The sequence below is a fragment of the Denticeps clupeoides genome, chromosome 5 (genome assembly GCF_900700375.1).
Source record: "Denticeps clupeoides chromosome 5, fDenClu1.1, whole genome shotgun sequence".
NCBI classification, from domain to species: Eukaryota; Metazoa; Chordata; class Actinopteri; order Clupeiformes; family Denticipitidae; genus Denticeps; species Denticeps clupeoides.
The window spans coordinates 30,765,818-30,887,713 of record NC_041711.1 but is presented as its reverse complement, the minus strand read 5'-3'; the positions used below and the strand labels follow the sequence as shown (position 1 = coordinate 30,887,713).

The 121,896-nt window shown below is 44.1% G+C and overlaps 2 protein-coding genes across 2 annotated transcripts in view; one reads left to right on the top strand and one right to left on the bottom strand.

Annotated features, from left to right (window-relative positions):
- Positions 1-18,698: 18,698 nt before the first annotated feature.
- On the bottom strand, positions 18,699-61,840 carry rspo2 (R-spondin 2). Its single transcript, XM_028980273.1, has 5 exons — positions 61,114-61,840; positions 43,644-43,835; positions 35,477-35,620; positions 35,168-35,356; positions 18,699-20,034 (listed from the first exon to the last, which is right to left on the bottom strand). The coding sequence occupies exons 1-5, from the start codon at positions 61,211-61,213 to the stop codon at positions 19,919-19,921; spliced, it is 741 nt and encodes a 246-aa protein (XP_028836106.1). The 5' UTR covers positions 61,214-61,840; the 3' UTR covers positions 18,699-19,918.
- Positions 61,841-104,023: 42,183 nt separating this feature from the next.
- emc2 (ER membrane protein complex subunit 2) overlaps positions 104,024-121,896 on the top strand; it is a 22,249-nt gene continuing 4,376 nt past the window's right edge. Inside the window, exons 1-10 of the mRNA XM_028981387.1 lie at positions 104,024-104,132; positions 105,204-105,317; positions 108,022-108,086; positions 109,037-109,122; positions 110,223-110,280; positions 115,752-115,837; positions 116,009-116,068; positions 118,079-118,160; positions 118,439-118,549; positions 120,346-120,450. Of these exons, the coding sequence (XP_028837220.1) occupies positions 104,093-104,132; positions 105,204-105,317; positions 108,022-108,086; positions 109,037-109,122; positions 110,223-110,280; positions 115,752-115,837; positions 116,009-116,068; positions 118,079-118,160; positions 118,439-118,549; positions 120,346-120,450 (807 nt within the window). The 5' untranslated portion in view covers positions 104,024-104,092. The remainder of the gene's footprint in view (positions 104,133-105,203; positions 105,318-108,021; positions 108,087-109,036; positions 109,123-110,222; positions 110,281-115,751; positions 115,838-116,008; positions 116,069-118,078; positions 118,161-118,438; positions 118,550-120,345; positions 120,451-121,896) is intronic.

Sequence of the window (121,896 nt, the reverse complement as noted above, 5' to 3'; positions counted from 1 at the left end):
CTAGAACGCTGCAGCACGACTAGTTATCAACCACCCCAAATTGCCCTTTGCCATTGCTATGTTTCCTCCACTGGCTTCCTGTAGCTACCTGCATCAGATTCAAAATGCTGATGTTTGCCTACCTCAGATCTCTCATCACTCCTCGCTCTGCACCGCAATCTCTCCGATCCCCCAGAACTGCTCGACTGGTACCTTGCTTATTTAAATCGCTCTGGATAAGAGTGTCTTGCTAAATGCTGTAAATGTAAATGATGGCTAGCAGCCGTAGACCCTGCTGACCCTTATACACAGAGAGCTGAGCCATTTCAGTTTCAAAGTACCCTTATTGTCATTGCTGCCACTGAGCTTCATCAAAGGCAAGATGGCTTTTAACAACCCACTCTCAAAGTTTCTTTAAAGGAACCAAAGAGTAACTGTGCTTAAGATGGTGTCTACAATGGCCTTTCTGTTTGAGAAATATATGTAGCCAAGTGATTCAATATATAGCATGATTATGTCAGCAGTTGGGAGCAGGTTCATTTGCAGCAGAATGTGTGGAACAGACAAATGCATATACAGTTTTTAAGTTTTTTTTTTTCAGTCACTAATTCAAAAGAAGATTCTTCATAAGAGGTCATGCACTGCCCTCTACAGGAAAAGTGAAGAGGCACTATTGACTCTTAAAATCTTACCCCCATGAGTAAATGTTTGATTTTGTGTTGTTAGTGTCCAGTTTTAATCACCTGCCACATCCTTTTGAATATTCATGGCAGAGTGTTGTTAATGTCTTATTTGCCATCTTGGCAACACTACTCAGTCTTGTGAATTCTAGAATAGTCGATTTCTCTGCACATTCTTCAGTGCTTCTGGATGCAATATTTAGGAGCAGACGAGAAGCATGTGTCAAGAGGTAAATCATTCATGGAATTCTGCGGGAAGGGTGGAGTTGGAGACATTTGGCTATAAATCAAACCAGAGCTAGGTCTTTTTTTCTAGTATGTGTATACACAGAATAGAATAGAAAATATAACTACAGGGACAATAGCTCTGCAGAACAGAAACATACCCAGTTATTCACTGAGGCTAAAAAATTATTAAGCTTTTCAGGTAAAGGTCACTTATCTAGCTTCTCGTTTCTGCCTGACAGAGCGGCTAGCAGGCAGTCAATACAGGTTCAAGGCAAGCAGGTACATCGGCCATCAGAAAATCAGCAACAGCAAGCAGCTGTTTGGATGAAAGCCTTGAGAAGGCAGTTTCTGAATCCCAGAAACTGAATTCCGTACCTTGACGGGAAACCAAAGGTGCAGGAGTCCTGAGAATGAGTTGCTCATTTATTTCTCTGCATGAGTTTGCATGGGTTTTCTCCAAAAGACATGATAAATATTATTTACCAATTTACCATGGAATGCACCCCAATTTAAATAGGAAAAGGCTCTTGCATCGCCATGATGTTGACCCATACACTTAGTAAAAGGGTGTGTGACTATAATATTTCCTGTTGAATGTATGGTTCCTATTGTGTGAAATAATCAATGTGTTTCTGAAAATAGCATTCTGCTGAATTTTGTATTGAATTTATACATAATTAACAAATTTGTAGCTGGATAATTATCAAAGTTGCAATTAAGATGTAGCCTTCCCTTCCCTTGGATCTGGAATTTCTCCCGTTATGTTGTCATAAGGGGAAAGGTTACCTCCCCTTTGTCATGCTTTGTTCATCCAGAGAATTTCCCACCCCTCCCTTAAAATACTAACTCTACCAACGATAATGGCTAGAAAACATGCAAAGCATTCTAGTTGCTTGGTGATTGGATGTAAAATGAGCTGAAATGTATTTTTTTAAGTTCTGTCAAAGGAGACTCAGTGGGTTTATTTAAAACCCTGACACAACTTCCTGTTTGCACTTCTATAGACACTCTCATTAAATCTACACACACCAAAATGGTGCATCCAATTGGTGCAAATGGGGAAATCTCATTGTGTGACTGGATTAAAGTGGCTGTAAAGACTTTAGATATAGTGTTAGGGGACCACTAAGACCTACATAAAAGCAATTTCATAATGGGGGACCTTTAAGATGAATGAGCATCTGGGAGCAGAACTGATCTGTGCGAAGGTTTCAAAATAGGTGGGATTGGGGGAATGAGATAATCGGATGGTCCAGACAGGCATGTTCTTTTTGGGCCATGATGTGGTAGGGCCTGGGTGGATGAGGTGGAGCTCCCATGGAACATGAGTTTTATTAGACCTGAGCCACTATGTACTGCCACAGGACTCCTCTAATTAACCAAGACTTTGTTTGAACTACAGCATAAATCATTCTGCTGTAGTACCCCAAAGAACGAGAAAAAAAGAGGAAGAAAGGGACCCAAATACTTTACTGTAGACAAGGATGCACAGCCCTACAAAAAAGCACAACATGTGGCTGACAGGGGAAGGATTTATTATTAGATTTTTGTATTAAATGATTTGTTATTATTAGATTTTGATTAATGGTCACATAGATGACCCATATAGTAAACAAAAATGTAGTAGTAAAATGTAATCTGGTCAAACAAAAATGAAAAACATTATTTTTGCCATCTGTTTGACCACAGATCACAGGTTCTCAGCAATAAGACACACTTAGAAATATATTTGCACTGAGCATATTTCATCCACAAGATGGAGACAGCAAACCAGCAACTATAACACCAACCAGACCTGTTGGTTGATAATGAAAAACTCCTGATAGCGTACCTGCCAACTCTGACATGTTTTTTAAGAAAATCTAATGATATTTTCCATTCTGGTTGTTTCTCTGGAGCAGTGTAGTAACTAAATAAAATGTTGTTTTGTACTTCAGTGGGAAAGTTGGAGGTCAGTTTGTGCTTCGTAAGACTGACATAGAGATCAAAACACAGATTTTAAATGGTTGGTTTAGACATTCCATGTGAGACTTTAATTGGCCCACTGACCACACATTGAATTCTCACTTGTTTAACCCTGTCCCTTACCTTGATTCCGCAGGATTCATGAAGCTTCTGGAAGCTATGCAGCTGTTAATGCTGGACCAAAACAACAGGTTATATTTGTCTGATACCCTTGTATATGACTTTATGCTTCATCTCTTATTAATGGAACGTCCCCATTTATTGGCTCTTAAATATTGTTTGGCCAGTGCTGTGTATAGAGCTGAATGACCAAGACTGTAAAATTGTCAGAATATTATGTAAAAATACATGACATGAGACCACAATAAACTATTTCAAAACTGTTAATGTGACCCATATCCTGTACAATTAGTTGAAGCACCTTTTGCAACCACCATGCTTCACATAGTTCTTTGGGAACATAAACTGTTTTTGTTTGAACTTTCGGATTTGTGGCCTAAAAGTTAAACTTTGGTTTCAACACTTTTCACCCACATGGTTTTGGAGGACATGACAAATTTTTGCTGGGCTTGTTTTTTTTTTTTTTTTTTTACTTTTTTTACTGCAGTTACTGCAGTTTTTCAACCCCTCGACCAGTTTCTGTCCTGTCTATTTATGAATTTGGAAGGACATCCAGTTCTTGGCAATGTCACTTTTGTCCCACTTTTTGATGACTGTCATCTCTGTTCCATCGTATATCCACTCCTGTGCTTTTGTACCCTTTCCCTGACTGACATGCTTTGTAAGCCATGGCTTCTGCAGTAGCATATACTGAGTGGAGAAAGCCCTGCTAGTGCAGCTGAACTACGTATGAGGCAGGTTTTAATGCTGTCACTAAATCAAACAGTGATTGTGTTTTATTGTATGTTTTTTGCGTGTATGTATGCATGTATTGTATGCAGAGTAAACCCACAGAAAGCCACAGGACGAGACAACATACCTGGTCAGGTTCTACGGGAGTGTGCTGACCAGCTTGCAGATGTCTTCACAGATATCTTCAACACACTGCTGAGTTCAGCCGTGGTACCCTACATGCCTCAAAACCACCAAGATCATCCCAGTGCCCATTTAGTCAACTGTGTCCTGCCTCAATGATTAAGTGCCTATAGCACTCACACCCATCATTGCAAAGTGCTTTGAGAGGCTGGTACTGAGGTACCTGAAGACCCAACTCCCACAGACTCTGGAGCCACTTCAGTTTTTGCTTGTCGCTCAAACCACTCCACAGATGATGCCATTTCGTCTGCACTTCACGCAACCCTCTTCCACATCAACAAAAAAGACACATGCCAGAATGCTGTTTATTGACTTCAGCTCGGCATTCAATACAGCCATCCCTCAGCCTGGGGCCTTCAAGATCACTTCACTTCACTTCAAGAAGCAGGTAAGGAAGATGGACCTGCTGGGAATAAGCTCTCCACTCTGAAGCTGGCTGTTGGACTTCCTAACAGACAGGCCCCAGTCTGTGTCTATAGGAGATAACACCTCCAAGGTCCTCAGACTGAGCACAGGTTCCCCACAAGGAATGCTGCTCAGCCCACTGCTGTTCACTCTGCCGACACACGACTGACACACAGACCGCAAAGGTGCCACTGAGGTCCCCACACACTGCTCCCTGGGCACCTGTCATGGCTGCCCACTGCTCACTCAGGGTGATGGGTTAACAGTAGTGGGGCTCATCACCAACAATGATGAGTCTGCCTACAATGAGGAGATAAAACATCAGGTGGTTTGGTGGCAGAGCAACAACCTGACATTCAGTGTCACCAAGTCCAACGAGAGGTTGTCAACTTTAAATCAATGGATCTACTGTTTAGATTGTCAGCAGCGTGAAGTTCCAGGGGTGTGAACATGACAGACCACATCCAGCTTTTCTCCCCTCATCCTCATTCTACAAGGGGATAACAAGCCCCGTAATCAGAAGGTTGCCGGTTCGAATCCCGATCCACCAAGGTGCCACTGAGGTGCCACTGAGCAAAGCACCGTCCCCACACACTGCTCCCCGGGCGCATGTCATGGCTGCCCACTGCTCACTCAGGGTGATGGGTTAAATTCAGAGGACAAATTTCACTGTGTGCACAGTGTGCTGTGCTGCTGTGTATCACATGTGACAATCACTTCACAATTAAATTAATTGAGGGTGTTCTCTGCTGCTACAGCCTAGTGGGTAACACATTCGCCTATGAACCAGAAGACCCAGGTTCGAATCCCACTTACTACCATTGTGTCCCTGAGCAAGACACTTAACCCTAAATTGTTCCAGGGGGGACTGTCCCTGTAACTACTGATTGTAAGTCGCTCTGGATAAGGGCGTCTGATAAATGCTGTAAATGTAAATGTAAATGTAAATCACTGTCTGGTGTTGAAACTGCACTGTCGCTGAGCAGAAGGCCCTGCCTTAGTGAAAAGCAGCAGAGCACATCATCAGGGTTCCACTTCCATCCATCTCTCACATTGTGAAGGACTCTCACCACCCCTCACCCCTGTTCTCCCTTCTGCTGTCTAGCAGATGGTTCCGTACTACCAGAACTGTAACTGCCAGACACGGCACAAGCTTCATTCAACATGCAGTCAGAGCTCTCAACTCACTGTCATCACAAAAAGACTGCTAAACTCAGCAACAATACACCTCCAGCCTTAGCAACCTTCTGAAAATTCACTCTAAATTTGCTCATTTTTCACATATTTGTCTTGTTTTATGTGTTTTGTTTGAAATATTTTACTTGAACCAGTCCACTGCACGAATGCACAGCCATTTTAAAACCTCTTATCTGATGTTATCCATGTTTAGAGTACAGAAAATGTTATAGATTTTTAGTCTGTATAGGTATTTAAGTTGTAGCTTTAGTTTAAATTCAGTGCAATATTTTCGGAAATCCATGAGTAATGTATAATATATATATATACATTTATATTATTATGTTTTTTGGGTTTTTTTGTGATCACACTGTGTGAAACAGTATTTCAAGACACTGTGTACTGACCATAAATCTCTCGAATCTTTTATGTTCCAGGTTATGTGTCACAATAAATGTGAAGAAATGTTTTGAAATGACATATTTCTCCTTTTTTACACCACAAAAAATGAATTATCTTTTAAAGAAACAGCAGCTAACCTCAAGTTTCATATTTTTTCCTTTAAAATGTAATTTAGACATTAATTGGTGGTGATGTACTGTTGACAGGTTATAAAGGTTAAAAGTTAACCCCAAATATTTGAGACCATACTGGTGGCAGGTATTTCATTTCACAACAAAGAAAAAATACAGACTCTGGTGAGCTATTCACCGTTGGTACAGATTAATATTTTCATCTCTGTGGTGTACTGCCATGAGAGATTTCAAAACTTCATCATAATAACTCACTTTACGTTGGTGATTAACTCATAACAGGAACTGTGTGTCATGTGAGGTGCCAAAAACAATTTGGCAATTACAGGGTGTTCTGTCCAGGAACATATGAAAACAGATATGAATGGGATTTTTTATTTGACCTGTATGGATTTATGCACAAACATTCACCCTGAGAAACACACATTAAAATGTCATTGTATTTTATATGTGCAAAATGAAATAAATGAATCAGACAGATGCAAAATACAAATCATTATTTTATTTAAAAGTATTCCCAACTCCCCCAACCCTCCCAGAGTTTGACACCTCAACTCTATTGAAAAGTCATTTATGTTCACAAATTCCTTTTCCATAGATATGTCCTGGAAGTTTTGTCATAATGGTAGATTATTTTTAAAGTAAAGGAACTGTGTGTCCCTGATTACAGGGTCACTCAGAAGCAAGGCAAGAAGCAAGATAATTGAGACTGTAAACAGCCACTTTGCCATTTAACCCTTGAATGAAGCTCTTCTCTTTCATCTCAACCTTATTACATAACAGTCCTAATGGATGGAAACATGTTAAACTGTGTTATTTACATTTGTACATTGATTAATATATATCCATGGTTGCAGTTCTTTGAAGCAAAACACACAAGTTGTGGTTCAAAATTATGGATTTGAAAGTAGAGACTATAGGTCCATTAAGTCCTGAGATGTAGCTGTATGACAGGCAATGGTTGAAGGTCAAGGACTGTGACCTCAAACATATCATGAAAGATCATGTGTTAGAGGTCGTAATCTGAGTGAAAATGGTGGTAAATCTCAGTCATATCTCTTCTAACAGACGTTTTTCATGCTTCATTTTTTTTCTCTGAATGCCCACATCAGATTTTCAGTTTGCCATTACATCCTTTAGCCCTGCTTTTCAGTGGAGGACAGCAGCGGAGGATGCAGCTCTAAGAACGTCATGTTCCTCACAGTTTTATAGCTGCACCGGGCGCCCTGACTGCTCCACAACATTGTCCCTCCCTACCTTCCATGGGGAGAGTCAGCAGAATATATACTGCTTCTGGATGGGACACCAACTGGAAGCTCATAAATATAAATAAAGGGAGAATATTTATGTGGTTGCTTTTCTCATCAAGCTAAGGGTGGTTTCAATCACGGCAAGAAAAACTTACAGCTTACTCTGTCGAGAAAAGAAGCATAGCATCACCGTAGTTCTTCTCTTTTCTTCGGCTACGTCAGGTAGAAGCCAGCCTTGCCGTGTTACATTAGTATAAGAGTGGGGCAGGAAATGAAGGATTCTTCATGGTGATTAAGTGAATGCTGGATAAGGCCACATGGAAGTATTCCATTTCAATATGAAGTCAGACACCCAAGGTCTCTTTTGACTGTTTTGACAGAAACCTGCATTATCAATGGAAACCACTAACAATATTTATTACACCCCCAAACCCTTCCCTTAGTGTGTCTGGCCTCTCAGATTAGGATCAACACAGAGTTCACGTTCCCCAAAACCACAACATATATTCATTAAAGGATCTGGGTTTCAGGTCCGGCCTCGGTCAGACTTTAAAACATGATTCATGGAGAAACCCCCAATGCTTGGAGCATTAATTTGCAGTAATCCTTTGAAGCACAAACTGGGAGGAAGTTTCTGAACACTCAGTGTGCACCTTGGGCAGTTCCAGCTTGAAATGCTATGTGGCATGTTTGACATTGGAAATGAAACGAATAACGCAGGTTGTCAGGTAAGCGCCAGAGAACGAGGCAATCAGGGAAACTCTGTCCAGCGTTAGGCAGAACTTCAATAAAATACCTCCTGCCCACTTTTTAAAGCATTAGTCCAGGGCAAATTAAAAAGGAGGGTGCAATTAAAAGAAATCACTGTGTAAATGTTAGCATGTGGAAGTTTTTCTTTTCCTTTCCTTTTTCAACTCAAGAAAGCCCTGGAGGTTGGCTTAAGCAGCTGCTGAATATTACTGCATACATCTGTTTCTGATATGGCACCATTATAATCAAAATCATAAAAAGGTAATGTGGTCCCCTTGTACACTTAAATTTCAGTTACCTAGCGAGTGCAGAGTTCATCCATTCATGCAATGTTTTTCAGGCCCATGACTGAACAATCCAATGACATATTTGACGGCTGTGCTCATATTGTAGATTATGATTTGTAACTGCTCAAATTAAATCATAAAAACTGCCGTGTGTTCATTTATGATGCTCCAAATGAGGTGACATTTCAAGGTTAATGAATATTGTCTAAACCCTAAAGGGAGGCCAGGCAAGTATAATGTACTAAACTGACTCTGACATGCACTAATGTCCACTTCCTGATTTGCATTACATCATCTCCCAATGAATTGCTGCTGTTGTAAAGAAATAAAAATGGTCAAAGTGTTACTTATTATTGAAAACACTGAACACAATGGTGACAGTGCTGATACTTTGACAGTAAAGAGACAAGTTGTCAATCCATGCAACTAGAAATGGCTGGAACAAGCAAACCATGGTTCGTTTTACTGTCAAAAATCATACTCAGTGTCCAATGTTTTCGGAAGCTTGATCATCTGTGACCATTTGAACAGCTCCACTGATGAGGCCTTTAACTGGGGGTTATGGCAAAACAGAATCCCCCCAAAAAAACAATGGAGTTTAAAAGAGTGGTCCAACTTCTGCAGATGTGTCAAAAAAACTACAGAATTTGAACTTGAAGAAATGTGGAGTTCCATAAGTGTTCCTGAACCAAGGAAAAATAACCAAAGGGGAAAATGCAGTGGAACGTGTTAAAATCTGGGTTTTGTTAGGTGGACCATTTACTTCTTACTGTTTATCTTGACGGCTGTCACTCCTCAAAATGGAGAATTGGGCACTGATGAATTTCAACACCGAAAAATGGAAATGTCTAGCCAGATCCACTTTGACTTCATAATAAAATTGATATTTCCGAGCTGTTAGGAGGTGAAGTCTGGGTTCTGCAAATGTCTTTCTGGCAGAGCACTACGTTTCCCCTATAGGTTCCCTATCCCTCTGCCGTGTGGCTAACTGGTTCCCTACAGGTTCTGAGCCAGCTCGTTGTGGACCGCAGGCTCACTTTTCACTTAGTGGCACACGCTAATTTACTGAGACCCAACACTTCTACCAAGCCCACAGTGCCATACCCACATTCCAGCTGAGAAAATATATCATTAGTCCCTCCACGAGTAATACTTGCCACATTACGTTATTGGAGGCTGAGTGTAAAGAAAAATGGACAAAATACATTCTGCAGCATGATCTTAGAAAATGAGGGGAAAAAGTAAAAAAAAGGTGGAAAAATGATCAAAAATGGACACGTCCATTTCCATTTTGCATACCCCACAAGGCAAGACTTGTTTGAATTTTTATCCGTGTTTAATTCTCAGCCATTTAAAATGAGGAACTGGACAGTCCAGTTAAATTTTTTGGCTAACTGCAGGTGATCTAATGAACACAGAACGAACCCTAAACCTCTTGAAAAGATCAAACTATCTCAGGAATGCCATGGGACAACTGCAGGGACTCAAAAATCTGCTCAACCATAAAACATCGGCATTAAAATCGCATTCTTTTTCTCTTGGGAAACGGCAGATATTCTGTTGGCGATTGGGATAATCAGCCAACATGATGGCTTCACGCAGGGTATTTTTAGGTCGGAACGCATACAGCTTTTTGATGAAATGTCCCAGCCTGCTTTTACTCTTTCATTAGGTCCAGTCTGCGAGCAAGGAGTCTCTTTTGGGGGTGATCTTTGCTACTTCATGAGGTTTTCACTTCACAAACATTTTTACAGCTCCAACAGCCTGTAACCAACCAAGCCACGGTTTGCAGCTACCTCCCCAACAACCACCTCAGAGTGCGACTAAGCTAAATATAACTGGCACCATCAGAATAAAGAGGGGAAAATAACCCACGCAGACCCATACGGCCTGTTTTGGGCTGGTCGTCAACATTAATTAACCGGCACAGGACACAGTCTTCACAAATTACAGACCAACTCTTTAACACACTGGATGTTTTCAGATGGCTTCCATGATGGAGCTGTAACAAATATGCTCATCTGATGTCTTTCAAGCAAACTTTTCACTTGTCTTAGTGTCCAGTAAAAATCTTTCCCAGGTGAACTCGACAAGGATTGGTTTGGACCGCAGAGTTCTCCACAGTTCTTCAGTATAGAAAGCCAAAGCTTCGGGTTCCCTTCATGTGGCAGCAATCAGACTCGCTGACACCCAGTGGTGAGGGAACACATGACCCCCTTTCGGCCCCAAAACACCCTCTGGGAAACCACATCTAGCAATGGAGCTGCTGCGATGTTAAAAAAGGAGCCCAGGCCCATTAGACTGAGGTTCTGAGGCCTGTGAGCAGGTCTAAAGAAGAGGCTTAGTCCATTGCGCCACTGTTCAGTAATGAGCCAGACCTCACAAGCCACCATTGCTCGCCACGCTGTTAACATCACATTTTGTCATGTTATTAACAAAATAAGATGCAAGAACATGCCCGACATCCTCCATAACTGCATTCATTTTGATCATTTCATCAGCAGTTTATGCAATTACAACAAACGCGTCTCAAATCGAAATGAAATTCATGCACACAAATTTTACTACATCCTCAGGTTATAAAACCCAAGCAGTTGCACGTTTTGCTTCCTCAGTAGTCGAAAGCAACAGACCCTGTTAAAAGGGTTTCATTTGCCAGACGAAGAGAGGGCCCTTTGACTGAGAGCAGAAGACATCATCCGCTTGCTGGGTCTCACAATAAAAGCCGTGCGCGCCGCAATAAGCCCCGCTTTGTTTCCAATACATCCACGTTAAAACATTTACTAGGCTAATTACCATGAACTCCCATTGAATTGCCGTAGCGTGTTACAGATGCTTTGGCAGTGTTCCCACGTCGTGTCACAACGTCATTTGATTCAGCGCAGTGTTACGGGGGGGGGGCTGGTAATTTTAAGGACTACATGGTGTGACTCGTTGGGAGTCTCATTCCGCTGAGTGTCTCTGGCTGGTGAACATTCCCTCCCACAACTTCCTGAATGGGTATTTACTGCCGTGCCAACAGACCTTGGAACAGCATCTTTATAATCCTTTATATGTATCTTAGATATAAGTGTTTGGTCACAATTTTCCATTTGTTTAATAGTCTCAATAAGGGGTTAATTGTGACAGGTAAAAATATATCAAATTACATGCTGGTTTCTGTTCGGCACAACTCTATATATTTAGATACAGATTTTATCTTACAAATCAAGCAAACTCTAAGTAAAAAAAAAAAAAGAAACTAAAATACTTTAAACCAAACTGAGCTCCTTAAAGGTGCTATGTGTAAAAAGGATCTTGCCACTTAAAGAATTTAAACGGCGTCAGATGGGGGGCAGTATTTCACCAGACATCTGCCCGTGTCATAAGAAACAAGGTAATGCACAGATCAACGGAGCACCACCCTTTACAAATCACTTCTGTATTCTGTTCATTGAGCTCCTGCATTGCAGGATTTTTATAATCACTTACGTCTTGCTTTTGGGACTTTGTCTATATATTAGAAAGTACAAACATAAGTACAAATACAAAAAACACCCAACATTTAATTGAAATCATAAAGCCCATAATGTGCATAATGATCTGTATTATTGTGTGAGTTTGTTGTGTTTGCTTAGCATAGCAGCCTTCACTTTAAATCTGTTTAAAATGACATTTTTAATTTAACATGTGATGATGGTGCCTAAGTCATGATATATAAGTGCATCCTTACATTTTCAATCATTAATAGAGGAAGAAGAAAAAAAATAAAAAAACAATGCCAGGGAATACTCTGATGCTTCAGCTAACTGAGCCTGACTGACAGGACAACTCCCTTATTATTAATCTTATTATTAATACAAATGTGTCAACTACCTGCATGTAAAATTAACATTCATTAATGATTTTTATCACTAAAAAGCATGTTACCTTTCATACTTTTTATAGTCCTGATCAGGGTTAGGGGACATTGGTTAACGCAGACATTGGTTAACGCAGGTCAGCATGCACACACCATTCACTCATACCAATGGACAACAATAGAGCGGCCAATCTACTTGCCTGTGGATAGGGATAGGAAACCAGAGCAAACATGAGGAGGGCATGAAAACACACACAAAGCCGGCATCAGCCTTCAATCTCATGACCTTGGAGGTGTGATGCCACGACACTAATCACTGTGCCACCTTGCAGCACTTATACTTCGTACGGTTGAATGAAATTAATAAAAATTTAGTGCAATAGCCATGCTGTCGTGCAATAACTTTCATTTACTCAACACAGAGAAATGTATACTTTTACCCTGATTTTGGTTTTACCTGCTCTAGATGTCTGCATTCTAATAACCATGGAACATTATGAAATAATATTTGAGATTTCTAAATGGTCAATACACTGCTTGAGTTTAAAGGGTTCCAGATTTTTACAAATCTTGGACTGTGTCATTTTGCTCGAGAAGTTTTTGCACGGCAACTAATTGGTACAGATTCCTTTTTTGGTTAGAAAAACAACAACATTGCCACAGGGAATGCACAAAAATAAAAAGATTAAAAAGCTGCACTACAAAAGGCCTCTGTGGTTCTAACAATACAATACAATATTTTCTCATGAATATTTCCCTCAAATGATTTCAGAATAACCAAACCATGCAAAAAATGTTTATGTCAACTGGCCAAATTCATTGAGAGTGTACGTCTATCTGTTGTGGGAATGAAAGTCGGCTTGCGTGTGTGCGTGGTTGCGTACTTGTGCATGTGTGGCCAGTGCTCTTTTTGTCTCTCAGACCTGTGGTCTCCATAATCCTGTTTTGATTGGAGCTTAACCCCCCTGCTGACACTGGTGCCTTCTAGCCCCACACAGACAGAAGGCCCTCAGAGAGGTGGGCCCATCGCTAGGCCTCTGAGGCAAAGGCCTCTGTTTAAGTGGCGTATTAAAACGTGTGTGTTCGTGCTTGTGTATTAGATGCGTGTTTGGGCTCGCTGCCATGCCTCACGCCCAGGCCCACGCTCGGTGCATGCCCCCGCTGGAGCATGGCGCTGCCAAGCCACACAGGGAGACAGATCTCCCCGCCCGGCCGTCTCACTTCCAGCATGTGGTTCATTTTATCTCACACAATGCACCCGTCTAGTAATTAAGGCCCCGCCCTCCCCTGCTCCGGCGAATGCACTGAGTCTGTAAACGCTGCAGTTTTAAAAAGCGCTGAACCTGGCACAGAGGTAAGCAGAGGATTCCGGCGGGATAGTTTGATTAGCAGACACCCCGAGCTGCGTGTTTTATTGCTTCTGTTAAGGTTACATACGCGATTAGGAGGCCCGACTCCAGGGCTCCAGCTGGGATTCGATTCTAAACAAGGTCACCTCTCCCGTCATTATTCTGCTTCACCGGTTAACAGCCGTAACCCCAGACATGTTTAATACAAGGACTAATTTCATTCTCGTCTCTCGCCCCTGAAAATAATTGGTTGATAAATGTTGCACTAAAACTCTCCACGGGAGCCAATGGGAAAATATTAGCCTGTCTTTTCAATCATTGCTGTAGGATATCCCAGATTCTGTTTCTCACCATCCAAGAGCCATCCAGCTGCCCTCAGTGCTGAAATACAGACTTCCACAAGCAGACTGTGCGCGCAGGAACAGACGTTCAAGCACATTACGTAAACACAAAGTAAAATGTCCAGAATTAGAGACCAGCACACAGGCCAAGCCACTAATTTAAAAGTCAGTGATGGCAGGTATGGCATGGTGTCCGTTCCCTGTCTCACTTCTGTAAGTGTTGTATGTAACAGTGCCTGACTTTAATGAGAGGAGATTGGTTCAGGCAGGGCAGATAGCTGTCAGCTGGCAGTTGCAGTGACAACAACAACGCTTGCAAAACGTTGTCCGAGGAAGTTTGCACAATCGCATTTGTGCTATGCATCAGAGAAACATATATCTAAATAACTACTTAAAGTTGCAAATATACTTCTATAATAAATTCCCTTTGTATTTTCAGTTTTTGCTTTTAGTGTAATACTATTTTTTGGAAATTGCTTTCAAAGAGTTAAAATATGAAAACATGCTAACTTCAATTTTAGTTCCTAAAGAACTGAACACACAAGTAATTAATTAGTCTGTGCAAAAGAATTCACAGATCTGATCATGTCTATCAGCAGACATGGAAACATCTGTATTTTTAAGGAGCATTCTAGTTGCCAAAGGAGCGTTAGAATACGGAAGCACGGAAAACAAATCAGCAAACCAGCAGACCCAAGGATAACTCTTTAGAAGCCGGACTGGCACCCACAGGAGTATTGTAAATGTGCTAAAGCCTTTAAACGAAACCAACACCATGCAACCAAACACACATTGCGGATAGACACTGGCGGCTGCCTCTCCGGTGCAGGAACCACAATGGCTCCAGCGAAGCAAGACAATAGCAGGGAGGCGGGAGAAAGCCACCCTGCTGCAAGGCTCCAGACAAGGGTGATGGTCCACATTTACCCAGACACCCTGATGACTGGAGAGAGGAAAGAAGATGTTTATTGTGCATGTGCATGTAACGTCTGTAGGTTTTTTTTTTCCTCCCTGTGGAGGGAGGTTTTTCCTCCTGGAGACCACCACCATGCAGGGATGTAAGGTTTGAGGTAGGCCTCAACCTATTGGGGCAGTAGACATTCTTGGCCTGTGAGGTGATGCTTTACCCCCTACTGTACTCACACCCTTTAACTGCCCGTATTACTGCTCCTGCAGCCTTCTCATGATAGCACTCAAATATGCCTCCTATGGCCATTGCCGTTTGCCTTTGAGGCCTCCAGGGTCAGCCATACGATTGAAACGGCTCCTTTGGGTAGTTCTTGGGCCATATTACATTCAATATGAGCTTTCCTATAATATGGTTTAATAAGGACTGGTTTTGATTAATTGTCCCTTGAAACCTTTGGTAATGTGGCTACTAGAGTCATATAAAATTCAATAAATGGGGAACTGTTGCCAGACAAAAGACTTGGACGGGGTAATCACCAAGGAGTTTTCATTTTGTCCCCAGCAGCTGGCTCCACATATTGGCTGAACATGGCTGTTTTGTCCACAATTCACTGTCCTCCCATTAAGGGATTTCAAGACTCCAAGAGCGATGGCTAATGTGTTTTTGGTATATATTTCAAGTCAGGTTATAAGGACCATGTGTGACAGGTTTTGCTTGGGTGGAATTGGCATTCTTTTTTTACTCTAACCCAGGTCCTGGAGCAAATGGTGACTGGTGTGGTTTTGTTTGGATCTTACATCCACTATGATTACAAGACCTCAAGGCTGCTGGGAAATGAGACTATGAACTTCCACTGCCACAAACCAGACTGTCCAGTATGGCTTTATTGGTGGCGATAGTGGTGGTCAGCATTACATGACATCAGACAGAGCTGTGGATGCACAAATGTAGAAACAAAGACACACCAGTATGGTGAGTAACCAACGTCCAATCCTTTTTCCCCCCCTGAAAACCTCATATCATATCAGGTTATACCAGAATTCTTTTCTGGCAGGCCTAATATGGCTCATATATCCAGTGGTGCACCTGCTGTAATGCACCCAAATAGACCGAAGCAGGGAAATTGGGTAATAAATATTATTTTTCTTCTTACTGACATAACTGAAAGCTATATATGGGAAGCTGAACGTTGTGCAAGGAGGTGGACCCAAGAGGGGTCCTGTGGAGAGTGAAAAGGGCCTGAGCCCGTACAAGTGCCTCAGATAACTGCCTTCAAAGACCCAGCGGAGCTGCATTTAGCTAGAACACCCACATTTATTGCCGAGTGCTATTGCCGAGCCTGGTCCTTTTCAATTTCCCATCAACTCTGTCTCCCAAAAGGCAAAAAAAAGCGACACGGACCATTACCGTTTATTGACGTTTTTTATTTATATACATAATACATGTGTTACTTAGCAACTTTTCTTAATGAAGCCAATCTGCTTGAAAGAGGAAATGGACTCCGGATATGATTAGCAATTAGAGAATTTGGGGATAAAATTGTGTGCTTATGCTGCCGCTCAACAGAAATGCATGTGTTGGGACTTGATAGTTGACATATGGTAAAACTGTATAATGGACTCTTTTGGCCCGCTAGCTTGGAGTATATACAGTATATTTGAAAGCCAACCGTCCCGAGTCATATTCAACTCAAATGCTAATGACTCCATATTTTCCTCAGCTCAGAGGGCAACCATTGCCGATTGAAAACGGCTAATTATTTCAACATTTATTGTCCCAGGCAAGCTTATTAACCCGACGATGTCATAACTTCCATATTTGCCATCTGCGTTGGAATGAATGTGTCATTCAGCGAGTACAGTGGCTGAGAGAATGGGGCTCATGAAAGCCCAGCATCTCTTCTGTTCAGGCCCTGCGGCAGCATTTCCTGTTTGTGGTTTCGTTTGTACAGCCTTTGATGCATGCCATAATAATAGGACTGAATCGAGCTAATGAAAACGCACTCGATCAGATTAAAAGCAAGCTCCAGCACGAGCTGGAAGACCACGGCCCCCGCGTGTGCACCCAGACATGTAAGGGCCCACAAACACATACATGCACATGCATAAAGATATGTTCTGTACAACAGGGTCACCGTGCACAGAAGTGGTCACAAAAGTCTAACGTTTGTGACTCATTCCCGTTTCTTCTCACCGGCACAGGGACAATGAAAGACAGTGGGGCATGAAACCGAGGGCATGAAACTGTGCAGCCACAGAGCAAATCACATTAATGACTGGTCGACTGGTCGAATGACTCTTTGGTCTTCTGGTTTATAACTTCCCTACCACTTACTTGGCCACACCTAGTGTCTTTAGCCAGCGTTGTATAATTATTTGTACACATTCTGTGACATGGATGCAAAATTTATGCTAGAGAAAACTTTCTCACCCTTCTCTCTGTCATAGCTTTACATAGTGAAGCTTTAAAAGTAATTGGTATAATCTTTATAATCATCTTAATTACCTTCAATACAATATTTAAACTAAATTAATGTGAAAATTGATTTTTTTGAATTGTCATTTTTGTTTTAAGTGAAATATTTTAACTGAAAACCCGCTTATTCAAAAAGTATTTCAGACAAATCTAACACTTACACACGCACATGCGTACACATTGCACAAAATAATAAAAAATATATATATACATATTATAATTTTTTCTTCGTCTAGCACTTAACAATCTCCGAGCATGCTCTTTGCTGACAAGTTAGGCCTTATCAGGCCTCTTAGTTTTGTAAACTCAAAATTCTATAGATATCGAACGAGAATTGCTGGTGTTTTCCTCTTGTAAGTCGCTTTGGATAAAAGCGTCTGCAAATTAAAGTAAAGTAAAGTAAAGTAAGGAAATAATTTTTGTGACAATAGTACATCATGTTAAGGAAGTGGGTGAACGGTTTTGCGTGTGGCCCTCGACAGTAAATCAGCAATCCAAACATGACACGTTTTAGCCCATTGGACACCTGATGCCTGATCAGTAAGATGATCCACATCCCAGCATCAGTCTTTTTCTTCTTCCTTTTTCTTCTTGGAAATTCTGTGTGCTACTTTGTGACTTCAGAATATTACCAGGACCAGGAAGTTTGTGTCCAGTGTCTCTAAAGATAATATATGGGACTGAATGGGATGAATTTGCTACTGTGTGTTCATAAGCTGTCTGGCAGATCAGGCTTCACATTTTTTTAAGGGCCAGTGATTATACAGTACACGTCTCTGGGTTAATTGGCCGTGACTTGCATGAAACTTTTCTGGCAACCCAGCAGAAATTTGACAGCGGGGAAACTGTTTATATATATTTATATATATATTTCGATTCTACAAACCATGGAAATGAATGAGGATCTACTGGGTTTCACATAAAAGGTCTGATAGAATGAATGTGTGCATGAGTCAGAATGGGCTACCAGAGCTCTGCAGCTCCAACATGGCCAATGTGGACCTGACATTACAGCTGAAGGGCTTTTTTCAGAACACTGTTTGTCCTTTTAATCCCTTTTTGTGTGAAATGTCACCAATAAGTGTCTGTGTTTTTAAAGGCAGAGCTCTTGCATGTCTGACATTGGACTAGATCATGGGGGATTGCTTCAAGGTTTATTTGAACACTGAACTGATGTGGAGGCGAAACATTTGATGAGCTCATTGTACTCAGTGAGCTGGGTAACGTATGAAGAATGGTGGGAAAAGTTGTTAAAAGAGACAAAAACTAACTTGATATTGTGTTCTTAATTCTAAGAACCCACATTTCAATGTGCTTTATGAGATGTAGCATGTCACATCAAGTATGTGTTCTGGATTTAGATTAATAAAAAAAGAACAAGGTAGAACTTGTTTTAAAGCTATTTTACAAATCGAGTGACCCACCGTTATGATTGACCGGTTATTGAGAAAGTAAGAATATATAGGCTCAGAAATATATAACACCAAATCCGACTGTGAGAACTGTATTTTTAATTGAACACAATGTACACATTCCAATGACTATGTTCTTGGTCTTTTTAATGAACATTCAATCTAGAGTACTGTGAGTTAATCTGCGTTTACAGTGGGGAACATGAACGCATGAGACACCAACTGTCCATAGTGACACAACAGACAGAGTCAACCTCCCACTTGGGACGATAGCTGTATTGTTATAAGGTCTCCAAAGAATACTTCTGCACAGAGAATAACAGTAACAGAGATAAAACCGGTCACCAAACATAAAAAGTACAAAATAGAATCAATAAATAAATCAAATATATACCATATAATAAATGTAATAGCTATGTGGTGGTTATGCGCTTGCGTGTTTTTCATCTTCGTATTAATCTGTAGCTGGGTATTAGTTTTTCTAACACATTTAAGACCATTAAGGAGTCAATACTGAAAAAACAGTAATATGCTTTATCGTTAGATAAACTCAACCACTATGTACACGAGCTTGTGGCCATGCTAGTAGAACTAAATTTCTTTATCCACAATATACAGTTAAAGCATAAAGCGGTCTTGACGTAAACATTTTGTGCTGAGAATAAAATACTTTGCAACTATGCATGGTATCTGTTATCATTACTCTCAAAAAATGTACATAATCACCAAAAATAAAGGCAGTACCTGATGCATTCCACCTCCATCAGGAAAAGAAACGTTTGATTCAACATAAATACACTCCAGTCTCATTTTTTTTTTTTTTATTTCAAGCCGTCCATTAGTTTTTTATTTTTTTGTCTTCTTCATAACGTGGGTACTCCCTCACTTCCTCTTCGGCTTCTCTTTCCGTTTCATTGCTTCCTTCACCCACATCTTTCTTGACCAGCATCGGCTACACCAACGTCCTGTTTATTTCATAAGGATTAATCTTTTTTTTTTTTTTAAAACAATCTCCATCTTTGTTCTCCACTTTTCAACTCAGACTTTGACGAGATGGGAGCAGAGAGGGGTAAGAGCTACTATGAAGCCCAGTAACGTCACAGTGGGTTTCGGGGGGCACGGCAGTGCCACCATCGCAGGGAAAGCAGTCGGCGGCACAGAGAGAGAGAGAGAGAGGAAGGGAGGGAGAAAGAAAGGGGGATACGTGTGTGGGAGAGATAGAATGGGGGTGAGGGTGAGTGTGTGTGGAGCAGCGGCTAGCAGCTTTGTGTCGTTAGTTCCACAGGGGGCTCGTCTCAGTCCTCACTGGCTCGCACGTCCCAGGGCCAGGTGGTCACTATGCTGGTTCTGGGCCCGCAGGCGCAGCCTCTGTCTGTTCGCTTTCTTCTTTGGTTCCTTGGTCCGGTGCTTCCCTGGGCCTGAGTGAGAAATAAAGGGTGGGAAAAAATCTTTAATCTTCCAGATTGAAGCTCCCAGAGAACTCATCACACAGTAGCTTTTAAAGCCGCCTACAGGAAAGGCAAAACCCCCGAATTGTGTGTCATTTACATCACATGTTCAGAAGGCAAGTAAAATTCATTTCTTCATTAAGAAGAGTAAAAAATAGACCATCATTCAGCGACCATGGAAAGCGAGATTTACAGAAATGTACAGAACAGTTTTCAGTTGACACTGGTCACACAGGCACAACTGGTATACTAGCCCGACCAATCTGCAAACAATAAGGACTTTCATTTAAGCCCAGGTGTCATAGCGACCTACAAAGTGGTCTGGGAAAGACTGGCAGCATGAAAACAGTGCAAAGCATCTAACAGCATCAGCATTCAGATGTGAGATTAGCAAGAGAACGTCTGTGTGTTCTCACAGAGGTGGGATGGAAAAGGGTGAAAATCTATGGCGTATTGAAAGCTGGTCTTGCTTGGACGCTGAGATCACATCTGTCATGGAACAGTTATGGCAACCAATAGGAGAAGATAAAGACTGAGAAAACAAATTCCCCACATCGGCTTTTTGGGAAATGGTTGAATTTCTTACTATTGCACTTGTTCAGGCCATTAAGCTTGGTGAAAATTAGACAAATGTGCATAATGTGTGGTACATTTATCTCAGTTTGTCAATCATAGTTAAACGCCATTCTTAGCACTGACTTCATAAAAAAAAAACATTTATTCATGAAGCATTCTTGAAATGGAAGAATTTGTATGTGTGTGTTTTTTTTTATAACAATTTTAAAACTATTTTAGTTTGTAGTGCCAAGTATAATTTCCTGCAATTAGGCCAATCTTGCTATTTCAGGAGAAAATCTTGTGAGTCCAACAATTTGGCATTCCAATGTGTAAAACAGTTGGTGCATTCAGACGATGTCTTGTTGCATATCTGAGCCTTATCCAAGTCTCCACACGCACCACATAAGTCACCCCTCATTCAGGCAGTTTCCACTTGAGGCGAGAAAGTTGCTGAGCTCCTTTAGTAAATGTCACTTTCAATCTAATTCAGAGCCAGCTCCGTAAAAGTTATGGCTCTCTGTATATGCGTGACATGGACGTTCACCTGGACCAGTAGGATATTTTCCTAAATGACATTTAAAAAGCACATTTTCATTCAAAACAGTGTTGCTAAGCTTTTCACAAACAAGACCTTCAAGGAAATCAAATGGAAATGGGTCATTTTTGATGGCAGTAAGGGACCCAGGACAACTGTCCATAACTGGCAAAAGCACATTTGTTCAGATACTGGGATTTAGGTGGAATTGCAGCCGGAATAAAGTCCGAACTTGCAAAGAACAAAGGAACAAAGGAACCTTTCATTGTTTACAACAACAATGAGAACGTATTTTTCAAGACTGTCCGATTTTCAAGTTCTTTCACCAGAGTACTCACAAGTGGCAGCTAGAGGGCAACCCACACCCAGTCAACACATTGTCCGTGAGCCGCCAAAACAATGGTTTAACCAGAACAATCACCTTGATTGTATTTATTTCATTTGTATAGTGCTCTTCAGAACAAAAATCTGGATCCAACTCTAACACGTTTTTCTTGCATTCATTACTATTGTTATTATTATGTCTATATTAAAATATATGACTAAGATTAGTAATATAATGTAGAAATACATTAATTGCCTAACATACATACAAAATTGAATTTCATTGCTTTTCTTTATGCTTTTGCACACTAGAAATGCTAAATTGGCATTGGCTGTCGAAATATTATTTCCCCTTTTTAAATCAGATTCAGAATAACTTCATTATATGCAACCTTTCTTCTATTATTAGAACCAACTCTGCCAAAAAAAAAAAGTTAAACAGTTTTTTTTTTTTTGAGTAAAACAAAACAAAGCAAGAAACATCAGCTAATCAGAAACAGAGGGAGCGTGCACTCGCACTCGCACACGCTCTCATGCGTCTTTTATTGCATGTTTGAAAGCACCAATCACACAGTGAACATGTTCTGTCGGTGTGTATGTAAGCAGATACATGAACCGGCTCAGGCCACTAAAAAAAGAAAAAGAAAAGAAAGATTAGAAGATTAATTGCCAATGGCAGTGCATGCATGCTCTGATATATATGCTCTGGTTTTAAATGATATATAAAAAGTGTGTGTTTGTGAGAATTTTGAAGAAATGCATTTTTAACAGTTTCTGCCACATACTATCTTATCTGCTGCCAAAGCACCTGGCAGAGAAAGATTAAACTTCCCTGCATGCTCTCTGGTGGGAGTTCTTAGCTGACCCCTCCTGACCACACATTCCACAACCGTTTCATTGTCATCCATTACTCTTCTTTTCTCTTTCCATTCCTTCAACCGGAGTACTGTACCACCTACCTGCTTATGTGTTGTAAAAATTACTACAAGAAATCTGTGCCTCAGACTTGAAATCTAAGCTATTTTCATATTCTACGCTGCAGTTATTTTTTAAATACATTTTAATTCACGATGGCAGACAGGAGATGGCATATCCACATTTATTCCACAAAGAATACTACCCTTAAACAAACACAGTGATCATCTGCTGTCTAGTCAGTGTTTGATTTCTTTAGACAATAAATATTGGGAATTTTAATATATCACTTTTCATTGCTTATAAGTATAAAGTGAAAATAAGTCCTAATTTTCAATGTCACCTTAAGCTCACCTAACAAGAGGAAGAGGAGGGAGGCCACCTCTGATGACCTGCCACGGTCGAGGCCATGGTGATAGGCCCAACTGACTTCATCCCTGCAGTTCAAATACTTGAGATATCAAAGGTTTAATCTTATCACTGCGGCGTGTGGTTTAAGGAAAATCAATGGACGACCTCAGGGAAGGCATTAAGTGAAAAGCGGTAAAAAGGTTTCATCTCCAAACATCTCCAGTCCTCCTACTCTCAGTGATGGGGACCAACAATTAATAGTTGTCAGGTCCTGAAAAAAAAAAAAGAAGTTGGATTACTGCTCCAAAAAACTTCGGATGGCCAAGCTGGAATTTTTTGGCGGCTCATCATTTTCATAAACACTCCAAAGCGAAAGGCATTATTTGTGAGTGAAGGATAGGACGGCTGGCGCCAGTGAGATTTGATTTCAGTGGCAGAAATTGGATTAGCAGCCATTAAGGGTCTCCTCACACATACATTTATAATGCAGTGAGGGGAACGTAGCTGGAGCCAGATTCCCCTCACTCCTTCTTGTCTGGGAAGGGATAGACAGCACTGCTAAAACAGCTTAAGAAAGTATTTATGCAGCATGTGTGCGTGTGCGTACGGAAAGGTACTAGGCGGTTTACAGGAGTAGTGACAGTTTTAGAGGTCCGTTTTCATGGTCAAATGATTTGTTGCAATTACAGGTACGTATTTTTAGTAAAGATGGGGATAGGTTGCCAATAAAGTTGTGAAAATTGGTAAAAACAGGTGCAAGTCACGCAGGCTGTACCAAGATCGAAAAAAAAATAGCCCTCATCTGCCGCAACATTAAAACCAACAGGCCTCTCATAGAATCCGGCATTAAGATCATGGCAGCAGACCCTGTAGGTTCTGTAAGTTGAGAGGTAGGACCTCCAAAAATGTAATCATTCTTCAGCACATCCTACAGATGGCTGGTAATATTGAGATCTGGGGTACACGTGTCGCCCATACTGCGGCCATATCTCCACAAGATGCACAGTGTACAAGCACCTGGCTTTAAAGGAAACATTCATTTACATTTACAGCATTTATCAGACGCCCTTATCCAGAGCGACTTACAATCAGTAGTTACAGGGCCAGTCCCCCCCTGGAGCAACTTAGGGTTAAGTGTCTTGCTCAGGGACACAATGGTAGTAAGTGGGATTCGAACCCAGGTCTTCTGGTTCATAGGCGAGTGTGTTACCCACTAGGCTACTACCACCCTCATTCATCAGATTAGGGCAGCTTCTTCTTTGCTCTAAGGTCAAATTCTGATGCTCGCAAGCCTGTTGCAGGTGATTTCAGTGGCAGACACATAAGCTGCCCTATTTCCAGTAAGCAGTGACATATTGTAAGAATCGTCCTATTTCACTCAAAGCAGCCAGATCACCAGTCATTGTCACACACATTGAAACGTTGCACAACACACGGTGCATACAACAACCCATGGTAAGCAGCCATGAAAGCACCGTCCCCACACACTGCTCCCCAGGCGCCTGTCATGGCTGCCCACTGCTCACTAAGGGTGATGGTTGAAAGCAGAGGACACACCGTGTGCTGTGCTGCAGTGTTTCACAAAGACAATCACTTCACTTTCACTTTATCAGAAGAATTTCATGCTGATATGGACTTCTGGACCAGATAATCATGTGTTTAACTTGCCTCTTCCACCCTAACTGCTGTAGAGGGTGAGGAAGGTCTTCAGGTCAGCGTCTAGCAGAATGCTTTGTATTTACAGACAAATAAGTAAGCAGGCGGACACACTGGAACCATTGCACAGTACTATAAAGTTTCCTTTTTAAAAAGTCCACTCTTGTTCACGAGAAGTTCATCTTGCCAACTGGCTGACAGGAACATCTCTGCACAGCGTCACTTTGCCTAACAGGATTACTTTGGATCATACCTTCTCTCCTCTTTTTGCCATCTCTTGCACCCGTCATCTTCCCCTCCTGGCCCACCCCCTGGCTCTGCTTACAATCACAGGGCTGCTCTGCGTGGCTGATTTAAAACACATGCATTCCGATTTAAAAAGCTAATGTTGGGATTAGGTGCCTCATTATTTCCTCATCTGCGAAATGGCAGAGGTCCTGATGGGAGATTAAGCAGCAGGTTGGCCCACCGAGCCCTGGCCTTCAAAGCCGGAGTCTGATGACAATAAGTAGGAGAGAAAACCCGACCTGAAGATTATCGTCTTCTGTCCTGAAACCTGGAACTCGCGTGACCATGTCCGCACAATTTGGGTGTCCATGTGGGGAAATTATGAAGATTGGCTGACAGGCTGAAGAAAATTCCAGTTATTATTTATCATCAGGGGCATCAGTCGTTTCGAGCTGTGTTCTGTGTTTATTTAGCAGCTCTACCTCCTGTTAGACGACTGTAGTTGGGAATAGACAGTACAGAGTCTTCTCTGTACCCTAGAGATGCTGTCACCGTGGCAACACCATCGAGCCAGGCAGTGAGAGGGCTGGATTTCAGTGATAAAGGGAACCACAGTGCAAAAGGTTAGCAACACACCAATTAAAAGATCAAGGCAATCAAAGAATACAACAAATTCTCGCAGTTATTCTCTAGCTCTGTGGCAGATGTCAACTGCATTAAACGTCAGAGCAGAGCGGCTGGGGGTGGGTTGCTTCTGGTTCCGTTTTAGCTTCTGCAATCGTACAGTCAGATCTCAATCTGAGACTTTGATCTCCCTCAGATGGTCTTAAACATCTGTTGCATGGTGAAATATAAAAGAGCATTGATACGGCGGAACTGCAAGAGGCCTGTTTCCTGTATTCAATCGCTCATGTCCGCTCTCCACTCTGCTGTTAGGCGTATCAAACAGTTTCATTAGGAAGCACTCGTTTAATAGTCCCGATCATTTAACATGCTAACAGTAATAATTCCAGTGAAATGTATGGCATTTATTATCTTTTTTAATGTTCTATCACTGTACATTTAGTAAATTAGTAAATTTAGTAAATTATTTCAGACTTGACAGTTTTATTGAAATTAATCAAATTATAAGAACGATTTAGCATTTTGTTCATTTCGAGATGTGTGACATTAATTTTTGCATCTGTAAAAAATAAAAACAATATGGCCACCAAAATTAAGGGCACAAAGTTTACTGGACAAAATGTGTAAGAAGACATAAAAATAAAAAAGAATTACCAATGTTAAATTCATGGGAACAAAATAATGTTCTTACTAAACGTTATTAAGGTCTAAGTGATGTATTCTGTCGTTTCAGTTCTGTGTAGTTATTTTACACACCGTTTCTAATCCCTTCTGCTAATTTCCATGCCAGGGTTCGAAATCTCATGATGGACTTGGTCAGAAGAAACAGCGAGAAAACGGAAAAAGAAAGGGACAGAACAGCCAGGGATGTGACCCCTCTGCACCATTGCTTCCCATTCGGTTCCTGAATCTGCCCGGTCTCCCGCGTTGGTGGGGCCGGTGGAGTTGTGCAGCGGAAGCCCAGGCCCAGAAAGAGAGCGAACCCCAAACCCCCGGCTTCATATACAATCCACGCCGCGCCACAGAAGCCGACCAGGTGGCTTTATCACGTCTGATCTGTGCCCCTTTACAGTCAAACTGAGGAGCAAGGGAACACTAGGGTGGTAGTGGCCTAGTGGGTAACACAGTCGCCTATGAACCAGAAGACCCAGGTTCGAATCCCACTTACTACCATTGGGTCCCTGAGCAAGACACTTAACCCTAAATTGCTCCAGGGGGGGACTGTCCCTGTAACTACTGATTGTAAGTCGCTCTGGATAAGGGCGTCTGATAAATGCTGTAAATGTAAAATGTAAATGTAGCACGGTCAGCAGAGAGCTGGAAGCCCAGTCTACGTGGGGTTTGGGGGGGGGGGGCAGCAGGTCGGCTTTCCGAGAAAAGCCTGTCCCGATGTCAAGGAAAGGCCGTCCCGCTCACACGCGTATAAAATACATAAGGCAGCACGGGCACCGAGATTTACAACGCGGCACGTAAGCGACACCCCGAGCCTCGCATTATGGCGAACTGGCCGCTGTGGATCCCGTCCACACGGGCTTCCAGAAGCGGCGATAAAGAGGAAGGCCGCCGTGTTTACATCTGCGCGACGTGTCTGCGCGATGTGTCCCCCCCGCCGTAACATACCCCAGCACACCCCGGGGCAGGCGTGAGGGATGTCGGAGGAAATTGTGCAGCACGGCCGCGTTCTTTATTTCTCATTTCTCCTCGAGCCCTTTCATCCTTCCCTCCGATGGGGGGAAACGGGGCGCGGGTCTCTCCGAGCGGCGGGGCGGCTTCTGAGCACCAGGGGGCTTGGGGGTCCATGGCAAATCAGGCAGGCTTAAGCCTGTAAAGTGGACACAAATCTCTGTGAAATGGCTCGAGTCACTGGAGTCACGCTTATCTCCTTTTCACTTTTTTTTGGTTGTAATTTATATACTTTCAAACTTCTTTTATTTAGGCCATGTGCGAAAACGGTTCTGTACGTTTGACAGTTCTTTGAAAAAGAAAAGAAAAAAAAAAGACATGAAACAAAGGGGGGAAAGAAATCGATCTGCTTTTGTCAGAGAGAAAGACTTTTATCTTGAAGGCATGATGTTTATTTACAGCTCGGCGTTGTGTCCTGGGGATCCCCACGGGGAGGCCTGGGCGAAGAACCCCGCCACTCATCTGAAGGCCTGAGTGAAGGAGACGCCGTTTTATCGGCCGCCGATGGGCCGGGAGTCACGTAAGGCCCAGTTCTCGGCAGCTCAGTGTCAAAAGGCGTCCCCGGGCTCTCCTTCAGAAGACAAACCGGCAGCTGCACCCCACATATGGCAGACATTTTGCCGAGTGTGTATGTTTTGGCTCCGTTTGATTACAGCGCAATTTAGGTCGTGATTTGAAGCTCTCACCTAGTAAAAACGACCGGAGGATTTACAGACTCCGAGCGGCATCTTCAGAGCGGCCAGCGAGGTACGAGACCCCGTGGAATGAAAGTGACTCAACCCCCCACCCTCATTACCGCGAAGCTTCATCACAGCGCCATAGGATGCTAATTTCGTTCCACGGGCCTGGAGGGTAATGTGTCTGACCCCCCCCTCTTTATCTTTACATTGGAGAACAACCGATTAAACTTAAAGGTGACTTGTGACTTTACTGAACTATATGAAGACACATGCAAATGAAGAAGTGGATTTTGTCTGGTCAGTAGCCGCTGCTTCCCCTGAGTCATTAGAGCCGTGACGTCTCTATAAGGAAACCCGCTTGGGTGAGAGTGGGAAGTTGGGGACGAATAGCGCAGTGAGGGGGGCTTCTGGTGGCTGGGCCGCTCCAACTGCGTTCCAGATGTTGCAGGCCGGCCCGCTGGAGGGGGCGTTTTTGGGGTACACCAGTGTCCCGGCAGAAATGTGTGGCACGACAAAAGGTCCTTTATGAGCAACGCGTCCCTTTGTGCCTTCCAGTCTTTTTTTGTCCCTTTTTTTTCCAGTCTACGTGCGGTCTGTGTGTGCATGTTTATAATGGTGCAGAGCATATCCCAGTTCAGGCTGTACTGGTATGCTCATGCCTTTTACCCATAGATGCTTCTATGTGATATATACAGCATACAAATGAGAGAGAACATTTGTTAGAACTCTACTGCTAGTACTTTCATAGGTTTTGCTCAAACACACACCTGGATCGGCCATTCACGGAATTATTCCACCCAGTCATGAGTGAGAGGAAATTGCCCATATTCTTCCTGGTCAGACAAATGTGGAACTCCAGTGAACACTAATACCCCCAACACACACACACACACACACATCAACCCCCACACCCCCTGCTCTTCCAAAGGCCTCCACATGTTTATGGCTCATGCCTGTGGTATGACGATGGATTCTCCATATAAAAGCCAGCGGGACGGTGGGGTGTTTCAAATATTGCTCTCCGAAGACAGTTGCTGACAGAATGACAGCGGCTATATTTATTTTGGTCAGGGAGCAGGGCACTTTGTGGGGAGTTAATCAGAGACTCCCACTCCCCCCCACAAGGAATGTAACCGTGGCTTCTTGAAAAAGGGGGCCAGAGACTACTGGTAATGACTTTCTAGCGCTGTGGAAGATTTAACACAGCTAAAGTGCTCAAGGGGCACGAACACAGAGCAATAAATGGTCGCTTAAACTGTAGATGTCTTTCAAGTCCGGAGATGTAATGATTAACGCTCTGTCACAAAATTACAGCCTCCAAGAGGCCAGAATGGACGTATTTAGTTTCCGCCCATCTGAGGAAAGGGATGAAGGGTCTCATTAGCACGGGACTGTAGGTAATCCCTGTCTGATTTAGAACAAACATGGTGTACATGGCAAATTAGCAGTATCTGATATCTGAATGGGGTAACGAGGTTTAGACAGCATCGTCCCATGAATCATGCGGCCGACTGCGCCGTCTCGCTCCGGGTGTGTTTGCGGTTCGCTTGTAACTGCGACTCATAATTTCCCTGATCTCCAGCGCCGAATCCTAACCATCCCTCATCCACTCCCGTTCAATTGCAGATCGGCAATCGTCTCGGGGTCACCGGATGGGGTCGGGCGATCCATTTCACTCCAGAGCGATGAGGCTGACTTCCTGTAACCAGACCACCTCAACAAGACCACTGGATTAAGCCTGAAAGCCCCAATCAGTCTGCTAGTGCTTAGAGGGTATCAGCAACAAGCAGAACCATTTTATTCACTTACATATTGTGTTTTTTTTGTCCTCAGCCACTATAACATATGGACAATGTATGATGTTGTAACCATTATACACAACCTCTCTGGGACGTTTTATACATTGTATAGCTATTTTGACGTCTCATTACGTATGCATTACATTTCTTTTCCTGTAGTGACCCTTCTAATGACTGTGCGGCTTCACACGCAACTTAGCTGGACACATATAACTTTGGAAGTCCTGGTGCACACAGGAAAATAGGGCTCCCCAAAAGCTACGGTTTGATTCCAACTATGATTATCACACTTGCGGTCAGAATGGTTATGACATTTTATTACACAGAAAACGACTAACTACTGGCCGTTTTTTTTTCACCTTTTCGACCATAAATTGTACCAAAATGCTAAACCATCTAAAACACTAAGTCAACAGCCCATAAATTACCCCACTTTACTATCTGAAATGAATGGCGAATTACCTCACACGGCATTTATCAGCTTTCTACGTACTGATAACGTAACAAATTCTACAATTCTGTGTGCTTGGTGTGAATAATGCATATTGGTGGGTAAGGTCTGCCTTCTGACTGACGTGTAGCCCCCCAGCCCCGTGTGACCACGGCGAGGCGCATCACCCCAGAGGTCAGTTGCACGGCTACCGTGGCGCCCCCGCGGAGTCAGCTCATTAAGTGAAGATTACTCCATCAGCTCACCGGTCAGGACAGGCCACGTTGCGGGGGCGCAGATAATCATTCTGCCTGCCTGGGAAAGTGTCCTGTGCCCCGATGGGGGGGCGGGATAATACGTCCCAGGGTCAGTTCGCAATATTTGCCACTCATAATTCACCCAGAGCCGTTTGAAGGTTTGGCACGTGATGGGATTTTCAAGGAACATCACCTCAATAAAAAACCCCAAAATATCCTAAATAAAGGATTTCCCCGCTGCTATGGCAAAAGAGCATCATGGGCTATTTGCTTTGGGCGGCTGTCCACACTTCTCTTCAGTTCGAGGGAAAGCACGCCCCATAAGAACCGGATTAGTTGTTTCTGAAAGTGTGCGTCTTTTTTCCTGGCCAGACTGACTGAGTGTTCGGGTATGTCTGAACATAAAGTCGTTCAAAAAAGCTGATTTATTTTCCAAACCACACAAATGGTCACGACCGAAAAGGCTTGTCTATTCTGCACTGATCAACGGGGCATATGAAAATGCAGGGTCCATCGGTGGGGCTGCTTTCAGATGCTCGTTCTTCACTTCTGCTGTTACGTTCTGAATGTTTTACGGGTCACGAGAAATCAAGGTGTCACTAGCTGACACAGGTAAATGTGTACTAGGAGGAAAAAGCCCGTCCAAGGCCCTGCTTTGCTCAGAATGCAAACAGCTGAATATTAACTCATATTTATGTACACACATTGATGCAGTAATAAAAGAGGGGTAGCCAAGAGTGAGGGGGGCCTTACATGGGTGGATTGTGTAAGATAAAATGAAGAGTTACAGTAAAATGTAATGTACTGAACTTGCCTTTCTGCCACTTTGGCCCCTGATTTAACCCATCTGAACCGTAAGGAATATTGATACGTTGGAGTTTACGTTTTTTCCATCGAATCGGAAAAGAGGGTTAATGACCCCTGAGTACACTTCCAGTCGACAGTCCCTGCCCTGTGCTTGTGAAGAGCTAGATACAAAAAAAAGCAACCTGACACTGCAAACTGAGATCAGAGTAAATACAATAGGGTCAGATCCAGCTGGCCTTGTCTTCAGCACAAATGGATTATCGAGTGACAACTGTGCAAGTAAACATAGCTTACATTTGAGACATCCTGACTTGATTTGCCATGTCTTATCAGGCCTAACTCACTTACTGCACTGGCAGGAGCCAATTAATTTTTTTTTTTTTTGCAGGCAACCGGCCACTAATATTTGTGCCAGATTTCATTTAACTCTTAAATGCAAGTGGAAGGGCGTCCAGTCCTTTCAGACGGGCCCTTAACTGGCAAAGTAAACTGTGAACCGAGTGCAGCATGTGTTTCTCCAGTTACCAGAACGCGAAATCAATCCTGCCACAAAGGGCTGCTTCGCCCCGGGGGCAGAGGCGCCTAATCCAATGAGCGGACGGCCCTCCTCGCTCCCTGCCCGTCACCGCGGTGCCTGCGAGCCCTACTCATCCCGGAACCCCTTCCTGGTGCACATTCACGCACCGCGACTTCGTTTACGCGTGACTTCACCACGCCACTTCTCAAACCGTCTGAGAATCTGAAAAGCCTCTTTGCCACTTTGCGCAAAATTAGCCAATGAGTTTCAATAGTGTGGTTTGTGTAGAACCCCAATCGCCCTAAATCTGGCGCGAGGGAATTACGTGTCCGGATTAGAGAGCAGGATTCTAAGTTGTTTACACAACATTTAATATTACTGACATGGAATAACCTTCTGAGGGAGAAAATCGAGCAGAAACGGCTGGGAAAAGGAAGAAAAAGAGCGAAGTTGTTCCTGCCAGTCAGCGAAGCATCCGGGCGGCTGCCGGGTTGCGCCTGTCACACGTCTGTTTGCAAACCACTGAATCAGATGACAGGACCGGAGGGGTTGACGGGCGGGAAGCTCCTGACGTGTGGCCCCCGTGTCATCATCTGTTCCCGCCTCGACCCTGCTTCACCGGGGCGGAGAAATGACGACAGGGGCGGGGGGGGGATGCCGTGGGGGCAGCAACCGTTTCCTTTTTTCTTGTGGGCAGCCATTAATAAACCGTGTTTACGGCCTCCTCCGCAAGACCACCGTGGGGACCGGCGGGACACATGAAGGGTTTCTGCGTGTTCCTCCGAGACTGAGTGGGCCTGATAATTACCATCCTGCTGGGAGATAGTCATGCATCGCTCCAAAAGCCATTCATTTACCCTGCTGCATCACACGACACAAGCTCTACCTGATGCCTTACGCTATCCTCTGACGTCCAGACGGGTTCTTAGGAGAAAAAATATCATTCCCCGATTCCCATACGTCCCGTTTAAGCTGATCGACAAAAAGAGGTCTGTACAGTATTACTTAAGCGCTAAGATATGGAAGCTGGGCGATCAGATAAACACGGCCATAAATAGTGTATATTCATAAGGCGCTCTTCCCCCGACTTATTTCCAGTCTCCGTTTAATCTATAGCAATCGGCAAGGTCTGCTCTTACGTAATCCAATACGTATTCCAAACCTGGTCGTTCTGTTTTTTTTCCCCCACTCCCTGCCTCTCAGAATTCCTCCTTCCTCGGCCCACTCTGAAATTTCACCGAGGCACAACATACATTGTGTTTGCAGTCTCGGTCATAATCTTATTTACGTCCCGAGACTTAATTTACTATATTACAACAGAAAAGCTGCCGTATTAGATACCTTCCACAGGAATGTAAGGTCAACAGCAAGGTATTTTATGCCAGGCTCCCTCTTAGCGAGGCCTCTCTGTGAACCGCTGGACTTTCATCCAGCAACCGCTCACACGCAGCTCTGCTTCTACGGCCCGGTGCTGACACAAGATCGGCATCCTTCACCCTTTTCCCTTTAACCCACATCGGTGACACTTTTCCAATTGAATGGGTTTGTGCGCGCACTACAGTTTTCTCGGACTGAAAAGCAATTGAACAATTCGACAAAGAGCAATTTCGTTTTTTTATTCCTCCCCAGAATACGGCGCGGCTTAAGAAAACACAGAAGTCGCATGAACCGTGAGGTTTCCAGGCACATGTTCAACTTCTCAAGGACCATATGACCCCGAAAGGGGCTTCCATAAGATGAACTGACATGTAGTTTTTAAAGCCCAGCACAGGAACCCCTGCGCCAGGCATTCGATTAAGACTTTCACAATAGCCCCCCGAGACCCTGACCTCATATATGACAACGCAATCTCAGCCTCGCGATGCGGGGTTTTAATTAAAGAAGACCGTAAAACACTTTGGGAAAATGTCAAGCCTGTGAGTATTGAAAGACAGGGTACAGGAACAAAATGTGCCGGACGATCGCAGCCTCCATCCCCGGCACTTCCCCTAGCCTCGGCAGAGCCGGCCGCTGAGAGGCCATCGCGGCTTATCTCCGCTCACTGAAAGATACTCGCTGCTAATCTGCTGAACTGCGCTTCTCTCCCAAACATTTCAGAGATAATGTTTTAATTCATGGGGCGCAGCGTTGCCAGGTCCGCACACAGAAGCAACCAGACTCCGCTTCTCCGGCCGTACGTCGTAGGAGCTACGGGTTCCTGACGGTCTAACAAAAAAACCTAAAGTACACTCAAAAGTGCAGAGCAGGCAGAAAACAAAAAGATCTCCATATCACACATAAAGTTCCTGGCAGTACAGTTCTTATCCCAGGAACGGACTAAATTAGTGCAGACAAGAGAGACAAAAATGTATTCAGGTGAGCAGAAAGAATAACATAAAAAGGAAGAGAATAAATTACTATTGCACTGTATCCTCCTCAAAAATCTCTCGTGAATGAGGCAATTATTTCCATTAGCAGCATTGGCCCATCTGCTGAAAAACTAAACATTATATGAAAAATATTTCCTTGGCTGTATTTACACTAAAAATATTTTCCCTCAGATTTGACTTTTTCGTTTAATGGTCAAAATACATGCAGTGCGTACCGCAAATAACTCTCAAATAGTGGAGAGGAAACAGAGAGTGCCATTGAGGAAACCTGCACTTCATACTAAGAGCAATTCCACAGGGCAACAAGGGGAGTGAAAAGGGGGGATAGAGTGAAAAAAAGAAAGAACTGGCTAACCCAGCCGCACTGGAAAAATACGCATATTTCATAGATGAAAATGCCACTGTGCACCTAAAAAACTAAAGCAAATAGAGAAAGGAAAGAAGCACTTTTTTCACTCTCTCCCTGGTATATTCATGTTGAGTTTATATTCAGACAGGTGATGTGCAAGAGAAAAAAATCTTCGAATCTACTGGATGCAGTGGACAAGCTGGACATCCTCCATAAAGGCTTAAACGCAAAAAATAAAGAATAAACTTGTTTAAAGACGTTTGCATAAGTTGGACATTGTTCAATTAACAAGTTAAAACCACTGTGAGGAGCAGTTGAAGTATAACGATGGTGAATCAAACTAAATGTTAGGAGATGTATGGAAAGCTCAGAACATCTATTCCTGAAAAAGCAAGTCTTACAGATATGGTATTTCCTCTTTATCTTTGATCAAAATCTCTTATACCAATATTGTTTCTACTACAATCCTTCAGCAACATACTTTTAAAGAACTCTTTTACAGCATAGGTCTCCAGCCACGGGGCTGCACAGAAAAAAGGTTTTATTTTATTCCCATTTCATTGATTATTAGCGTCTGCGGTGTGTTTATTTTGAAAAATGACCAGGTCATCTCCCTATCATGCCATATCTGAGCCTCTTTCCCACACTTGGGTCAGTTTTGAAGGCCAGATAAATTTAACCCACAAGCTAGAGTTGGATAAAATTATTTAATATCTCTGGAGAACTTCTAGAGCTCAGGGTTCCCACTGATACTGTGTTGTGGTGAGTGTATTTATTATGCTTCTTACATGAATCCAGAACTTGGTGCAAGAACTGTTGGGCACTTTCACAGTTTATTTGGTTACTTGCTTAACCTCGTAATTGAACAGAATAGTGATTCTTGATGCCACCCTTAATGTTGTGAATGTGCAATGCATACTTTTATTCATTTCTTTTCCACGTGTACTTTCCCTGTTGTCAGTCCAACAGATCTGAACGAAGAATGCAAAGAATGAATGCACGCGCTACATGTACAGCTCACCTCTCCGGCAGTGCCTCGTGGCCATTTTGCACCTCCGGGACTCCGCGATGGTGGGGCAGGGTATCGTGTCCTTGGGCGGCTTCTTCACGATGTGCCGCGTCCGCGTTTCCAGACCCCACTTGAAGCCGCATGTCTTGTTTCTCCGGGTGCAGGTGCCCCATTCGCTCCACTGGCCCACCTCGCAGCCCTCTGTGACGGGGAGAGAAGGTTCAACTCTCACGGTGTGCACCACAGTCCGCCATCTTCCATTGGAAGCCACTGAATAATTAAACAGCAACGTGCTCATGTAAGCGTCTGTTGAGGTCTTACCGCCACACTCCATAATGTCATCCAGAGGGGCGAAGCCTTCAGGACACTTCTCAAAGCAGCGACCTTTGTGCAGGTAGAAGCCGGGCTTGCACTTTGTGCAGAAGTCTTTGCTGAAGCAGGACTCGCAGTTTTCTATTCTGCACCCTGGAGGAGAGACAAGAAAAGAAAAGTGTCCGCTAATCTGGGCTGAGTAGATCACGAAAAGACTTTTTAATGCCCTGAGAAACACACACTTCTCTCTCCGGAGACATGCAATATTTCAGCCCACTTGTTTCCCCCGACAAGCCCGCTTGGCTTCAGAATCGGTTCACAAATGCTGCGGGGACCTCGGAGCGCCGCGGGGAAGTGACAGAAGGGTTTGCGGGGGGATTACCTCACCGTGACCCCCTTTTCAGCGCTGGAAGGAAAGCAGATCACACCAACAACAAAGAGCAATTTTTCTGCGCCTAGTTTCCCATCGCCGATGTGGCCTGCTTTGGGTGCCGCTTATCCCTCGGAGTTTCTGAACCAAACTTCCCAGATCGCACAGGTTACTGTTACCGCCAGGGGTTAAACGGTCACGCTGACACAAACCGAGCGAAGTCTGATTAAAGGACCGGCTAGGAACCAAATTCCCCCATGTGGCAATCCTATTTGACTTCAGCTGACGGAGTTTGGGGGGGGTCACAAGCCCCTGACCAGTCCCATCTAAGTGTTTGGTGAAAAGTGCCATACCGCACTTATCCTCCCACGCCCCACCCAACCACAGCGCATAAAACGCAATGGCGCGCGCCGACGTGTCATCAAGCGCCTGCTCTGCAAATAGCACGTTGGCCAAATTACACGAGCCACGCCACCGGAGCGCCGCGCTGAGCAGCGCGATTAACCGGCGCCGGAGCGGCCCGCTTTTTCCGATGGGACCCAAACGGTGGCATTCCCAGGTACGGACGCGCCTGTCCGCATGCGTTTTGCCGCTTTTCCCGTGGCTCGTGTTCTTTTTTATCTCCGACCCTCTCCGGCTACAGAAAAAGGTTCTCACCATCGCGCCCCTTAATTAGCCCATCTCCAGCTAACCATCGTCCACATTCCTCCACAAGGAGGGGGTCCCTCCCCTTTTTTCGCTTTGAACCCTGAAGTACGGCCTCTCCCTGCCCACTCACTCCAGTCTCTCCAGTCTAAACAAACCTACCACACACGCGCAAACACACGTTTCAATTTATTGCGTGTGTGTGTGTGTGTGTGTGTGTGTGTGTGTGTGTAACACAATGTATTAGGCAAATACTATGTCCACAATAGCACGAGGTAGGACTAGATTAACGTCTTTACGGTCTTATCACAGGATCTGGTGAAATTCTCGGTCGTGTGGTGGTAGGTGGCCAAGGTTGCTGAGGAAGAGTAATTCAAGAGTAATTATTTCAAACCAAGGAACTAGATCTTGTGAATGGGGGCATCAAAAGTAATATGGAAATATTGGATGATAAGCAAATTAATATCAAAATTAAATTGAAACAGCACAATGTAGACAAATCAGGCTCGATTCAAAGTCCACTTGAATGTAAGGTCTGGGAAAGTAGCGGGAATGAACCTCTGCTGATCTACAGTATGACTGTCAAACATTGCCTGAAATCGTCCCTCTTTAAATCCAACGTCCCTTGCCTAAAAATGCCCTGTTTTGTTTGCTAAACAGCTGTCGAGCAGCTAAAGTTATGCCGTGTGGCGGATACTTCCCCCCCCCCAACAGCGTGGGTTCCTGCTCATTGTAACCAGACCTCCCATTAGTCGGGAGTGTCTCTACACGTCCAGCCCATGGCGGGGACACGGGCTGATAAATCAGCAGCTCTAATTGGACGTGTGCGCTCCCGCTTCTTCTGGCTGAGGGCGCTCGTGGGCCTGTCATCACCTGAGCGTCTGCGCAGCTAAACCGAACCAACATGTGGGAATCATCTCAGGCGCTGGTCCGTCTTGTAACCTTGGGGGCGTTTACAACACAGAGGGGTTGAAAGGCAGAGGCACGATATTGCGCGGTTCAGCTACGTTTTATTTTCGAATTGCAGTGAGCCTTGATGCGGGAATAAAGAGCGATAACGGAGCCAAGAGCCGGTGTGTTGGGCGAGGAGATGACTGACATGCCTTCCTCCACTGCGGTGGCACGTGAGACAGTGCTGTCTGACCATTAGTGCTTCATGTTAACTGTTTCCCATCAGCTAGCAGGCAACGGCCCGTCCCTGAGGGAGCATCTGCTGCTCGTCGGCCATCCAGGGGCTGCTGCGCCAGGTGCCTGGGAGAAGAAGGCTAGCTGCTTCCACCGGATTAACCTCTGTGCCACCTTCAAAGTCCGGCTAAGGTGCCTCAGGGAGACTAATAAGAAATAATGAGGTCATCCGATCTGGCCCAGCCATGTGAGAATCCCGTAGAGGACCAGCGCTGCCAACATTCTCAAAGTGCATTATCTTTCGCCGCATTCTCACTTCCACAATTAAAATGAGTGCAAATGGGTGCAAAGTGGCAAGAAAGACAACAATGGTTCATAGTAATAGAATTTACTATGAGAGAAGCAATAAAAAGAAAGTTCCCAGGACCGTTCTCTGGGATTAGTGTTTAGCACAATTAATAGTGTAAAAATAGTGATCTTTAGTGGTGCAGCCACATGTAACTATAACAAGACATGTGTCACGTGTCACCTAATAGGAAGAAGCAGAAATAAAGTAGGACAAAAAATGCTTAAGGACAGAGGTGGTTCTGCGGTTGGCATTAAGGCTGTGCGTCTGACTCCAGGGTCCGGCTTTTTGCGTGTGTGGTTTCTCTTCCCACGTTGGTGTGGGTTTCCACCAAGTTCTCCACTTCCTTCATACCACCCAAAGGCACACACGCTGGGTGGATGGTGTGTGACTGGTGTGTGAGATGGGCTGCCCAGATGGCCAGTATTCCAGGATGGATTCTGGCAGCCGTGACCCTGATTAGGATTCATTGGTTGTAGAGCTTCCCATATGGTTTAGCGGTTAGGATTCCTAGTTTTCGGCCCGGGTTCGAGTCCCGTTATGGGAATTTATCAGTTTGTGGGGCAGTGGTGGCCTAGCAGGTAAGGAAACGAACCCGTAATCAGAAGGTTGCCGATTCGAATCCCAAACCACCAAACCATGCCACTGAAGTGCCACCGAGCAAAGTAAAGTGAAAGTGAAAATGAAAGTGAAGTGACTTCCTTAACCGCTAGGCCACCGCTGCCCCACCGTCCCCACACACTGCTCCCCGGGCGCCTGTCATGGCTGCCCAATGCTCACCAAGGGTGATGGTTTAAAAGCGGAGGACACATTGCGTTGTGTCACCGCGTGCTGTGCTGCAGTGTTTCACAATGACAATCACTTCACTTTCACTTTCAGACAGTGAGTTCTTTAGACATCATTATGCTGTCAGTATGCACTCTGAATGCCACATCAAGTCTGGTTCCTTGGTTCCTTGGTTGTACAGTAACAGGTGTGGTAGGCTAGTGACCGGGTTTGATTCCTGGTGCGGTGACTGCTGGCTCCCACCACTTCAAAATCGGGAGAGCTTGCGTGATGTCCGCTTCCAGTGGGGTCACTCCCTGGACGGTAACTGCATGGTTACTCCATGGTTAGGTGGACCACTGTCATTTCAGTTTGGTTCAGTTTAATTATTTTTTCATTTCAGTCACGAGTGGTTGCCATGTCAAGTGCATGTTGAGTTGAATCGTCAAACTGTGGGGTGATCTAATCCCGAAAGTCTTGTGGCAAACAAAGCTCTCTGCTGTGGTCTGGATGAGACACAAAAAGACAATGAGCAAATTATATCATGGACAGTCAAAGTATGTGCTCAGATTTTGACTGTTTGAGTTGTTGTTGCCAGTGCCTTGAGTGTTCACTTGATTTATTTAAGTGATTACTCTTCTTCTTCTTTTTCCTTTTATGGCTCAAAGTAATGAATCATGCTGAAAAATGAGGCCAAATTTCCTCTAAACCCACAACGACCTATCTTCTCAATTGGGGGTTGAGTTATCAAGCCTCGTCAGGCAGATGAAAGTCCATGGCAAGAGGCAGGGATGACCGAGTTCAAGCAGAGCTGTTGCCACTAAGTGGAGGTGCAGAGGGAAAATAAATGAAATAAAAAAATACTAAAAACAAGCCACACATTTTCCATCTTCCCAACCCAAGTCCTACTAAGTGGGTACTGCTGACTTGCCCTGCTTTCATGATCAAGAGTTTGGCAGAAGGACATCACATGGTCTACTAACTCACACCCAGCCATGTCATCTGGTTCTGCTGCAGGCCGAGCCAGAGTCTCTGGTTTTTCCTGGGTTCCTGCATGGACGCAGTGGACTCCCGCCTTAATTGTGTGGCCTATTGATGTTCCCATCAACCATGTGAGAAGAAATTAGGCAGATATGACAGCATTCCTGGCTAGTATTAAAGAGCGCTCCATGGCCCATATGTTTTGTGACCCGGCTGAGGGTGCCAGGGCTGCCAAGATCCAGTCAGAGCCGAAAACAAATGAATGCGCCATGCACCCATGTGCAGTGTACAGTATAAAACTGTACAGTATTGTACAAAATCATCAACAAACCGGCTTTTACACAACCGCTAAGAGATTAGATTTAGGTGTGTCCCTCATTTTGTCTGTGGTTTGGTTTGCAGGCCCTAGTCACAGAGAGAACTGAATACAAATGCCAAAGGCAACTGTAGCTTTGTAGCTCCCAGATGGCATCACTATGAATGGAAATGCCTGTAACAGTCTTGGCAGAATTGGTATGGAGGAAGATTGACGGCATTATGTGTTGATTCCTGAACAGTGCAATGGCACCAGTTTGGGCTGTAGACCTTTCGTGTGGCTCAGGCCCATGGAATTCCCATGATGCGTTTTAATGTGATGAGGCTTTGAAAGATACAGGACCGAGCTGTTTCCAAACTCTGCTTTTCATTACGGCACGGTGACAAAGTGGCAAGAAAGACAACAATGGTGCATAGTAATAGAATTTACTATGAGAGAAGCAATAAAAAGAAATAAGAAATGGGAAGAAAAAATTACACTTGACAAGAAAGCCTCAAGTGGCACATATACTGGTACTCGACGAGCTGTGATATTTGAACCACACTTCCAGGATATTGGCAACCTCGGGCTTCGCTAGACAAGGGTTTCCATCCTCAATTTGGGGAGGGGGAACGAGGTGCTTAAGCATGGATTACTAATGCTTATGCACAGAGCCAAGAGGTCATTTAGGGACAATTAATATGGGAGTAGAAGAGTTGATCAACACCAAGTACCCCATGCAACATGTCACTTTTGAACCATGTCTTTTTCGAGATAAGTATTGAAAACAGGAGTTGGACTAGACACACTCAGCGCCGTCTGTCTATTCCGAAGCTCTTAATGACGTAATTATTCCTGGCAGTTGGGTTGGAATGTTTCGATGCAAAACAGAATGTTTAAAATTGCTTTATAAGAAACGCTGGATTGCTAGTCGCTCTGGTCTCCATGAAGAAGCATGGGCCATGCTGGACTGATAAGCCAATAAGAGCCACAGTGACTGCAGCTAGAAGTTATGTCTCATCTTGAGGTCTCCATTAGCTGCTGTTGGGGCTTTCTCTGCATGTAACCGAAGACAAGCTTCTGTAGGGAGGTGGTGAGATGACACAGAGTGTGTTAAAGCACACTTAAGATGCTGAGGAAGTCATCTGCAAGGAATGGAGCAGCAGAAAAGTGGAGGGGGCGAGATGGATGAGCACAAGAGCTTCACTTAACAAAACTGTGGAAAGTCTGATGGTACCAGCCTACCATAAATTCCCTCCATTCTCAGGTCTATCTGCTTAGTCTCAGTGGTAGTCCGCCGTCCCCACGTCTGAGCTCCTTTAACTTGTTTCAAAAACTACAGCAAAAGCCGTGCCTGGTCCTCTTTGCTTATGCGCGAGCCTCATGTGCTTGCTGTTGAGTTACGTAGATGATGTTCTCCAGAGGCCACCAGGTCCAGTGGAATTGAACCCGAGGCAAATGTGGAGAGTTTCAAAGCCTGATTTTGGCCCTGCGGCTTCAGAGGAAGAGCTGCTGACAGTGCGCGGACCTGTCTCTCTTTTGGCTTTATTATTTTTTTCACGGTGCCCTGGCAGCCAGCAAAGCATTCTTCAATGAGATAAGATCACACATGCTTGCCCTGGTTTAATAATAAGCAGCTGCCTGGTAAGTGATTTCAGAGCGGGCTTTCATAAAAAAAAAAAACGCGATTGTGCAGACATGATGCTACATTCCAGGTACCGGAGGGGCTGAGCTACACTTGGCAGCGAGCGGCTTCTCATGTGGTGTCATCCTGAAAACCGTTGACCCGACAACCGGTTTCTGCACCAACGTGAACGGACTGCCCATTATAATGCCTGATAGACGTGAAGCCTTGAAACAAAAATGACACAAGGGGCGTGGCTTAAGGAAGAGGGTCAAATGTGAGGCTGGATTATGAAGTCATGACTCAAACCGTGATCACATCAAAGTGGGCTTTGCTCTGAGATGTGATGGTACATGACAACGCGAGGGTTTGTTCTGGGAGACGGTTCTTCCCAAAAGGACCTCAGATTAGCTTGCCGCACTTCGGAATGAGTTACATTCAAAATTCTGCAATGGCGACGGATGGGTCTGGGAATGTCAAAAATCAGGTTTGAGCACGTGCCCAAATTCCCCCCACTTCCCTCATTTATGACGACAGGGTGCAGTGATTCAAGGCTCTCACCCCTTTACTGTGGTGAACTTGAAATGCGAGTGCAGAGAACACTACAACGGGTTGGAGGAGGGAAATCAATCGATGCCAGTGGTTTACTACGAGTCAGACCTTTTGGTTATATTTTCTCTGCGGCACAGAGCTAGCGGACATACTTGTATAGAGTATCTAGGCGAGCAAATAGCTTCTCCTCGGATGTCTGCAGTGTGTCTGGGTTATTGGACCTTAAGGTCCTGACACGCTCCTCCAGGGCCTTGTTACAGCCACGTCTGTCAGGCGCTTGGCTCACGCAACCAAGTGCGCTCAAGTTCTTTTTTTTTTTTATTATTACTGTTGAAAAACTCAGCCATCACCTCGGGCTTTCTACAAACTTATAAACCTCAAGTGTCTTAAACCAGACTCAGCGCAATAATGTTTAGAGAGTCTGTGGAGTTGTGAGTTGTGAGTTGTTGTATGGTCTTCTGCGGCAGTCCCAATGCTGGAATGTTAAATGGATCTGATCTGTATTGTGGGCAACCAGTGCAAAAAAATACAAATTTTGTAAGGCTAATTAACATTTTATAAAAATGAATGTACATTTTGTAGAGCAAAATTAGTGTTGGAGGGGAGGGTTCATGATACTTTGGCTAGCACAAGAAGAGGGGTGTGTTGCGATCCGCTAGCCTGACGATTGTTGAGGCAGATCAAAATCTGGCCGGACGCAACTTCCAGGTCGAGGGAAAAGGGGGCGTGTGGTCACCCTAAGCGGTGTGTTACATCTGTTTATCTACAGGAAGCACAAAAGTGGGCCAGTTGGCTGAAATGATCACACCCTGCTTGACTGACACCCTGTCCGCTCTGAGACACTCACTGCTTGTAAGAGCGCTTCGGCGATTGGTAAACCCGTTTCACATTGCGCGGGAATTTGTTTGATGGAATGATTGTTTGCTTTGTAATGTGCTAATTTGTAAGCGCAGTGGTGGCCCTGCAGGTAAGGAAGGGGGTCCCAGGGGTCCCATAATCAGAAGATTGTGAGTTCAAATCCTGAACCAAAAAAAGGTACCGTCCCCACACACTGTTCCCCGGGGGCCTTTCATACATTTGAAAACCCACTTGTTTAAAAAGTATTTCAAACGAGTCTAACACTAACACTAAAATATATATACATATGTGTGTGTGTGTGTGTGTGTGTGTGTGTGTGTGTATTCGTCTAGCACTTAACAACTCCCTAGCATGTTCTATTCTTGACAGGTTAGGCCTTACCAGGGCTCTCAGTTTTATAACTCAAAATCTATAGAATTCCTCTTTGATAAAAGCATCTGCCAAGTAAAGTAAAGTAAAGTAAAGTAAAGTAAAGTAAGTGCTGAGGTGCTAAATCTGATGCAATCCTATGACCCCCCCCCCCCCAGTCGTCCACTATCCCTATCAAAGCAAATGTCAATACATGTCATTATAATCAAGGCAAGACATTTTTCAAATATAAGGAAGGAAACTTACGTGAGCACATGTTGACACCTGGACCCCGCGTCCCGTAGTACGCCGACGGACAGGCGTGGAGGCACTCCCCAAACTCCCGCATCCCCTCCCTCCGCAAGAAAAGAAAGAGCTTTGGATGGCAGGTGCTGCACCCGTTGACCTCTGAGCACTTCGAGCAGCCCCGGCAGGATGGGTAAGCGCCATAGCCGGTTGCTGTGGAAAGCACGGAGAACAACACAAGCAGTTATGTTACCTCACTGCGCTGGCGTAAGCGGGGTAGTGCGCGGGGAATTTGCGAGATTGGATCAACGCTGTCTCGAGTAGCTAATGCCTGCAAAATTTCATCGGGCCCGCTTTCGCCGACTCAAATAATTGCCATTCATGTAAACTTTGGCTAGCCTTAAGTATTTTTTTGTCGCGAGGATTCATTTTAAATGTGAACAGTGCATTGATTTGATTCAGAGCTTAACTCCTGAATACTGTGTTGAGACAGCCGCTGAAAGCCCGAAACCGCAGTGACTCCGGGCTGGATCATGTTGCCGGTGGAAGACAAAGGAGCCAGTAACAAGCAGACCGTTCCACAACGAGTGGCTCTTAATGTAAACTCCTTAGTGTCCCGTTTACAGGAAAATGTCCTTGGGCGCATACAATAGCTGCAAATGAGAGACATGGCTATTGATCGAAGCCAAGTTTTAAATATCGCCAGCAAAGATAGGATGACATTTCTGCGCCTGTGAGACCTACCGCAACGCTTAATGAAACATCGGGCTGGAAATGGTGGGAAGGGTGAGAGTAGAGCGTGTTCTCGCACAGGCCGCGGACGTGTCGCGGGTGTTACATTTCTTCAGCCTTTTTAAGGGCGGGGTGGGAGGGGCAGAAAAATGCTATTTGACGCCCTACAATCGTCTTATCATTAAGAGGAAACGAAGAGAATGATGTCCAGCCCAAGCACTGGACCATGGCTCAACTCTGTCAAATCTCACACTTTCATAGTAGGCCACTACAGGGTGGTAGTAGCCTAGTGGGTAACACACTCGCCTATGAACCCGAAGACCCAGGTTCAAATCCCACTTACTACCCTGAGTGTCTCCAGGGGGGGACTGTCCCTGTAACTACTGATTGTAAGTCGCTCTGGATAAGGGCATCTGATAAATGCCTTAAATGTAAATTGTGAGGCAATTGTGGGAAAAAAGGTATATTTTTAACTCACTCATCTTCTTACCTTTACACGAAACCAGAGTTAGGAAGATTAAGCCACGGCCAGAGCACGTCACGCTGCATCTCCATGCGGACACCTCTTCGATCATTCTCAGACTGGCGGTAAGCATCCGCAGCGAGCCATAAATCTCTCCTGCTTTTTTTTATTTCCCAGACCAAGACGACCAGACATTTCCAGACACTGGAAATCTAGTATTTATGTGACAGTACATGAAGTGCACGCAAATCATTATTTTTAATGCTATTATTATGATTATTATTAATACTGAAACACAGATTTATCCTCTCTTATTGGCTTTCCCCCAAGGCATTGTGTCCGTTTATCACCCCATATCACAGGATCAGCGGGAACGGTGCTACGCATTTCACATGCAAATTGCACACTTCCTTCAAAAGTCACAGATTCCGGACGCACCGACCACAATCTTAAGGATTCGTTTCCGGAACTCTTCAGCTTCCATAAACATCAAACGCTACATGTATGTTATGTTAAGTCAGATGATGTAGATACTTACATCAAGGGCCTACAGGCCGCAGTCGTGCACACTGCAGCTGTGGGCTTTCGTAAAGGAAAACAAAATGGCAAAACTGATCTGGGGCAGCGTGTTTCATGTTCCACGCTGTCAGTCTGCAAAGGGGAAGAGGGAAGAAAGGGGCCGCGTTTTTGCGCAACCACACCACACATACGGTGTACGGAGACAAATGTTTATAGTAACCTGACGTTCGCAGCGATTTGGCAAAATCTTCCCTCCTAAGCCTGCACCCTTCAAACCCGATTGTTATCGCCACGTTGAGCAAGACGGAAACCCAGGAACCGTGAAGCTCTGACAAACATCAGTAAATTTCCTGAATGGAGTTTGGGTGGTTAAGGAAGCGGCCCCGTAATCAGAAGGTTGCCGGTTCGAATCCCAAGGTGCCACTGAGCGAAGCACCGTCCCCACACGCTGCTCCCTGGGTGCCTGTCATGGCTGCCCGCTGCTCACCAAGGGTGATGGGTTAAATGCAGAGGACACATTCCCCTGTGTGCACCGTGTGCTGTGCTGCTGTGTCTAATTTAATTACAATCGCTTCACTTAGCAGCAATGTCTCCATCAAAATGCGTCTATTTGTACCTGTCAGCCTAAGTCTGAACTGAGCGTCCACTCGGAGTGACGGCTCCGGGTCAGCAGTCGGTCAGTTGACGGCCTCCGCCAACTTTTAGCTTGTTTGCAAATCGGCGGCGTGAGCTGCTGTCGGCCTTCTGTCGCCACGTCCAATAATCACGAGTGGAAAAAGGAGGGGAAGAGGCCGCCCTGATGGCTAAACCATTTTCAGGGGGCTGTGCGCGAGGAACGTGTCTGAGGGCGCTCTCCTCCCGGCGTGAACCGCAGGCATGTCAGGCGAGGGGGGTTACGGGGTTACGGTCCTGTGCGTCTGGGGCGAGAGTGTCCAACTCGGGTCCGGGAGGACCGGGGGCTTCCGCGTTTTTCGGAAACCTATCTTGCCGCCGACTGATTTATACCTGGAGCGCCGACCGGAGTCCTTATTTCAGGCAGCATTTGCATCAATCCATCAAGTAGATCAAGTTTAAGCTCAAAAACAGAAAACCGCCGCGGCCGTCCAAAAAAACCGCCGCCGATGGGACCCTTGGAGTTTAACAGTTTCCCTGACCCCGGGGTTGCAGGAAAAAAGTGTGGCGGCACCACAGGTATTCGTTTCAAGGGAAATACGCGAATAAGCACAGGCCCGCCTCAGAACCGACAGCAAAGAGGACACGTCCGTCCGTACCATTGAGACGTCGAGCCGCGAGCCTCCGCTCCATCTGTCTCTCAGCTCCGGCACGTCGACGCGGAAACGGCATCTCATCTCCTGGCTTCGACGGGAAAAGATCAAAGCGCGTGGGTTTGGAGAAATTACGACGGACGAGCGTTTTTTCTCTTCCTTCTTCTTTCTCTCGGCCCGGGCTGCGTGTCCGCTATAAAACACACTTTCCGCGGCGCGTCTTCCTTCCTGAGTTTTATCAGGCCAGCGGCCCGAGTCGATTTCCCGACTAAACGCAGCCAGGAGAGCGGTCGCTGTGTGTGGACTTCGTCCCCCTCCTCTGTAAATGTCCCGTTTCGAAGGCGGCGCGGCCCTCGCCCTGACGCACCAATAAACGTTACTTAAAAGCACCCGCTTCTGACAGATATCTAATGATCCCTATACGTCCCGTTTATTGCAGTTACAAAGCAAGGCATCCTTCTGAAAGCCATAACCAGAGGACGGGGGAAATATTACAAATCATTTTAAGTATGACAGTTGTATTGTACGGAGGGATTGACGACAAAAGAAAAAAATCCTGAGGCTGCATGCGACCAGACCACCGAAATGAAGAGACTTTGGTATGTGAGAGAAAAGCCCCTCTGTTCTGCCGCCACATCGCACTGCTTATTAATCAATAACTCTTGACTCATTTGGCCTGGCTGTATTCTGAATGAACTGAAGGACGTCCTCTGTGTCTCAGGGACGAGTATATGCTGCCGCGAGGTAGTTTCAGGTGAGTGCAACTTCTGCTTCATAAGAAACGTGGGAACATCAGGCCACATCTGAGATCCCACAGAACGGAGGCCTGTCTCAGGTACGACCACAGCCAGCATGCGGGGAAGTGAGGCCTGGCAGACATATCCCGGCTCCATTACACTGTCTCCGTCCCGTCGAAACACATGCTTCTCACGTACCCACACTTCCGCACATGACTTCATTCTGGAGCTCATTAAAAAGCTGCCCATGTTCACCCATAAAGAGGTCTCCAAGATCTCCAACCGAGTGTTTGTTTTCTGGACCCGCGCAAATACTTAACCTGCCCATGAGGCCAGTTAAGCAACAATAGCGTTTAAATAGCAGCGGTACCAGGGTGGTGAAGTGAGTCCTGCTGAATGACCAGGGAAGCCTTCAGCAGCGAATCACGAGCCTCACACGTCTTCCCTGATGAGTACAAGTAGCGGAACTTGGTTGCAGGACGGTCGTGCACGCTGCCACAGAAGAAGGGCTCGTAATTGGCCATTTGGACCGAATATGTTTATACGCGTGTGTAGTACGCAGCTCAGAGGAGAGAACAGAAACCTCAGGACTCGTAAGCTACGAAGCCACAGGGTCCTTACGAGGGTTCTGTTCTTATGTGGACAGATTTAGGTTTGCCAACGGAACCATATACGTATACTTTTCCTCGTGGCACCAAGGCGATTATGGTCTCTTTTTACCCCTAAATGGTGTTTTCAGCTTCCAAGGGGATTGTTTAAGAGTATTTTATCGGGAGAGCATCAGGGGTGAGCTGGGTTTCGGCCGTGCTTATCCTCCCCGAGTCGGAACAATGTCGCAGTGTCGGAGGCCAAGAAAAGCCGGGGCCAGATCACTCCCGAAGTCGCAAGCTTCGTCCTCGCCACTCGTAATGGAAAAGTAAAAAAAGGTTGGGGGCGAGATAGTACAAGAAACCTTTTAGACCCCCCCCCTTCCAAGCCCCACCCCCAAGACAACCCAATATAAAAAAAAAAAAACAGACCGTGCAAAACAACATCAAACCACCCACAGTTTTCATGTGTACGACTTTATTTTTCACGGCTGTGAAAGTCACACTTTGCTCCAAAATAGAAAAACAGCGGCCGGGAGGGTGCTGAGGATCCAGTTTTAACAGGAAGTATGTTGGACCCGCCCCCAACTACTATACAGCTGGAAACAGTCAGGATAAAGGATCAATGGCGTTTTTTTTTACGTTTACTTTACCAGATCTCACAACACACGCACATGTTTATAATTTTGCACAATCCCACAGCTTAGAGCATATTTTGCAGCATGCATCCCAGCAAACACTGTCATTTTCTGCCCCATTGGCCCGGCAGGTACGGCAGGCGATGATCAAATCTTGGTGCTTAAGTAGGTGGACCTCAATATTTATAAGCGCAGAACGCTGGCAGCTCGGACCCGAGTCTGGTTCTGGGCACAGAACGGTTCCGCTCAGCAATTCCGACACCCACACAGACTCGCAAACACGTCCACATCGGTCAGCATGGTTGACCCAAGGCCAGCTAATTCTGTTCTTGGACGAGTTCCACCCTGGTTTTTATGGTCTAGGTGTGCCACAACATTGCCTCTGAGCTGACAAAAAATTACTTTTATGGATGGACATTTCATAAAACAGCACTTCTCAAAAAAGAACCCTTAACCTTGCTTCCTAATAAATATTTGAGCCTGCCTGTCTGGCCAGAAGAATGGTGCACGTCTGCTGCTGAGGGGAATTTCAAGTCATAAGAAAGATCCCAGGTATATCTTCACCATCTGAACCCGTCAACAGGAAACCTTTCCCATGTGAGACCATGCTGAATTTCTATTTGCTTTTTTAACTTTGTGAAGGCCTCAAAACCTTCTCCGCACATGAGGAAACAGGATTCCAGTTCCTCTGTTCTTTTCAAGAATTTGGACATGTTCTGTTCAATTAGGTTATTGATGGTGAAAGGGAGATGTGGTAGGAAAAATATTTCAGAAAGTGCAACCTACTTAGCTTCTTCAATTAAATCTGTCCGGCACTGTGGGATTTTTCCTGTCTTCGTGTTGAGAGAAGTCTCGAAGATGACAGAAAACTATTGGAGAAGGAAGTCACTCAAATCTGTAGCAAGGGCACGTTCTTTCCCCTCAAAGCACTGCCAAAGTCAACATTATACATTCGAAACTGAAATATTTACTGGACGGATGAAAATGCATTGTCCTTTTTTTACACTCTGCTTTTATTAACATTGACTGGACACTAATTTAATGTGGCAGAAACCGTGACTCACTTATAATTCCGACTTCTTGAGTATCTGGTCTGGCATTGTTTGCTGGTAAACGGCTATTAGGGCATTTCTTGTACCCCTAACATATAGTAAAGAAAGGGATAAACTGTCATGGCCAAAAGCTACACATTTTAACATAACAGTACATAATCATGATTCCCATGGAAGCATGACAGTTATTATTAATGAATTATTGTTTACATTTCCATTTATGGCATTTATCAGAAGCCCTTATCCAGAGCGACTGGAACAACCTAGGGTTAAGTGTCTTGCTCAGGGACAAAATGGTAGTAAATGGGGTTTGAACCTGGGTCTTCTGGTTCATAGGCGAGTGTGTTCAGGGCTTTATAGTTCCACTTTTATTTCATTTCCAGGAGGTCGGCAACAGAAGCTGTCTATCAGACGCCCTTATCCACTTACAATCAGTAGTTACGGGGACAGTCCCCCTGCAGACACTCAGGGTTAAGAGTCTTGCTCAGTAAGTGGGGTTTGAACCTGGGTCTTGCCCACTAGGCTACCACCACCCAAGGAGGCGGGTAAAAAAGTGGGTTTAATGCAGAGCACAGCGTAATGGACTGTTACATCACATTTCTGGAGCCGACTTCCTTTGAACACTGATGGGTTTTCTACCTGCTTGCTACCTGTGTACGTGTGACGATGTTGAGCATTTTCCGCTTCTGACTGCATTAGCAGAGTGCAATCAGGGATACAGATTCTCCACAGTCCACTTCCATACTTCAACAGCATGCAGGGCTACATGTGGTTCACGTTTTCGTTCCCCTGTTCTCTTTTAGGGGGAATTCAGAACATTCAGTCTTTCCCATTCTTTGAATGCCTTTCAGGGAACAAGAGTGCTTCCTCTACTCTCTGGAAGCGGGAGAAGTATTTGTGGGGTGTCGGGGGAAACCTGAGTGGTCGCAAATTAGCACACCTGTTGGTAATTTATCACACATAAAACTCACACCTCATTTTCACACCTGTATCTGACACGCTGGAAGTGCAGTAATTCTCTCGCACATGCTGCTATGCAGGAAGGGAGTCGCCCGTGGCTGACCGTGGTGGCTACGAACACACACCGGTGTCGCACGCACGCACACATGCACGCCACAAACTGCACCTTGCGGATAAATTAGAAGAACGGATAAACCCTATTAACACAGAGCGTCACCTATTTCTGACCTCATTCTATTTGAAAGTTATACAGTACAGACCAAACGTTTAGACACACCTTCTCATTCAATGTGTTTTCATGACCATTTACGTTGGTAGATTCTCACTGAAGGCATCAAAACTATGAATGAACACATGTGGAGTTATGTACTTAACAAAAAGTGGAGACCTGACCTCCACAGTCACCGGACCTGAACCCAAACGAGATGGTTTGGGGTGAGCTGGACCACAGAGTGAAGGCCAACAAGTGCTTAACACCTCTGGGAACTCCTTCAAGACTGTTGGAAAAGCATTTCAGGTGACGACCTCTTGAAGCTCATCGAGAGAATGCCAAGAGTGTGCAAAGCAGGAATCAGAGTGGTGGTTTTGAAGAAACTAGAATATAAAACATGTTTTCAGTTATTCCACCTTTTTTAAGTACGTAACTCCACATGTGTACATTCATAGTTTTGATGCCTTCAGTGAGAATCTACCAACGTGAATGGTCATGAAAATAAAGAAAACACATTGAATGAGAAGGTGTGTCCAAAATTTTGGCCTGTACTGTATATGCTGCACTGCAAAGTAGTCAACAAGAAACAGCATTATTAGGTTTGCCACTGAGGTCCCCTTGTGCAAGGTAACTTCCCCACACACTGCTCCCTGGGGGTCTTTTATGGCTGCCCACTGCTTACTAAGGATGATGGGTTATATGCAGAGAATACATTTCGATGTGTGCATCGATTGCTTGCTGTGCATCACAATGACAATCATCTCACTTCACTTAATAAATCTGCATATATACTGTATATTAAAATATCTCGTTGAGCACAAAACTACCAATAATGTATCAAATAATTTGGCTCCATGCTGAATAAAAAGGTTTTGTGCTGAATTACAGAAGTGTATGCTGCTGTATTTAAATGGATTTACTGAGATTATGTGTATGTCATATGTGCAAGATAGTCAATAAAAAAACATATTCTTCTTTTTAGATTTTCTTCTTCATATGGATTAGTAGGTGGTTCTAATTGTCATTTCTGGCTTCAGCGGGAAAGTAGATGTTTAGGGAGAGGGTTGGGGGAAGGACTTTGGTATGAGGGCCCTAATCTATTGGCTTCTATTGACACACACACACACACACACACACACACAAACACACACTCACTCAGTAGGGATCACTCTTCAAAAATGTCATCCACATGGCTCAGGGGCGCACACACACACACACACACACACACACACACACACAATCACACACCCATTGCCCCCTCTGGCCATTCTGGTCTATATAAATTCTGCCACACAGTTCTACCTCATTAACCCCTTAACAAGACCCCCCCTCGCCGCCCCCCCACATTCCCCTGCTGCCTACCAGGAGATCACAAGTATATCACAGGGTCAAAAGTGGATGGCACCACAGGGGTGTGCCGAGCCCAAGACACGGTCTTCCATTCACATATGGTCCCAGCCACCGAAACCAAACTTCAAAGCCCCGAGTCCAGCGACTGTGGCTACAGTTTCACAAACATCCTGGCCTGTCGCACGAGAACCACAGCACCTTGCCTGGTTTTTAACACGAAAGCCAGCAAGAGCAGATCTGTGTTGGTTTATCGTGCAATTAACAGGCGCTTCCTCTCGGCACATCTGGGAACCCCGACGGGTCAGCAGAGCGGCGCACAGTCGCATGTTCGCCGTGTCACGTTCCTATGCTAACAAGGGCAATGTCACTGGAGGTGAGAGGGTGATGTCTACAGGCTCATGAGGTGTCACAGAAGACCACGGTGACCCTAATGATTCTTCCGCTGTACGCACGCAAAATATGTTCATGTCATACCTAATGAAATTATACAAAAAGCTGCCAGACACTGACATTTAGAAAAGAAAATGGGTCATGCCAATGAAGCTTCACGTTCTGCCAATAAATATACTCCTAAAGATACACATCGCGTCGCATTAAATCAGTGGAATGAGTGGTTTATAAACCAGTTGAACAATGTTCCAACTGTTCCTTTAACAATGGGTCCTTCGCTCCAGCATTATTTTCTAATCAAATGATGCATATTACATATTCGCAAATGACCAAACCATACGAATTCAGGCCATGGCACATCCCAACCCAGACTTTCACACCTTTTATAAGGCAGCTATTTTAATACACACATATATGAAACTTTTCCCAATTATGTAACAATGTGGAAGCACACCCGTGTCACAATAAACTATAATAAAAGTATTTTTTTTCTTGTATGTACTAAAAGAAGAGATCAGTGACTGCAACAGCCCAGCCCACAGACGAGGCATTGTGTTGCAACCGTAGTACAGACATTCAGACCTAGAGTGCCTCTCAATCAATGAAAGTGTGAGGCTGGGACAAAATAAGTGCACGCCTACTGATCATCAGAGACATGAATTATGTGGCCTGTTTATATGCTCAGTAACGCAACAGTGGGAAACCCCACTATTGCTGTTGTTTATGGCCTGAGTTCCAGTACAAAGGCCCATTATGGTCGACAACAACAGCTATTCGTCATGTGTATAAAGAAAGTCATTATTTCAGATGTGTCAGAACGCCACAACATGGGTGGCTTGAAACCCAAATCGGCCCAAGGAAGTAAAACCTCGGCCTTAATTCCTGCCCGGCAGGTGAAGACATGCCGCGCGGCTCGCAACAAGCGGCCCTTTTCTTTAATGTAATGGTTTCTCCTATCAGCAGCCCCGGGACGCCTGGAACGTTGGGGGTGAGAACGTCTCCCTTTCTCCAAACACGCAAGGGCCAGAGCTTAATTCTCCTGGAGCCGCGCTTCACGCGACGCTTCACGCGTGGCCACGCCTACGTAGTAATATATTTATTTCCAGCTGTACCGTGTAAACATGTAAACTACACATGACCCCCCTGTCGGTGCGCGCCTATCACTTACGACTCCCCACGGTGACAGTTGGGACCTGGACCCGGTTCAAATAAAATAACACTGAGCCGAAGACGGGTCGGCCAAGATGTAACGCAAGTGCACGACGGTTGAGAGCAGCAAGAATGTCAGCAATGCTAATGGATTTTGCTCCCATCCCGGGCTTCTCCTTTACCGCTGCCACCCCTGCTGTGGGGCTCGCTGCTCGCCCGGCCCTGTAGCCGGCTGGAAGTCTGTTTGGAGGTCTCGCCACAATCGAGGGTGTCTGTGACTAGATGCATTCCAAAAACGTTGCAAAATGTGTTTGTGGCCACGCGTGTATTAAAAATCAGAATTTGGCTTGCAAATGTCTCGAAGCAGATTACAAAGCGGCTAAAAATTCCAGGTGCTTTTTGTCATAATGGCATAACAGGCCAGACTGCAACAAAAAAAAAAAATCTGAATGTCAGTCAACAGACAGTCAAATCGGACAGTAACAACGATGCAGCTGCATACCGGGACAATATGAACCCATCCTCCAGTTTAAAACAAATTTGCCACAATCTTAGCCTTATGCAACAGCAATTTTACTCCGGACCTGGCTCCTGCCAAATGCCTCGTCATGTGACACGCAGGAATCCAATCTTGCACTTCCACAGTGGCCTTGATGGGCCCTGGATTAGCATAGGCACCAGACTAATGCTACTAGTGATCTGACTGTGATCTGATTGTGGTTAACTGTTCTAGCGATTGTACAATAGTGTGCAGAAGGCGATTATAGATCAATATGTTCCAGAGGCACCTGCTTTAACGTTGTTCAGTAGTTCCAGCCGCATCTGCACAATTATATTGGACACATCAGACAGGTTACATTTACATTACGTTTGCAGAGCCACTTGCAACGTGCTTTCATGTTACCATCCATTGAAGTAATCAGTTCTGGTTCACTAGGACTCCAACCATGAATCCAATCACGTTATTTCACGCTGTTGTAGTTTTTTTCTTGCATGAATCTAAGAAAGTTACAAGTGAGTCTAAGTATTGTCTAAAGAAGAAGGTCTTAAGCTGCCGTTCATTCCACCACGTAGGAGACGAGTGTCGTCCTCGTACCTTCAGCGGTGGAGGGACCAGGCGAGCAGTACCGGAGGGTCGGACAGTGAGATGTGCAGTGCGAGGTGTGATAACGGCTCTGGGGTAGGCTGGTAGTACCCCGTGTTCGGCTTTGTAGGCATCAGTATTTTGAATCTGATGCAGGCAGGTACTGGAAGTCAGAGGGAGGGAGCGTAGCAGTCTGTGGGAGTGGGAGAATTCGGGTCGTGCTGCTGCATTCTGTATTAGTTGTAGTGGCCGTATGGCGTTCAGAGGTAGACCTGCTAGAAGGGGGTTACAGTAATCCAGTCATGGCATTTCTAGGGCCTGAACAGGCATCTGTTTTTTTTACTCAAGCAGAAAAGGTAAGACAATGTCATTATTAGTAACACAGTACACCTCAATTGTGTCATTTATGGAATATGTAAAAGAGCAAAGAACTGCAAAATCCTTTCATTTCCTCATTTAATAGATTTTTTTCCCTTCAGCATAGTCATATATTTTGAGAACTTAATAAACAGACGAGTCTGCTTACTGCTTTCTTAATGAACAGCACTGTTCGTGGAGCGGGCGACTGTACTTTCAGAGCGAAAGAGAAGGAAAGAGGGAAAGATAGACAGTCAGCCCAGTGCCAGGGCCCTCTAATGACTACCATGCCTGGCCCTGATTGAAACCACACCATTACCAGTGCTTCTGAGTTCCACACTGCGCTCTCCGGCCTTCCTCCGCAGCAGGGCCGGCCCGCGACGCAGATGAATGGCAAGGGGACAGGGCGTGTGGCAGACAGGAGGGGTAGGCACCAAAGGAGGAGAGGGGAGGGGGGGTGGGGGGCACTTCACCTTCCTCCCGGTCCTCTGCGTGGCCAAAAATTACAAAGCGAGCTGCTAGGGGAAGGACGGTTTATTACATCTGACCGGCTCACTTCCTCCCCGTGGCAGGATCGCAGCATGCTGTGTCTCATTTTGATGTGGCGCGTACGCGTAATTAGAGGTCCCGTAAAGGAAGGGGAGGAAAGAGGAGGCCTGTCCATCTGTCGAGTGTTAGAGGCTGCGGGGAGAGGGGCGCAGCCAGTATCACAGCCCCACGCCTCCATGGAGCTCTGGTCACAGCCATTCGCACAGGCGTGGATGTACATATTGGCCAGACGCAAGCCCGTGACTCTGCATCTGTGTGTGTGTGTGTGTGCGTGTGTGTGTGTGTGTGTGTGCGCTCACGTTGGAGGGGGCCTCAGGAGCTCATGTTACCGGCCCTCCGCTGATCGATCGGGACTAGGTACCCGCCGGCATGCATGCAAACAGAGAGAAGTACTGTTCTGCTGGACTGAGCAGCTAGAATAACACGCCGCATAAAGAGTTACATTCTGTCCAATTCTGCCGTGTCACTTCCAGCTCCCGAGGACATCCGTCAAATTTCTGTGGACACTACAGTAAAAAAGCGGTAATATGGAGTGGGGCCATACAAAGGTCAATATGGGTAAGTGTCCGGTCACCCTGCAATAAAGGTGTGGCTGACTGCTCGCCACTTATTTGTCTTTTTACCTCATGTTTAAGTGGATCTTCATACATATTTAAATGAGTCACTGTCACATGAAAATTCGATATTCCTCAAAATCAATGAAGAAAAAATACATAATAAAAAGGTGTATTAACTCTATTTCAGTTAATAAAATTTGTAAAAAAAAATTCAAATAGTTCAGAAATAGAAAATTCTGGCTTTCTTGTCATTGGGTCATTTGCTAAAGAAATGCAATCAAACCTAAAGGCTCCCTTTTTACAATTCAGCAAGATTATTAATTTATGAATGAAACTAATTCTGGCTTAAAATTCTGCAGAAACGGAACAAGAGTTTAAAGTTAAAAAACACTTTTTGGTAGAGGCCTCCATACCTGTTAAGCCATTGTTTTACGCGGCCCTCTTCTACCATGAAACATCATTCAATGTTCATGATTGCAATGTTGTGTTATGCGCACATCTTGGAAACAAATCCCACATTCAAATGTTTATTGCTCAATAAACCCCAGCGAATCCAACCGAACTGGCCGGCCATATTCAGTTGCTTTATAAGAAAACATATTACGGTATAATTGCTTTAGGGGGCACGCCATTGGGAGGATTAATGTAGGTAAAGGTTACGAAAACCTCCCTCTCCCTCAGATGGCACACTGGACCTTTTGTATGTACCTCTGGATTTTCCAATCACCGTGAGGGAACATGGAGTGTATTATAAGATTTATATAATAAGTCCATTTTATTTCACATTTCCGAAAACTAACTTTTACAGTGTGGTAAAACGTGGCCCAAAAGAAAACCATCTGTTTGGCATTTAGCGCTGCCAGCGTATGGGATTCTCCGATGACAATGAAGATTCCCTTGCGTGCTCTCAGCGGAAGGAGCGGAATTCTTCACACTTGGACGTATGAAAGTGCACAGAAGTGTCATTTTCTTCAGATGAGTCGAATAAAAAGGTCGGGGAAGGGAAGGTCGCGTGCTCCAAATTCGTTAAGTTGCAGGACTTCATTGGGGTTGGACTGGTGAGGCGGGTCTGTTCCTACAGTGGACTGAAAGGGAGGTCCGTGCATGGGCTGTTGATCCACTGATGTGTGCCCAGCCAGGCAACACGATAAAGCTTGACGCAGGGTGAACGAAGACTACATATTAACTCCAATATCAAATGCAGATAATACAACTCCAAGCCATGCATGAAATTTTTAACATTCTTATAGCGTGGCATCATGACAGTAACGAAGTACAACGTATGCAACGCACGTTTTGATGCAAATAGTGCAAAAAAAACGTTCCGAAATCAGGGCACGATTTCACCCGTGAAGCTGTGAAGACGTTCTACTGGCAGAAGTGGGGCAGTGTCTCTCACTGGTCTGAGGTCAGAGCTCTCAGCCATTTAATCCATCTCAGGTGATGGGGCTCACGCTCTTAAAAGCTCTTCTTCCCACGGCTACAAGTCAAAGCATTCAACACCCCGGCCCCGCGCTCCTTTTTCAGCCCATCCGTGAAGGGCTTGCACCACGGACCCGTCCCCGCTGGGCCCCCGCTGAGCCGTGGAATTAAAAAGTCCCTGCTGGACGTCTGCAGCGACGGGTGGCTGTGTGTAAACCAGAAGCACGCACCCAGCTAATGCTAAAGAGATGGATGGCCTCGAATGAAGCGAAGAGACATGCCAACATGTGCGGAGCTTTTTCCCCTTTTCCCAAATGCCAAGTGGCGCAGGCTCTTGGACGGCCGCCTGTCCCCGTCAGGCACTTAATCAACGCACAATGCAGCGTGGGAGCCCAGGAACCGCATCAAACATTAACACTCACACCCGTTAACCCGGGACCTTGGGCGGACGCTGAAGGACGATGGCGCTTCTTTAAGCGACGGGCCCCGTGTGCGTGAGTGCGTGTGTGTGGGGACGCGTAACGCCACTCTTAGCCGATCGGCTTCTGAAACGCAAGGCGAGTCTACGATGGTTGACGGTTCGAGGACTATGTCTCAAAAGCACATTATTGGTGCTTGATGGACAGTTTATGTACCTGACGGGAAAGCAGGATGCCATAATATAAGTGCTACATTTTTTCTAAAATTAGATTGCAAGAAAAAGCGATATATCGCCTTACATAGTGTCCAAATATATCATTATATATTGCATTGTGAGTCCTGTAGTTTGATATGTATCATATCGTCCGATTCTGGCCAACGTGCAGCCCTATTGATGACCGACCGCAGAAGAGTGGTGATGTTTTTTTGCAACCTAAGTCCTCGCAGGTCTCCCGTTCGGGAAAATTTCGCGCGACAACGTCAGAACCTTCGCTATCAATACGCTCGTGCCTTTCCCATACGCTTTCCTGTCTGTCTGTGTTTTATGGCTGTGGTTTAGCCTAGTCTCTCTCTCTCTCTCTCTCTCTCTGATACGCACAATGTGCCTGGCTGCCGCACAGGATATGGGCTCGCCTATCCGACTGGTTAGTGCAACCAAAACCATGTCGAGTCCTTGAAGTGGTCTCCACTTTATACGAATTAATACAAAGTCAAAAAAATCCGAGCATATGTCATCTTAATCCACCCAAGCAGATCCAATGCGATCGCGTTCTGCCATCTGGACCTGAACCAGAACATAATGAAATTCCCTGGGATGGCGAGCGGGAGTCTTCCTCTCGGCTAACGCTGGTCGCGGAGCCCGGTGTTTTATGTAGTCAGCAGGTGGCATCATTAGCCAGAGAATAAAACCGAGAGCTTGAGCCCCCGGGGCCGGCGAGGGCATCGCAGTGGGCCCTGCTGGCGGAGGGGGGTTGGAGCGCGCGGTGAGGAGGTGTAAATTTAATGTGTATATATATACATACATACATACATACATATATATATATATATATATATATATATATATATATATATATATATATATATATATATTTTTTTTTTTTTTTTTTTTTTTTTTTTTTTTTTCCGTCAATCAAAGACAAACGGCGCGCTTGGCACTGGCGTGTCCGCTGTGTGCTTGTGGGTACGTGCACATGTGCTGGCGGTCATGAATGTCCATTCATTTCTTAAAACAATAGCCCCTCTCACTGCCAGGGAGACTGTAGCTCGCCTCCCCCGAAAGTGGCCAGAAGTGCTCGGGCGCCTCGGACAGCACCGAACAGCGGCTCGGGTCATTTCGGCAACGCGATCCCTTCAAAGCAAACCGCACTCTGCGCGGGAACGAGCCCGGTACCGGGGGGGTTGTTGGGGGGGGGGGCTTGTACGCAGCTGTGTATAAAGCTGTCACACGAGCCTCCGGGGCAAGAGGAATATCGGACGTCGAAATCTCTCCCGACACATGGTTCTCAATAAGCCTGGTAAATAAAGGGAGGAAGCAAAACCTATAGCTTGGCGGTCTGCCATGGCCACTTCTTTGGCCCCAAAAACAACAGGGACGGACCCCCTGCCCCCCCCCCCAAAAAAAAAACTAAACTGCGTGTAGAACAGAAAGTCGGTGGGCTTTGTGTGCACGACTTAAAACGTAAAACATTCGGCTCGTAGGGTTCAGGGAGCTTAAGATAACATCCATAGTAATTGGTGTACGGCTGCTCCGGAGGTCAAATGTGCGAATTAACCTGGCACACACACACACACACACACACATTCCCGACCCCTCTCTTCACTCGGCCCCCGCCCGGGCGTCCGAAGCCGACAAGCCTTCGCGCGACAAGGCCCAAAAGCAGCCGGTGAGATCCCATTAGGAACATTTACACCGCGCCGTATCCGAGATCGCACGGCCCTCTCCTACAAAAACAGAGGAGCAGAGAGAGAGAGAGAGAGAGAGAGAGAGAGAGAGAGAGAGTGAGCGAGAGCCAGGACCCCGGCGGTGGTGGCCTGATCACTTGCAGATGGCCGGTGGAGGGCTTGCAGCCGAGGCGCAGGGTTCCCCCTGGCATGCCGTGCATGTGATTGGGTCCGAGCTCGCTCATTTACACACAAAAAAGGCAAATGGGAGCGCTGACTGACAGCCGTGGCAAGACCTCCTCCTACGTGCTGTTAACGACGCTAATTATTGCAATTATGCAATAAATGCAATATGCAATAATTGCAAAAAAGTGCAATTATCAGCCGGGTTGAGAATAATGGCAATGAGGCGGTCGGAGCCCCTGAACGGTCCGCCGTGCCTTCGTCCGCGGATTAAATCCCCGCTGTTCGGGGATCAATCGGGAAGCCGTGGGATCAATTAAAACCAGCTTAGCCGACGCTGAGACGCGACTCATTTGGCGACCGGTGGCAGGAGGCTCCGCGGCGATCAGGCGATCCAATCGGGGATCCCATCAGCAGTTTTTTTTTTTTTTTTTTTGCTTCATTCATTCCGGCGATCGGTAGTGCGCACGAAGCGCACCGAACTTTGTCGCACTACCGATCGCCGGCGATACGAATATATATATATAGTTTTTCTTGCGCGATGTTGTGTTCAGTAAGATGCCGCGAGTGGCTTGCAGACGTGTCCCGTTTCGTAGACGGGCAGGTCGATAAGTCCGACATCTGATCCGTCGCTCCGCTCGCACCTCCGATCATCGGCGTCGCCCGACCCGCGCGCTTTATCTTTTTAACGCGCGCTTGGCGCACGACTCCACGGCCACCGGCCGCACGTGGCTGTCCGATCCTGACACCGAACTAAACGCCCCCTGCCCCCTCCGCCACAACCTGGGTGGCAGTAGCCTGGTGGGAGACACACTCGCCTATGAACCAGAAGACCCAGGTTCAAATCCCGCTTACTACCATGTCCCCGAGCAAGACACTTAGCCCTGAGTGTCTCCGGGGGGGGGGGCTGTCCCTGTAACTACTGATTGTAAGTCGCTCTGGATAAGTGTAAATGTAAACCTGTAAACCGGGCAGGTCTCACCTCTCTTGCCGCGTCTCCAGCGATGCGCCTGCGTCTGACACTGGCTGTACTCCATGCAGTTCAACACGATGATGGCAAATGAGAAGAGTCGAAACTGCATCTGGGCGGCTGTTGTCCTCCCGTCGGAGGGCAGAAGTGCTGGTGCTGCGTGGGTTCTCTTCCGAACTCGGGGGGCGCGTCCGGGTCCCCGCGGCGCCTCCGCGTAACCGAGCGAGTCCGAGTCACAAACTAGACGAGCGGCGACCGCATTGCTCCCCGGGCGCCGGGCAATATCATTTTACGCGACGGGGCCACGTGGAAAGTGTCACTCGGGAAAGTGTCGTTCGAGAGGAACAGATGAGGGGCGACACCTCAGCGATCGGCACAAAAAAAGAAGAAGAAGAAGATGGAAGATGGAAGAGCGCTCTGCTCCGACGGGCACTACTCCGTGGTACCGCGGTACTCTGGCGCGCGTACGAGCGGAGTGATGCTGCCACGGCCGCGCACGTGCGCCCTCGCTTCCCGGTGACCGACGATCGGCGACCTAGGACCGCATACCAACATCTTCCATGCGCCTTCGCCAACCGAGCTTTTCTTTCTTAAGTTCCCTCCGAGTGCCAGCGAGCATGAACCATCACCACCCGCGATGCTGGAGGAAGGGAGGGCAGGAAGAAAAAAAAAAAAGTTGAGATCCCGGTTCGAAGTTGTGCTGCTGCGGCGTCCTCCCGCTCCCGAGCATCTGCTCTGCTTGGAGGTAGCTGCCGCCACTGGTCCTGATGCTTGGCCGCCTTTCTTTTTTTTTTCTATATAGCCGCTCTCCTGTCACGTGGAGGCTCCGAGCTCCGTGCGGGGCTTTTTTTTTTTTTTTTTTTTCCACGCGAAATTTCCAAAGCCCCCCCCGCCCGCCGCCCCTTTGGCCACACCGCCCCTCCTCTCCTCCCCTCTCCACTCCTCTCCCTTCCCTCCTTATTTAAGACTTCGAAGATGACACACGCAATTTAGCCTGCAGCATCTGTTCCACGGCGCCAGCCTCCTCATGGTCCTAGCGCAAGGTCCGTCATAAAGGTGTCGGTCCGTGTCGGGGAGTTTACGCGGAACCGCGCGTTCAAAGCCCCCCCTCCCCACGCGGGGTCCGTCCGTCGGCGTCCGCCACCCGCGGCGACGTCGCCTTTTCGCGGCTCGGGCGAGAATCGTAACAGGAGCGTCTCCGATTTAAAAAAGAAAAAGCCACGGCGCGCATGGAGCCTAATCAATTTGCGCTTTAATGGGCGATCGCCTGACCCGCTGGTGTCCACTTTGGTCGGGTCACGTGGTCACCGTTAACCGAACCGAACGGTGCCGTTTGTCCTTTTTTTTTTTTTCTTTTTTTAAAGAGAAGACGATAAAAACAGCGACGACATGAATACAGATTTCGTTAACACTTTGTAGGGGGGGGAAGCCAGACCTGCTCACACCGCCGCTGGTGAAGGCGAGCCGGATGTCGTTCCGATGTCCACCACTAGGTGTGGCACTTAACCCTCATTTATTTCTTTTTTCGCGCGTCCGCCGTTCGGCGCGCCGGGGTGTGACGTCATGCCCCGACGCGATCCAATAATAATAATTATAATAATAAAAAGTACGAGGTGAGACAGACAGGTATCGGGTTTGCGGGAGTTAGAGCGGCTGTTGCTCCCGAGATGCCTTTGAGGCTGGTAGTAGCCTAGTGGGTAACACACTCGCCTATGAACCAGAAGACCCAGGTTCAAATCCCACTTACTACCATTGTGTGCCTGAGCAAGACACTAAACCCTAAGTGTCTCCAGGGGGGGACTGTCCCTGTAACTACTGATTGTAAGTCGCTCTGGATAAGGGGGCGTAGATGAAGGTGGCTGGCGACGGCGGCTCGTGTGTGATCCTGTGCATTGCTAATTACACGTTATAGTCGCGTTAAACTTTAAACATTGTGACGGATTAAAATCTCGAACCTTAAATCAGGCGTGAGGTGCCTGTCATGCAAAGCTGGGCACGGTCAGTGTCAGTATAAATATTACAACATTATCATGTTTAATTCTATTCCTCACATAAACAGAGCTACGGCACGAACCGAGACGGTGACCCCTTCCAGAGGGCTGAGGACAGTCTCCCAGCCAAGACTCCTCCTGACCTTTTTGCCTGTCTTGTTTATTTATTTATTTGAAGTGAAGCAACAGACGTTGCGGTGGCGAGCGCTGTTAACCACCAGACTGCTGAAAGGTCTGGACGTCTTACTAAAACAACATCTGAACCAGCAAGGCTAAGGTGGACGCGATAATTAAGGGGCTTGGAGGTTTTTTTATTTTTTTTATTTTACATTATTTTCACAATGTGTCATGGGCGCAGGACCGGTAAACCAATCACTTCACCGCCGCTATCACCCCCTCACCCCCGCCACTTTCCCATTGCCTCGACCACCGCCTCTTCAATCCTTGGGAAAGTGGAGGTGACGTCAGTGCCCGAGTCGGTCTGGCTCGGAGCCCCGAGTGAAATGGCAGCTGTAGGCCTTCCCTCGCTCGTCTGGACGGACAGGGCCTATAAATGTGTCAGCTGATTGTGCGGCGACCCGCATAGACTCAGAGCGCTGGAGAGTGGGCCTGGGTCTCATCCATTTCCAGTCCACGGCCCTTTCTTCTTCTCACACAAACCTCCCCAGTGTTCTTCAGACAGACGTATAGATAAGGATGATTTGTCTCACCTCGTTTGCGGACAGCCGTGAGTCCCTCACGTCCTCAATCTGTGCGTAGATATCAGTGAACATGATTGTCAGAACCACAACGGCCACCGTCTGCCCTCTCCCTGCCCTCTCACCCCCACTTTGTGCCTGTGCCACGAGCGTGCGGGCCACTAAAAATGCCGTAAAAGCGCTTCAGACTAAACACACATTCGTTCTTACAGTACACGCCTGTGCCCAACACAGACCTTAAGTGTCCCACTCAGTGACTCAGGGAGCACATTAAAACTTCGTCTCCCACACTGGACAGATTTGTAATCTCCGGACACACCGCAAGCAAGCACGGGCTTCACGTGTTCCTCGAATAACAAGATAGTTTCCTCTCTTGCACTTTGCTACAAGCTTCCTTTATTCTTTGAAGAGGAAATGGGAGTTTTTTTTTTCCGTTGTGCTTTTCATAAAAATTTTTTTTTTAATTTACTGTTCGGACAAGACAAGAGAAAACAATGACATTTGTAATTACATGTCATATAATAAAGCATGCGTGACATCTTATCATGCACATTCACATTATTATTTGAACCGTTGCAATTTGTGTGTGTGTGTATGTGTGTGTCCAGTGTACACCAGTGTCTCATTACGTTTGTGTCTGTGTGTGGTGCCTGACTCTTGAGGTCCAAGCAGCACGTCCAGCTGGTGGACTGTAAATGCATTATATTTAAGTGATTAGTCGCCCTGGGGACAAAGGGGACCTAATGGTGCTCTTTGAGTGCTTTTTCGCTTAATTACTGAAATTCCTCAATGAGGGCCCCCATGCTTTATTAGGCTGCATTAAGGCAGTCCTCTTCCTGCAGACAGTCAATTCAGTCAAGTTAACGGAACACATCAAAAGATGCCTCTTTGGGGGCAGGACAGATGGGGACATTTTAACTCGGCCTTGTCCCTCGGCAACGCAGGGATGCCCATTTGTGACATTTGCGTTTTTTTTTTTGGGAGTGACCCAATTAAGTAGCATGTTTTCCCAAAGGGAGGCGAGAAGCCTTCGTTTCGGAACAGTCCTCATTCCATAGTCACACACATGGTCAAGATCAAAAAGAAACTCGCTGGACCTCAAGCTAAACATCTGTGGCCATTCCTGAGAGCAGGGAGCTCCAGCTTTGAGCAAAGTACACAGGGGCTAGTGTGAGAGTCAACGTTATTTACGCCATGGAGCTGAGTCACACGACTCGAGACCCTTTTTTTCTTTCTTTTACAGCCCTGTTGACATCCACCTTGTTATTAGTCCTTTGAAGAGGAGTGGAATGATGAAAGCATGGTCTGCGTTCAACTTGCTCTTACTGGTTTGTACTGTGTAAAGACAGCTTTGAGTTGAAGGGCTGCGGAGCATTCTTTAGATCGGTGGTGCAAGGGTGTGTGGGAGCTTGAGTGTTTGTCTAAACTACAGGGTGGAAGTCAAACATGGAGATGAGATCAGATAAGTGTTGGCCTTACCTCATTTCGGCAGAAGACCCAGCACCTGGCAGGGCAACGTCCCAACGATCTGCCTGATGGGCCTCAATCACGTCCCTTCAGGGTCATGTGACCTTTGGAAACATAAGAGAGGTGGGCACTGCAACGTTTGGTTCCCAACAGCCCACCATTCCAAACAAGCAGACAGAAAGCTTCAAGCATGCAAGGTAATTCTATGTCATTCGAGTGAAAAGCAGGGTATGATTTGCAGATTACAGAGAGCCAGTAGCATGATGGGAGTGTTATGACATGCAGTTTCTCAAGGGCATCGGGGAGGTTCCAGTGCTTCAGAAGTAGGATTCGGTGCATGTTTTTTTATGATGTCTCACTTATCATGACACTGAGACACTAATCACTCTGACAAAAGAGGTTGTAATGGACAATAGCAATTATATGCTGAAACATCAATAACTTTAAAGGGAAGAATATAGGCAGAAAAAAAGAGACACGAAATGAGAGAACAAGCTAAGCAGCCAAGGGTCTTTTTACCTGTTCAGAGTCGATTTTTGTGTCCAGCCTAGCGTTGCGGATAAGGTTGACAATCCATCTCCCTGCCTGCACAGGGGTCATGTTCAGCTTGTCTGCCAGCACACTGAAAGGCAAAACAGGTTTCATTAAACCTCCCGGGAGAGTGAGGGATATATGGCACTCAGAGCTATGGGAAACAGACCTTGGGGCTAATACGATACACACTGGGACTATCTGAAAAGAATCAATCATGTGAATCTTCAAAAAAAATATATAGTATTCTATTGTAATATCCACCCACGGTCAATATGATGCTGCAGGACTGTGTCAAAGTGAAACAGTACAGTTTTTGTGTGTTTGGGATGCAGGAAAGCTACCACTATGCGTGTCCAAGAAATCAGATATATGTAATCATAATTGTCACTTTGAGCAATAAATGTCTTTGCTGTGTAATAGCTGAAGAATGATGTTTATTCATAAAAAGAAAAACCCACATAAAATGGACATCAATAAGCAGAAATGGAATGATGTCAAAGCAGTGGCCAGAGACTGATGATAATGTCCTGACGAGATGAGACTCAGCAAATCAGTGGGGGAAACACAATGAAGTGTCTTGCTCGACAAAGTCACTCTCGCTTTAAATCTCTGTCGCACCACAATGGGACCTGCTACTTCAGCCGCAATGAAAGTTGGAGTGCTTGTCAACCCCCTTAAGAAAGGGATGCATCACAAGGAAAGTAGGATGAACAGGTGTCGGAGGCTGGGCTCTTCCATGCACCTGGGAGCCTGTGCCTTTCGAACCACTTCCACCACGTTTAGGTTTCTGAAGCAGAGGTCTGTTGGACACCCCCCGTCACCTCTGGCGCCTTTTTCTACTGCATTACCTTCACGAGACCATCAAAGAGCTGCTCAGCAGGAGAGGAGCATGACACATTCGCACGCTTCTCGAATGAAAAGTTATGAGTTGCATATGAAAGAGAGCTGCCCCTGCTACCGTGAACCGATGCCTGGAAATCTTTGGCCCGTGCGTAACCTCAGCGCGGGCCACTGACGCGCCAGAGCACATACTACGGCTCTGACGCACCCACACAGGGACCGCTTCAACTGTTGCTTCTTAATGCTTTTTGCCCATTAGCTTGTTTGTAAAAAGGGCTCATTGGAGATAATGTTTGCCTTACCTCAGGCCCCTGACAGACAAAAATATATTCTCTGCTCGCTGGCAAGCATCTGAATTGTACTAAAACTGCAGAGGAATCCAAATGTCAGATGGGGTCAGATGACATCAGGGTCTGCTGGCAGACCGAACTGCCATGACCACTAAATGCAAAAAATGGAAACAACAAAATGGCATTACCTCAGAGCACGGAGCGAACGTCAATCTGCCCTCAGGGCCAATGACGTATAATAAACAGCAGTCGAGGACGAAACGTTGGCAGAGCTGAGAACTCCTCAGCGTAACGTAGACCTCCCCTCAGGCTGTTGCCTGATAGCTGACTGCGTTCTCCCCAGATGGGCCAGCCGGCAAAACCTCGCCTGGCAAGGAGGGCTGCTCATCGGGGTCATCAGTCGTGACCTAACAACCACAGCGAGTCGTGGCTGACAAATCGCAGGGGTTCAGGCAGTGACGGCGAGCACATGTCAGATATTAGTCCACAGCAGGTCTGAGACTGGAGCTGCAGTTCAGGCCGAGTTCAAGTCACTGCCACACAGCGTTTCGCAAACACGTGGCTCTTTGCATTAAACCCTTCATCAAAGGTTTTACTTTTTTAGGCTTTCTGTCACTTTCCTTCACGGCATCTTTTGCTAATTACAACAACAACAACATTTATTTCTTATATAGCCCAAAATCACATACAGTATGTCTCAATGGGCTTTGACAGGCCCTACAGTTGACACCCCCCACACTTGACCCTTCTGCACACAAGGAAAAACTCCACACAAAAAAACTCTAGGAGAGAGAAAAAAAAGAAAGGAAGAAACGTTTGGAAGGAGTGATACAGAGAGGGACCCCCTTCCAGGGTAGAGTGAGCCTGCAAATGGTGTCAGTGCAGGGTTGGGGATGATATAATAATAAGTCCTACAGTTGTAGGGTTGGAGGAGTCCAGGATGTAGTTAGTGTCATGGTCTAGATTACGTGTCCACAATGATGTTACAAGGACATTCCCCTTGGAGCAGCATAGGGAAATTGATCTTGCTCCGGGACTCAGAGGTAATAAGTGGGGTTCACGTTTGTTGTTGTTTCATGACAGATTAAACAATCAACCAAGGGACACAAATGCATCTCTGATTCACTCCACAAATTAGCAGGGTCCAGGGAGGCCAGGCGTCATTTGTTCAGCTTTGATAAAGTAAAGGCACACATCTGTCTACCTTTGAGGCCGCGATCCAGTTTTCTTAACCAGAAAACTAACCCATAACCCCCCAGAACATGATCCCAGCAGTATACCACCAGGCAGCACATTAAAACAGGGTCAACCTCAGACCGACCTGGATACAAGCGGTGTTCACTAATCTAATTACGGCAGGTCTTAGCATAATAAAAAATATGGGCTCATTCGAATATATTTCAGGCCAGATTTTCAGCGAAATTTTGAACCTTTAAAGAAAGACATGAGAGGTGAAAGAGACAAACTCTTGGTCTAGACCACTGACGTTGCTTCAGCCAAGCTGACTGACTCCTTGCAAGGTTTTGTTTTACGCAAGTTCAACTAAGGTCCTCATGGGAGGAAGGGTGGGCGGTGGGGTATCACGTTCCTGTTCGACCCATCATTTGCACCGGTTCCACCCCAGTGATCTATCTAATTCTGATTTTCAACTGCCCTAGACAGACCACTCACATGTCAGACCGGGGGAAAAAAAGTTTAGAAGACTTTTATTTATTCATTTTACATATAGTGTGATTTTATTAATGCATTGTTCAACACATCACTATTAATATATTACAAACAATATGGAGTAAGCCTGATTTCTGAATTGATTGTCTGAGTATCCAAAGCAATCATGACACAGTTAAGAGATTTTCTTTTTACTACACCAAGCACACCAAACTTTTATCTTACATCCTTCAAGTAAGACCATGTTGAAAATTATTACAAAATTTTTACTTTCAGTTGCATGTAATATTTTCCTGAATATACAGCAATCATGCTGGGCTTTCATTAAGTTCAACAGATGTGAGAAGAAAACTGACGTGCCCATTCCATGCCAGAATACTTGAATAATGTTTTAGTAAATTCAAACCTGGGGAATTTACGTGTCTAGACCAAAGCATATGTGGATGCAATTACCGCCTATAAGCTCAAATCACAGGCTCACATTTCCATTGGCTCTCTTTAACGTAAACCTTTGTGCATAAAATAACTCAATTATTCTTGTTTCTGGTCTACTTTTGGCCCATGCCCTGGGCAAAAACAAGCTAAGTATCTGCAAAGCCTTCATGGCCAACAGCTGTAAAAATGTCCTCATTAAAAGCAAGCTTCAGATTCATTTGAGTCCACTCTTGGAAACAGAGAGCTCCTGGGTAATGAACTGATGACACAGAATTAGGACTAGAACATAACGCCAAGAACATCAATTTCCCAAAATTATCATATTTTAATAGGATTCAGTGATTCTATGAAGTACAATAACAGGTCAGAAAACTCTAGGGGGTGTGAGTGGGCAGAACAATCACAGCTTCCTAGTTCAGCGTTACCACTAACCTTTGTGGTATTTAACAAGTAAATGTATCCAATTGCAGCAGGACTGCCAGAAAAAGAGCCAGGCCTCTTAATCAATTCCAGACTATCTGCAACTGGAGATTTCAGCAGGGCCTGATCATATTCCATGCTTCAACCTTGACTACAGACCTTCTACTGCTTCATAAAACTCTTTAACACATTCTGGGAGCAATTACCTGAGAGAGAAATGGACAATTGGCCACATCAACTGGTTCAGAATAATGGTTGGGTTGGATGTTGCATCAGCCAATTTAGCGCTTAATGGTTAACAAAGACCTTAGCAATTAGATTCAATTATTCCATATGCTACAGGAACAATTTACCTTCCAAAAATACTCTTTCCATTATTATCTTTTTTTTTCCCCAGGGCTGGGCAGTTTATATACACAACCTGTTTGCAAAACCGTGCCTATGTCAAGTGCTTCTCTCCTGGTAGACTGGGAAAAGAATGTGGGACAGATGCTCAGAGGAAAAGACTGAAAGCTCATTAACGGAGCACACCGCCGCTGCTCAGCTCTGCACTCAGTTACTGGGGGATGGAGGTGTAATGGGAACCAGGCAGAGGGAAAACCAACGCTTACACACTCCCCCTCTCGACCGCAACCCAGCCTCTCAGCCTGCCACCTCCTTTTCACCAGTGGAAAAACCTGAGGATTGGAATGATCGCATGTCTTTCCCTGGGACCTCGCAATCCCTGATGGATATAATAAAAATGCCAATAAAACGGCTAACAAGAGCAAAGTAGCAGTAAAACACCTGTCACACTTGACCAAATGCAGAGTCACTCTGGTTAAAGGACAATGAGGCAAATGTCTTAAAAGGAATATAAAAATCATGAATCAGGACAATACCAAACTGGAGACTGGTGCTGATTTAACAAACCCCCGTTGACCGCCAATATCCATAATCCTCTTTAATTGCACTCAATTACTGCGATATTTCATCCGCAGTGATCTTGCAGTAATTAGCATTGGCAAAAATCTCTTGGTTTTGGGGAGACTCCAAGGTAATTTTTCCCAGCAATGATGGGACAGGATAAAACAAATAGGAGCAAATGACTAAAGAGGATGAGTGCAAGGAGAGGTGGTACAAGCCTAGAACCCAAGAACAGCCATGGACAGCCATAGTTTTCCAGACCAAGTGGAAAAAAATTAATTCAGGTGGTCTTCCAGTCTATGTGTTTCAAACACCAAATAAAGACCTTGAAAGGCTTCGAAAAACCTAATAACTCAGATGTGTCATGAAACAGATGACTGGACGTGGCTGGGAAATCTGGCCCGAGTGTGTAGTGCGTGTGCGTATATCTAAATTGTGTTCGTGCTGGACATGCGTCCTCCGACACGGGGTAATAAACACGTATCTGGACGGAGAGGGAAACACTCGTGTAATGAGTACAAGCCCTGGGAACCCACCTGTCCCCAATTCCCACTGCCTCCCCTGAATGTCAGGCTAAAGAGCCAAGGACATGGACAGAACCTCCCACAAAGTAAATACACCGTTGAACTCCTTAAAAGACAAATTAGCAGAGACGTCGGCTAGGTACACCTCAATATTGTTTTTCAAATAATCATTTTGAAATAATGCATTCATAAGGGTATCTTACATCATTATAATTATAGCCACCAAATGGGGATTTTCAGCGGGAAATGTTACATGAAAGCCAGTAGAAAGGTTAGAAAAAGTTTAAAATAAGCAGAGGAAAGGCTAACCCTTGCTTGGAACCTCACTCCCGCAATCAGAATTCTGTTTTGACTGTGTGGTCTCTGAAAACCAAAAAATAAAAATAAAATTAGAAAGGCAACAGGTTATCCTTTTCCCAATCCATTAGCCGCTCTCTGATCCAATTGTGGCAATGTGCAAATCACTGAAATCCTAGAGAAAATTAAAACAGAATACACATATACACACACGATTATTATCGATGCATTACCATAGACAGAAACAGGGGCAACGTGCGGGTCATGTATACCGCAGTCAGGGTCTGCAGGAGTTTATGTTGGCACAAGCTCTAAAGGAGAAAGCCCCTATCTGGAGGGAGAAATATAAAAAGCCTGGGCCAATTCGCAGTGCTCCAAATCGACCGCAAATCTAGAAATTCTTTAGCCTCCACATGAAATGCAGCAAGATGGGAGCCAACCCTGAAGGGAGCCCAGTGGCTGGGACTTTATCATCATCCATCTATCCCTGGGTCACACTGTCCCGTGCCGTGGAACCAATTTACCCACCACCGCATTCACACACTGGATTGGCCTTTTTAATTAATGTGAAACGTAGATTCCTTATTTATGAGGGGGGAAAAGTCATTTTATGTAATGAGTGCAGATGATCCTCAATATCTCTGCATTGCACACACTTCATGAACTGCAACAGCCTGCATCCTCTGCTGCAGGTGGTGCTTTTCAGCTTTTGTGCACATCAGTTCACATTAATCCGCCGTAGGATGTGATCTCTGTTGCAAGGATACCCTCCAAGCTATTCAGTGTTTTCAGAGCGTAGTGGGATGGCGCGCTGGCTTAAGATGGGTCTCACAGCCCCGCTTCCCATTCCAATCCTCCGTCTTCGGAGGAACACTGTGCACTCTCTTCATGTTTGCTCAGGCTTTGAGGGCTGTTATCTCCGAGGTTCTGCTTGAAGAAACCCCAACTGCGTGTCACTATCGGCCTGTGCACATTTCAGCTATGACAACGCTTATCTAGAACCCTCGATAAAAAACCCCAAACACTTAAGTGCCATAATCACTCTCATCTGGAGGATTTAGACCAAGTTTTGAAAATGGACCCTTGTGTGTTTTTTTTTTCTACGAGATTTTCTCCACCAACTTACAGCCACATACTGCAGCCATTTTTTTGTATGCTGAATATATTTTAACAGTATAAGAGTATATTTTCAAATGATGTTCAGTTGCTCTGTGTTATGAAATGTCATAATTAAATTTTGCTGAATGTTTCAGGTCATGATCATCTCGTCCCTGTACAGATTTTCTGTAGATAGATTCACGCACCTTATCTTTGTAAGTTCATGAGCTTCTCCCTTCCTTTCTCCCACTGTAGAGGACACCATACTGTACTGCGTATCCACTGGAACAAAACTGATTTCAGATTCGTATTTCCATGTAACAACATCCACTGTTCATTAGCTGCATTTGGCTTTGGAGATGATAAAAAAAGAACCTGCATTTGCAGGAACCAGCACCTGTTCTGACGGAGGCCGTGAGAATTTGAGGGAGGGGGGAAAACTTTCAAAAGGAGCACATTTGAATTCTTGAAAAAAAAAAAACAGATAATAGGGCCATGTGATGTCTGTAATTTGGACCCAGGGGAATATCAGATAATGGTATGGTTATTACGAACACAAAAATGCCTTACATTTTTCTCAGACAGCTTTGAGACAGACCTGTTCGTTTGTATAACTGTGCTCCTGTTGAAATAAAACGTTCACAAATTAGATTCTTTCTTGTTAGTCACTGCTTGGGAAAGCTGCAGACATTTAAAAAATAGATTGGGATGAAATGGGACCCTCGGCAAACCGCTGACATGATTTATAAACATTTACTTCTGTGAAAGGCCCATTTGATCAGGCCAGATGGTTTTCATTCCAGACGTTTATCGTCATGAAGCGAAGATGTGAAAAGGGCGAAAATCACCCCGGCTCGAGCCTTTTATGTCTGTGGAGGTTCAAGTGAGCAAAATCATTAGGGAGATCTCAATTGCAATCTGGATGCAGAGGGATTCCTTTAAAGGGGCCACGATTTGTGCTCATTTGCACACCTGCTAGGGCAATGCAGTGGTCTCGTCAAGATTGCGGCCACAGCTAACGAATGTGTCACGCCACAGAGCAGCAGAGATGTCTCTTACGTATGCATCCGCATCGTCCAACACAGCAAATTTCATGGATATATGCTAATAAATAGACAACTGCAATGCAATACCGTACGTTCACGGCAAGGTCCAGGGTACCTGAGCTTGGGTCAATGGGAGCAGGGCAGGAGCCCACCCTCGGTAATGAGGAACAATGAATCCGATAGAGTACAACACAATGCAATAGTCTGGTATTTGACGTCTGCCTTTCTTTTCGGCCACAAAAACGTAGCAAATGCTAAGTGAAATATGTTTGCTTTGCCTCGGAATTCCCTGAAGGGTATCCTTGGTCTCTGTCGCAGAACGTCATCTTTTAAATGCTTCCACATTTTAAGTGATGTTTTCAGAGACACTGCCACAAAGTTTGTGTAGCGATTTCAGTCTTCATGCCAAACAAATTTATGATGACTACTAATGTTTTCCAGGGCCCGACAACACACCAAGCATCACAGCCTTGTGCCAAGTGCTCATGAATCCAGAGTTAAGACCATAGTAGGACACTATTCTGTCCGAATATCCACACAAACAATGGTAATCATAAGCAGAACAGGAGAGGAGCAAAATATAGCCTTGGGGCAGATGTTCACGTCCACTGAAGGGATAATCAAACAGATTTTCCTCAATGGATGGATCAAAAACTGTCAGAGGTTTATTTTATGAAGCATTGATTTACTATGCTGCGATTTCCTGTGCTTGTTCTGAGAGAGCTCCTTGTTTGAACAAGAACCACAACAGGAGAAGGGTGATGGTAGAAGATGGGGTTGTGCGAAGTGATGGTGGGAAAGCTGATGAGGAGCACAGCAAGCCATTAAAAAGCCATGCAGGGCAGAGAATTGTGGCTCTGAGCCTACACCACGGCCCGGCCCCGGCCAAATGAGCGCCTGTGCAGACACCAGGCCTTCCCAGGGCTTTTTATTGCCCACCACCATGCTGATGGACAATTTACTGGACATCATAAAAAGGCATGACAGAGCGTGAGTCACCAGCTTTTCCAAGAGAACCTGTCTCGGACTTCACCACACATGACACAGCTACTTTTGAGGAACAGGAAAAGAGGCTGTGTTTTTGGTCAGCACCACTTAAGGAAAGTGCAGACGATCCTTCTGGTCTGTGAATAGCTGTGAGCGTGTTTCAGTATGAAAAGGTCAAAATATTCCTTCAAAAGGGGTTAAGAAGCATGGTTACAAAAGAGCAGGAAAACTCCACTGCACCAGGGAACAATACAAAATTGTCCAACTAACGCCAGCCACATCTGAACAGGATCTGTTATCTCTCATACAGGAACAGCCTACCAATCCTACTGGTGTAAAGATAAAGAAAGGTCATTGCAGGAAAGACCACAGGAAGCAGCACTGCTTAGTAGCACCAGTCAGAAGCATATGTAAGAATGTGTTCCTCTGTGAGCAGAAGATAATGTGCACCATGCTTATGTAATCACAGAAGCTCTGTGATTACACAATCAATGTACCATAAATCCTTCCAACAGGAGAATTCACAGGGACCCTTGTTTGGGGTCTCTTGTCCCCGCTTCAGAATACATATCATGCCTATGGGACCATGGGAGGAGAACCCGGTGTGCCTCCACAGCACATGTTTTAGTGATTACAGAGAAGCTGTGGGGACGGGGCTTATTTAGATTTCATAACCATTGATCTCTGAAGAAGCTACTGCCGCTGGATGAAAAGATACAGGAACACTACAATCAGGCCGTCCAACACCATTTATCAAAACTAATGGCTTCAAGACTGCCCTGGTCAGTGTAAAAAGCCAACCGATAAACCGTGAGACATGTGAGAGTAAGTGAGTTTGTTGCTATTGTCGGCCTACAGCAAAAATATCTGCTAGGGCTGCTTGATACTGATACCCAGATAAAAGCTCGATACGATAAAACAGGAGGAAAAAAAATCACCAGAAATATATTGTCTGGCCACTAAATCTAAGAAGACCAGCAGCTTATGTAATGTAAGTAAATTGACATAGGGAAATATACTCAGCTACAGCTCTGTTTAGTATCCGTGCTGCTGGTGACGTGGCTACCAGCTACCAAGATTGTGTCTTTTTTAGATGCTGGTCAACCTTCCTCAGTTTCAGCGGGAAAACATCACTTTTCATACATTTATTGAATTGACACCGTCTAACATTTGCCGATTAGCTCTCAAATGAACGTTCGTCTTTATGGTTAACATCCGTGATAATGGTTTTATACTTTATGGGTGCTTTATATATATACTTTAAGGTTTCTGACTTGCGTATATGTGTTTACCTGCTAGTAAGGGCAGGGGATGTGTGACATTAGCAAAACTTGAACGCGATTAACAAGGAACACAATCTTAGCGGCTCTGAACTCATTTTAAAAATGGGTCGATATTTGTCAGCCCTTTGTCCTGCTCCCTGCACATTTGCTGGAAGACTTCAGCATTTTAGAGCGGGACTTGTCTTGGAGAGTAAGGATGATGGCACATAATGAGGGAAAGACCAGGCTGGGAGAATACTGTGGGAACTGTTCTGAGTACAGCAACGCTGCCAACTCTCAGACAGCTCGTGATGTGGAACCTGCTGGATGACCCTCACCAGATCAGTCAAGACATTTTTTTTTTGGTCGACATCCTCATCATCAATGACAACTGCAGTCACAAAGTGTTGTACATCTGGGTGCATTGTCCAAATAGCTTACCTGGAACAGGAAAGTAGGGGGAAAGGAGGCTTTTTTGCCTCTTATTTTTCCACTCCAATGGGAAACACAGATTAAAGTCCAAGTCCTTTTATTCATTACGACCTCCCGTGCAGGGGGGATAGAGAAAGAGAGGGAGATGGGGAAAGGAGAGGGAGGGAAAAAAAAGGAAAACCCCACTCTAGATACGGATCACTGACCACAGTCTTGCCCAGTAGCTGAAACCCTATCCATCAGGGGGCTTGTTTCTCAGCCACAGGTCAACTAGAGCAGGAGTGAGAGTCGTGTTTTTTGGGACAATTACAAAACCCAAGACGATATTCATACTCTGCCCTATGGTCCCAAAAAGTAAAAAACAAAGCCATGTTTCTATGCTGGAATGAAAGAGTGCTAAATCTATGGTGCACTTCTGGAGTCTTCACATCCACAGCATCTTGCTAAAGGTCTTTGATGTCACCCAGTACCCTTCTTGCTTCCGTAGACGGCCCCTAAGCGCCCAGTGAAAATAAAGAAACACATGTGCTTCAGAGACATAAAGAATGAGTGAGCCCCGCAGATGGTTTAATTAGACGAAAAAAATTAAAGGGTCAAGGGTGCCCTGTGGCATTTGTGATGTTGGTGGGCTAAAAACAGCAGCAGGCTTTGGTGGGGAGCTGATCAGCAGCCTGGCTTAGCACAGGCCCTGCCCCCTTTTGTGGTCGTCCGATTCCACAGCCAACCGCAACACATTGTGATCCTGATTAGCTTACACCTACTCTCTCTCCAGTGGAGGGGGAGAGCACGCGGCCATGTTCATCAGCCCAAATCTGGCCTTCATGAGGCAGTGTTATCCAATCAATCCAAACTATTCTGGTTTCAGGCCATAATACTGATTCACAGACCGCTTATTAAGGCTCATGACAGTGTGGGAAAATGAAGTGGGACAGGTCAAGGAGTGAGAAATATATCTATTTTTTTGTCACTCATAATGTCCCTCTGGAAATGATCTTCTACCCAGCAATAGAGGCAGCAAGCGTGATCAAGAGAGAGAGGGAGCAACAGAAAGAGAGTTGCAGAGTTCAAATTTCATGATGCATCTAGGGAGAGGTGGAATTAGAGGTAAATCAAGTGAAACCCAGAGTCCACTCTGCAAGTGCTTGGATAGTATTACCTCAGTATTATCTTTCCTGTTTGCACCTACATCATAGGTCATACTGTGACATTACCGTCTCTTTCTCTCGCACTCTCTCTCTTAACTGCCCTTGGACTTGGTTGGGATGTAGAATTCGATAGCCAATCTTCAGTATCATTTTTCCTATTGCTGAAAACTTTGTTTTTTTGTTTTTGTTTGGTCTCCCCTCTCCCCACAATGCGACTGCATCCACAACATAATCTCTTTGAAAAATGGTCCAGATTTCATCCCTTATTGGACATTGCCCAAAGAATGATGACTCTTGCCAAGGCACAATAGGCCGATCTCAGCGTACAATCCCCTGACTTCGCAACAAACATGTCTGAATTTGTTCCTCATGAACAAAGTCATGGCCTTTTTTCATATGTGGCCTGAGTAGTGCCTCTTACAACGAACCCTTTTACTTAAGGGTTTGAAAACCAATGCACATATGCCATGAGCAGGATGAAATGGGATGACTTTAACTTGTTGCACTTTACACTTGAAAGGTCCTCCATGCAAGCAGATCCGAATGTATGTTTTCCTTGAAGGGTGTTGGCCTTACAGCTGCCAGTCCAACACTTCCCACCACTGTGCCCGGAAACCACAAGGAGATGGTGGGAGAGGTGACAGAATGAAAGAAAGCAAATGCAGCAGATGGTGTGATTTGGCTGTGCTTGAACAATAAGCTGCTGAAAATCCTGAACTTGAGCAGAGGAAGTGCGCTCCTACGCAAGAACAAGCAGAAGACGCTTAGCTTGTCAGGACACACAAGGGGTCAATCGTCCAGCCGAGGCTCTGAGCCACAGGTCACTGGTCCTGGCCAGGACCCAAAGGAAGCATTGGTCAAGGGAAGGAGAAAAGGACAAACCACAGTGTGGAAAGGGCGAAAAAATAGTGGTTTTTGGACAGAAACAGCACTGCAAAACAAACTGTCCCCCAACAGCCACTATGGTAAGCAATGCATGACTAATTACTGGACAGGCTTCCTTAATCATCTGCACTGGTACAAAAGGCAAAAACCAGATAGCCCTCTCTCATGTGCTGTGGTAGGATGTCATGGCTGAGGCTAAGAGCATGCATCTGGTCAATAACACATGACGGTAATAAGGGAAGAGAGAGGGGGGAAAAAATCCTTAAAAAGAGTGGTGTGTAAATTTACTGTAGCGGCTCAGGTTTCCTGCCATGCACATGGCTTCCTCGCTCACAGCTTTGTGAGAAAACAGACCACACGAAAACACACGCATACACACAGAGACCACTTTTTAAAAAAAAACTCCAGGTCCTTGAAGCCTTCACTTTAGGTTATTACAAGCGCTCCGTTTCTTAACGCAATAAACTTTCTTATAAGAACCACAGACTGCTCTCGCAGGTTCTGGGGAGGCTTGGGAAATTCACTGCCAAGCTGGACCAAGTCTGCTCTGGGGGGCTCTCACCCTTGGTCCATCATGCATTTTTGGGCCCCGGGTCTCAGCCTACCAAAATTTCCCTGTTTCCCATTCAGCCAGCTGTCCGAGGTGGAGATGGGTAGCAGTAGGGAGGCGACCAAGTGCAGCATCAGCGATTTCATTATGTGGACTGTGGTGTTGGGCTGGCCAATGCGGGCCGTACCCCATTTTTATTAGACCATAGCAAAATAAACCCACAGACATAAACTTACAACTGCTGAAGGTGCTTACTGTGGCTGGGGTAGGAAGGGCTGGATGATGGCTGTGCTTCTGGGTGCAGAAGCTGAAGGAAAACAAAGCAGGAATAGTGATCCACTGAGAGTCAGAGGGAGAGAGGGTCACTAGGTCACTTATTAATCGAATAGTTCAACTCAATCTCAACAGAAACTGATACATATTTGTTCGGAATATTTAGGTTCGGAATCGAAACAGAGGTTTGAAGAACATCACTGCTACTTCCCAACATGCCAAAACGCCCACCCCATTTCCAGCTTCATCCCTCCAATTATAACTTAAGCGTAGGCCACAGAGCTATGCAATTAAAGCATTTCCTAGACTCAAGGAAGGGGAGAGAGAGCGAGAAACACCCACAGCAGCAGAAGCTGAAACACTGATGCTTTACTGTAATGCAAGGCGGTCAATATCGTGGCCTATGTAAGGGAATCCGGGCACAGTATCCAATTCTGAGCGGCAGGGCACATTTACGGTGTTATCGATAGTTTTCCTCAGGTGGGTGAGGTGTCCCGTCGCTTGGTCTGCACCAGGACCTCCGAGACCAGCATCCCCCACTGCCAGCTCAGGGCATTCCTGTGGCTGGAGATGACCTAGACAGCACACTTTTTAACATCACACTCCAGGGGGCAACAAAACGGACTCCCTCGTCCTTGTCCGTCTCAAAACTGGCTGTGTCATGCCTATAAAGAAAAACAGCGGTCAGCAATAACGCAAAAGCGGATCCCGAATTGGGCATGGTATCGGGATTAGATCACACATCCAGCCCTTTGGAGGCCGGTAATGTAATACAAATCCCTTACCGAACCTCAGCTATAAGGGCTGCATTATTTGTGACTGCTGCTGTCTGTGCCTGTGCCGTTGACATGGAGGGGAACACTTTAGAGGCATGACATCACTGCTCGCCGCTTCCTAATTTAGTCACAAGATAAAATAGACTGTCATCGTCACAGAGCAGGGATCAGGCGGGAGTTTTTTTTTTTTTGCGATAACGTGACCATCATGTTACATTTCGCCCGCGTCCCACCATCCTTTGCCGATTGCTACAGTAACTGAATTACACATATTTGCTGCACATGTGAGCTTGGTACAATGCACTAGTGTTTGGTATGAGTTGTTTACTTTACACTGTAATTTTCACAAGAAATATGTAGGGTGGTGCATACGTTCCCCATTTTAGAATTCAGATGTTGTGCTTTGTTGTCCCCACCGGCGAACATTGAATCCATTATTCTCAGGCTTTGTGGCAATCAAACTGGCTCTGTGGATGAAAGTTGAACGGGTCTCAAAACAAGGATCAGAGGTCAAAGGTCAACTTGTCATTGATGCAGACAAACCTTAATTGCAAATGTTAAGCAATTTTGAAGTAGCACCAAGGGTCAGACGTTATCTTTCAGAAGACTTTTTGACACCACAAGCCAACATCCATTTGAAGGAAGTGTCAACTTTCACTCAACCGAGACATCCTAATTTGTGAAAAAGAGGGTGCCCTTTCCGTGGCATTCGCAACACGGGTTGGCAATCGCCTCCAGATGATCCCAAGAGCCAGAGAGAGAGTGGACACCTGGCAGCGGCCCAGGCAGAGGAGAATCTTCTGGCCTTGTGCTGACCTCAGGCCAATCCTCTCTCAGAGTGTTGCCCCCCCCTTCCTCGTGTTCCGAGACAAGGCTTAATGAAGTGCGCTGCTCCTGCTACTGGTGGTTTCCTCAACACATGTCGGAGAGCTTTGATCAACACCGCGACGGGGAGAAGCCTGCAGTTTGTGGGAGAGGAGCCTAATCACAGAACCTGTTCCTGGAGGAGTTCACAGATGATGAAGTCCAGACGATAAAGCAGAGGGCTTCAATTAGCCTTAAGTCTCAAGCTGTCCATTTTTTTAACTGGACCACTACAGTTAAAATGACTAATGTGCTGTGCTAAGATAGTAAGTAACTTCTGACTGATTTAGTCATTGCAAACTTCTCATTTTGGACCTACTGTGAGGCTTGTAAGCTTGTTGCAATGCCTGGAATAAGATTTATTTAGCATTTTCTTACAATTACAGTGCTTTCAGACATGTTTAAATAACTCATAAGCTCCAATTCAAACAAAAAGGTCAAATGATAATTGTGATGATTTCCGTATATTTAGTCAAAAGGAAAACATCCTGCAAATTTGGTTATGAGACCTTTGCACAAGTTACTTTTATTGAAAAATGAACTCATGCTAACAAGGCAGATCTCTGTAGAGACAATCTGCTTCAAACAGTTACGCACCGATGTTTCTAATTATGTCTAAAGTGAACTAAAACAAACAGGACTAAGCAGATAATCAGCCACAGGGGCTGCTCTGCATCTCAGACTGATAATCAGTCAAAAAGTGGATGCAGGGCTACACCCCGAAGCTCGCGGAAAACCCTGAAGGTGAAGCCTGGCTGGTAGACTACAATAACAACACAGACCAGACGCGGGGACATGAGACGAGCAGGAAGTCGTAGTGGGTGTCTGCTGCCCAGCAACAAAATCCTAAAGCCAGACCGGAGCCCCACAATCCCAGCGGTGGACAGAAATAACTCTAATCACCGCTGACATTACTGCAAACAAATAATCCCGGGATGTAAGGATGTGAACTATTCCTGACACTGCAGGAAACTGGGAAAAATCACGACACTTTCCTATACAATATTCAAGCCGGTTAGCATATAAAAGAAGCCAATAATGCAAAAGTAATAAACTTAGGCAGAGAATCTTGAGATGTTATTGTGTTGTAGGCAACAGTGACGAGCTCCAGGGCAGAGCCCACGAGGGGCAGCCACCCATCCATTCACAACACTGGCGCCCTTTGATCAAAAAAGCACAAGTTGGACCGTGCTAAATGACTTTCAAAGTAGAAAACTCATAAGGGAGATCAGAACCGGGGGGGGGGGGACAGTGGTGTTGCCAATATAAAGGTCAGCATTTCATTTCTAAAAGTGTTTGTTTCTTTTTTTTTTTCTTGGAAGTCCTCGCTTGCTACGTTTGGCCAGGCTCCATGTCATTATGGCAGCTCTTTGCACACAGCCTGGCTTTCAGCAGCGGCCATGCAAGAATAGTTTCAATACCTGGGTTTTTCTAGCAAGTTACCTTAAGTTTCCAATGGCTCTCGAAACGGGCACATTTTCACTGACTGACCAGCAACAATAAAATTACTGTGCCGGAGATCCGACGGGACACTCAATCTTTATTCTCAACATCCAATCCCTGCATTAACAGATGATATGAATAAGTTGCTCTTTTCGTGCCGGGGCTGCACTGTAACAGGACCTCAAACCTGGATTTTGCAAGCCTCGCTTCCTTCATTAAATGACCACGTTTCCCACGTTAAATGAGGTCTGGAGCCCTCCCTCTCCTATGCTACAATGTCTGTGGAGATGGGAGGTCCCGAATAAACCAAAGGATAGGGTAAAAATAAGAGAGTGTGTGAGAAACAAATAATGAATGAGGCAGGTATTTAGGCAGGTCTTACTGATTACATCCATTTTCTGAGAATGGCTGCAATGTCAAGACAAGGAGCAGGCATTGGTTAATAAAATGCAAGCATATTTTCGTCTTGCTAAAATTAAAAATGAGACATAGTGAATATGAATGAGAATGAAAATAATTTCTTAAACATTATAACAACACATTGGGCTTATTGGATAGGCAGATTGCATTCATGGTCGCCACAGTTGAAAACCACTGTTTGTTCCTACAAAGATTTTGCTGGATGCTCTTCCTGACACAACCCTCCCCATTTACCTGGCTTGGGACTGGCACACTGTCACTGTCATGTGCATCCCTAGTGGCTGTGTTAAATAGGCAGATTGCATTACACTGGATTAATAGGAAAAAATACTGATGCTACCAAATGTGTTAATAGAATTGAACATTTATTTTAGATATATTTTTTTCTGTTAAGTGATTGTCATTGTGAAACACTGCATCACAGGCGTCTGGGGGAGCAGTGTGTGCGGACGGTGCTTTGCTCAATGGCAACTCAATGGCAGTTTCTCATTTCAGTCACCTAATTTCATCTTGATCACAATGCAGGGCAGGTAAAAAAAAAATGGATGCAACTGCATCACTAACAGAAAGGGAATTTAATACAGAAACACAGCAGGCATACATTTATGTACATGAACACAGATGCACACAATCAGGAAATCAGGAAGACAACACACAAAACATGAATCTCCAGACTGGAACACGGAGCTGGAGCACGCCCAGAGTCAGACCTCCAACGTAAACATGAAGTGAAACATCAGAGCTGTACAGAGCTGTGAGTGGCGACGGATTGGTGCAGGTCAATCGACCCTGTACTTCTCAGTCAACCCCCATCGGTGCCACGGCCATGACTTCGGCCTACCCCTGCCCGCCATGTTCAGTCATCATCCTGGATTCCTGGATGGATCCTCCTCCTTGCATCGCACACCACCAGGCAGGGAACTGTGGTTCATGCATCCATGAGTGCATGGTAGACGGTCATGCATGCCAGGATCCTGCTGGCCATGGAACCAAACCTTGGCCGAGAACAGGGAACTGGCGTTGTACTCTGACAAGCAGCAGCTCCGAGATGGAAAGCGGCCCTCGAGTCCACATAGCTGTCTGGTCATTCGGTTACTATCGCAGGGCAGGGGAGGTAAAAATCAGCACGTACAAATACAGGGAAAATATTAAGAACCGGCCATGGACATGATACATTTCATGCAAACAGGCAATCAGGGCAACAATAGACAAACACAAAACTCCAGTCTGGAACATGGACCTTAAGCACCCCACAAAGTCAGGCTCACTACAGTATCCTCCCTCCAAGATGTGACTCCTGGCACACCACAAGATAGCTGGGTTTGCCATCAGTGAAAGTTGGTGAAGAGGCTGGTCCAGCACCGGCATAACTGCAGCTGGAGACCCGACCCTGTCCAGTACCTGTCTGCCAATTGCACCTCCTAACCTCGGGCATCACCGGGAAGATGAAGACCCTGCAGCAGATCTCCTCGACCCCCCGGGTGGACTGTCGTCAGTGCCGAGGTCCTGCCATACAAAGGGCAGGGAACCAGGATGCAGGCATTCTCGACCCCACTGGAGTTTGTTGTGGGGATCGGGACCCTGCCAGGAGCTTAAAAACAGTGCACTTGAGCCAGGGAACCGGGCTGGTGATGTACTTTGGCATGCGGTAGCAAGTCTGAGTGTTCCGCAGTATCGGGGCTTAGTCATCTGCATCCAAAATATACCGGTCATTCTGTCAGGGATCTGTGCCGGACAGGAAAGAAAGGACTCAAACACATGACCAAACAAATCAAGGGATTTACTGAAACTCAAAAGACCAAGACAGAGAAATAGTGAACCAGTGACGGAGCAATGATAAACTTTAATGACCGGACACTGACATGACACAGCAGGATACATTTAAAAACATAATCACAGATATAGACAATCAGCTATTCGGCTCAACCATAGACCAACACAAAACTCTGGTCTGGATCAGGGACCCAGAGCATGGTTGAATCCTTCTTCTATAAGCGCATTAGTTAAAATTTTCAAGACGTATACAATATGCGGTAAATGTCTAAGTCTGCCATTTATTGGCAAATGTGGTGTTTTTGTGAGATATAGCTATATAAGATATATCTACCAGGCTTTACAATGCTATGGTGTCACAAAACACCACCCTTGAAATGTGTGTTTTAACTGGGAGAGATTTAGTTTTCACCTATGGGTGTTCTCCATACCTGAGACTTTATGTCCACAAATTAACACAGACACTATAGCATCACTCCGAAAAATCAATGCAACCGAGAGCAGACTGCTTTGGGTTAATAGGCTGTGAGCATTCGAAGACCTCAAAAATGCTGCCAACCCTCGTCCACCATTACCGAAGAGAAATGGTTCCACATAATATATGTAGTTGGAAAAAATCAAGATATCAAGTTTCCATTTTAATAGGAGCCCAACAATAAATAATGAATGTGTAAAAAAAAAATGAAAGATGATCTTTAAGCGTAATCCAGGGCTGGCTGAATGCCCTGTTGGTCCCTTGACACAACATAGGGAAAAGCTAGAAACACACAAACAACACATTGTTTATGGGCAGGGTTAAAATATGTCATAGCTGCAGTTTGTGTAAAAAATTAGATATTATAATGCTGATGTATAATTATGCTGGGCATAATTCTGAAATTTCATTTCTCTGTGACTGACCAACTGTCATTTACAAATTGGGAAATGCTGCCAGGCTTTGATTTGGAATCATCAGTCATTCCACAAGCATAAACATTTGTTCATTATTATTTTTCAGAATATGCTTATTACTTGTGGATCAGACTTAAAAAAGGAAACAGAAGACATGCACACAAGCGCTTAACATGCATGGAGGAATTTCATTCTGGCATTTTGCAGCCAGTGAGCTTGCAGTTCTGCCCATGAAAACAGTAGGGTGCAACCATTCTAAAACTCAGCATGTATGGCCATCACGCAAACCACAATTTCACAACAGACCAAAGTTAAAACAAACGTCAAAGCATAATAACAAATGGAAATTAATGTATAATTACAAAGTCAGATTAATCATTTTAACAGTCATTTATGTCGCTCAACTTAATAATGAGACTTTCCCTCTAGAGCAGATGAAATAAAATCATGGTTCTCACTTACTCTGCTTCCGAGCCAAGGACCTCGTGTTGAAAGCCTGAAGGATTTGAAGGGTTTATGTCGATTGACATATTTTTTGTTTGTTTCTCCAATGTCTGTCTGGTGTGATCATGCTGAGAATAAATTACATTGTCATCCATTGCAGCTTTTGTATGTAGAATCGTGCCACCTCTTTGATCAAGTTCACAGTTGAGTTGCTGGGTCAGTGGCTGATATCTTGGCATTTAATTAAGGCCTGCTGTGTGTTTAAATGCAGTGTAGTTATTTGTAATATCCGTGTAGCACCCTTACTTACCCATACATGCTGTGTGTTCGACTAAAGTATTTGCTCTGAACAGCATTGCCTTTTGTGAAATTTTTTAAATGCTTCGCATAACGGTGTTCTTGAAGAGCAAAATATTTGTGCATGTGGTACTTATTGTGAGAAAGCTTGAGAACCAGAGGGTTTGGGGGATTGTGGGAGCTGGGAGGTTTCAGTGTTTCCCATGGCAGCTTCTTGACAGTTGTCTACTGCTGCCAGTGATTTTTTTTTTTTTTACTTAAAGGTGCTCTCTGCTACATTGTCTGAAATGGCCTTGCATCAATACTCAACAGGAATGGTGTGGCCGGACTGGTGGAGGTTTCTTTTAGAACCAATTCTAGTAAACGAGATACCTCAAGGGACACCTCCTGTTCTTGAAAATGCAACACCTCAACAACATGTTTAATAAATGTCTTTAAATGCGGTACAAACATACAGTTGCTGCCAAAAGTTTTGACAATGACACAAATACTGGTTTTCACAAAGTGATTCCTTTTTTGTATTATGGCAATTTGCATATAGTCCAGAATGTTATGAAGAGTGATCAGGTGAATTGCAAAGTCCCTCTTTGCCATGAAAATGAACTTAATCCTAAAAGACAAAAAAGGACCCGCTGAGATCATTTCAGTGATCCTCTTCTTAACACAAGTGAGAGTGCTGACCAGCACAAGGCTGGAGATCATTCTGTCATGCTGATGGAGTTACAATAGCAAACTGGATGTTTTAAAAGGAGGGTGACGCTTGAAATCATTATTCTTCCTCTGTTCACCATAATTACCTGCAAGGAAACACATGCAGTCATCATTGCATTGCATAAAAAGAGCTTCACAGGCAAGGACATTGCTGCATCTAAGATTGCACCTTAATCAACCATTTATCAGATCATCAGAACGTCAAGGAGAGAGGTTCAAGTGTTGTGAAAGCGGCTTCAGGGTGCCCAACAAAGTCCAGCAGGCACCAGGACCATTTCATGATTCAGCTGCAGGATCGGGGTGCTGACAGTGCAGAACTTGCTCAGGAATGGCAGCAGGCAGGTGTGAGTGCATCTGCACGCATGGTGAGGAGGATGGCCTGGTGTCAAGAAGCGCTGCAAAGAAGCATCTTCTCTCCAAGAAAATACATCAAGGACAGACTGATATTCTGCAAACAGGAAAGGTATTAGACTGCTGAGGACTGTGGTAAAGTCATTTTCTCTGATGAAGCCCCTTTTCTATTGTTTGGGGCATCTGGAAAAATGATTGTCTGGAAAAGAAATGGTGAGTGCCACCATCAGTCTTGTCTAGAGCCAACAGAAAGGCATCCTGAGATCATTCATGTGTGGGGCTGCTTCTCATCCAAGGGAGTGGACTCACTCACAATTTTCCCTAAGAACACAGCCATGAATAAAGAATGGTAACAAAACATCCTCCAACAGCAACTTCTCCCAACCATTCAAGAACAGTTTGGTGAAGATCACTGCCTTTTCCAGCATGATGGAGCACCGTGCCATAAGGCCAAAGTGATATCTAAGTGGCTCGGGAAACGAAACATTGAAATTTTGGGTCCATGGCCAGGAAACTCCCGGGACCTTAATCCAGTTGAGAACTTGTGGTCAATCCTCAAGAGGCGGGTGGACAAACAAAAACCCACAAATGTTTACAAACTCCAAGCACTGATTATAAATGGATGGGTTGCCATCAGTCAGGATTTGGCCTAGAAGTTGATCTGCAGAGGTCAAACATAAACTTGAAACTTATAAAATACTTGCAATTATACTTCAATACACCACAGATACAACTGGCAAAAAGATTTTAAAAAACTTTGTGAAACCCAGCATTTGTGTCGTTCTCACAACTTTTAGCCACGACTGTACACTTTTACTAAAACATGAATGGTAAAGGTTGAGGTAAATGTCACCGCACTTTTCAGCAAACTATCAATAATGCAAAGAGGGTATTTCATCAAATTTAATACAAATATCCACATGGTGATGAAATGGTTCAATGGTGAACTGGTTAAATTTTGATTTTCAAAGGTTGTGAATGATGTTCCAAACTCTCTCTGAATGGTTGCTGATATTGAACTGTGGCTAATTGTATTTGAAAATGGGTGACAAACCTTTCGGGAATATTACGGTTTCCTCTGGACAAATAATAAGTATCTGATTTCTTGGCCCAGTAAAAGTCATATCCAAAGTCTCACAGTCCTCTCATCTCTAAATAACAAAGACACTTAACATTGCAAGATTAAACCTCAAATGTTTCTCATTATAAATTAGAGAATCATTTATGTCAGTACAGAGAGACGTTAATGTTCTCTTAAACAATAATGGCATTTATTAAGTCCTTCTAAGCTTTAGCATACATATATTAAATGAGTCTAGAACATTGATCTCAAACTCAGGGTGATATTTTGTGGCCTGCAGGATGAAATAAAGTTAAATGTGGCCAGCAATTTGTATATGATTTTTTTAATACAGTGAATTCTATCTTAAGAATGTCTTTTGAGTTTCCGATCATAAAAAATACTGAACAGAGGGTAAAATTTTTCTTTTTTTTTTTGCAAAATAACCCCCTGGTCCGAATGACACGCATTTTGTGTGAAAGGTTCCTTATTTGTGCCAGCAGAGAAACATTTCACAACAGCAATGGAGTGCCCACGTAACATCATAGATTTATAGTCATCATAGATTTACAACTTCTTACTGTGTTTGAAAAAAGCCTGTGATGAAATCAATTTCACCCGTGATTCTGCATCATATGGATTGTATTTTGTTTTTCCATCAGTTGAATGGGCTGATTTGTTTGAAAGATGACAGTGACATGATCGCCACTAACCATGATTTGTTATCATGATGAATCTGCAAATTAACAATCAGATAAACGACCAACACCAATGTTTTGTTGGCAATGTCACAGAGAGAAGTGAACCTTCCAGTCAGCTATAGCTCCCGTCTGGCGTCCCGTGTCCAAGTCAGGCTCCAACCTGGAGCCTACCCACCTTGGCTATAAAGTCAACAGAACATCACTGTTGTCTAGGATGTACAGCTGAATTAATTCTAAAAAAAGAAATGCTACTAAATAACACTACATAACTGTATCCCATGGTTTATGTATAACAAATACATAATGGTGTCTTACTGTCCTGGTAGATAATATACAGTCCAGTAGCAGTCGGCTATCGTTGCGCTCGGTATCCCGGTACTTTATACCATAAGTAAATGTCATGGTATTCATTTAATAATAGAGCAAAAAAAAGGATTGCGATTGCTACCGAGCTGTTCATTAGTAAAAGCAGAAATGAAGCAAACAAGCAAGAACTACTTCTTGCTTGTTTGAGAGAAGCCATGTTCAGAAGAACCGTTCATATTCTTCAATATTCAGGACACTTTTAGTAATGAAAAGATTTGAAAAGATTAGATTTTTTTAAACTCGGTCTCCCGCGCCCCCCAGCTAATTTTTCGTTTGAGACTCCTGGTCTAGAAAGATATTGATGTTGAAACTCAATCGTTTGATAGAGACACTGCAAATTGCAATTTGTTAATTTCCCCTTCATAAATAATGTTCTTTTGGATTAACTAATGGAACCCTTACGAGTCTTAAGTTCAAGTTGAGGAGAAATATTTCTGATAAGCCTTTATTCAAACCATTTCCATTGAGCTGAGAAGTTTACCAACCTCTTACACAAGGGGCGAGCCTTCTACTAATTGTCAGTATGGGACTGGGAGAAAAAAAACAAGCTTGCACACATTGTAGCTCAACCAAGCATGAAGCTCCATTGCATGCTGAGCCTCGGACACCATGACAATAGGCATCTCTCTGCAGCAGGGGTGGTACCCCCCAGACTGAGGGTCAAGAATAATGCATTCCCAGGGTTTCTCTTGGGTTTCACTACCAGTCTCCAACCCTCTCACCCACTCACCTAAAAGCCTGCTCCCACCCCAGTGGGCTCTGAGGTTCCCTGCAAGCCAGACAGTGTCACACGGAGTCCTGCACCTCGGCCACCCTCTGCTATAGTTCATCTTTCACTCATTTTCTGAAGGCAGTGGGAGACAAGCCACAGACACCAGAGACGCAGCAATGAACCCTTTGTTTATAGAGGAAATAAGAAGTACGCATGTGTAACATGGATACTGCCAGTACTTTCAGTGAACTGCAATTATCTGCCCCCACAAACCTACTTTAGTATTATCTGATTTCTACAGTATTCCACTGGTGAAAATTATTTAATCCAAGCACCTCTTTTTCAATGTTTTCTCAGACAGTGAAATGGCTATTTGATCAGTCATTATGTTTAAAAAGAAACGACGAGCCAAAAGACGCACACACAGTACTCGCAGTGTATCACATTCGCAAAATAATTCAGCATTCACAAAATGTGCCCACTTTTGGCACATGCAATGGACTATGTCCAAAAACTGGCATCAACAGCTTTGGAGCCCGGTGGAGCATGTAGCACAATTGATCTAAAGCACTTCAAGACCAGGCAATCCATGCAAAGTGTGATCAGGCTGTAAGATCACACTCAATAATCCAGTGATTGCACCAGTGCCAATTAGAAGACAAAAGGCAGATTATGACGGCCCAGTAATTTCTTGGTGCAGTAAAAGTCCTACCCATGTTCCCACATGACTTTTCTTAATACTAAGGCCAATTACCACTGTGAGATTTACAATTTTGACGAGCAATCACATTGCTTTTAAAATTACCATCAAATCCCTTTATTATGCTAAGAAATATTGAAAGTACATAAACTACAGATAATGCTGCATTATTGGTACTGTCCAGTGCTGAAAGAGACACTTCATGCCAGTGATGCCAACAAATGATTAGTCAAGATAAAACAGATGCCGTCACACATTCGGTTCTCATCAGTCGTCAACCAAAAGATGACAGTACTTAATCAAGAATGACAACCATCCACCAACCGAAACACTGAACACTGTGCTCTCATTTAATTAAGAATATTGCAGCCTCATTTAATTAAGAATATTGAATATTGGACAGAGATTCTTCGTTAAGCAATTAAATCATAATTTCAAAAATGTCCCAATGTGCTTGCTGCATTGGAGTATCTGTATTTATTGCCCATTTTTTGCGACACTTTGCAGACACAAGCGGGGCCATGATCTCAAATGTGTGGGTATCCAGTTGTGAATGTGTCATTCAGTAACACCCACCAACCTCCACACCATCACTGACAGACAATGATGACAAACGCAGCGTGGCTTTGGAGCCGGAGAGCCCGTGGTGGTGGAGGTGCACTGAGGACAGGCTGCAGGTCAGTGGGATGCCGGGGTGGGAAGGAAGCGCCGTCACGTCAAATATAGAATCCCCAGCATTTTTGTGGCCAGACCCACGGGTCCCGAGCTGTTCCGTTTATTCTTAACAATTCACCACGGAATGTAAATGTCCGCAGAATTTCTCCAAGCCATAAAAACCCCCGAAAATGAGTTAAGGTTTTGGGAAGTCATTTAAACGTCTCTCCTGCTTGAGTGGCCCCTCCTGTTGGCTGCCACCCCCACCCCCTCCAAAACAACACTTGGTTCACTCAGGAGTCATGAGAAATCCTGGGAGAATCTGGAAAGTCAGCAGAGCAACTTACACTGTAGCTTCTCAGCCAGATACTCTGAAAGCATACGCCCATCCCCTGGACGAGAAAGAGAGTGATTTTGTGGTTAGTAGGTCCACTTGAGGTTAGTAGACTGTTTTTTTCTTGAGATTGCACTCAAGAAAAAGGAAAAAAAAAACTTTTCTGATTCTGTGCAGAGTTTTCTATCTTTAGAAAGGATTTCTCTTTCTCAACCAGATCAGTTCTATTTTCAATTGGAATTAGTATTAGAAAGCAATGAAAACAAATAATTAAAAATTTATCTAAATACATGAATCAAAAATTGTATAAAGGAATATCTTTCCAGAATACCAGAAATGAAAAAGTGTTGCTTTTGTTGTGTTGCTTTGAGTTTAATACCAGTAGTTTGTTTGAAATGGGGAGTAATAGAGTACAAACTATTTGTTACTGTGCATGAGTACTGCATGTGCACTTTTGCTTTTGTTCTCACTTTTTAGGAGCTGAACTCAAAGATCAGACTTTTTCTTAACATACACCGAAGACCCATTACTCCCAAATATTGTCTAAAATCTGTCTAAATTTGTGTTAGTGAGCACTTCTCCTTTATCAAGATAATCCATCCCATATATCAGCATGAATAGCACAGGCTGCCTACAATAAAAGGCCACTCTGAAATGTGCAGTTTGATCACACAGCACAATGCCACAGAGGCTGCAACCTTTGAGGGAGCGTGCAATTGTTATGCTGACTGCAGGACTGTCTAACAAAAATTAATGTTCACTTCTCTACCATACGCCTCTACCATAATTCACTCCAAAGGCATTTCAGAGAATTTGGAAGTACATCCAACCAGCCTCACAACTGCAAACCACCTGTAACCACACCAGCCAAGGACCTCCACATCCAGCATGTCTACCTCCATGATCGTTTGAGACCAGCCATCTGGACAGTTGCAGCTACAATTGTTTGCATAACCAAAGAATTTCTGCACAAACTGTCAGAAACCATCTCAGGGAAGCTCATCTGCATGCTTGTTGTCCTCATTGGGGTCTGGACCTGACTGCAGTTTGTTGGAGAGGCGTTCTATTCACGGATGAGTCCCAGTTTTTACTATTCAGGACAGATGGCAGACATGGTGGCGGAGTGGAGCAACGTTCCACAGGCCACAATCAACAACCTGATCAATTGTATACAACAGATATGTGTTGAACTGCATCAGTGCCCTTGTGTTGAAGTGCCCTTACAAGATACTGACCCCCCCCCCCCCGGATGGATTGTCTTGGCTAAGGAGAGGTTCAGTGTATGATGAAGGTAATGGAAAATTAAGTTCTTTTCCCAGTTGAATAATGACATTAATGCTTGTTTTGTCCTTCACAGGGACCACTTTAAATTTTTGTAGATTAAATAGGGGCCCGTAGTTCTTTACTTTCACAAAATTGATTATGTATCTATTCTTCCACTTGAGGGACAAACGTGTGCTTTTGCCACCTTTGTCCCTTAGTACTAAATGAATTGCCTTTTGTGATAAGAGCAGACGTGCTCTTTATGGCTAATATAACAGTACTGACAGATAAATTAACAATCTACAGCATGATTGTCTCTGCTATTCGTGGTCAGCCTCTGATGACACAGCAAATCAGTGTTTTGGGCATTAACATCTGAAGATTCTGTTCATAATGGTGTTCTGAAATGCACCGCCGTTATGCTGCCACCCAGCAGATGCTGCTACTTTGGGTGCAGATTAATCTCCCTCAATGGCCACGGTGGGTAGGAAAGGCAAGGCACCTCAGTTTTAAAAATAAACTCAACCCTGTATCACTTCCACATGCAGAAAAAATGGTGTGTCTGTTTGTTTAAACATTATATCTTGTTCTGATGATGAGCAGACCCCCTCCAGCTCTTGGGCAACCAGGGTCGAAGTGGAAGTGCATGGAAGCCTGATGTGCTGCACTATGTGAAGAAAAAAAAAAAAGTAATACTTTTTACCAGACCCTGCTTGTTTCATGGAATATTTAGCCTTGTACAACTAGACAATGTATGAAGTTTTAAGACAGCAGGTGTGATTATCTGTGGAGCATGGAAAAATCTAAAAAATTTAATGTTTCTGACAATCCAGATTCAAGATGCCACTGTTACCCATATAAATTAAAAGAAAACAATTCAGCAGTCTTTTGGTAGGCCTAATTAAAAACACTCATTCATCTAAGTGGCTTAATTAAAACAGAGTCCAAGTGTTCAGCCACAGCTTAATCCTTAGCGGTGATAATAAAATGTGTTTTGGAGGAAAGAAAAAGAAATGCTTTAAAGATCTCTTATTTAGGGAATACCACCTACCAAGAGCATCCACTTGAGCCGGAGGTGTGAGGTTTAGTTCTCTCAGTGGAAGCATGTGAGGTCTTTTTCTAAAGTGGCGAAATTGTCTAATTTTGTCTGTATTGAACCCTTGATTTGCCGATCTGGGTGGCGCCTGTAAGCAGCCTGTGTTGTAGCCTGTGTAGTTCTGGAGCTATACTCACACGGCTGCTCTGTGTCAGACTCACATGCATTTAACAGACTTGGTCACTGGTCTTCTAAAATAAACGTGACCCAGATTAATTTATAGCAAAGTGAGGCCTTAGAATAATATATATATGTCATTATCGTGCTAACCATGTCGTCAAAATCATTAATATTCCAATAACTATGGAGAAGACAACAAAACCCAACAATGACTTTGAAACCAAACTAAAAAATTCATAAGGAAAACAAATGAAAATGACCAGTAACTGTGTTTATCTTCTCCTGGGCTTCATATCCAAAAAGCATCATATATAAGAGTTAATAAAATCACTCTTACAAATCATCTTCAATTAATAGGTCATTTCCCATTTACATTTACATTTACATTTACGGCATTTGGCAGACGCCCTTATCCAGAGCGACTTACAACGTGCTTTCAAGTTACCATCGATGAAGAGATCAATTCCGGTTCACTAGGACCCCAACTATGAATACATCTATTTAATTCACTCTGTTGTAGATTCTGTACACAAAGTTTGACAAGAAAATTACAATTTAATCTAAATATTCTTTAAAGAGGAAGGTCTTGAGCTGCCGTTTGAAGGTGCTCAGTGACTGAGCTGTTCTGACCTCGAGGGGAAGTTCATTCCACCACCGAGGGGCCAAGACGGAGAAGAGTCTGGATGAATGTTTTCCTTTTACCTTCAGAGATGGAGGGACCAGGCGAGCAGTACTGGAGGCAAATCATTACAGAAACTCAGAAGATTTCCCCAAATCATTACAGAAACTCAGAAGATCTGGATTCAGAGTTTATGGAAAGTAATTGAGTTTGTGAGTGAGAGAAATTTGATGATTTTGGTGAACTGGTGATTCGCAATTCTGTGATATACCCCCAACTTTTTCACAAGATGGCTGGTCAGTTTTAAAAAAACCTCAGTAGAGCCTCAAACCAAGAAAGCAATCAATGAGGGCTATGCAAACCCCAAATATTTTAATTACGGTAGCTTGCTGAATTTGCAAAAATATTGCCCAGCCCACTGCATTTCATGGTTTATGCATACTTCTTGAAATAATGAAATAATTACAGTGCATCTGAGAAAGTATTCAAACTTCTAATTTTCCAAATTTAGTTGTTTTTAATATCTGCATATTGTTCTAATCTATTCTGTAAGAAGCCAATCTCTCATACTTGCAAATGATAAATGAGCTAACTTGAATGCTTAGATCAGACAAATACTACACCTAAATTATCGGGGAATAACAGTTGTGATTTTCCAATTACTTTGACCTTTAAACTCATAAGTTAATTAAATCTCTTTTTGTGTGTGGTGCTAGTAGCCTAGTGGGTAACACACTTGCCTATGAACCAGAAGACCCAGGTTGAAATCCCACTTACTACCATTGTGTCCCTGAGCAATACACTTAACGCTAAGTTGCTCCAGGGGGGGTCTGTCCCTGTAACTACTGGTTGTAAGTCGCTCTGGATAAGGGCGTCTGATAAATGCTGTAAATGTAAATGTGTGTCAATATATAGAACTAATAGCTTCTTTCAAGAGTATGAAGAATGTACATGTATTTACTACACTGAATTATAGTTCATGCAAAGCTTTTTCATTTATTGATAATTTAAAAAAGATAATAAATTTATAATTTTCACTTTGTCTGTTAAATGCTTATGTTGGATATGTTAATAGATTAAGGTTAGTTTGAGGAAAATTTAAGGAAGATGCACAGTTACCTCAATGCTGCCAGCATAACCTATTGATAATTGTTATGCTATTTTTATATAATTTATAATTGTTATGTGTGAAAATAATAACAATGGCCACACTGTCAAAACTTTTGTAGTTTAATTTGGAACTGATTCAGTGAAACATGTCATGTATCAGATAGCATTCACAATGCCCTAGCAACATGACCTTATACTCAATGACTAGAAATAACAAAAAGAACCAAATGTATACTACAACCAGAGGTGGAAAGTAACAACTTACATTTACTCACGTTACTGTAATTGAGTAGTTTTGTAAGTAATTTGTGATTTTTAAAGTTGTTTTTGAAATAGATCATTTTACTTTTACTTAAATAAAAAGCAAATGTATTTTACTTCACTACGTTCAAAAAAAAAATGTTACAAAACGTTACCCTCAGATTGCAGCAGAGTAGCGACTCAATATGAAATCCCCCGGGTCCTAGAGCCAATTAATGTTTAAATGTTACAACAAATTCACAATTTGTGAATACTTACTGGATGCATACTAAATATGTATATGCTTTTTTATCTGTGTATTCCATACATGACATTGCTCAAACTGAACAAGAGCTTTACGGTCTAATGCTGTAGTATTCTGTGGGGCAGGACGCTTTATTTCATTTCTTATATCAGCAGTCAGAGTGCTCATTTGTCCATAAAAAACAACTGATATATTTATGTCTGCTGTAGAAAGAACAAAAAGCACAGTTTGTTAATAAGGAATTGATTAACATTTTAAAAAATTGGAATACTGTGATTTTGGCTTTATTTTCTCTTTTTTATTTTAATATTTGAGTTGGACCATACAATTCCGAATTTGGCATTTTTGTGGCCAACTGTGCTTACTTAATTCGATTTTTTCAGTACATTTTCCACTGTACAACACATAATGAGAACACGGCTTTTGGTCAGATTTTTAAGAAATGTAACTTTTCAATTTAGCATCTAGATCAGAACAAAGTCTCTTACACTCTTTACTGCAGCAGTAGCTTCCCCAAGATGCCCATATGGTACATGTACGAGGCAATGGAGGGTTTCTAATTTTTTTTTTTTCGAGTCGGTCTCACTGCTTGCATGACAACTGCACAGCACTGTCCTGTATCCTAAAACAATTTATCCCTTGTTACTGCAAACCTTCACAGTCATTTAACGTCAGGTAGAAGTGAGTCATAAACACATAGCATGTAACAGGGCCAATTCAGTTTTACTGGGTGCTTTTGACACAGCCAGTCCTGGCCCAATGACAGAAAGCTTTTAGCCTCTTAAAATGGGAGAAAAACACACCATTTCTTCTCAAGTACTCTTTGTCTTTTCTACGATGGTTTAGCGGGAAGATAAATTAGGTTGAGCACTTCATCTCTGGACAGCATATAATTTCTTTTTGCATACAATTTTTTATTTTGTGATCAAGACCAGTTGTCTAGCATACGGGATTCATTTCCGAAGATCCAATGATTTGAAGTGATCATTTTAATGCATATCTACATGCAATCCTAGACAAGGTACAAAACAGCAAAATTAAGTGATAATTCCATCTCGCTCATACCTACATAGTGAGTGGTATGTTCCATTATCTGGTATTTTACTAACATCATTTGTTGTTTTAGCTTAGTTGGAATGGAATGAATCCATGACATTGCTCATGAAAATACAATATAAGAAAGTGTGTGTACACTTTTTTAAATTATGTATATGAGAACTTTAATTAGCGCCTGAGCACCGAAGGTGCAAAGCCTTATTGTTTTTGCAAAGATTATTATTATTCTCGTAGAGTTAGCCATTTTTCAGGTGCTTACTATGTACAAAATATCAATTTTATTTGCCCCACACATCACAATTCACAAGCTCGTACCGAGACAAATTTTGACCCGAGCATGGCCATGGGGCTCAACAGTGCCACCTAACGCATTACTGGCTCTTATTGGCCTCATTATGGCATTAACGCATTATTGGCCCTGTTACATACTAAGTGTGTTTGACTCACTTCTACCTAACCTTAAATGACTGTGAAGGTTTCCAGTAACAAGGGGTAAATTCTTTTAGGAGGGGCAGTGGTGGCCTAGCAGTCGAATGCCACTGAGCAAAGTACCGCCCCACACACTGCTCCTGTCATGGCTGCCCACCAAGGCTGATGGTTAAAAGCGGAGGACACATTTCATTGTGTGCACCGTGTGCTGTGCTGTGTATCACAATCACTTCACTTTCGCTTTTCACTTTCACCCCTTCTGGTGCACACAAACTTTCACGTATCGCCACCAAAATTAATATGCATTTATATCTCATTAAGACAAATTTATGATACACTCACACGCAACTCACACTCTGCCCAACAGGAAGGAAATTGAAACAAGGATCCTAGACCCTTTGTCTGATTTGTATTTACTTATTTGTAGATTTACTTATATGTAGAACACAGGTTCATCATGCTAAATTGCGAAGCTTTTTTGAAAGCAAAATGGCAAGCTTCACAGAAATATTCAGTCTTGCAGTCTCGTGTTTATAAGGACTTTTTGATATGTTTGAACAGTTTCATGCATACGACATTTCAAAGGCAGGGTACAAGCTATGATTTTAGAGCAAACCGTTTTTGGAACCCGTGGGAATACAATTTAACCTTCAAACCCCAAACTTGGTCACCATGTGTGTCAATACAATCTACACAAAATTTCCAATTCCACTTATTATTTTTTTTTTTACATTAAACGTGTTTTCTCATATCTCAAACTTTCAGGCTCAGCTCATTAACACAACATCCTATTCACAGCAAAACTGCTCAGCATCAAGACCACCAGTTAAAAAAATTCAATTGTCCAAAATCTTAATTCCTTCTATAAGGGTGTTGCCGTGCGGTGGTGTTAAATTCACCTGTTATTAACTGAATGAGACACAGGTTGCAGGTTCCCATGCTTCAGTCTCTGTGTGTGTGAAGCTTGTAAAGGGGCGGGGCATAGTTTGCTCTCTGAGTGTGCTGGAGAGCAGCAGGGTGGATTTCTCACATAGGAGTAGAGGGACAGTTTAATGAATGCTTAATTTGGTAAAATCATTCTGTACACTTCCGTTGCTGCACAATAACATCACAGGGCGTTGCACCATGTTTGTGAGGGCCCATTAATCACCAATTGCAGTTATATTTGAAGCTATTAATTTTGGTATCTATTAGAAAACCAAAATTGAATAAAGTGACCCCCACAGTCATATTGTGCACAGCCTTCATTGACAGCCTAAAAAAGTAAGGACTTATATGTAAAGATTTCTTAGTGTTTTAAACTCTCTGATTATTCATTTTGATATTTGAAAATCAATTTTATTTCTGTAATCATATTCAAATTTGTATTATTTTCTACATGCATGTCTGCACTGAAGGAGTTGCTTTTTATCTCAATACCCTCAAAGGCATTCTATTCTATTCTAAAAGCAGAAGTTTATGAACGGCTTTTGTTCCTTTTCCTTAAACATGACCGTCATTGTCTGACTCCATTCCCCTGAAGATTTTTACAAAAAGATCTAAGGAAATATGAAAGGTTATTTGGCTAAAGGAAATCATGTTGTTTTTTTTTAACGTGTGGAATTCCATACCATGCCAACCACACTTGGTAAAGGTCGTTTTCCATAGTTTGAAAGCCGTCTTCAAATAAATTGTCCATGGAATGTGGGGATTTCTGTGTTATAAGAGAATGACACATTTTCAAAGGACACCCTTTTATTAAAACCACTATGGTATGTTATTAGTTGTAACTTGACAGAAACCATAACAGGAATCCTGGTGACTAACGCAGTGTGTCAGATTTATGAAATAAGTAGCAGAGAATCAAATCTGGTGAATTGAGCATGATACATGATCTCAGGAGAGCTTAAACACAGCAACACTGTTTCTAAGTCTCACACTCAGAAATCACCCTGTTCTAATAATTCTCACCAACAGGTCATTCATTCTCAATCACAGAGGCTATATTTAACAGTGAATCATACCTAATTGTGGTTTGGTGGATGCTTGGGGAAACTGTGAGCGCTAAGGTGATTTGCACATTCAAGTTCCACTGAAGGAAACACTTACCAAGCTTGCCACGCTAAATGAGGGACCTGTCTGTGTAAGTAATTTGATGGAAGTTGCTGAACTTGTTCCTTTTTGGGCCTCTGTCTTGAGTCTCAGGAAGGGAGCCTTAATTCTATTGTAAATTTTTATTTCCTCATTTGACTGGGCAAGTGTTGAATGTGCTCACAGGGCTGCAGATAGGATTTCCAAATGGAGTCAAGATCAATTTGGTCTGAAATACTGACTCAATTAATATTTTGTGAAAATATCCATGGGATGTTTTTGGAAATGTTGTGTTTTGTATTTATACGTAAAAGGATGGTTATTAAATTGCTGCGGTTGACAGTTGAATTTTTGCAGGATTAGCTCTGATTGGCCAGAATGCATCATAGTCAGAGGTTGCCTTCGGTCATGCAACGACCAAAGAACAAATGTTGGCTGCAGCACATATTTAATTGTAATATATTAAATATGTGCTGAGGCCAACATGAGGCTTACGGTATAGCGGAGGATCAAGAAACCAAGACCAAGGAGAGTCACCTGTTCACCTGGATCATGGTGGCAAGACAGGGGGGTGTTCTGCAGATCAGCTTCATCAGACTAATGGTTCTCTGACATGTGTTTGCTAATGCCAGGCACATATGCTGAAATCAATGTCCTGCATCGAATCCTGTAAATGTGATCTGTAATTAAAAAAAAGCATTTAAAAAATGTTTTTATTAGAAAAGTGTTTGACTGTACTTTCTTTGGAAGTATTGATGCTGCAAAATGCCTCATAACTAAAAACATGGGAGGTCTGATAAAACGTTTGAAGCTTTTGAAATGCAATCAATTCATCTAGTGTATTCATCCAAAAAAGGATTTATAGGTTAGCAACATAAAGCAACATGATGGGCCAAGTATTCCTAAACACCTCTTTATTCATCTAAGAGATGTAGAAGGAATAGCAGATATTGCTTGTCATCTCTCCAAGCTCTTTGTATTCCAGAAAGTCCACAAACAAATCAATATGTGCAGGAGACAAATGCCTCTGCGCAAGATGCAAAAGTCAAATGTTGCCTCATCACTGAATGCCAGTGTTATGAATTTAAACAATGTTTTGTAGGCTGTTAGATATGCATCACCTCGCTTGCTGGCCACGTCAGGCTATAAATCACAGCCCGCTGAGCCAGGGCCCAGAGCTGACATCAACACTGTCGTAGTCAGTGCTGTTGGACTTGGGTTATCAAAGGAGCCAGAGTTCCAGAAAACAATGCAAACTCACAGAGAGCTTCCTTTCTTCGCGCTGAAAACATCTGCACAGCATATGTAGCTTTGAGCAGAGCGGTCTATCTTTGCTTAAGCGGACTGTCGAGCGGGAGTATTTATGACTACCTGGATGCCATAAGTCTCAAAAAAATATTTCCTATCAAACAAATTTTTGAGGAAGAACTTTATGATACATGAAGACTGCCCATCCATAAAGCCAGTATTCCAATGCTTTGCTTTTATTCATGTTGCCATTTTCTCTGAAAATATTCACTGATGTTTTTGCATTTGTGATCCTGGACCTCGTTCCTGGAAGAGAAAGGTGAAATATGATGACTCCTGATCATGCAAAGGGCTTTTGCTGAGGATGGACTCCAATTTGATTATACTTATTCATCTGGTTTCAGACCTACACTGAGGTTTGTAGAACTGAAAGATATGCATTGTTCTTGTAAGAACCTCTTGCATGAATCTGTTGCGGTTTGTCATTTTTACTGTATGCCATTGCTTAAAAATGCAATCAGTAAGGTTATGTATTGTATAAGAATGCAATCCTACAGAATCAATTAATACCGGGCAAATTTTACATTAGGTAATACATATCCCATGCATTCTTTATGAACAGGTGCAGAAAAATAAATACTGACATTAGTAAATTGAGATCTAGTGCATTAAGTGTCGTTGATGGCTAGACTGTCAGTTTCCATTGCTCCCACATGTGAGGCTCTCAGTATCTACTCGCTGCTCAGTCTCCGAAAGTATTTCACAAATCAAAATGGGCTCCAGTTGAAGACTGGGACAGACCACTGCTGTCTTGAACCTAAAAGTGGCACATTTGCCTCCGGAAAAAGGTATTCACCTTGTCAGTTTTAATGAGGTGCCTCCTGGATGAAACCTTGCATCTTTCCAGCATATGGGGGACAGCCAGACTGAACAATTGTTGAAAAATTAAAATCCAACTGAAATATAATACTTAACCAAATGGTTTTGTCATGGTTCCACGAACTCCAGTGCATGCACTTTGTGCTGAACTTTTCATGAATCAATACCTGTGTGTTAGGAATATAACCTAACATGGAATCTAAAGTCACTCAAAGGCCTATAGTTATAGTTTTTAAAGTGATATTTTAATACATATTATAGCTATAAACACATCTGTGCACACACAAGCCTTGGGTCGGGTTTTTGAAAGTCATCCTGCGCATGGTGCCATTAAACCCCTTGTTTAAATTGAATTTAATGAGAAGGAACAGCAGCCATTAAACCAAATCCAGCAACATTGATGTTGTGTGTGGTAATACAGCCTCCCCACTATGAATAATCGCTGTCAGGGGAGCCATACATCTCAGGCTTCAACCTTTCAAGCAATATCAACAGCAAACAACACCGAATGACAAAAAGATTCATATTTTTCTTGGCTTTAGGTCTTAGTGTGGACAGGCATGTGTCCATGTATGCACATGTGTCTGTATGTCTGGGAATCTTCTGAAGGTACTGTGAAAAGGACTTATATTATTAAGATGCAGGACTAAAGTTAACTGAGGAGAACAAATTGTCTGCACACAATTCTCTAAATTCAATGTGTATTCCTGGACCGTTTCGCATCAGTCAGAAACCAGATACAAGGTCTGAACAGTGTTTCTATTGTATGGCCACTGTTTTTAGACAAAGCGCAAGTGAGGAAATGCATGTCTATACCACATGCCATGTGGGAGTTTTGCAAGGCATGGAAACCAACCTACGTAAGCAAAAGTCAAAGAGCACAATTTATGGTTTCAGGTGGCCTCTATTGATCTGTCTTCATCCTGACGTTTGGTCCAGAGAGGTGATCCAAGATAAACACTGAACGTGTGCTGGAGGTTGACTATGTTAAAGGCAGCTTGTTAAACCTTTGAGTGGGAGGTCTTACATCATGCTCACCCATCCTTTAAGACAAGCCCTACACAGTCTTGTCAGCTGTGCAGGTTATGAGTAGACCTCTGGCCCTTAGCACACTGGCCTGGCATAGTCGGAAAGGCCCTTTAGTCCAAAGGACAGTGTTTGCTTGTTTTAATGTGCTCATAGCACTATTTGTGTTTCCAGCAAAAACCTGACCACATATCAGCTCACTGCCATCTGCAGTCTTGGAAACTGCAAACCCCTGGATCTCTAGAATAATGTGAGATGAACCGCACATTATGTATTTTTTTTGTATCTGTAACAGAAATAATGACATTTCATGATGCTTTTCTGCATTTGTGATCGTTGCAATGGTCCAGTAAATTACCACACTGTTTAATTTTATAACAGATTTACCTTGTAAAAAGAAGCAATGTCTGTTTACTTTATGAAATAGTAATTTGCCATGCTGAGAATTAAATATTCCATTGAGGTGAGTTCAAATCTACCAGTGGTTGCATCTAACATACACAAACTGTATGTTCCCAAGAGGCTGTTGAAAGGGTGATTGGCAACTCCCAAAATCAGTCAAGACTGATTGATTAAGAAGATTATGACAGAAAATTATGTCGAAATACTGTTCTATCTTGTTCATGTCAAGTGTCCAGTAAGAAAAATGGCTCAGTTCTTTTAATATACATTTATGTAATTATATAATATGACTTCTGACATAATGGCACATCATTATTTTGTTACATGCCTACATGAAAATGAAAACAAATTAAAACCATAATTAATAAGGTAGTGAAGTGATTGCCACTTGTGAGACACAGCAGCACAGCACACGGTGCACACAGTGAAATTTGTCCTCTGCGTTTAACCCATCACCCTGAGTGAGCAGTGGGCAGCCATGACAGGCACCCGGGGAGCATCGTGTGTGGGGAAGGTGCTTTGCTCTGTGGCACATAATCAAATAACACATTTTGTTTTTATTGCAATAAAAACTGATGTTTCTTGAAAATCACTATGAAATGATTATGAAATAATCCCATTTAAAAAACATATATAGAAATGGTTTTGCTTTGTCTTAGTACTTTTTTTTACTGGAATTACTGAATCCTTATATGACCTTGTATAGGGCATTATAATGAAAAAAAAATGGACTAGCCATATACAGACGTAATTCTCTCCTAAAAAAGTTCTGAAAACTCGCCTTCATCTGTCGTCTGCCAGGCCGATGTCAGAGCGGTTTAATGATTTCAGTCCTGGTCATTTTAAAGAGAACGTGTCGCCGCTCCGCTGCTATGCGCGTGACCTCTAAACCTCAATGACGTCAGCGTCGTGGTCCGGGAAACATGGCGACCGTCTCGGAGCTGTACGATGTGACATGGGAAGGTAAGAAGCATTTAGAACGAATTATGTAGCAAAGACTTTTATGCTCACCCGCTTTCCGAAATTATCTATTGATCAGTGTGCGGACATCATTCGTATCATTTTTTTTGCTCAGCTGCGTACTTCTGCCTATAACAGCGTTTTATGATGTGCTAGCAAAACGCTAACTGGCTACTTAGCCAGATGTAGCCCTTGCGTGGTTCATCTTCTTTTTTTTTTTACCCAAAATGCTTTTGACGTGGAGCACCTTGTTCACTCTCGCTCTAATTAAGTTTCGTGCTCTTGTTTAATTGTAGCGTTTTGTTTAGTGTACACACGACATTTTCAACATGCTAGCTAATTAGCTTGTTCTGCGGATTAATTTGGTAGTATTCTAGCATAGTAACTGATGACATTCTCATTTTTGCTGGGCGAAAAACGTATATTTTAACCCTGGTTATCGTATATTTTAACCCTGAGTGCTTACGTTGTGCTGACTCCTTAGCTTCTTGTGTGTACAGCTATTGCCTCTCTGTCGTTATGTGACCTGTATGTAACAGTGACCTCTTTGTTTTATCTGATTCTGTACAGCTTTTTTTCTGGAGAGTGTTTGAAACATTTTCTTCAGCTCTGTGCATTTGGAGTGTTACAGTCTATATTTGCCTAGGGTGATAAGGTCATCATCTTGGCTTCAAATGAACAAATTATCTGTGCTGCCAAGTTAAAACCTGATATATCTTAAAGCACCTTAAAAGCACCCACCTAAGACCAAGTACAGCAGGGGTCTGCAAGCAGGGCCTTGGAGGGTACTAGTCCTGTATAGTTTAGTTCTTATTATCAAACACACCCGATTCAACTTGAGAACTGTATGGGAAATATGCAGAGAAGTTTACATGTGTGTTAAATGAAGTGCAGAACAAGTGCACTTCAGGATTTCGGTCGGAGACATCTGGTGTACAGGTTACCTTATGTTTGTGCAAGTAATAATTGACATTGACAAGTAATATTATTATAAAATACTTCTTATTTGGGGCATGCACGGTGCAATTGACGTGTAATATGGTTCCTTGTATTAATATGACTTTTTCTCAACAGAAATGAGAGACAAGCTTCGCAAATGGAGAGAGGAAAATTACAGAAACAGCGAACAAATTGTGGATGTTGGGGAAGAATTAATAAACGAACATGCATCTAAACTAGGCGATGATGGTAAGTTCATAATATGTTACCGAATTATGACTGGTTTTTACTCACAAAAAGGACAACTAACCAATTGATTATTGTGATAAAATTCAGCTCTATCTGAAACCATGTTTGGATTCTATTTACATTGGTTTTAAATGGAGAAACGTGGCTGAAGTTGCAGGAATTTCCTAATCTGAGCAAATTTTTAAACTAAGTTTGTGAATGTAACTGATTGGAGGAATGTTAGTGGTGACAACTACTAACCTCAAGTCAAAATCATAAGGACTTTCTGGTATATCAGTTGGAAATTATGGCCATTAATGGTTTCAAGGCTGTTTGAATAAAAAGTAAACTTTTGCCAGTAAGGTTCGACCAAACCATAGAATCCTTAACAATGACTGAAGGATTTTGATGGTTAGTTGAAATGCATTCAGTCAAAAAGATTGAAAACCACATGGTTTGTGTTAACAATTTGGTTTTGTTTGTCACAGTCAAAATGATATTTTGACCTGCATTTTATGCTTCATACATGAAGACATAGTACTTCTAAAGGCTGTGCTTCTGTCACATGTTTGCTATTACCAATATATTCATCTCTATACTGTTAGTTTAAAGGTCCCCTATTATGAAAATTTCACTTTGTGAGATTATTTAATATCAATGCTAGTTCCCCTAGCCTCTCTACGGTCCTGCAGTGGCTAGACATGGCAATATGTATAAAGCGTGCTTTGACCATTCTGCTTTGCCATTAATAGAGCGGCAGCTCAGACATTTACATTTATCAGATGCCCTTATCCAGAGCAACTTACAATCAGTAGTTACAGGGGACAGTCCCCCCGGAGCAACTTGGGGTTAAGCGGGATTTGAACCTGGGTCTTCTGGTTCATAGGCGAGTGTGTTACCCACTAGGCTACTACCACCCACGTCATGAGGGGAAAGGTTACCTCCCCTTTCTCATGCTTTCTCCGCCCAGAGAATTTCCCACCCCTCTCCTAAAAACTCCCCCGACCGTCATGTCTTGAAAACGTTTCTCTGTGATTGGATATAAAAATGTCCACATGTTTTATTTATTTTTGTTGTTGTTCAGTCACACGAGACTCTGAAGAAACAGTGGGTTAATTTTTTTTTTTTTTTCTGGAAAAGCGGCAACACAACTTCCCATGTGCACCAAAAAGGAATTGTTGGTGACGTCATTTCCGCGAATGCCCATGCACTCCTATAGTCCACTTGCCTCCTCGTCCCACCTCTGTAATCCTTGTTTGCATTTTAAGTTTCACACATTGAAACGGGGCGTCCTGGGGAAATCTCAGTGTGGGACTGGCTAAAAAGTGGCTGTAATTCTCCACCACGGCTGAATTTCATAAAGAGACTTCACATACAGTATTAGGGTATCTCTAATATATATACACATTTCCTGTAAGCTCTTATTTTACAAACAGGTTACAAACAGCATATAAAAGCAAAAAAAACTTTGCATAATATGGGACCTGTAACCAAGGCATTCTAACACATCTGGCAACCTTTTTGTAAAAATGCCTTAGAATGCCAGGCATTAAAACAAACAAAAAAAAAAGCCAGAACATTGTTCTGCTTTTATATATAAAAGCAAAAAAACTTTCATAATACGGAACCTGTAACCAAGGCATTCTAACAGAGAGCTTACAGGAAATGTAGATCACTTTGAAATGCTGAAAAGATTTATTGTTGTGTTGTATTTGTTTGCCCCATCTTAATTGATTATACAGCCTGTTTGGTTCGTCTTTTCACCGTTGTCATTATGATTCATACAGTCCTTTAAGACCAGGGCATGTTCTTCACACAGCTTGCTTTTATTGAAACCAGCTCTTAAATTGGCTGTGAAACAAGATGGTAATTATCAAAGCAAGAGTTGGAATCATAAAAACGGCAAGAAAAACTCAAGACATTTGTTTGTTTTGGCATGACAGTTTTCTTGTTCAGTGGGATTTTATTGTTCTTTCTCAATTAACAGTTTGAATGCATTCAACTGAAGCAGTTTGGCATGCTTGTCAAAACAGGCCTGTCTAACACACTGCGTTAATTCCATTAATTGGATCCATTAGTCAGTGGCATTTACTGTTAGATCCAATGATTGATTAAGCACTTCAGTAAACATTTTAGTAAAATGTTTAATGAGTAAAATGTGTTACGAAACATGCAACGTCAGGATTATGACTTGGTTGGAACCAGATGGTTATGGATTCATTTTATGAATGAGACTGTACACCACGTTTTAAGGTTATCACAGGGATCTACCAAGTATTACAGCAGTACTGGTGCAGTAATATATGTAAATATATGACTGCACCACCAAATATATAAATATTTTCAGTACGATTCCTATTTTTTTTTTATACAGGGTGGTAGTATTTGGTGCTACGTTCTGCCAAAATTAGAATAACAGGCCATTCAGACTCTCTACTGTGTGATATTTTCAATGAATATTTCCATAGGCGTTGCCATGGCCGCAATTGTAGACTGCCTGCAGATCTTCACAGATTAAGTGAGAAGCACTGGTTACAGTTCTGTGACTGAAGTGTGAGGCAGCACTAATTTGTTCCAGATGATCTGCTGGCGAGAGGAGAAATGTCGCACTGCAATCGCACTATATGCCAAGTTATCATTCTTGGGTTGGGGGGGGGGGGGGGGGGGGGGGGGGGAGGGGGAGCTGAACAATGCTGAACAATGTTGTTTTTCCCCCTATTCCCAGTCTGGATTATATATGAACAGGTGATGATTGCAGCATTGGACTGTAGTCGGGACGACTTGGCATGGGTAAGTTTTTAAACAGTCTGCACGCCTTCTCCTACCCACACCCCACAACCCATCCTTCAGGGTTAGTCAGTTACGGCTTGCCAAATGTTAAATGCTTTTTACTTGGCCAAGACACATCACCCTGTCTGTGATTTGGGGGGGGGGACTATTTGCTGAAGGTTGGCACCAGGTCCTGCTGAATGTGTCTACTGAATATCTTCATTGTGTCTTACAAACAAAAGGGTGGTTGTTAAGTTTTCGCTTCCCTTCTGGAGACTTTTGGGGTGGGTCCTGATATTGCTCTTACATTTAGTCCTGAAACGACACATTAAAAATGTATTACGTTACTTTGCTCTGTGTAATCGACATACATGGCCCAGAATTGGGGATGGGGGGGGGACTTCCATGTCTATGCCCGAATGTCAACTGGGCAAAGCCGCAAGGCAAACTTTCCATTTCGTCCATGTGACTATAACCATTCCTCACCCTCGTCAGGAGTGTGTGAAAAAAAGCAAACCCCAGTTCACTGCAGAAGAGGAAAAAGCTGGTAAAAGGCGCATCCTGTCTCCTTTTTATAGTAGTGCATGTGGAATTGTGGGTGCCCACAGAGTAGCATTGTGAGTTCTTGCCCAAGTCAACCTATTTATTTATTTATTTATTTATTATTTAAAAAAAAAAAAAAAATCCAGTTATATCTCCCCAATGTTTATCATGGAACCTGTAAAAGGGAACGTCATCTCTTTCACTTTGTCTCGGAAAGCCATTAGAGTAATATTGACATGTCATTTTTTTTACGTAAATGCAAGAGGGCCGAGGAAACATTGGCTTTTCCACAGGCAAAGAAAAACTGAATGATGTAACAAATTAGGATTTACTTTTGTCTCCTCTTTTCCACCCCCTCTGTGCACACATTATGAACGTGCACTGCCTGGGTGTGTCGTGACTAATTGTCTCCTCCCGTTAACTTGCAGACTTGTCTACAGGAACTGAAAAGGCAGTTTCCAGATAGCCACAGAGTGAAGCGATTAGCGGGCATGCGGCTTGAGGCTCTGGAAAGGTAAGCGGCCTGTTTATGCTACCAACTCAGCAGCAGGACCCTGGATCCACGCGCCAGCAGCCGGGGGCGACAGGGCTGTAAGTGGTCGGAGGGGTCTGAGCGGGGTCTGTTTATTTTGCAAGCCACCATCCCGCTGGCAAAGTGATAGAGGTAGACCGTTTCGGTGCTTTGCTGGTTCTGTGGCTCTTTTCCCTGAGTGAGGAATTCCCAGGAAGGAAGTGGTTGCTCCCACTAGTATTCCGGGGATCCTGCCCCCCCCTCTCTTTACTCTCTAGGTCTGCGTCTGTCTCACGCTGAGAGAAACTTTTCAGATCTCTCATTTCAGGCAAATAACATTAAAACACAGACGTGTGTGTTTGTCTTGTAGACGATGATGAGTTTGTGGAAGGGTGTATGTGATAATTGAGCGTGATTGTCCCTTCTCAGTCAGATTAAATAAACTTCAAGATCTCGGCGTAATTGGCATCAGACCATGAAGGCCCTCTCCCTGTCGCGCTTACAGAGCTCCTCCAACATGCTACCTAATCAAAGAGGCTCGTAAATGGCGGGCTGATGCCATCTGCACTCTGCCAGTGCACGGTGGAGTAATCAGCCCGCGTAGGAGAGGGGAGTGGCAGTGGAAGCTGGGCCTTGTGGTGATAATGGGACACAGAGCAGCTTCTGTTGGAGGTTGTGGGCAAAAAGCAGGTTTTGATCACAGAAGGCAACACTGGCTGCAGAGCACGTCGGCATCACAGGCAGGAGAAAAAGAAAAGGAAAAGAGAGAAGCACATCTGGATGAGCTTGAATTTTCATTTTTTGACCCTGCCAGCTCATCACATTTTTGCTGAATTGTTAATATAATTCTAATTTTACGTTCAAATGCTTTTAGACTTTATAATATTTAGTGATGTTTTGACATTTAGTTATTCTGTGCTGTTAAATAATATTTGAACAAATTATATAATACCTACATTTGCATGTAAAAATAATGACTGTAGCCATATGAGACTAGCTGTCCTGTATACAAGAACGTAATTACCATAAACACGCCTGATTTCTTTTACCACATAATTTACCCTGAATGCTCAGGTATTGACACTGTTTTGTTTTTTTTGAAGGTACGAAGATGCCAACAAGCTGTATGATTCAATACTCCAGGATGATGCAACTAATACAGTAAGGAATTTTTAGTTTTTTCTTAATCATTATTTAATGATTTTTCTTCTTTTCTATTGTGGGTGGGCATTCGAGGTTTACTTGTTTCAGAGTGGATAAAATGAGCTGAGAAACTCAGTGTTGTGAGTTTGTTTAGTTAAGCTCCGCCTCCCCCTGGTGACCCCAACCACAGTGCTGATCAGCCTTTCAACCGTGCCACTGACAAGTGCTTCAGGGGCACGACGGGTGAGGGTGATTTATTGACCTCAATAATATTAGACATATTGGGTGGAACTCGAGCAAAAATAAATGCCTTGTCGTTGCAGTCTTGAATTTACGACTTTCTCATCAGACACTTCTCTGTTATACCCTGTGTTTTGCTTCAAGATTTATGTCCTGCGTTAATGCCAGAGTGACTTCAGCTATTTAAGTCTCGTGTAACCTTACTTGGCTAGTTTTGGTAATTGAATTATGCTTCAATTGTATCTGCAATACAATCAGTTTCTGTGGGCTGTTTAGGCCACACGCACAATACAATTTCATTTTCCTAATTTGCTTCATGTTTTTGTCAAATAGTTTGCCATTGCAAAGTTTGTGTTGCCAGCACATCACCATTGCTGCAAAAAATTGTACCTGCTGCTAAATTGCTTCCATAAGGATGTGCACCCATGCAAGAAAATAAATATTTTTTTTCCCCCAGAAGAAACCATGACCTTATTTGTTTTGGCCTACGCCTGAAGACGTTCAACAACTTTCCTCTGTCGGTCTGACACATGGTCCTGCTTAGGTATATTAAATATTTTCTCTGGGCTGGCAAAGTGCAGGAGACAAAGTATAGCCATTCGTTCATTGGCCTGCATGGGAAGATTCTGCACCTCGTCGACGGTCCGTTTCGAACAGACGGAGGCCACGCTGACAAAATCAATAAACTGTCATTTGCATGGAACAAGTTGCTGCTGTGGTTTTCTCTCCCTCTCAGTGCTTCATTTTTTTTTTTTCTCATCCCGCCCTGTGCTGCCATAGTCAGACCCCGCACATGTTCATATTCAGACAATAGTCATTACCATTATTGTTTATCTGACTGACAGTTTCTATTGGACTGGTTTAATATTCCCTACCAGGACACTGTCCCGATACCCATGGTCTTAAGTCTAAGGACAGTTGATACTACATGGGGAAAGGGATCAGGAGGATCTCATTAAGCCGGTGTGGCTAATTTATCTTTGAAAATCTGGTGTTCGTATTGCTTTTATTTGATTAAATGGTTTCAAGGCCATTTTTGACCTCAGATAAACCTGTTCCTCACGCTTTCTTCCAGTATAAATAATTTCCCCACATTAGGAATGTGTTATGCTGGAGAAAGTCAGGAATTTAACATGCTGGCTCATTCACCTAGCATGAATAATTGAAAGCCTCTGAGCGTGCTCTGTTATTGCTTCTCTATGTCCAGGTTCACTGTTTAGTCAGCTAATATTAGCTGTGCGTCTGCAGCTCTAGCGATGCTCCCCACTTATGCACTCAGTGGTAAACGGTGAGAAGAGGTGGGTGGAGGCCCAGGAGTCATTCCCCCGTGGGAACGGTGTGTTTTCGGATCCGTCTGTGCACCACCCAGGCAGTACTGTGCCCACACCCAGATCCACTTTGCTGTCTCCACTTCCTCATCTCCCAACAGTAGCTGGTGTCCCTCAAAGATCCAGCCGTGCCCCACTAACCTGAGGGTGTGGAATGGAAACAGAATGCGACGGTGTGAGCCAGAACGTATATGCTTTCCCACAATGAAAATGGGTTGGATGGAGGGTGGGTGTGGTGGAGGTTGAGCCGATGGAACAGGGTGACCTCATCTGGCCCACCTGTCAGTGAATAACGAAGATGAAGTGAGGCTTATCTGTTATTTATATATTTATTTTTATATAAATGTTCAGAATTTGGGGGGTGGGCACAGGGGGGTTGGGGGTGATGGAAAACTGGCGACTGCAGGCAAGACTTGCGACGCATCCCGCATGCTGAGCCGATATTGGAAACTGAGCTGTTGTAATTATAGGCTGTGGAATAGATGTGGTACCCATTAACCAAAATTGTTGATTCGACAAAAAAAATGTTCAAGGCTTTTCTGCCGTGCTGGTGTCCAAAAAAATGCTCGAACTCTTAGTCCTCCATAGTTTATTATGTTCCAGTACCTACAGCAATGTTCTGGTGAATTTTTCTCTCACTTGCACAAATATATTTTTTTTTTGGCTTTAGTGTGTTCTTTTTATCAGAGTTAAAATCCAAATGTCGTATGGCTCGGGCTCAGCCTGCTCGCTTAAGGTGTAATCGTTTAGCGTAAACAGGGCATTTCTTGAGAAAGTGGTCGGACTTGTTGAGAGTCACACTGAGGTCAGCGTAGGTTTGCATGCAATTAGTGCATGAAAAGATAGTGATTTGAGATGTCAGAGTAACAGATTTCTCCGAAGCTGAAGTGCGCAGTTTGACCATTTGGCTTTTTTACTCGTCCACATAATTAGAGTAGAACTGTTTGATTGCTGCTTTTTTCTCCCCTTGTCGGTTGTGGTAGTTTATTCCAGAAAATCCACTAGAGACCTACACTCATGCTTCGTAATTTCCTGACAGTAAAAATCTATTCAGGCAATTTCTGTCAGACCAAGGAGTTTCCTCATTCGCTTAGCATGGAAGCAGTTGACTAGGTCACCATCAGTTGTATTATCGTCATTTTTAGTTAAGTCTCGGGTGAGCCAATATGTTTAAAACGATCTTGCTCCTTTCTATCTGTGCTGCTCTCTTCATAGGTGTCCGATGTAATAGCTTTTTAACGGGAGCCGGGGGTTCTCACTGCCAGCAACTTCAAGAAGGAAGCCCAACGGCGGCAGAATTTGCCCACCTGCCAGGTCCCTCTGGATCATTACTTCAGTGTGAGAGGGAGTGTTTTTGGTCATTTTTTAATTTTTTTTATTTAATGAAGTTCGGCCTGACACAACAAACTACCAAATTCCTTATGTTCTTCTCCCAAGTGCCTCTTTTTAAAGGCAATAGAAATGGCAGAAGAGATTGAGAAGGAAGGCCTTTTTTTTTTTTTTTTTTTTTTTTTTGGAAAGGGACACGTTAGCCGTTTAGTGAGAGAAGTATAAATTCAGAAATACAAGTTTAATAGAATCAATTCCCAGTATAGTGGAACCCCCGTTCAGTGCTGTTGTCTTCAGAGATTTGTGTTTAATGGAAGGAGAGGGAAAAAGAACATATGGAGGGTGGATATTTTTGGATCCCATTGCACTTAATACATTTACAATCAGTTGTCGGTAGTGCTTTTTCTTGTAGGATTACTGCAGTTTGGTCATTTGCTGATTATTGTTGTTATTAGACTTGAAAAATGGATGGATTTCCTTGGGCCGTCTCATTGTGTGTATCTGTGCTTATTTGTGTTTTTACACACCTGAAGCAATGTTTCTGATTATGAGGAGAGCAGTCTACAGACGTTGAGGGAGCGTTTGCGGAAATGACGTCAACACCATTCACCAACCGCGATGTTTGGCACAACCAGGAAGTCGTGTCTGCATTTTTCCTGATAACTAAATCTCGTGTGACACATTTGTGCTCATTTTCACATCCAATCACCGAGCAATTGGAATGCTTTGCGCGTTTGGAAGCCATTACGGTCGGTGGACTTACTTTTTTAGGGGAGGGGTAGGAAATTCTCTGTGCAAACAAAGCATGAGAAAGGGGAGGTAATTCCAGTTCCAACCATCTGAACTGCCACTCTGAACAGCGAAGCAGAATGGCCAAAGCACATTTTACACCTATCGTAATTTCTTGCCACTGCAGGACCATAGACAGGCTAAAGGAGCTCTTATTAATGTTAAATCATGGGGGATCTGTACCAAAATCAGGCCCAAAATGCAGAGTTAAATCCCCTTTAAGACTATTATACATCACTGGTGCGTAACAGCACATAGGCATTATCAGTGGCCTCTTTTGGGTGCTTTTTCCAATCTAACTCCTTATGGTGTATTACCATATGACACTGTGATGATTGAAAGTTTGCTTTTTTTTTTATAGAATAGTCCTATTTGTTATGGTCTGATTTTATGACTACATATTTGTGACTTTCTCTCTGTCTGTCTCCCAAGTTCTAAGTGAGGTGTTTAAGTGGAATGCAGGTCCCGGTCTCTGTATGATGGATAAGTGGATTTGGAGTGACACCAGTCTCAGAGAAGCAGTAGGTTTATAGTCCCTGAGACATGACTCATGGGCCAGACTGGCTGGGTTTGGTTCAGAGTGTGGGAGAGAGGGAGGAAGACCCACTCTATCAAATGCCAGTCCATAAATAACATCTGCGGCCAGCCAGCACGCTTCTGACAGTCCAGACGGGGCTGCTCTTCGGGTTCTCCCTTCTCGGTGCTGGAAAGGCCATAGCAGAAGCCATAATGCTGTTTGATTCAGACTGATGAGAATCTAATCCGCTTTAAGGTCACTTTGACATTCGGACTCGAAAATAAGGGCAAGTTTGAGGGCTGGTACAAGGCCTTGTGTAAATGCCTGCAGTGAAAAGGCTTTGGATGATGTGCTATTTTCTCCACTTAAATCGTGTGACTCACCACTTATCTCGCCAGTGAAGCACAGCGTAAGACAGACTCGGTCTCTATCCAGTCATAAATAGCCACTAATGATTTGTGAGGCAGCATGATGAAAACCATTACCTTTCATGAGCCACCGTTACCATCTATCAGCGTCTCTGTTCATGACGGTATCAATAATGGTGCTTTTAGGGAGGTTGCAGGGTGTCTCACCACTTGGACATCAGGAATATTCATTGGCTCACGTAACAGCATTTCTTAGAAAACGATTCTGTTAATCTGTCGTAATGACATGTTATGCATGACTCATTCCCTTCATAAAGTTTCCCCCCCTCTTCTTTCTTTGAAAGTGCCCCCCCCCCCCCCCCCCCCCCCCCCCCCCCCCCCCCCCCCCTACATTTTCAATAAAGTAAGGTGAAGAAGACCCTTTGTGGCTGGGCTGAAGTTTTGTTTGAAGGTGTGTTCCACTGTAGAGGTCCCTTTTTTTTTTTTTTTTTTTTTTTTTTTTTTTTTTTTTTTTGGGCTGTGCTATGGTGGGTACGGGGTGATTGATATTGGACCCTGCCCATGCCCTCTGCTCTCTGTGTGGAAGATTCTCAAGCCTCCTCTCGCCCCAACGGCCCTGCGTGTGAATGTCGGAGTGAGAATTTGCTGAGAACCTGGGGAGAGCCGGAGGAGGGTGCACCGTGGCTGAGAATTTACTGCCCCCGCTGGAGCCACTAAGGAGCTGACCTCCAAAAGCTCCCCTTGAAGAAACCTAAATTCTTGCTATAGCCTGGGATAGGGATATCATTCACTCATTGACCGAAACCCCTCCCATCTCTCCTCCTTTTCTCTCTCTTTCACAAACCCTGCTTTTTTCCTCTGAGACAAACACTTGTAGAATGAAAGCCCATCTAATCCACTGTTGATGTCAATCCACAGGCAGCAAGGAAGCGCAAGATCGCCATTCTGAAAGCCCAGGGGAAGAACACAGAGGCCATCCGTGAGCTTAATGAGTATCTGGAGCAGTGAGTGTTTTACAAGAGGATTTGGGTCCCGTCTTCAAACCCCCCTTTACTGGCTTTTTAATTAAAAGGGGTTTTGCATTTGGTTGAGCCCATCCACCCCTTCCTAAAACCCCTCTATTGTGACTCCTGTCCATCACCGAGTCCATCTCATTCTTTCTTTTTCTCTTGCAGGTTTGTTGGAGACCAGGAAGCATGGCATGAGCTGTCCGAACTCTACATCAATGAGCATGAGTAATTTTTTACCCCCCATCCGTGCCATCTTTCACTCTTCATCCTTTGACTGTAGTTCCTGTTATTGGAGAACCTAATGCATGACGTCCTGAACTATCCTCACACGTGTAAGCTGGTGTTATCCCCCCAAATTTCCCTTCTGCATTACTTGCGCCGGAGCGCTTGATCCAGTGTGGTTGTGTGAGGATGAGGTCTCAGCTAGGGGTCCAGGCTGATCTTTGTGCCTTTTAAAGAAAAGGAACAAAAAACACGGTTGGTGTATAAAAGGGATGAGAAGGGCTCTTCCCAACCCCTTAAACTTCCCTTCACTCATATCTCTGTTGCCAGGAGTTATTGTTATTGAAGAGCATTGTAAAAAAAAAACATTATTTTACGACACTGTGTGCCTGTACGCCTTTACACTGCTTTGAGCAAAGGGTAAGTAGTTCAGGCCTGTATGTGCAGGGAGAGGACGGGATGTACGGTCGCCCTGGTTTGAGGCCGGTGGTAGCAGGAATGTTTAAGTGTGGTGAGTGAGCTGCTTATTGGATATTTAATGTTTTGTCTGCTGGGGCTTTACTGCTGTATTGACCAGAGGAAATCCAGGGGTGAGCGGATTATCTGCCTTCTTAACGCAACTTTTCTAATATCACACCATTCACATTGACAGGCGGGTCTATAGGTGGGTCAGTGTTGTCTGCTTTTCTTTTGTTTCCTTCATTTTAGGTCACTGGCTCCCCTTTGCCCCCTCCTTGTACTTCTCTTTTAGCTCGTGAAATGTTATCACCTCCCTCTTCCGTAAAAAGAGTGGGAAAGAGAGAAGAAAATGGGTGTTAGACAATTTCCCAGGAGAAGGTGGGGACCCTCTGCTTGGCCCGGAACCACCTCTCCATCTTCAGGTCTAAATATAGGAAGTTGACCGTGTCTCAGAACGGGTCCTGCCGGGTACGAGGTGAGCGCTGTGGGGCTGGGTGGACGTGCGATGTGATTAGCTGGCAGGCGTAGCTGGTGCTGGCTTGGCGGAGGGGGGCACGGCCGGGGCCTGCTGCTTCTCGTTTTCTGTGGCGCAGGCCGGCATGGCGGGAGCAACATCTGAAAATATTTATCAAGAGGAAGTGGTAATTGTAAGCAGCCCCTCAATAGTGGCCTAATCTTTCGTGCCTTTTTATTTTTTATATATATATATATGACACACACACTTTTTTTAAGGTTTTACTTCTTGCTGTTTCTTTCTTTCTCATATGCTTTTCACCACACTTGCTCACATGCTGCCGCATTCGCATCCCACCAGACCTCCCTTGCTTACGTCAGAGCCCCTGTTTTTTCGCACTGCCAGCAGTAAGATTGCTGTAGATTAGCTTTCCCAGCTAGTTTGGAGGACCTCCATTCCCCCTCTTCTACACCATTATGGATGTGAAACATGGTGTTTATTAATGCAGATATGTGCACCATCACGTTCTTCTTGATGGCAGGGGAGCAGTGGTAGCTTCTTCCCCGTCTGCGGTTCTGGGACCGCCGCAGCCATGGCCAGCCTGCAGGTTCCAAACGCTTCTGTGTTTTGTGGCTTTGTCATAATGCTGTCAGTGTAGGGTTTTTTGCCGTTAATTGTTTGGTTATTTGGTGTGAGGGTGGGAGTGTGCGTGTGTGTATGCGATTACGTCCATGTAGAGGAAACCGTCCGAGACGTGGAATGGCTACAGATCAGTGTGAGGTCAACAGCTCAGCAGTCTGCTGCTGAGTGATCTCATCTGAGAATGGCACAGCGCACCAGGGCTCAACAATGACTTCAGGGCAACCTTTAATTGCAAATTAAGAAAAGACGAAAAAGTAGGCAAATTTTTACTGTATGTCTAGATATTAGGGTCACTTTTTTTTTACCCCCTCTCTCTTTTCTCACGTTCCATTGCAAGCAAGGGCTTAGAAATGATCACCCTAATGCAGCCACCATTTCTCTATGTTTGTAGCATAGAGAAGGAGTTCCTTCTCTGCCTAATTTGACTGTTGGCTGTTTCTCTGTTTTTTGTCCTGCAGCTACGCGAAAGCAGCCTTTTGCTTGGAAGAGCTAATGATGACCAACCCACACAACCACTTATACTGTGAGCAGTATGCAGAGGTACAGGTGGCACTTGAATGTTGTTGATAACTTAAAATATAGTCACACAATTCAGCATGTTTTAAAATATATATATTAAATCGACATCTTTTCTGTGGCTTTTATGCTCACGTCCACTGGTGTTTAAACCATCAGTCATCAGATTTTGGTGGGGGTTTCATAAATAGTTATTCCAGTTGTTGTGCTTATTTGCATATCATAAGCCCTGGCACATGATCTCAGATGAGATCACTCACTTCACTTTCACTCATGGATGCCACATTTTCTTTCTTACGCAGGTGAAGTATACCCAAGGAGGACTGGACAACCTGGAACTGTCCAGGAAGTATTTTGCACAGGCACTGAAGCTGAACAACAGAAACATGAGGGCCCTGTTTGGCCTTTACATGGTGAGTAGTGGCTCCCGCAAGGAGAAGAAAAGAAAACAAACAGACTGGGCCCATTGGTCTGTGTTCTTGAGGTGTGCAGAATGATCACGGTGACTTTTTGCAGACTGGTGTTGTCACTGCTGACTCAGATGGACAGCCCCGAGCTTGGAAAAAAAAGCTGTGACTGTTGGGTTTTTTTCTGTAACCTTACCCACAGGCCTTTGTGCAGCATTTTCTTGTTTACAACAAGGATAAACAAATCCAAGGCAATCGAAAGAGAGGAGCAGGGGCCAGAGCTCAGCCGTGCCTGGGTCGTGTGGCTTTCAGATTTCATGTGCTATGAATGTCCCTTTTAATCTTCTTATTTATTTAAACAGGAAGTTGTCTATTAACACCAATGCATCATTTGTAAGTGACTCCTGACATAAGAACACAAACTGTGAGCCTGTGTGGAAAACCAGAGCAGGTCAAAAGGAGAGATGCACACAGGGTTTCAGTGTTCTTCCTTTTTTTAAAAGGCTAAACACACACACACCGTTCATTTATGTCTTGGATATTCTGCCTTTTTCAGTACATGTTTGCATAGACTACCAGCTAGGTCCCGAACATTGCTAGTTTAATACTTGCCTATGTACTAAATGTCCTACTGGATGATTCCACCAGAGGGCACATTAGCTCAGCCGTCTTGTTGGCTATTAAAACATAATCCCCATTTCATTCGTTAAGTTATCCAAATTTCCAGTGGTTTGGTGTTAAACTATGGACTTCCCCATTATTGAATTCTGAAAAACAATCTTAAATAATTTCCACTTGAATGGAAACAGTTGACATTAGGAGATTTTGCTGATAATTTTGTGCACTTTGACTAATTTATTTGTAGTTTTTTGGAAATGGTCAAAGATTGACCCAGAACCTTGAGCTACACATGAAATTAATGTACGCCTACCATTTGAGAACCAATATGCTATACGTGTGCTCCAGTGCTTTTTGACCTATGTGGGTCAAAGAAATTATTTTACCAGCTACTTTCTCGTGTCTGCTTTTTTTTACAGCACTGTGGACATTGTCTGAATAAATGTAACTTACCAATTAAACAGAGTAGATGTTACGTACTGGCAATAAAATGATAGCAGGCATGTGTGGTATCAAGATTCTGTTTTCACATTTTCTCAAATGTCGCATATCATAAACGCTGTAGTCGTCGCTTCTCCATACTGATATCTCATGAATTAAGATCAAGAAAAGAGGTGGGTGTGGCGTGGATTACTACACCCTTTGCAGGGAAAAAAAAATCCAGGAGGAAGGAGGAGAAAGTTGGGTGATGGCTGTGCAGTTAAAGTTTCAGCACGTCCGTTGCAAACACTTTCATGTGCTGCCCATTGGGTTTCTGCTGTGTGGAGATGATGGCAGTAACACGGGGAAGACGTGGGATTTGTGGTCAGTAGTGCAGTCGTTCGGCGAGTGGAGAGCATGATTCACATCGCGCTCCCAATGGCGCACGCCGATCCCACGGCTCCCTCAAACCTGTCATCACCGGCTATCTCTGGTGTTACAGAAATTAGGGAACATTAAGTGACACAGCCCTCATGCCCACAGGAAAGCCTGAGGGCATGCTCACTTTTTCCCCCCGTGTGTAAATGGTTTTTCATGTGCATTTGGGGTCCGGCTCTTGCCAGCCATTTCTCCGACTGTGGCGAAGACTGCACTCAAACGGTTGCACATTTGTCTTTGTGACATTTTTATTATTGGGTATAATTGCATCCCTCCATTTTTCTCTCTTATTCAATCATGTACGGTCTTCCTACCTCTGTTCCCAGTCTGCAAGCCACATTGCTGCCAGCCCAAAAGTCAGTGCTAAGGTGAAGAAGGACAACGTGAAGTATGCCGCCTGGGCCGGCGCTCAGATAAACAGAGCATATCAGGTGAGCCTGGCAGGCGGCGAGGTTTGGTGCGTCCACTTTTCATCTGCCCCGTGCAAGAGAGAATGGTCCTGTAGAATAACACAGGTGTGTGTGTGTGTGTGTGTTTGTGTCAGAAAAGCCACCATCGAGTGCAGCTGGATGCATTTCAGCTAATGTGTTGATTTAAGCCCACAGGTTCAGGCCTTATGTTTCACAGCTGTTTTCATGCAGAAGTCGAGCTAGCCTTCGCTCTACATGAATCATCACAGACCGTGTGCCAAACACCACCGTAAGCAACCAACGAGAGAGAGGGACGTCTCGTTTATGCCACCAACAGACACAACGAGAGGCCGCAAATAGGGAAAGGAGCGGGGGGGGTAGCGAAATACAGATGGCATTTCTAAACCAGTTTACACAGTAAACATGGCACGGGGCACATAAATGCACATTTAATGTAAATCTGGGTCAAATATATTGCTTATTTAGGCATCAGTGACTAAAAATGCAATAAGGGGGCCGTTAAAAAGCACCATACAGCTATCAAATTGCTGCTTTTCCATGCCACACACACACATACATACCCTCCCCATGTTTTTAGGGATTTACTACATGTTAATGAGCTGCTGCCACCTCCTTGCTAAGCTCTTGGCGGGCTTGTGGAAGACTCTGTCGCACCAAGCTCTCAGGGGTGTCTCGCCGCATAACCAGCTTTTGCTCAGGCAACATGCTTTGGCTGTATCATTTTAGGAATAAGTTGTGGTCGTGCCTTTGCACTCGTTCTCACTCGGCTCCGGTTACTCTAAATACACACTCTGCATCCATGCTACATATTTGTGCCCCTTCTACTCATAAACCAGGGTCACTAATCAAAAGAGACAGCATTTATGGATTAAAAGAGGGGAGCTCCACAGCCACCTGTAACCACAGCTGTTGTGTAGATTGTGTGAAGTCTAAATACCCTAAAAGTATTGTCATTTGGATGACTGTAAGAGGTCATTTTATTATTAAAACTAGTGTATTGTTATTATAGGTTTACTTAATGCTTTTGAATGCCATTATTTTGGGTCAATTAGGTAATTTTGCCTCGAAGCAACAGGTTGCTGACTCGCTCTAAAAGGCAGCTTATTGTGTAGTTAGCTAAACCCTATTCTGTGTTTACCGTTTTTATTGTGCCCCAATGTACTTGCTGAATCGGCTTCTGCCCGGACGGAGAGTTTAGTTCCCTGAGGTGGCGCAAGTCACGCTGCTTGAGTAATGAGGCTAATGCTTTGAAAGTGCAGTTACAAGGGCTTGTCACTTTTCAATGACTGCTGTCTGACAAATGAAAGCATTAAAGACTTGCTAGTGTCAGTGGTTCTCTTTCACAGCACACCCATTTCACAAGTTACAGGGCAGATGGTCTTTGCAGCAATTTCTTGCTTGCCTGAAGTCAAAATGCAATGTTTGGTTTAAGGCAGGTTTGGTCAG

Excerpts from the sequence above, each read along its gene's own strand:
- rspo2 (XM_028980273.1), bottom strand. The coding sequence starts at position 61,213 with ATGCAGTTTCGACTCTTCTCATTTGCCATCATCGTGTTGAACTGCATG. Across the intron at positions 35,621-43,643 it reads AGGTGTCAACATGTGCTCAC|GGTGCAGAATAGAAAACTGC; the intron begins GTAAGTTTCCTT and ends TCTCTCCTCCAG. Across the intron at positions 20,035-35,167 it reads CACGAGGCACTGCCGGAGAG|GCCCAGGGAAGCACCGGACC; the intron begins GTGAGCTGTACA and ends TTTCTCACTCAG.